The following is a 116,658-nucleotide window of genomic DNA, read 5'->3' as shown; positions in this document are numbered from 1 at the left end:
CCATGATTTCTGACAGTAGATTCAAAGCAGGTTATAGTCTCTCTCTGTGAAGTTTTGCACTGCTGAATTAGATCAAATGCTGATGCCCTTGGGGGCAATAAAAATAATTCCAGCTTGTGACAGAAAATGAATTATAATTCAGAATAATTCTTAGTAGAAATCATATATTGTTTAATTACAGCCATAACGGCTATTTGATTTTGAGATAAGAAGTGGTTACCATAGTGACCCAATTCTTAAAGATGATTTTTGCCTAACGCTGTATAAAACGCTTTATGATACCTGCCTTCACAAGAAAGCAATTTACGAAAATGAGTTTTCCTGGTGTTAGGCCTGGGGTATGAACAAGCAACATAGGCTATATATGGAAAAACATTCCCCATTTCGTTACTGCCTGAAAAGCCCATTTCCCTGCAAGCACACTCATAGATGTTGTCTCAGATTCAGAGCAAGCTACAAATCTTGCTCAGCTTTCAAGACCATGTAGACTCTGTGGAAGAATTTCAAACCTTTGAGGAGTATTAGAAAAAAATGAGCAAAGGAAATCAGAGACAGAGACATATTTGTTCTGCAGAACAAGCCATCCCCTACTGCCTACCATCAGGGAGGGTAAAAAATGTTTTTACTTACTCTGAACAGTCTTAATATGTATTTCTCTAATAGACCATCCATCAGCACTTTGAGGAAACATACCCTGAAGTCACAACCATTGCTAGAGTCAAGCAAAGGCACATTTTGACATGTGAAGTAAAATGCAATCCTCAGTGAGACTAGTAAAAATTATCATTATTCAAGAATATAATCTTTTTGGGGCTTCTTTTGGTAATCCTTGCTATTTCCCTGCATCCCTATGGTGGATTTAGAGGGACTGGTCTGCAGGGTTGCTCTAGAGAGTGCAGACCTGCTCCTGTGCCAACCTGTGTGGGAAGCCAGGTGTCTGGCTGCCTCCCACTAATAACCCACCATATGTCCCTGGCAGCCTGGGAGGGTGATGCATCCCATTTTCACTTGGGTTGCCTGGTAGTGAAACCTGCTTGCCCATGGGCAGGACCCCTGTGGGCAACCACAACCATGGTCATGGGACTGAAGGACTGGGCTCGTCGCTGGACCTCTGCTGCCTTGTGGAATCCAGTTATTTGTCTACCTTCAGATCAAAATAATTTTGGTTAATAAAGAGAGTGAGTCAGAGAGAGAGGCAGCATTGATCCAGCTGGGGTGCAAAGTAGGTTTTCTCATGCCATTGTAGGTTTTCTTGTCATCAGTGATTGCCCTGCAGTGGACTACTTTGATATACAATATCCTATACTACATTCACCCTTCTTAAATTACTTCATGGCCCTTGCTCTGATCCTCAGGATAGCCCTGATTTGGGAGAGTACCGAGCTGACAACCCCTGTCCAGTGAACTCTGGGTTTCTCACTCCCTGAGGTGTCTTCTCCTGCCAAAAATTCCTGGCAAACTGTAGCTAATCATGTGCAAAACACTGATGCTGTACCTCCAGGTGATTAGTATACCAAGCCAGCTCAATTTGGGCTTAGTTTAGGCTGTTGGCTATAAATAATCTTTTATTTTTGGAAGGTAATAGATGAAAACTTCTTCCTTCCTGAAATGGAAAGGCAGTGGGTGTTTAAAGGTCTTACACCTTGCTTCAAAGCTGACCCACATGGGAGGAGATGAAACAGGAATGTGGCCTTTGCAGCTTCCCTGGGATGTGCAGTGAAGGGGCAGGAAATTTCTCTCCCTCTCACCATTGAGCGATAAGTATTTTCAATAGGATCTTTAATTAAAAAGTGTTGGGCTTGACAGTAAAGGTCTCCCAGCCCCTGCTGCCATTGTTCAGTGGGGATGAGGGAGATCAAGCCCTAGAGCCTTCAAATGTTTGACTTACTGAAAGCTGCCCCTCTTCCTCAGTGCTCCCCTGTCCCTTACCCATGATGACACATTTCTTCTAAAAGCCATCCAGTCCTGTCCCAAAATGCACATGGTACTGAGTCCACTCAGACAACCTCAGCTGTTTAAACACTTTTGCTTTCCAAAAATGTTGGGTCCAAAGGGCAGAGGATTAGATAAGAAAAATCCTAAAGGTGATTTAATACTTTGCATGAAAATGCTAATATGCTAAAGCAATTCCAAATATGAATTTAATACATAAATAATTAAGCAGCTCCTACTGGTCTCAAAGCACTGAGTATGAGAAATGAAGGATGCAAATATGATGACCGGAACAAGCCTGTGCTTCAGGTCCCAGACACTGGACTCAGAAAAGTGGGAAGTCATCCCCACCCATTCTTAAACACTCAATGTGTTGCCAATTACCTAAAACCAACAGTTATAATGGAAACATTTTTGTGAGAAATGATCTTCCTCATGTAAAGCATGAGCTTAAAATATCCTTATTCAGCACTGGATGCATTTCCACCCCTCTTCCCACACCAGAGAGGGCCCATGGGACCAATGGCTGAGGAGCAGCCCTGCCTCTGGCAGGCCTGAGATGGGTTCCCTGTTGCTCTCAGGAGCACCAGCCCATCCCTCTGAACACAGGTCCAGCAGCAGCATGGCAAGAAGAAAACTGAATATTAATTCTGTTTTTTTGCTGTTTTACCTTTCGTGACAGAGCAGGTCGGTCCCTGGGAGCAGAGCAAACCCCCTCAGCCCTATTACAAAATTCTGGCAGAGGAATAGTTGAACATTTGAAAATACCAAGACTTCAGAGACTTGAAATAACAATCTGAATGGCTACACTTCCAACAGTTTGGAAAAAACCCCACAAACTTTATTTTATTTTAATTGCTGTTTACCTGGGTTAAAGTTAAAACACTCTCATAAGGGTTAAAACAGCAACAGACTAATAAACCTGGAGGAGGAGGGTTAAGGCAGCGTTTAAATTTCTCTTTGTTTTGGGCAGGTGTGGTTTGGTGGGGTTTCTTTTGCCCTCCAAGGGCTCCAGTGATCGTCAGGTTCCTGAGGCTGAAGGCGGAGGGAGGTGCAGGTCTGCCCCACGAGGCCCCGTGAGGCCCCACGTGCAGAGCTGTGTCCAGCTCTGCCCAGCAGCAGCAGGATGTGCCTGTGGAGCAGGGCCGGAGGAGGCCGTGGGGATGTGTGGAGGCCTGGAGCACCTGTCCTCTGCAGGCAGGCTGGGAGAGCCGGGGCTGTCCAGCCTGGAGAGGAGCAGGGTCCGGGGAGGCCTCACTGCGGCCTCCCAGTGCCTAAAGCGGGCAGAGAGCGATGGGAGAAGGGCAAGGGTTTCAGACTAGAAGACTGGGGAGATTGGGATCAGATGTTTGGCAGAGCTGTGAGGGTGCTGAGACATTGGAACCGGCTGCCCAGAGAAGCTGTGGATGTCCTGTCCCTGGAATGTTCCAGGCCAGGCTGGACAGGGCCCTGAGCAGCCTGATCGGGGGGGTGGCAGCAGAACCAGGTGATCGTTGAGGTGCCTCCATGGCGTTCTGGAGCTCCATGGGTGTGCGAAACGGAGACCCGTTACTGGGGCATGGAATGTTGGCACCGGTTGCCAGGGGCACTCCTGCTCCCAAGCTTCTGTTGACACAGAGTCTGCTGAGCCAGTTGACGGATTCTCTGCTGCGCAGCAGACGTGGAGCATCCGTCTTCTCCATCCCAGGTGGGAATAAAGACGATTTGCTGACTTTTGAGAGCCAAAATCTGGACTGACTTTACAGGTGAGTGCAGACAATTCTTGAAAAGGCTTCTGATGCTGAGGGGCTGGTCTGGGCTGCAGGATGGGCTGCAGGTGGGCTCAAGTACTGGGGTCACGGACTTCCCCTCCAGTTATGGACAGAAACTGGAGACTCAAGAGTGGGAGTCTTGGGGCATGGGGGTATTCAAGAGAACAGGCATTCCAAATAGTTGATCTCTTCTTTTCTGATAGGTTTGGAAGAACAGTTTTCCGGAACTGTGAAAAATCTGCAGTGGGCTACCAGGAGGAACATAAGGGATCTCTTCCCTGACATTCCTTTTATGTTGTTTGTCCCACTTGCTTTGCTGGTGGTTTTAGATCACAAAACACCATGAGCTCAGTAAGTACTTTACTACTCAATGCAAATCTGATTCTTGAAACATTTTGCAAGGGACTTCTAGAAAAGAATTCAAGAGTTTGGAGCAAATGCACAGAAACAGAAATCTTTCCAAACTTCCTGTGAGTTCCCGCTTTTGGATACTGAAGGTTCTGAATCTCTGTGGGTGCTGGCAATAGTTCAGAAATGCTTACAGTGTGAGTAACAACATGATGGAATTGGGAACTGGTCTCCTCATTTTCAAGCCATTGGACAGGCTATTTGTTGGTGAGGCAACATGTAGGAGATGAGGGGCGATGTCTTTTCCCTGATGCGATGTGCTAAGGTGAAAATGGTCCATAGCACCATTTGATGCATATTCCAGCCTTTGCGGGAATGTTTTCGGTATCCTCGTGTGCTGTCATTGGTGCTGCAGAACCCGAGGGCCGTGCTAATATTGCTGCCACAGAAAATGCTAAGGCTGTGTTCTCTCTCAGCATCAGCGAAAGCGCCCTGGAGGACCGCTTGATTCCACTCAAGCTCGGAAACGGAGCAGGCTGCTGCCCTCCAGTGCAGGTGGAACGTCGCAGGCAGAGATAGTAGACCTTGAAGGAAGTGGTACACTTGCTTTTGAGCCTGGTAAGAACAGCAGTTGCTTCTGGAAAGTTTGGGTTCATTTGAATGTGTGCTTTTGCCAGTTTCTAGGCCCTTTACTGGGGAGGAAGGGAAACCTTGGGGTTTAGGAAGCACCTGATATGGCATCCCTAACAGCAAGCCTTCTGACAACTGTTTTGGTTTGTTCCTGAGCTCAATACACTGGCTGCTCGTGGGAGATGAGCTCTGCAGCAAAGGTCCTCAAGTGCTGCTCAAACACCTGAATGTGTGCTCTGATGAGCTGGTGGTCACCATAGATGCCACAGGGGAGGGTGGCAAGCTGAGTTTGGGATCTCCCAAAGTGGATGAAGATAAGGAAAAGTTTGTCTTTAGCTGTGCCCCATCCCTCAAGGGAACAATCTACAGTATGGTAAAACTGTAAAAAAAAAGGATCCCCTCTAGTGTTGGTTGGTTGCTTTTTTCCTTTTGTGTGCTAAACATTCCCCTGTGTGAGATGAATCATTTCTTGCTGTGAAGCTCCCATAGCTGTTGACATCCCACAGAACTTGGGAGGGGCTCAGCTGCTCTTCCTCTTGCACTGCCCCTTCAGAGGACAGGGCTGGTAGTGCTCCCCGTGGACTGCTGGGGCAAAGCTTGAGTGCAATGTTGGACGTGCTCCTGAAAAAAAGAAACCCAGGGCACAGTGAATCCAACCTCAGCCTGCTCCGCACTGGCAGCCCTTTTAATTCCTCTGCAATCTCTGATCTTGATTCTAACGTTCTGTTTTTCAGCTGATGAAGAAGTCGTCATAGATCTCACGGGCGAATCTTCTGAGCCTGAAGTCATCGTTATCAGTGACGATGAGTCTGATGTGGTAAGTAGTGAATGGCACACTCCCCTGCATCTTGCAGTCAAATTAGTTTTCTTGCCTGTCTTCTGGCATCTTACTAAGTACCCTGGCCTCAAAGGTTGGAACATGGCTCTGATTTACCACATTAGACACAGTTCCCAGTCGAGCCCAAACACACTCATGAACACATCAGCATCCCTGAGAATCGCTTGCAGAGAGGGGATGAACAACCTAAGAGAGGTTGTTGCTTCAGTGATTTAAAGGAGAGCACAGGAAGCCTTTGACTTCTCAAATGAGAAGTGTTTTAGCTGCAACATCAGTTTAAGGTACCCCTCCCACTGAGGTGTAAAACACAACTGCACCTTACTGGGGTGCAAACTAGTTCTGTTCCTTATTCCAAGAAGCCTTTAACAGAGTCACGTTTGTTTGCTTTTTTAAATTTTCCCCTTCTATTTGGAAGGAATTGATTTACCAAAATATGGGTATTGATCTAATATCGACACCCAACTAAGACGGACATATACTCTCTAACAGAGTAGAGTCAGAAAGTGTATGTTTATTCCAGTGCCAGGCAGCTGTGCAGGATAGCTCCCTGATGTGCACTGCAAAATTACTAGCCAAACACAGAGTCTGTTTAATTAAAGAGGTCTTGAATATTCAAAATACAAATGCATATTTATAACATTGACACCTTCCATTCTCCTCTTCGTATGGTATTTAGTTTGAAAGTCATGAAGCATGCGTAGTTTGTTCTTTGAATTGCGTTGGTTGTCTCTTTATTTGGGGAGTGGTCTTAAAAGATGAAGTAAAGCTACTCTCCCTCACTTTGACCTTTCTACCTTTCTGATTTTTGACAATACAAATCACTCTTAGGGGACTTCCAGTTCCTCCTTTTGTGACTTCTGAATAGGCTCTCAGAGGTGGAAATTAGAAATTGTCTCCATTTCTTTGAATCTATTTATCAGGGTTTCTGTTTCTCGTTAAAAGCACAGCTAAACAAATAGAAAAGTGACAGGCAACTAGCTACCTACATCTAAAAACTTCTTTCAGGTCTGGCTCTCTTTAACTACTTATTAACATTTTATCAATTCCAGCAGGGCCATCTACTTTAACTAATTTCAACAAAGCTATCCCTTAACTAAAATCTTAATGTTTCTTTTAAAATCCATGTTTCAGAATATTTTTGATCCAGCCCACAGGGCAGTGTGTCTGCTCAAATTTGGGGTGCCGCTGCTGCTGTGCAAAGCAGAAACATGCAGCAAACATAGCATGGGAGCTATCTCCTGAAGAGCAGCTTTGGGTATGGGGTTTTATGTCTTCAGCAGCTCTTCATGTACTAAGCAGTGTTCAGGTGAATTAGCCAGTTTAGGGGAGAACGAGGGAAAGAAACAGCTCCAGCCCCAATCCTAGTAGGGACTGAAACAGGGGAGCAGGGAGTACAGTGTTCAGGGTGGTTCCTAAGTGCCTCCATTTCTATCGCCCTGCAGGACAGGGAGCAGAGCCAGCAGCAGCCACATCCTTCCAGAGCATCAGAGAATTCAGCCGAGGCCCTGGCAAGGGATGATGAAGAGGAACCAAGAGAAAATGATGGGTATGTGAGAGAGAAAGTATCTACTATCTAAACTCCAACTTCAGATATGTGGTAGGAATAAGTTTTTACCAAGCTTTTGGCTTCTGTGCAAATACTTCAGACCCGGAATAGAGTGGCCTGCCTGGAAGAGAATTAAAATAAACCCAGCAAAATCCAGCAGAAGCGTTTCTTCTCTGTTTGTGAAGCCATAATTGTATAGAAGAGAAAGGCTTGACATGCTGAAATGCTGGCAGTACATAGAAATTGTTGCAGTGGTTGTGTTTCTGGGCTGGGATGTTGCTTAATCAGAATAGGGCAATAGGTTTTAAGTACCACCGTTTTCTTTGTTGGTAACCCTTGGTGCCCAGTGAAATAAATGGCTGCACATTCTTTCTGGTTCTGTTCCCTCTAGTGCATGGCCAGCAGGTCCTGCTATTCCGGTGACGAGGAAGGACAACAACTCAGAGGTGCAGGACAGGGAGCAGAGCCAGCAGTCTCCACTTGGTTCCAGGGAGGCAGAGAATTCAGCTGAGCTGTGGGCAGGTTACAATGAAGAGGAGCCAAGAGACAACGATGGGTATGTGACACATGAAGTGTCTCTCCAAAGTGTAATTTCTTACATACAGTTGACACAGGATTTTGCCAAACTGTTGGATTCTGCTTGATTCTGTGTGAAGGATTCTGATTTGGAACATAGTGGCCTGGAAGGGAACTAATGGAAAAGAAAGCCCTAAACCCAGCAAAATCCAGGAGAAACCTTCCTTCTCCATTCAGGAAGTCATTCTTGAATGTTTCTTACATTATGGATAGCGACAGACTGAAATGCTTGCAGTACATTAAAGCTCTTGCACGGGCTGTGTTTCTGGGCTGGGATGTTGCTAACTGAGACTAAGGGGATGTTCTGATTTCTGCAATTTTATGTCTTGGTAACCCTCTGTGCACTGTGAAATTGACGGCTGCATGTTCTTTCAGTTCTTTGAACTCCAGTGAATGGCCAGACCGTTTTGAGAGTCCTCCGAATTCACAGGATGACATCACGGATGTGAGGATCATGTTCTTATAAGATGTTCTTATCATTTCTGCTTCATGGGAGGGGAGGGGAGAGAAGGGGAGCTGCACAACTCAGTTGTCTTAGGTGGGATGCTGTGGGCAGCTGGCTGGAAGCTCAGCCCTTGCTCTGAAGCTCCAACTTGCACGTCCCTCCACGTCCCTTCTTGGTGGTATCCCTAGAGGGAGAAGCCCTTGTCAGGATGGCACCGGCAGATCTGTGTGTTCCTTGTAGTTCTAGCATTGACTGACAGACTGCACATATTCCAAGTTCTGTTTGCCTGGTGCCAATAGAGCAGCTATCTGCAATTCTTTGCCCCAAATTCCTGTAGTTGTGGTTTGCGTTCCTCAGGAACTGTTCATCCAACATGAAGTGTTTAGGGCTATGACTGCAGAAGTTGCCCTTTATGGGGCTAACGAGGGAAAGAAAAGGTTCTAGCCCAAATCCAGTCAGGGATCTGAAACAGGGAAGCAGGACGGAGTGGCTTCAAGCAGATCCTAATCTGTCTCCATTTTCACCCCACTGCAGGACTGGGAACAGAGCCAGCAGTACTCGCTCGGCTCCATCTCATCAGATACTTCGTCTGAACCTCTGCCAAGATTCCTTTTCCTGGAGCCAAGAGATATTGAATTGTAAGTGACAGATAAAGTGTCTCTGCAAAGGCTAATTTCTTGTCGCTGTTGTCCTCAGGGACGGCGGCAAGAATCACGACATAATTCCAGGGAAGAATAGCTTCCTTTATTTGTTTACAGACCAGCTCATATACTTTGGTCCAAAAGAGTGGCTGGAGGTCATTGGTCCTTTGACCATCCACCTCCTAGAATGATTGGCTGAATGCTACAACACCCATTGTCAAAATACTATTCTCAATGAGCCATAACAATATCCACAGTATTCCCCAACAACCTGCACCTGCAAAAATAATTTACAAAATAGCAAACGGTTTCTCAGCTAGTTTGCGTGAGAACAGAGACTTTCACAAGAGGGTGCAAAAAGCTCAAAAAATATCTCTGCTAGCCTTTCTCAGCATCCATAATTTCTGATATACAGTTGACACAGGATTTTGCCAATCTTTTGGGTTTTGCTTGATTCTGCTTGAAGAATTCTGACTTGAACATAGTGGTCTGTCTGGAAGAGAAGTAATGGAAAAGAAAGCCCTAAACCCAGCAAAATCCAGGAGAAACCTTCCTTCTCCATTCAGGAAGTCATTCTTGAATGTTTCTTACATTATGGATAGCGACAGACTGAAATGCTTGCAGTACATAAAAGCTCTTGCACGGGCTGTGTTTCTGGGCTGGGATGTTGCTAACTGAGACTAAGGGGATGTTCTGATTTCTGCAATTTTATGTCTTGGTAACCCTCTGTGCACTGTGAAATTGACGGCTGCATGTTCTTCTGGTTCTGCTCCCTCTAGTGAACCGCCAGGAGGTCTTGTTAGCACTCCAACTAGGGAGGATGACAACGCAGAGGTGAGGATCCACATGTTGTTGTCTTTTCAGATTTGTGGGAAGGGAGGGGAGAGAAGAGGAGCTGCACAACTCAGTTGTCATAGGTGGGATGCTGTGGGCAGCTGGCTGGAAGCACAGCCCTCGCTCTGAAGCTCCAACTTGCACGTCCCTCCACGTCCCTTCTTGGTGGTATCCCTAGAGGGAGAAGCCCTTGTCAGGATGGCACCGGCAGATCTGTGTGTTCCTTGTAGTTCTAGCATTGACTGACAGACTGCACATATTCCAAGTTCTGTTTGCCTGGTGCCAATAGAGCAGCTATCTGCAATTCTTTGCCCCAAATTCCTGTAGTTGTGGTTTGCGTTCCTCAGGAACTGTTCATCTAACATGAAGTGTTTAGGGCTATGACTGCAGAAGTTGCCTTTTTGGGGGCTAACGAGGGAAAGAAAAGGTTCTAGCCCAAATCCAGTCAGGGATCTGAAACAGGGAAGCAGGACGGAGTGGCTTCAAGCAGATCCTAATCTGTCTCCATTTTCACCCCACTACAGGACTGGGAACAGAGCCAGCAGTACTCGCTCGGCTCCATCTCATCAGATACTTCATCCGAACCTCTGCCAAGATTCCTTTTCCTGGAGCCAAGAAATACTGAATTGTAAGTGACAGATAAAGTGTCTCTCCAAAGGCTAATTTCTTGTCACTGTTGTCCTCAGGGACGGCGGCAAGAATCACGACATAATTCCAGGGAAGAGTAGCTTCCTTTATTTGTTTACAGACCAGCTCATATACTTTGGTCCAAAAGAGTGGCTGGAGGTCATTGGTCCTTTGACCATCCACCTCCTAGAATGATTGGCTGAATGCTACAACACCCATTCTCAAAATACTATTCTCAATGAGCCATAACAATATCCACAGTATTCCCCAACAACCTGCACCTGCAAAAATAATTTACAAAATAGCAAACGGTTTCTCAGCTAGTTTGCGTGAGAACAGAGACTTTCACAAGAGGGTGCAAAAAGCTCAAAAAATATCTCTGCCAGCCTTTCTCAGCATCCATAATTTCTGATATACAGTTGACACAGGATTTTGCCAATCTTTTGGGTTTTGCTTGATTCTGCCTGAAGAATTCTGACTTGAACATAGTGGTCTGTCTGGAAGAGAAGTAATGGAAAAGAAAGCCCTAAACCCAGCAAAATCCAGGAGAAACCTTCCTTCTCCATTCAGGAAGTCATTCTTGAATGTTTCTTACATTATGGATAGCGACAGACTGAAATGCTTGCAGTACATTAAAGCTCTTGCACGGGCTGTGTTTCTGGGCTGGGATGTTGCTAAATGAGACTAAGGGGATGTTCTGATTTCTGCAATTTTATGTCTTGGTAACCCTCTGTGCACTGTGAAATTGACGGCTGCATGTTCTTCTGGTTCTGCTCCCTCTAGTGAACCGCCAGGAGGTCTTGTTAGCACTCCAACTAGGGAGGATGACAACGCAGAGGTGAGGATCCACATTTTGTTGTCTTTTCAGATTTGTGGGAAGGGAGGGGAGAGAAGGGGAGCTGCACAACTCAGTTGTCATAGGTGGGATGCTGTGGGCAGCTGGCTGGAAGCACAGCCCTTGCTCTGAAGCTCCAACTTGCACGTCCCTCCACGTCCCTTCTTGGTGGTATCCCTAGAGGGAGAAGCCCTTGTCAGGATGGCACCGGCAGATCTGTGTGTTCCTTGTAGTTCTAGCATTGACTGACAGACTGCACATATTCCAAGTTCTGTTTGCCTGGTGCCAATAGAGCAGCTATCTGCAATTCTTTGCCCCAAATTCCTGTAGTTGTGGTTTGCGTTCCTCAGGAACTGTTCATCTAACATGAAGTGTTTAGGGCTATGACTGCAGAAGTTGCCTTTTTGGGGGCTAACGAGGGAAAGAAAAGGTTCTAGCCCAAATCCAGTCAGGGATCTGAAACAGGGAAGCAGGACGGAGTGGCTTCAAGCAGATCCTAATCTGTCTCCATTTTCACCCCACTACAGGACTGGGAACGGAGCCAGCAGTACTCGCTCGGCTCCATCTCATCAGATACTTCATCCGAACCTCTGCCAAGATTCCTTTTCCTGGAGCCAAGAAATACTGAATTGTAAGTGACAGATAAAGTGTCTCTCCAAAGGCTAATTTCTTGTCGCTGTTGTCCTCAGGGACGGCGGCAAGAATCACGACATAATTCCAGGGAAGAGTAGCTTCCTTTATTTGTTTACAGACCAGCTCATATACTTTGGTCCAAAAGAGTGGCTGGAGGTCATTGGTCCTTTGACCATCCACCTCCTAGAATGATTGGCTGAATGCTACAACACCCATTCTCAAAATACTATTCTCAATGAGCCATAACAATATCCACAGTATTCCCCAACAACCTGCACCTGCAAAAATAATTTACAAAATAGCAAACGGTTTCTCAGCTAGTTTGCGTGAGAACAGAGACTTTCACAAGAGGGTGCAAAAAGCTCAAAAAATATCTCTGCCAGCCTTTCTCAGCATCCATAATTTCTGATATACAGTTGACACAGGATTTTGCCAATCTTTTGGGTTTTGCTTGATTCTGCTTGAAGAATTCTGACTTGAACATAGTGGTCTGTCTGGAAGAGAAGTAATGGAAAAGAAAGCCCTAAACCCAGCAAAATCCAGGAGAAACCTTCCTTCTCCATTCAGGAAGTCATTCTTGAATGTTTCTTACATTATGGATAGCGACAGACTGAAATGCTTGCAGTACATTAAAGCTCTTGCACGGGCTGTGTTTCTGGGCTGGGATGTTGCGAGCTGAGACTAAGGGGATGTTCTGATTTCTGCAATTTTATGTCTTGGTAACCCTCTGTGCACTGTGAAATTGACGGCTGCATGTTCTTCTGGTTCTGCTCCCTCTAGTGAACCGCCAGGAGGTCTTGTTAGCACTCCAACTAGGGAGGATGACAACGCAGAGGTGAGGATCCACATGTTGTTGTCTTTTCAGATTTGTGGGAAGGGAGGGGAGAGAAGGGGAGCTGCACAACTCAGTTGTCATAGGTGGGATGCTGTGGGCAGCTGGCTGGAAGCACAGCCCTTGCTCTGAAGCTCCAACTTGCACGTCCCTCCACGTCCCTTCTTGGTGGTATCCCTAGATGGAGAAGCCCTTGTCAGGATGGCACCGGCAGATCTGTGTGTTCCTTGTAGTTCTAGCATTGACTGACAGACTGCACATATTCCAAGTTCTGTTTGCCTGGTGCCAATAGAGCAGCTATCTGCAATTCTTTGCCCCAAATTCCTGTAGTTGTGGTTTGCGTTCCTCAGGAACTGTTCATCTAACATGAAGTGTTTAGGGCTATGACTTCAGAAGTTGCCTTTTTGGGGGCTAACGAGGGAAAGAAAAGGTTCTAGCCCAAATCCAGTCAGGGATCTGAAACAGGGAAGCAGGACGGAGTGGCTTCAAGCAGATCCTAATCTGTCTCCATTTTCACCCCACTACAGGACTGGGAACGGAGCCAGCAGTACTCGCTCGGCTCCATCTCATCAGATACTTCATCCGAACCTCTGCCAAGATTCCTTTTCCTGGAGCCAAGAAATACTGAATTGTAAGTGACAGATAAAGTGTCTCTCCAAAGGCTAATTTCTTGTCGCTGTTGTCCTCAGGGACGGCGGCAAGAATCACGACATAATTCCAGGGAAGAGTAGCTTCCTTTATTTGTTTACAGACCAGCTCATATACTTTGGTCCAAAAGAGTGGCTGGAGGTCATTGGTCCTTTGACCATCCACCTCCTAGAATGATTGGCTGAATGCTACAACACCCATTCTCAAAATACTATTCTCAATGAGCCATAACAATATCCACAGTATTCCCCAACAACCTGCACCTGCAAAAATAATTTACAAAATAGCAAACGGTTTCTCAGCTAGTTTGCGTGAGAACAGAGACTTTCACAAGAGGGTGCAAAAAGCTCAAAAAATATCTCTGCCAGCCTTTCTCAGCATCCATAATTTCTGATATACAGTTGACACAGGATTTTGCCAATCTTTTGGGTTTTGCTTGATTCTGCTTGAAGAATTCTGACTTGAACATAGTGGTCTGTCTGGAAGAGAAGTAATGGAAAAGAAAGCCCTAAACCCAGCAAAATCCAGGAGAAACCTTCCTTCTCCATTCAGGAAGTCATTCTTGAATGTTTCTTACATTATGGATAGCGACAGACTGAAATGCTTGCAGTACATTAAAGCTCTTGCACGGGCTGTGTTTCTGGGCTGGGATGTTGCTGAGACTAAGGGGATGTTCTGATTTCTGCAATTTTATGTCTTGGTAACCCTCTGTGCACTGTGAAATTGACGGCTGCATGTTCTTCTGGTTCTGCTCCCTCTAGTGAACCGCCAGGAGGTCTTGTTAGCACTCCAACTAGGGAGGATGACAACGCAGAGGTGAGGATCCACATGTTGTTGTCTTTTCAGATTTGTGGGAAGGGAGGGGAGAGAAGGGGAGCTGCACAACTCAGTTGTCATAGGTGGGATGCTGTGGGCAGCTGGCTGGAAGCTCAGCCCTTGCTCTGAAGCTCCAACTTGCACGTCCCTCCACGTCCCTTCTTGGTGGTATCCCTAGAGGGAGAAGCCCTTGTCAGGATGGCACCGGCAGATCTGTGTGTTCCTTGTAGTTCTAGCATTGACTGATGGAATTCTTTAGTCCCAAATCCCTTCTGTGGTTTCCATTCTTCAGCTGCTGATATTCCAATATGAAGTGTTTAGGGTTATCATAGCAGAATTAGCCAGTTTGGGGAGAAAGAGGGAAGGGAACAGCTCCAGCCCCAATCCAAGTAGGGACTGATACAGGGGAGCAGGGAGTACTGTGTTCAGGTAGTTCCTAAGTGCCTCCATTTCTACCCCGTTGCAGCAGCGAGAGCAGAATCAGTGGCACCCACTTATTTGTTCTCAGGGCAGCAGCTCTTTGTGCTACTGCTTTGAATGTTCTTAACCAAAGTTAGAGGGCGATACGCCACCCTTCCTCACCTCCTGTGCTATAGCTGCTTGCTGAGCTGAGGTTTGCCTGCAGCACGGGGGTGCGCACCAAAGCCTAATTGTATCTTCTTTTCTCTCCCTTCCCTTATGCATCGATGGAAGCTTCTTCAAGGTGAGTTGAAGTTTTACAGTTGAAAATGGATTTTATCTAAAGTGTTATAGGTATTTTTGTTGTTCTTTTCCAAGCAACTCGAGCAGCAGGGATTGAAACTACTTTTAGCAAACGGCAACGGCCAGGGCTAAAGCCTCTGGCCAGTGTCTTAGAGAATGGATCCAATGTGTGTGTGATGGCCTCTATCAGTCATGGCAGAAAATCCCTGCAGTTAAAGTTGTAGCAGAAGACTTATGCAGAAGGAACTTTAATTTGCTGGCTCTTTCTGCAGTTTTAATTGATTAGTGATTGATGAGTGTTACACGGACACTGGAGTTGCAGAGGTCATTGCTGCCTGTGGTTTCTGAGGGGTAAAAGGCAAACAGCATTTTGTGACCCTTTGGGTGTATCTGACCAGGCCATTAAAAATTGATCTCCCTTTAACTTGGTCAGTACGTTGTCCACAAAAGTTGAATTTGTTACTGGGGTGCAACAGGTCAATAATTATACACTTGAGACAGACAGTGATTGTTTATTCCAGCCTTGCACAAGTCTGGGTGCTCAGTGGTATTTCACAAGTCAGGCACACCCACTATCAAAACTTTTCATTATTTATAAATTTTAGCAAACAAAGGAATGAGTATTATTGGTTACAAGTTACATGGTTATCTTATTAGTTAGTATTCTGTCTTCTCCTGGTTAATGATTGTCTCACTTCTCCTGGTAATTAGTCCGCATGCTCAGTCTCTCTCTTCTTTTGGGCTGGGGAGTTTCTTGAGTTGCTGCTCCGTGAGTCGGTGGTCGCAATCTCCCCCTGCCGGAATGAGTTTTCCCGGCCAGAGCTGATTGCAGGACAGCTGGGGTTTTTGCTTTCTTCAGTTTCTCCCTTGTCTCGGGAGCTGTGCCAGGTGTCCTTTTGGCGCAGCAATTCTGCATTCTTTGTGTCCACTCTCAGTGGGCATCCTTCTTGGCAAGCTTTGTTAACCTTCCCCTAGGTGTGAGCTCCTTGAAGCATGACAAGCCCTGAACCTTTACAAGGCACTTCTACCAACAAGGAATTTGTTTTTCCAACCCATGGAATCACTTAGAGCTTGCCTCTTAGTTGCTGTCTATTTCATGGATTAAATCTCCCTTCTAGTTGATTTGGCTTGAAAGTATACAAAGATCCAATATATCTATACAAACAGTATCCTTCCTTAAGAAATCTTTTACATATTCTACATTTTGCATGACATATAACTTCCGAAAATTAAATTACAGGGCATGAACAGCAAAGGGTAAATGTCGCACTGAACAGCCACGGGCAGGTGGATGGCTCTGCTGATAGAACAGGAGCTAATGATGCACCTGTGGCTGATGCAGCCCCTGCAGAAGAGGGAGCAGAGGAGGAGGCCACTGCAAGTTCAGAGTACGTATGGCTCATGCCCTACCAAACACGGAATTCTGTGCCTTTTTTCCTTTTCTGTACAGGACTGAGTTATACTGCTGTGCCTGGTTTATCTGGGAAGCCTTCCCTTACTCTACTTATTTCCCTCCTTCTCCCGTGTTGCATGAGGAGCAAATGAGACCTTTTGCATTTTGGGAGAAAAGGGCAGCCCAAGGCAGATGTACAACTTTGCACACAACCTTAGAGACGAGTGCGGGGGTATGGCAAGGAAGGGGGATTGGTCACAGCTCATAATGTATTGCATTTACTTTTTCTGACCAGCTCTAGTAGCGCTGTTAGATATGGAAATAATTCCATTGTTATCGATGAGGCTTGGCATCATGGGACCGGCAGGCAGCAGCTGGGCAAATTCCAGCAGAAATTCCCTGCTTTTTCACATGTGGCATCAGCTGGCTGCCTCTCTCCTGGAGCTGGAGCCCTTCTTCCCAGGGCAGGCTTGCACACAGGCGGTTGTGGAGGTCATGCTTTTATGGCCAGTCCTGGCTGTCACAAGGCCTGATTTGTTTGCATGTGTGATGGGGATCTTGCAGCCCAAGCTGGGTGCCTGCACAGTAAAAGCCCCATTCTGCAGGGAGAAACAGGAAAGTCCTGCTGTAGGAGAACTCCATTAGGATAAGAAAGGTGCAGTGCATTAGACTGGTGAAATTAAATCAGGTGTCCATGTCACTAGGGGAGACAAAGGAGATGAGAATGATGGTATAAGGTTTTCTGAAGTGTTTCTTTGGGGTGGGGGGGAAAGACACAGGTTTTAATGAAGCTGGTGTGCTTTGAGCCTTTTGGCAAGGCAACGTAGGAGAGCACTTGAGTATGGAACTTTTAGGTGTCAGGTCTTAAATATGCCACCTCAAGGGCTTCTTCTATTCTAAACCATAATGCATTTTGCTATTGAATTTGTAGATGTTTAAGTTTTGGTTGTTTAGTCTGTCGGTGAACAAATCCCACCACTTGATTAATATAAAAAAGGAATACTTTGTTCCTTCAGTCTCAAGCTTCTCTGTTACTGAATGAGCCTTCCTGCTCTGTTTAGGTAAGGCTGAAAGAGCTCAGTGCTGCAGCATTTAACATGGACCAAGGGCTCCTTCCTGGGGCTGGAGCTGGCCAGAGCCGTGTTACTCTGTAGCGTTAGACCTGGGTCCTGGAATGAATATTCTGGGGTGAATAGTTCCCAGCGGAAAGCTGGATGCTGTAGTTCCAAAGCTGTTATTGATGACCTGGTGGAAGTCAAAGCTGCCATACATAAACTGCTAGAGACTGCTGTTACTTCAAATCCCAGAGCAGAATGACTGGCTGCACCTTTCTCCTGGTGAAAGACCAGGACACTCTTTCTGTCGGGGCAGGGAGACCCTAATTGCTCATCATGTGCAGCAAAGAGAGTTAAAGGCAGCAGGGTTTTTCAAAGGAAATGTGTCATGGCTGGTCAGTGCAGTTGCAGGATTATGTGAGCTTTTATGTCTCAATAAGCACTGCAGTGTGGTGATATTAACAGCTGCATGTTCTTTCTCGTTCTGTTCCCTCTAGTGCCCAGCGAGGAGTTGTTATAAGGTGTCCAATTTGCATGGATACTTACTCAGAGGTGAGGATTCACACAGTGTCATCTTTTCTGCTTTGTGGGAGGGGGAAGGGGACAGAAGGGGAGCTGCTCAAGTCGGTGGGCTGATGTGGGATGCTGCGGGCAGCTGCTGGAAGCAGAGCCCTTGCTGTGAAGCTCCACAAGTCCCTTCTTGGTGGTGAACGTACAGGGAGAAGCCTTGGCCAAGATGGCACTGGCAGATCTGTGGGTCCCTGGTTATTCTGACTGCAGGTGCTCTAAAGTCTCATTTGCCTGGTGCCAACGGAGCAGCAAACTCAAATTCTTTCCTCCCAATACATGTTGTGGTTTTCTTTCTTCCAGATTGTGCAAAGTGAACGACAGCTTGTGTCAACTCTTTGTGGCCATGTTTTCTGTAGTCGGTGCCTCCCTATTGCCCTGGAGAATGCTGACATGTGCCCAACCTGCAGGGTGGACCTCAGTCCAGGACTGTATCATCCCATTTATCTATGAGTACTTCTGCTGCTCAGAACAGACTCAGATGGATCCTGGAGAAGAGGCGATGTCGAGACTTGTTTCTTCATGTATATAGTTATTCCTGTATATAGTTTCATTTAATTCAATGAGAAATGATTGATTTAAATATAGTCTGTCTCCTCCTCTATGCTGGACTCTGCTGACACAGAGATGTTGTTTAACAGGTGGAAATAAGGCTCTTGGTTTGAGCAGTCAGAAGCTCGTTCTTTTCATCCCACTGTAGTCATTGGTTTGGGGGAAATGTGCTAAAGACATAAGCTTTGTAGTCCTTGTGGCCAGTGTGTGTTGTATGGGGAGAAAGAAACAGGCCCTGCTGGGGTGTGAGGCCTTGTATTTCTAAGGACAGACTCTGGTGGATGTTTTGGTGAAAATGTCATGATTTCGGTGTTCTGAAGATTGAAAGAACAGCAGGTTGTGCACGCATGCAAAGAAAACAGTTTTCTTTGAGAATAGGTATCCAGACAGCTTTTCTATGGTCCAAGCTGCTCCATTATGTTGTGGTTAGCATCCCATTGATAACTGCCAGCTGATGACAGGAGCACTGCCAGCTTCTCTGAAGCTCTTTGCCCTTCTAAAAAGCCTGTAAGCTTCAGGGCAATCACAAGAACATGGATGTGTAGACTGCTGTGTTCCACACTTAGCCTGCAAAACAGAAGACAGAAGTAAGTAGTGAGGTAAAGAAATAAAGCAACCACCATCAGCGTCACCATCACTATCATCATCATCTTCATCATTACCATTTACCTTTCCCACTGCAAAAGCAAATTGTCTCCAGGGGGGACAAGGAGCCAGTAGCAGCTCCTAGACCCAGGGTGCTGATGTGGGCTGGCAGCAAGTGGCCCCATTCATCACAGGGAGTTACATGGGACATGGCCAGCAAGTGCCAATGGCATGTACCTGTCCATATATTTGGGAGAAAGCATCATGCTGAAGGCACAGCTCTTTAACTATCTGCAGGGCTAAGTGAGACCTACACTTCCCAAGCTCTGGTTTCAGGGCTGGTGAACATCTCCATCTGCCAGCTGGCCATGGTACTTCACAGCTCAGGGGCTGCTGCTGCTGCTGCAATATCCTTCCCTGCATGGCAGCCCTGCACAAGGGCTCCTCTTGCATTTCCCCTTGAAAAATTCTTCAGTTTATAAGCAGACTTTTCACTTCCAGGGGACGGAAACCCCAAGGAAAAATAAACCACCACAGGCTTTGCTACCTACCCACCACCACTGCAAGTGGGGCACCCAGGGTTCATCTAAGGGCATTTGCAATCAGAACACCAAATTTCTTGCTGCTTGAGGAGGAAGAAAAGAAAAAGATGGTTACTTTGTTACACTGACATTTCTAGTCTCTCTGGATTAAAAGAGAGACATGTGCTGCAAGTTGTCCAATACAAAAAGCTCTGCTTCCTTTTGTAAATGAACTTTTTAACAGGTATTTTTAGGATAGAATTCTTTAGTTCTCTATTGCAAGTTTATAGATTTCATAGGTTGTGTGCTGAGCATTTACTTCTTCCAACAGATCCAAACCACTGCTTTGATTTTGTTTGCTTGTTTTACACCTGCCCCAGAAGTTTTCAGTATTTCTCTAGCAATTTGCTATGGTGTGCTGGAGATTGCAAGTCAGCTTAGCTAAAACCAATTTTGATTAATGTGGGAGATGAAAGCAAATGGCATGGGAGTGGTGGTTGGGGCATTGATGCTCTGAGGTGGCAAGAGGCAGTTTGGGGGCTGATGTAACAAGTTTGATTGCCAAATATTTCTGGTAAGGCACCTGCTGTCATGTAGCTTCAGGTAAGCCACAAAAACATGGAGGGGTGAACAATTAAAAAGTTAAATTACATTTAAATTAAAAAAAAACAAAAATAAAACAGGGTGGGTTAACATTATCCCACTATTAGCCTGGATGACTGGCCCTTGCAGCTTCCCTTGGTTTCTATTTCACTTGCAGGACTTCAGGCTTGAAAGGTGTTTCCCTGGACATGAAACCTGCACAGCAAAACAGGAGTCACCTTTGGATGGCAGCTGTCCCTGTCCCCACCACAGGCACCTGTCATGCCTTGGCAACATGATGAACTTTCAGTCTTGTTTTTTCCCTTGGTAACGTGAGAATAAGGTCACTCATTTTCTCTTACAAAACACAGACTCTAAATACTCATGTGCTCTATTGGAAAGAGTTCTCTGAAAGCCATGAGATTATTTGATCCATAATAGGGTTTCTTCTTCCCTGAACACAACCATGAATACTTAAAATTCTTCAGTAGTTGTGGTCATTAACTTTTCCTTATTTCGCTCTACCAGGTATGTTGTTTAAACTCTACACTAATTCCTGCTGCTTCCAACACACAGGGGCAAAATAACTAATTTAATATGTCAGACACAGCTATGGAAAATAGAAACCATATGTGCCTAATGACTGAGGCTCAGCTGAAGTTAGTGCATTGTCTTTGTGCTGCAGCTGAATCCTAATGATTCTGTTCCTAAAACTGGTACAGTAAACCAGCACATTAGGTGTCCTCATTTAATGAGGAGGGAAATAAAAAAAGTCTGGAATATTTTAAACCAAGCATTTCTGGATCTAGAAGTCACCTCCACTCTGCAATCAATGGCAAGGCTCAGAAAGCTGCAGTTTTTTCAGACAAGTTTTTTCCAAGTGCAAGAAAGCAAGGCTCTTTATCTCCCCATCAGACCCACGCATCTGCCTTGCAGTCCCTCAGAGACAGCTACAATCTTATCAGATCACCTGGTGCACTCCAGGAAAATAGAGGGCGACACACTTTAATTTCATTCCCCAAGACGATGCACAGGTACATAAATTCACACCCGCTTGCCCCAGGGATTCAGGACCCCACTGACTTTTTCAGTGTCAGGATTCCTCCTCCTTATACTTTAATTTATGACCTGTGTGGAGGTAGAAAACTGTGTGTGTGCACAAAGCACCATCACAGCTGACCCAGCCCTGCTGTGTTGAAGAGGGCAGTATTTAACAAAGCCACGTGGAGGAAGGCTGGGATGTGTTTTCCAGACTACAGATGGCACAGGGATGACTTCTGTGGAAGTTCCTCCAAGGAGTATGTGGGGCACACCTCACCAAGGGGACAATCCCCAAACAGCTCATTCCATTATTGATCTGTAGGCACAGGAGAATTGGTTTTTTTTGGAGCTTTGAAAGCCCAGAAAGCAGAGATGCAGCATATTGGCATTCTTCATTTATCAAAAGCCACCCCTTACCTTTGCTCTCAAGACATTGCATGAAGCAGCAGGCTGGCCCCTCCCCACCTGCCCAACTCCTGTTTATGCTTCTCATTCCACATTCTTCCATCACCTTCACTGTGTTGCGGTCCTGTGCATGCTACTGCTTCAGGCCAGCAAAGTTTCAAAGAACCGCTAAAATGCTGTCTAAAAGAAGTCTAAAAATTATGAGCTGTGAGGAACTGTTTGAAGGGGCAAGCATCACTCTGGATTGCATCATGTACAGGTTTTGAAGCTGGGCACTGGGAACAGGGAGTTGGGTACCCACCTTGAACACCAATCTTAAAATGGAGTTTTGAACCGTATGTTTTTAGGTAAAGAGCTTGATGCTGGCCGTGTGGAGGGGGCTCTTCTCAGTGTGCAGACACCTTCATGGCTGTGTGAGGGCAGCAGGCACAGCCTGGAGAGGGGTGGATGTTTTGTCCTTTGTAACACTGTGGTTTTTTAGAAGAGGCCTGCCTGAGGGAGCAGATGAAAGCAGCACCTCTCCAAAGGGAAGGAACGCGGCAACAGGACAGTAACAATTTTCCCCCTCACTGAGACCCATCATCATCCCGTGCCAAGCACTAGGAACTGAAATGTACTGAACTACTGCACAGACCCCCAGCAAACCCCTCCTCCCACTGCTCAGCCTTCCTGCTCCTAAGCTGGCAGCCAAGCTTGGGCAACTGAAGGGGACCCAAATATGTCCAGGTTTTTGGAGGATGGAAGATGCCCCAAAGCCTCCATCCTCTGCCAAGAGAAGCATTTAGGAGGGTGCAAAGCAGACCCAACAATAAGAAACCTACCTGGGAGAGAGGGAGGGTGAGATGGGAGGCAAAATCTTCCCAGTTAATACACAGTAGTGGCACCTGAAAGAAATTATTGGGGTGATGGGGAACACAAGTGCCTCAGGGCCAGCTTCCCTGTGGAGTGGGCCCCTGGTGTCTCTCCCAGCCCCTTGGCCATGCACAGTCTGGCACAGGTGTGTGACAGCTTGCCATGGCTCCTAAAAGCACCTGGCTTAAGCAGCATGAAAGTGCAATCTGGTTCATATCCTGGCCCCTTTGATCTCCATCTTCCAGAGGTTTAGGCCAGGCCCTTCATGCCGAGCACTGAGCAGAACTAAAACTATAGTGCAGTAGGATTAAGTCTTTTCTATCCCTCTCTGCAACGAATGCCCACAGGTTTGGGGATGTGAGGAAGCGACCTAGGGAGAGTGTGGTAAGCAAGCCCAGCAAGCCTGGGGCTGATAAGGGGTTTGTACCCAGTAGGTGCTTTTCCTCCCATCCTGCCTCCTGCTCCCCATTCCATAAGCAGGGGCTCTGACTGAGGGGGGGGGGGGGGGGTGGCATTTAGACATTTCTGTAACTCACCTTCGGGATTTCACCTGCAACTCCAATCATCCCCGATCGTCAGCAGAGCAGCTGCTGCTCTCTGCTCTTTCCATCAGGTGCGTGCTCCACTGAGGTCAGCTGCTAAATCCCAAGGGAAAAGTCTCCCTCCGATTACTTTTTTTCTAGTAGCAGCTCTTTGTTGAGCTTCCTAGTACCGAGTCTTCTTTGGAAATGCGCACGTGGGATTTGTGAAAACAGGACTGAAAGATTCCGAGTTTGACCAGCTTGGCTGGCATGGGACAGCTGCAGCCTGACCTGCAGCACACAGCACTTACCATACTCTGAGGGCTGAAGGTCTGAGGTGGTTTTCTCTCTCACATGCAGCTTTTCTTTGGATGATGTGGCAGCAGAGTTCAGCTCTGGCTCTGAACTCCCCAAGCTATGTGGATTTAGTTTGGTATGCTCTTCCTCACCCTTCCTTCCTCACTTTGCCAGCTAAATTCAGACAAGGTGCTTGTATGCATAAGAGTTGTCAGAAGAACAACTTACAAGTACAGGAGCTAGAAAAGTCTTGAAGTATGAAGCTGGCATCCCCCGAAGACCTGCAGGGACAATCCAATCCATCTGGTACTCCAGGGTGCAGAGCAAACAGACTTTTGACTAGTTCATAACCGCAGCATATGCAAAAGGCTCAATTATTGCTTCTTAAAAAGCCCAAATTATCTCCTGGAGTTGGAGACTGACAGCCACACAGTCTCCACAGCGTTATGCACGACTGAATTTTTGCTGGCTTATTCTCTGCTGTTCTGTACTGCCTCTAATTGCATTGCATTTTAACTGTTTAGCATTGTCAGAACTTCAGCCCCGGGGGCAGCGGAGGTGGTGAGAGCTCAATACATCAAATTACTACCCAAAGAGCAAGCAGACAAAAAGCAGAGCGGGGAGGGAGGGAAACAGACAAATGAGCCACATTCATTAGAAAAACAGCAGTCCTGACCAGGGAAGTGTCCTACTGATGACATGAGAAAGGTGAAAGTTGTTAATAATAATAAAGAACACAGTAACACAGTTGCTTTTCTATCAGAAAGCACCAAATCTGGAGAAAATAAATGCTCTGTGGAAAGCAGAGATGGAAACCGATGAAATGCTCCTTGCCCACATAGCACTACCTTTCTTCCCAGTTTTATTTAGCGTGGTTTTTTGTGGTATTGAGTTCTGTAGCTGCACTGTTTAGTGCTGCTCCTTTGAGTGCCATGATGTGGCCCCAAAAGCTGACATTGCTGCTACAGAAGCCCCTCCATGCAAGGCAGTGAGGCAGTTTCCCACAGGCAGGTTTGTGTTTCACTCTTGACCAGCCAGAGGTCCTGATTGCTGCTCCTCTCTTTGGAATTTTGCCACCCACGCAGGTCCTGAAGTGCATCAGAACTCTTGATGAGGCTACCCTATTGAGGCACCTCAGTAGCTTTGACCTCAAATAACAGACTAAGCTCTATGCAGCTTAACACCTTTAAATTACAGGACATTGTTCCAGGGAACAGGCCCAGCACAGCGCAGCGGCCACAATGTGACAGCCGCGGAACGAAGGGGTTACCTGTGGATGCCTGAAGAACAGCCCCAGAGCTGCCCACCATGGCACAGGGTCCCCAGGACCCAGCAGGACCTGCTGGGTGTCCCTTGTAGGCCACCACCAGGCTACTTGTGGGTCTTTGTCTTGCCTACCTGCAAAGCCATGGGGGGAGAAGATCACAGAATGATTTGGGTTGGAAGGGACCTTTAAGGTCTTGTCCAGCCCTCAAGATGAAGCAAAGACAGAGGCACGTCCACAGGCACGGCCAGCACAGCCAGCAATAAACATGTTTGTGGTAGCAGAGAGGTTTCTGTCCTTGTTCCAGTGCAGCCTGATAGGGAAGTGCCTCTACTGTGGCTCTCCACCCAGGGAACATGCAGAGTGGATGTGAGGGAGCTGAGAAGATCCTTCAGCTGTCTATGCTGAAAATTTTGAGGGTCTTGACATTTCATGTCAGCTGCACTCACCAGGGTTAATTAAAGTCTGTGTTTTATAGATTGTCCTTGGCCATAAACGGAAAAGCTGCCTCAACTGGAAATCAATAGAGCAATCTTTAAGCTCTTTTATTTTATTACATATAGGGTTCTAATTGGAAAAAATTGAGGGCCGTAATTAATGGTGCCAGAGAGGTCCTGAGATGTATGTTCAAAGCGTCCTGAGGAGAGTGCTTTGCTGCAGGCAGCGTGCTGGAGATGCCCAGCATGCCGGGGCACAGCATTGAGGCCAGGCTCACTCAGCGCTGGTGAGTGAGCTCCCAGGAGCACTGCAGAAATCCAACAGCAAATCAATAGCCAGCACTCTGCCCAGAAATTGAGGGGACGGCTGTGAAGGCAGTGCTGTCACCACAGGGCACTGCAGAAAAGCCATATCTGCTGGCTGCTGACAACCAAGGAGTGTCACAGATGCTGCCAATGGCCTCCCTGTCCCGAGCCAGTGAGACTGATGTGCTTTATGCCTTTCTCTAAGTCTACTGTGCACTGGTATGCAGTGAAATGGTTCACCCCTCTTCAGTGGGGTGGAGTCATTCCAAAACCACAGGTGCCTTTGGGGCTTATGGAAGGTGAAGTATCCTGACAGGGCTACTGCTTTCCCTTGCAACAGCCTTGCTGGCAGGCCATACAACTTTCCCACAACGAACAGGCCAAGGAATATTTTTCATTTAAACAACTTTCTGAGCAGTGCCTGTGAAATAATTCTGTCCACAAACAATGGAGTGTCAAGGATCAGAATCATTCCTGTGATCCAATAAGCAGAATAAACCCCAGAAGACTGGCCCATTCACAAGCAGCCAACAGGAGGCCCTCGGCCAAACGTGTGAGAATAAAATGTAAGTACTTAGAAGGCTAATAAGCTGCTTGTGCTTGAAAAGCATTTCATGCCTACCTCTTCAGCATTTACCTTTTAGAAATAATTATTTTCAACTTTTCTATGTTGTTTTTCTCATTTCTAGACCTTTTCCCTGTAAATAATGACAAAAGCATTTTTCTGTCTGTGAGTCAGATAAGTTACTTGATACAGCATCTTAGGGTAGAAAGCCAATAGTCAATAGACTGTGCCACATGGGGTTTTTTGTTTGGTTGGTTCTTTTCCTTCAGTGCCCACTTGTCTTGTTTAGAGCTGGGTCCGAAATCCCAGCATGCTGCAACTGGTCACTCCCAAAATATTGCAAAGCTTTTTACTGAGCAGGGTTAGACTCTGGGAAGAGCCCAGGGAAACTTTTCTGTGCTTGAAAACAGTGACTTGCTTTCCCAAGTTGAGCCTGAGATAAGCAGTGCTGAAAACACTTTCTCCTGGCAAAACTGAGCCCTGCACACTTTGCTGGCAGTGATTAATGATACCCCAAAGTCTTTGCCACCCAAATATGTTCTTTAGTCTTGGATTGTAACATGTAGATCAGAATTATATACTCGACCTACAAACTTGTTCAACAAGTAACTCACGAGCTGAACTAATTTGTAAGCAGATCCAGTTCAATTACATTTCTGTGGGCATGTTCATTCCACAGTGAAGTGGATGTCATTTACTGCTTTAGCAAATTAGGACACAGAAGCTGAAGAACACAAAATTTAAATAGGACTGTCCACACAGGATTTAACCAAACTTTAGTGAAAAGACTTTACAAATATAGATCCATTTTCCTGGTATTCTCATACAGATGAAACTCACAGTGGAGGACCAACTTTAACTTTTGGGGGCTTTTTTTGCCATACTAGTGGCTAGAAAAACTGTAGTGGCTCTTTTAGACATGTATTACAGTGGAGCTGTTGAGCCAGACAACCTGAATTGATTTTTCATTTCTTTTTCATCTACCTGATCCATTGCATGTAACTTCTTTAAATACTGAGCTCTCTCTGCAGACAGTTCATCACTTCCCATTAAAGCCAATTCCAGCACCTCCAGCCCTGCAGAAGTGCCCCAAATATTCTTTCAAATCCTTTCTGTGCTTTACAGATATCCTTCAAGCAAATCTGTCTTCTCTCCTTCATACCAACATTAATTCCCTTGTGATTTTAACAAGCATGGAAGTTCATATGTCTCCCTTTACTACAAGTTTTGTAATTTCAGGGGTTAAGAGGATCTCAGGCTCTTATTTCCGCTCTCCACTAAACTCACCTCTTTTACTTGATACACACTCAGCACAAGTCAGTCCCTTTGAGAGATGTTTCCCAGCTTTCTGATGAGTTGGTTGTCTGCCGTGCCCCTTATCATGAAGAGCCCAAACACCTTCCCTGTTTTGGTGTTTTTCACTTTTCCAGCATCAGGATTTGCAGAGGCCTGCTCTCTCCCCATCACTGATTGTAATGAGGAGGAGTTTCCACTTGCCACCTCCAGCATGCCTTCTGCAAGGTTTCATGGTGCTCCTGCCACCACCATGCCCAGAATATCTAATGCCTGCTCTCCAGGCTTGTCAGAAAGAGTCCAGCTCATTCTGTGATACAGGAATGTGGAGTAATGGACAATAGTTGTGCTAGACACGGGTAACGGATTACATTTCTGCAAACAGAAAAGGATAGCTACTTAATAAAGATAATACATTTTAATAGGCAGTACATTTTTTTTTTTCTTGACACAACATGGTATTTTCTGAAAGTATTTTGCACAAAAACACAAACAGGTATTTCACAATCTTTCTCTGCTTTTTTCTACTGTCCTTTCACTGTACAACATACCACAAAATATCTTGGGTTTTTAATCAACATGAAAATCCACAGTGACTGCTTTTTTTTTGAAGGAAACTTCATCAATCAGGAACCAGAATAGTTGTAGATGCCAACTAGCATATTTCAGATGGCCTGACCTTTCCAAAGTAGGCATCCAAGACTCCTCTGCTCCTGAAGAACACAAGTGATCCAGGAATACCTGAATGAACCACGTAAGTTCAGCTGAAGCATGGACACTTGTTTGTTCCCCATCTTTTATCAAGCTTCATCAAAAGTCTTCCATGGTGCCACTAAGACAGAAGATTGTCAGATCCAACAAAGTGGAAGTAAGAGCAATGGCCAAGCACAGGGAAAAAAACACTTTTCAGATTTGTCTATAGACATGAACTAATAAATCTGCTCAGTCTCTTACCATAATGCTGGGCAAGTTTTAATATTTCAGAGAAGGAAATTGGAGAGAGAAGTTCCTCAAAAGTGTTGCATCAATAGGTAACAAAACTTAGATGATCATCCTGGATCGTGGTCCTACACTTAGACCAACAGTTGTCTTCTTTCAATTTTCAATTTAAAAAAAAGTAATTCTTGGAATGCTACCAGTCAGTGGATTGAGACTGAGCAGATGCTCACAGTAATACAACTTTCAAACATTTATAGTTCTAGAAAGGTAGGGTACATGCAGATAGAAGCACTACTTGATATTTTGGAACTGCCAGCTCTGTACAATTTAAGAGCTACTGTAATTAGCACTTGAAACACTCTCTAAACTTCCAGAGTTATTCAATAACCCACAGGAATCCAATGAATTACTCAGAACACAGGTATTACCGCAGGCCTGGTTCCTACGGTATAGCACCGTGTCCCGCAGCCATAGGGAGGAGGAGGAGGAGAAGATCCAGCAGGCAGGAGTTGTGCAGCAAGATTGATTTATTTAATTATTTTACAAACTCTTTTATAGACTTTTTTCTTCATAGCCTAATTGGACAAAGGGCCAGCCACCCCTTGGGGGTGATTGGCTAAAATCCTAAAACATCCATTGTCAAAATATTTTTCTACTATACCATAAACAAGACTTTTCAAGGTTGCAGGTGTCTGGGTTGTTTACATTCCCTGCTACCTCTTCTGTGAGAGAGAAAAGTCTCTCACGGACTTAGAAAATAACAAGAAAATCCTCGCTAGCAGCATTTTTGTAACTACAATTCCCTCTTTTTGTTCTATAAGATAACAACTCTACTATTAATGCCAAATAGAAATCTACATCAGTTATTAATTCTAAATATGTCCTTAAGGCTTTAACTATCTGACTCCATAACAAGAAATTTAAAGTTCAGTCTCTGCTTGTAGAAGGACCATCTGCCTGATGGTTGACATCCTGGTCATCATCAGAAGAGTCATTAGGCTGATGCTCTACATTCTGGTCGCCATTTGGATGATTGGCGTTCTGGCCATCATTCAGAGGTTGCCTGTTCTGCCTATCATTCAGAGGTTGCCTGTTCTGCCTCTGGTGCCGTAGGTCAGGGCGAACGCATTTTGCAGGTAGCCACCGTATCCCAGTATCTGTGGAAACGCAAGCATACCCACGACCCCAGACGATAAGCTCATGTGGGCCTTCCCACTGGTTAGTGAGTAAATTCCGCACCCAGACTCTTGCCCGGGGCAGTTGTCTGTCGCCTGCAGACTGCAATGAGAAAAAATGATTCAGAATAACAGGATTATTTGAATTTTGTGGTACTGTAAGGTGATTAATTGTATACAAAGCTTTTGCTAGTCGGCTCTGTGGGGTTTCTCCATGCATTCCCCTTTTCTGTTTGTCCAAAACACGCTTCAAGGTACCATGAGTGCGTTCAACAATGGCTTGGCCAGTAGGAGAATGTGGGATACCAAAGGTATGGTCTACACCCCACAGGTGTAAAAACTGCCGTGTCTTCTCCGAGGCGTAGGCAGGACCATTATCGGTTTTCACAGAAGCTGGCACGCCCAGGACTGAGAAAGCCAATTTCCAATGGGCAATGACATCACGGCCCTTCTCTCCAGTGTGAGCAGTAGCCCACATAGCCGAGGAGAAAGTGTCAATAGACACGTGCACATATTTCAGCCGACCAAATTCAGGGATGTGAGTTACATCCGTTTGCCAAATCTGCAAGGCTTTTAGCCCTCTGGGGTTTACCCCCGCTGGCAAAGGCGCAGCGAGTCCGTGACAGTCAGCACAAGCGCTGACAATGTCGCGCGCCTCGGTTGGTGTTAAATGAAACTGCTTCTGCAGGGTATGTGCACTTTGATGGAAGAAACCCTGCGATGCCTTGGCTTGTGCAATTTTGTCAGGCTGAGGCCCTACCCATGCAGGGTTTGCCAGCATGTCAGCCCTGGCATTGCCTTCTGTTAGAAAACCTGGTAAATTGGTGTGGCTTCGAATGTGCAGAATGTAATACGGATGCACTCGAGCCTGAATTGCAGACCACAAGGTTTGCAACAGCGAAAACAGAGCCGCATTATTCACCTCCTTCAGAAGGGAACAATCTAAGCGTTGGGTGATATCTGCTACATAAGCAGAGTCAGTAACCAAATTCAAAGGTTCCTGTGAGAATCGCTGAAAAGCCATGGTAACAGCCCTTAGTTCAACTAACTGAGCAGAGTCTGACTCGGATTGGTGTGTTAATGAACCACCTCAAAGGCAGTGTAGGATACTGTGCGCTCTTACACACAGTGACCCCTGCTAAAATTTGTCCCAATCCGTACGCCCCAAGCTGCCAACACATCCCGTCCCCAAAGGTTACAGGAAGTGGTAGCAACATAAGGCCTAATTGTAGCTGTGTGTCCCTCTGAATCCTTCACCACCACAGGCCGTTCACTTAAATAGCTCTGTGTGGTTCCTCCTAATCCTGCGATGGCCGATCCCACTGGGGCTAAAGGCCATGAGGGAGGCCATGCAGAGAAGGAGATGATAGTTACATCAGCACCCATATCAATCAAACCTCGAAGCTGAATCCGGGGTGGTTGGGCGCTTGGCAGGACCAGGGTACATGTCATCTGTGGCCTTTGGTCAGAGATGTCTGCAGTCCAGAAGGCCTGTGGAAGTCCCGTAGATCCACTGCCGTTATCTTCCTGAATTTGTTCTACCCTGGGGACACAAGACTTAAAAGGCACTAATTTAGCAAGGCAGGTCTTCTCAGGAATAGTTACAGGGGGTTTTTGCGTGGAGACCATAGCGCAAATCTGGCCTTTAAAGTCAGCATCAATAACTCCTGAGTGCACTAAGATTCCTTGATGGGCAACATCAGGTTTTCCCACCAGCATCGCACTGGATCCCTGGGCTAAGGGTCCATATGCATCCAAGGGAACCTTATAAATACCGCTAGAGTCTAAGACGACTGTGGCTGCGGTGTGGACGTCAAACCCGTCTGATCTGTGGGGACCGTCTGATCCCTGGGTGCTGTCTCTAGGGTGGCTGGGTAGGCCTGTGCCTGTACCTGTGCCACTCTCTGGGGGAGCGACTGCATCGGAGAGCAATTCCCCCTCCTTGCACCCCGGCGGAAGTTTCCCGACAAAGGCCGACCATCGGCATGAGTCCGGGATCTACAGTAGCCCGTACAATGGCCTGGCCTGCCACACCTCCTGCACTGGGGGATCGGTGTGTTCTCTTTTTGGCTCGGCTTAGGCCGCTTCCGTTTCTTCACCTGTTTTGGTGGCTTTGGTTCACGACCAGAAGATGCGTGAACAGGCTGCAGGAACGCAGTCAAGGCAGACCTTTTCTGGTTCCCAGATCCCACCTTAGCACAGGCTTCGACCATGTCTGTTACCTCAGGGTCCCCTGGTAAGGCATCTATGATTTTTCTGCACTCCTCGTTTGCGTTATCCCTCACTAACTGCCTTAACAACATCTGTCTTAACCCGTCATCCTCAACCTGCTTCTCAAGAGAAGCAGCGACTTTCTCTACAAAAGAGAGGAATGACTCTGATTTGCCTTGAACTATTTCAGTATATCGCTTTCTGGGCGCAGACAACTCTATGGTTTTCAACAGGGCAGCCATGCCGACCTGTTGGGCTTGCTGCAGGATGCTAGAGGGCAAGTTACCCTGTAGACTGGGATCAGAGAAGGGACCAGTCCCCATCAAAGCATCCACTCCTGCTGTCTGTCTAGGATCAGCAGCAGGGAGCTGCATATTTGCTAATGCAGTCTTGCCGGCCAGCTTTCTCCAGGTTTTCTCAAAAACTGTAAATTGTACAGGTTGAAATAGAATTTGACCTAAGTGTCTGATATCAAATGGAGAAAGCAAATCCGTATTTATCACCCTTATTATCTGCATAACCTCAGCAGAACCTAGCCCATATTGTGCCACCTTGGACTGGAGGTCCTGGGCAACTTTCCAGGCAATTACCTCATGCTTGTCATGCTCTCCTGAATCTGGGAGAGCCTTATACACTGGGAAAGCTTGGATCTCCCCTTTTGGGAAAGCACTACCATCCTGAACTTCTGGCACCGCCTGTGGATGGAGTGTAACAGCTCCCCCATTACCCCCAGAATCCTCAGATCTATATGGCATTCCAAGGATTTCTAATGACCTCCAGTCACCCTCCTCCAATGCTCGCATCTTAAGGGACTCTAAGAAGCGATTATAATGCGTCGGACGCACTGTTACTGTGCAGTCCTGAAAGGTCCAGGGGCGAGACCGGCTCAGCCTTTTTCTTCGCCGCGCGGCTACAGCCGCCTGACGACCTGGGGCCAGCACCTCATCTGCCTCACTGCCTGACGAGGAATCATCAGGCAAAGGCAACTTTGGGGTGCTGGGAGTGAACAGAAATTTACGTGGAGGGGCACTTTGGCTAAGTTCGCTAGAGGCAGAACAGACAGGACAGACTGCAGCTGGCTGCGCGGCAGTTTTTGCACCAGTTTCTATACGGGAGGCCGTCTCGGCCAGCCCCGACCGAACTGGTACTGGAACTGCTGTCGCCGTCTCTGAGGCTACAGCCGCTCTCGGCGCCGCCGCCTCTGGCACAGCAGCTGCGTTCGGCGCTGCTGCCGCCGGCCCGTTCTCGGGGGTCGCTCTGGGTGCCGCTGCCCCTGCCCGCTGTCGAAATTGAAGGCGATGATGGTGATGAGGGTGTGGGTTCGGTCGGGCCCGGCTGGAGATGGACGGATGGAGACGAGAGATCTCTATAAGCAGGTCTTTGGAGCATGCAGTTTATTGCAAAGGGCGTGGGTACAGGGGCACTGCTTAGAGCTGCCAGCTGCAGCTCCAAGCAGGCCCAAGGTGTAGGAGAGAGAGAGATGAATCAAGAGCAAGAGGCTAAGAGCTAAGAGAGTAAAAGAGCATTACTAAGAGAGCTACTAAGAGAGTTACTAAGAGCGTTACTAAGAGGAGAAGAGCATTACTAAGAGAGCTACTAAGAGAGTTACTAAGAGCGTTACTAAGAGGAGAAGAGCATTACTAAGAGAGCTACTAAGAGAGTTACTAAGAGAGCGAGGTCCTTGTTACAATACAATAAATCATCTTCTGTAGTGAATATTCTAATTCTCACTAGCCAATCTAATACAAGGTACAAATCCTATAGCATTTACATACAGCCTATAAGAGTTATTACATTACCATAGAGTGTTACATTTTAACTTCTAAAAACTACTCCTTGGACCCCTTCTGCTGAGCTAGTAGGGTCTGCTCTGACCCTTGGACCTGTCTGCAAGCAGAGGGTATTGTTCAATCAAGAGGGGATTACCTTCAGCCGGCTATACCATTGTTTTCCAGTTGTTCAGTAACTAAGACTCTATATCTCAAAGATGGCCTTCATTTCGATGTCGCTTATAGTTTTCATATTCCCAAAATCTTTTGTTAGGCAATCATATTTATAAGGCTTTCCTGTTTCATCTTCCCCAACAGCCCGCTGCTCCGCAGCCGCCGTCTCTGGCCGCGTCTCCGCAGCCGCTGCCGCTGCCGGGTTTTGCCGCGGCTGCGCCGCTGCCGGGTTCGCCGCCGGCCGCGCCGTTTCTCGGCTCGGAGCCGCGTCTCCCGCGGATGGCGGGGGGGGCGCGGGCGGCGCTGGTTCGGGCATTCGCCGCTCTAACAGGGTGAGGAGTTCCTCCATCCTTCGGGATAAATTTGGCAGCTCCATCAGCAAAGGCAAATGCTGCACTAAAAGGTCGATGGCTCGGTTCTGCGACTGCGCAGAACAGTCCAGCGCCAGGGAGGGCAGCGGACCACACCCAGGGAGTCCCGGGGCAGGCACGCCCGGCGCTACGCCGGCTAAGAAGTTAGATCCAGGTCCATACGGAACCGAGCTAGGAGCCTCTCTGGGCATCCGAGTGGCTAAGCCGCTGATCTGAGGCACTGGATAAGCCGTGGCCGCTGCCCAGCCGACCGGAAAGGCAGGCTGTGCGCCCTCCCGCTGCTCTGACCCCCCCGCCTCTGGCGGCGCGGGGTTCCTGGGGGCTGCGGAGTCCTGCGATTGTGCAGGGTGAGCCGGCGCAGGCTCTGCCTGTGGAGCCGGGGGGGTTTTCCTGAATCCATTATCATTTTCCCCGGAAACCGAGTCAACGGGGCCCCCCTCGGACATTCCTCCGTCACTCATCACCGAGATAGGCGAGCCAGCCCTGCTATCACAGTCAAGGTCTGTCAGCAGGAAAAATAATGAACGCCAGGTTTTGTATAATTCTAACGCTGCTGAGTCCCCAGTCGGGAGCTCCTGTCGGACAGCGCATCCGAGTTCCTGCCATAAGGCAAAGTCCAGGGCAGTATCTCTGTCCATGGAAATCCCTTTTAAAGTAGCCCAGTCTAATAATTCCCGAACTGAGTTTTCAGGAATGGAGGTGCGCAATATGCTAACCACACCTTTCCAGACCAGCATCGCAGCTTCGGTTTGTGAGCCGCTGTTTGCCATTTCTCAGTTCTGTCGGACCTCCCGGTCCCGGGGGCAAAGGGGAGCAGCGTACCTCTAGAGGAATTCGGCTTAGCTCGCAGCAGCAGGACACGTCAGAGAGTGCAGATCACGTCGGGCAGCACCAAATATTACCGCAGGCCTGGTTCCTACGGTATAGCACCGTGTCCCGCAGCCATAGGGAGGAGGAGGAGGAGAAGATCCAGCAGGCAGGAGTTGTGCAGCAAGATTGATTTATTTAATTATTTTACAAACTCTTTTATAGACTTTTTTCTTCATAGCCTAATTGGACAAAGGGCCAGCCACCCCTTGGGGGTGATTGGCTAAAATCCTAAAACATCCATTGTCAAAATATTTTTTCTACTATACCGTAAACAAGACTTTTCAAGGTTGCAGGTGTCTGGGTTGTTTACATTCCCTGCTACCTCTTCTGTGAGAGAGAAAAGTCTCTCACGGACTTAGAAAATAACAAGAAAATCCTCGCTAGCAGCATTTTTGTAACTACACACAGGGACGAAGGTTCATCTGTGAAATTGCTTCCCTTGCTGATTCCCACTGTGTGCCCCAGGCTATATGGGAGTCATATTTGTAGCACACATAATGCAATTAGCCAAGGAACAGGTGAAAACCAACTATTGCCTGCTACATTACAAGGATTATATTCAGTAATTTACAGAATTTAAAAGAGCCTCAGTGCAAGGTATATTCCTCCCTTCACAGAAAACAAGCACACACTTCAGCATCTCAGCTGGGCATCCCACCCTGTAAACATTTGTGACAAGCAAAGCATGTGCTAAAGTGAGGAGTCTCATGGAAAACACTGAATTAATTTTCATAGTGGCTGTTTGCCCAGTCCTGTTTCAAGGGTCAGGCCCTGTTTGTATTCTGCTACATACAATTAAAAGATCCCTAGCTACCATAAGTTCAACAAAGTATACTGACATATTCCTTCCTCTGTGTGCAGAAAACATTTTTAGTAGCTACTATGCAAACATCACCTAATTTTTACATTATCTTCACCCTTCTTCTTTTTACATTCTCTTCAACCTGTTTCCCTGCTTTTACTATATGTGAAAATAATAAATATATATGATATACCAGTAATTAAGCCATCAAAAAATTACATGTCTTTCCAGAAGGGAAAGGAGATGCTTGAGATTTAGAAGTCAAAACCTGGTCATTAACACAAGTGCCCTGATGGTAAAAAGCTTCAGCTGCTCCACATTTCCCATTGAAATGCAACTTTGGTGGGATGTTCCTGGATATCGTGATAAAACAGGCTGCTTCACATCTGAAATGACAAGAGTATCTCAGGATTATTATTCCAGGTAAGGTTGTTCAGGAACATAAGAGCAAGCTAAAATGGAAGACACAGAATAAATCCAATATGGGTTAGACAATAAGGATTAAATTCATTGTCCAGGCCATTGTCTTGCATCCACACATACTGAACCACCTCTGGGTTTTCAATAATGTAGGCAAAACTGCGTTCTGCTGCTCTAATTCAAGGAACAAAGGAGGTGATTTTGTCCTTTTTATTGGCATCAGGAAAGCTCGGTCTCTGCATGCTAGAGGAAATGAGAATAGGTCAAAACCATCAAAGATGTTCCTCACATCTCTGGTCAGCCAGGTATTTCTCAGTGGAGGGTGATGGGACCCATTCTAGAGGGGCTTCATCCTACAGTGCTGGTGGGAGGCTGGGCTTTGCCAGAGCCTCTGTTGGGTCCATCCCACACATGCTGGGACACCCAGCTCCTCAGAGCATCCTTCTCCCTTACCTCCTGCTCTACCCTGGTCACATAGGACCCTTCCCACAGCTGCTTCCTTCTCCCTCAGCAAAGGACCACAGCTCTCCACAAGCGACAGAAGCAGCTCCATGGGAAGTGGATATTGTGGTGCCTGAGAAAGCTTCATACATGAAGGACAATGCAGTGCCCACATCAAAACCTGGGTTTCAGAGGTGCTCTGATGGTCTCTGCCCTCTCACACATAAAAATAGCATCCAGCACTTGCTGTGTATGTTAACCACCAAGGATTTCAAGAGGTAATAAACTACCTCAATCAAAGTGCTGGCTTTTTTCATGAAGTGAAAAAGATTCAGATTTTTCATGGAAAAAAAAAGGAGCAAAAAATTTCTGGGTACCAAATATTTTTTTTTTAATAGGTATCTGCCTTTAAAAATCTATTCTTTCTCACACAAACAGAAAGAAAAGTCACTCAGGGATTTCCATCCAGGAAATGCTGAACAGTTAAAGTCACATGCTCTTGCCTATATAGGTCTGTCTCTGGAGCTGGCAGCTTCTTCAGTTTGCCTGTGAATCTGGTCACGATGGTGTGCTCAAGCTGAGCTTTCTTTAAGACATTTTTCCTTGAGGCTGCTGCCAACTTAAGTCATTGCTCTTTTTGGTTTGCATTTTTAACCCTTTTTTTTAGTTATGTGGCACAATACTGAGACTAAAAAGTATTAAAGGGACTGACAAACACTAATGTTATGGGATGGAAAACAAAGGCTATGAACTTACATATTTATTGCTGAGATGTGAAGAGTTGCCGAGTTTTATTCTTCCCATGAGATGAGTGCTCTCCTAAGAAACAGAAAATATATTTGCATCAGATAAACATGGAAAGACAAAAGGACCAATGAGTCTAGCAGGAACACATCACTGACCACTGTACAAACCAGCCAGTCTCCTTGTCAGATTTACTTAATGCCAAAAATTGTTCACACGATAGATTTTTAGTACTCTTCCTAGTTTATCGATTATCTCCCCTGTGATTTGCTCAAAAATGGTGGGTTACTACCACAATGTATTTTCCAAGGTTGAAGAGGAATAAGACTTTAATTAATTTATAGCTATGATTAGAACACTGAACTATAAAAATAAGAAGATAGAACTATAAAATTAATTTTTGCCAGTAACACTGACATCAGCTCAGTTCCTCCAAAGCAGAAGGATGAATATTTAAGAACTTCACACAGTTCTCAATCCTCCTTCCCTGGAGAAGCAGAGGCACTACCAGCAGTTACAGGCAGGCAAATAAGAATCCAGATGAGGACGTGTTTACAGATGTCCCGTTTCCAAGGGCATGACTCAGGAATGGCAGTGGAATTACTTTGTGTCAGAGATTTGTACATGGAGATGAACAGGGAGTGGCATTCACAGACTGTCCAGAGCCACATGGAGATAGGCATGAGGGTGGGAAAACCCAAATGCCTCCAGGAAACTGCCTTCTGCCTCCCTGCTCACCTGCAGGAGACAATTTAATTCCTCGTGCACACATGAGAGGCAAGGAAGTGATGTATTACATTCCAGGAGAAGTGAATATGTGTTAAAAAGCTACAAATGATCAAGGGCCTGGGGTTGCAAATTGTAATACAAGTTAGGATTATAGAAAAATTCACTGATTAGGCATTTAAATGATTAGCAGCCAAATTAAATAGTTGCACTCCTGAAGAGAATGGAAAAGACTTATCAATAGTTTTCCAACAGCTTTTCTTCACAGCAAAAAAGGCTCTTTAATTTAGTCCAGCTTTTTGGAGATGAGTACAAGACTTGGTATCTGCTAAAAACTGTTCAACAATAATGTGCTGGAATTGTGTTCACTTCCCAAGGGCTCAATTTTGGAAAAAAATATTTTAAAGTAATTTTGAAGTGTTGCTAAGATAGAGCTTCAGAAGTTCTGATCATGTCACATTTCAGGTAGAGAAAAGGGAATCACAGGTTTCTTCTAGGAAAAAAACTGAAACATCTTAACAAGGCATATTTTTTGTTAGATAAAAATCTTGTTTTGAAAAGCTAAAATAAAGTGAACCAGTTCAAATATTGCACAGTTTTATACTAACAAAGGAATGATATTTTCAAGAACGCTCATTTCTTTTTTAGTTCTTTTCCCCTTCTGCATGTCTCTACTTTCCTTGCTTAATATGTAGAAATAGAAGATTAAATAGAGAATGAAAGAGAGAAGTTGGCAAAACTATTTAAAAAAGAAGGCGATGGAGAAATTAATTGTGAAATATATTACCATGCAGAAGATACTCAATAGTGGTAATAAATATCAGTACTTTTCTATCAGTTCCACTCTCAGCTGTTTTTTCTGCAGACAGATTCACACGGAAGCACCCCAGGAGAATAACATGTCTAAGGGCAGGCTCCAGAGTCAACGTAGCTCCCTGATTACATCCCATTTATGCCACTAGACCTTGGATCAGAGTATGAAATGGGCAAGCAGCGTTGGCTGCAGAAGGCAGAGTGTTTGAGTGGTACCTGCCCACAGCGGTAGCCAGGCCAGGGAGGGTGACTCTGCCTTTCTGCACACCCTGAGACTGCAGCACACAGACACTCACGCCCTATCCAGATTTCCTGGTGCTACACACTTTATCTCTGGAACAGTGAACAGTGTCCCCTATAATATCAATGTCTGGTGAGGAATGGATGCAGGCAGGGATGCTCTATGTTGCTTTGCACTTCCAAGAGGGCAGGAGCCTGCAAGACTTGTGAAACGAAACCAAGTTATGGCTGCTCCATGGTTGCAAATATGCCTGAAGATATTTTTGTCCTAAGGTCTGTGATCATTAGTGCCAGCCAACAATTCAGTGACGATGAGACAATGATTATACACTGGAGAAGAAGTGGTCACAGATGCTCTCTGTTCAAGAGATAAAAGGGTAATGGATGGGTTTAGATACAGGGCTGCAGTATGCCCGGAGACTGCACAGAGACGTGTCCAGATCAGTTTGGGAGTTCAATGGTTCAGCAGTTTGATGTTCTGCTAAATATCCAGATGCAACTCAAAGAGCAAACCAAGAAGAACATTCAGACTAGGTGCAAGTAAGAAGACATTTATATTGATCTCAAAACAGCCTTAACTGACACAAACAGGTTCCAAGACTGAAAAAAACCCAAACTTGCCCCCAAACCATCACCCACCAAAACAAATGGGTTAAACCTTGCTTCCCATAAAGGAAATGAAAACTAAATACTTGTGTTCAGTAGCTTGTTAGAACAGACGGCATTTTAATAGATTGAAGAAATTATTTCATACTGAAGTTTTTGGTGACTGAGAAAATAGAGGGTGCACTGGAGGTGCTCAACCAGTCCAGATAGATTACCTGGATCCTTTGAAGGCTGTCACAGAATCATAGAATTGTTAAGTTTGGAAAAGACCTTTAAGATCAAGTCCAACCATCAACCCAGCAACATCACCATGTTCACCACTAAACCATGTCCTCAAGTGCCACATCTACACATTTTTGAACACTTCCAGGAATGATGACTCTGTCACTGCCCTAGACAGCCTGTTTCAACAACATCCCTTTTTGTGAAGAATTTTTCCCTAATATCTAATCTAAACTACCTTGGTGCAACTTGAGGCCATCATTGAAAGAGAAAGGGTGCAGTTCCACAAAATATACCAACAAGAGCAAAATTGCTGCACAACATCGTCAGTGAAAAACTGGGATTTTATTTATTCTGAATTATGCATTTAGAGAAAGATGATACACAAACTCTAGTTTTGTGCAGCAGGAGATGGAAGGTATCAGGAGAAACCTGAACTGTCAGCTGCTCACTATATAGGTATTCAGCATCTTGAATAAAGGTATTGGTTGGTGTTCTGATATTCTGATCCAATTTGATGGATAGTATGGCAATAACTTTCTGATAATGGGTTGAAAATTCACTGTACATTTGTCCACCTTGAAAAGTAAGTGTGCAGCCTCAGAAAAATGGGAGATGAAGGGAACTGGAAGAAAGTATTTGGTGCATTTAAAGTGCTACCAACTGCACAGCTGCAAGTGCTACGTGACCCCCTTTACCTGTGGTCCTGCCTTGTGACACCTCTCCTGATGGAGGAGGAGTTGTGGGCTCAGATAGGTTGGCAGAGGGCAGTGAGAAGCCAACCTCACATATATCACGCACTTCTACAAAAACTGAAAGAAATGATGCACAGTTTGAGAAAGAGGCCTTAGGCAGAATATTTGGAAAATGAAGTCAGATACTGATGTGGAAGTTTTAGCTGACATGCAAAGCCTCACATTACACCTTTTATTCTCCCTCTCATACTCCAGTGTTGCATCTGTTTGTTGATTTTTGTCTGAAATTGGATTGCAAAAACAAAGACATAGGCATCATGAGGTCTCTAACTATTACTGTCATATAACAGACAGATCTCTAGTCAAACTATCACGTTCATTGCTGCAGGAGCCTGCAGATATCACAGCAAACCAGACAAATTTGTGGAATTAATAGCCACTGAAATCTGTGAAACACCAAGGATACAAAGTCTGATTCAGGATGTCTCCAAGCCACGGACTGCTGAAAGACTATGGTGGAGGACAGGCTATTGGAGTCCTTTCCTGTTTGTCACGCTTCCTTTCACACCTCATGTGATCCACCCTCAGTGACAGGATTTGAGGCTACATAGATCCAAGGTCCGAGCAGGTACAGCTGGCTCAGATGATGGTTTCTTAGCCTCAGTACTAAAGGAGTCAGTGCTGCAGCAACCACTACAATACAGCACAGGTCTTTCATACACACAGCCTCCATGTGGCTACCCTTTGAACACTTCTGCTAGAGCCTTGGTCACTGATCCACCCAAAGAAATTGGCAGCGTAAGCACTGGGCCTGATCCGATACACCCTGCACACATTCTCCTCTAAAACAAGGCCGTGGTTCAAAAGGATAAAGATAAGGAAGACATAAAAGAAAAAAAAAACAACTTTTGTACTCATAAATCCTCATCCTTCAACATACTTGTTTTGAGTTCATGGAAGGTAGACTGAGTACATGGATACTGAGGGCTGTTCCAAGCTGAAAGATAGCCAGGAAAGAAATAGTGCTGCAGTGAAAATGCAGGGTTTTATTCCTAATTAAAATTTCACTTGTGCAGTATTTGTTTTGATTTTTCCCTCACAAATATATCCATTTCTAACTATTAATGTTGCATCCTGATGCCCATGTACCTGAATAAGTAATGGGTACAATCAACTGAAATTACAGATTACAATAAGGTCAGTTTTGAAGCTCTGAAACAAACATTTCTTTGTCTCACCATTGTGGAAGGATATTGGATTAATCTCACTACAACTGGCCCTCTTCCCCTGCCCCTCCACATTTGATTCAGAATCTGAATATAGTATTCAGAATACACACGCACTGCAGAACATCATGACATAAAAGAGAGTACAGACTGAGTACTATGAGTACAGAAAGCCTTTGACCTGGGTAAAGCCCTCTGACATTACTGGGAAAGCTGGAAGAAAAAGGATGTAAAAACAGTCTTTCACATAAAAAATAGGTTGTACCGCATCTCAAATTACATTGTCTGTAAGAAAGAAATTAATTGTGCTGTTATTTCACTGTAATATCTGCTGCTGAGAAATTGCTGGTAAGTGGCACTCAGGTTTGGAGCAAAGAATTAAAGCAAGCTTTCCATAAAATCTGATTGCAGAAGCCTATCTTTTATAAAAGTATAAAACTACCTCTGCAGACACAGGGAAAAAAATGTCTGTTTTTACCATGCTGAAATAAAAGAAAGAGGGGTGTATTACAGATGCTGGAGAACAGCATTAACTGGGAACCAGTAGCTAGGTTTGATGTGGGCCAGTGGGTCCAGCACCTGCAATGTACTGCAGCTCCCCTGCCACACACTTCACCATTTCCCTGCAAACTGCTCCTCGCTATGGCTAGCACGACAGAAGGATCTGAAAAATTCCCCATGGCAGAGAGAGGGTGTGTGGAAAAGTTCAGGTGAAGGACAGGAAGGCAATTGCTGCCGAATGGGCAGCAAAGAGTGGGAGGTGGCTCCCTCATGAGGAGCATCTCAGAAAACTGCAGGCTGTAAAGTCAGCAAATGCTTCACAGGGGAAAACATCACCTGACCCTCAGCAGTCTGAATCTAAGACTGCTTTAAAAACCCTTGAAAATATGCACAGCTCACAAGTCAAATTAGAAATACAGCAGGAAGCATATGCTGTTTTGACTACAGTTTGACTATGTTTTTGACTATGGTTTTGTCCAAAAGTTTCAGCTGGAAGTGTGTGCAGTCAGAACTTGGTGGTGAGAGTAAACACAAACAGAGTCCAACCACAAGCTGTAAGGAGCTAAGAAAGTTTATTCCACAGTTTCTGTGAAGAAAGAAACACAACTTCAGGCTATTATACAATACAAGGTTAAAAAAATAGAGTATCAGAAAGTGAGAAAGAAAAGGAAAGGGAGGGAGGTACTTGACATCTTTCTCTGTTGCAAGGCGAACCTTTCCTACAAAGCGGCATCTAGGTGTTCTACCTGCAGGGGGAAAAACATAAGACCCTGAAACTACATCTCAGAATAGGAAACAGAAAAAATCAGTATCATATCCTACATTAGCAGGAACACCCACTCTTACTGTTCCTAAGCATGCAGCATGCCAGCAGACTGCTCTTCACTGACCTACACTGCTTATCTTGCAAGTAATTGGAAGAGGGAAGGGAATTTCCATTGACAGAGTGTCTCATCTAGGGGGTCAGATTCTTCTGCTCCTAAAGACATCTGGATCCTAGATATAAAGAAAAAGAGGTCAAAGTCCCAATGCATGTTGAGAAACCTCATGGCCCACTATGGAACTATACCCCCTCACAGGGGTAAATTTCCCTTGGTTGGGTCCATAATGAGGTAAGCCCCAAAGATTTCTTACCTTCTTAAATGTCACGGTCTGTGCTTAGATGTACTCAACATAACAGGAAACAAGGTCTGCACCAGCTCCTGATTTGTCCCATTGTTCCAAAACCACATCTGTGGTTTGATGAGTGAGGCAGAACAATTAGTCTCAGCATTTGGAGGGTTGTGGAAAGCAGTGACAAAGACAATGTCATCCCACCACATTGTTTCAGAACATCACAGGATTTTCCATGTCCAAGCCCTAGCACCACAGTGGGTTGTCTTGAGGTACATTCAGTTGAAGCAGCAGATAACAGCTCTAAGGCCATCATTCCTGTTGAACAGCAGCAGCTTTTGGAAGAGATGTGGAGCGTATGGAGAATGCAAGTTTTTCTGCTTCCTCGGTTCATGCTATCGTGCACTGCACTGCCATCTCAGAGCACCTCTAGGTATTAAACGGTCTCTTTCCCCAGCACGATTGCAATAGGTTAAAGGGGTTTCAAATGGACCAGGTTAAGTGTCTCCCAAATATCCATCTTTGCCTGGTACATTTTCTCATCTCTGTTTAGTAGCAACACTTGAATTTTCATTTTTGTCCACAATGGGTATCCTTGGAAGCCCTAATGCAGACAAGTACCACAGACCCTTCTCCAGCCTCAGGTGCCTTTCAGCAAACTCAGTGCAGAACAGGCAATACCCCTACAAGCCAAGTAAGTCATATCCTACCCTTTCACCTCAAAACAGCTCAGTCTGGTCATAAATCACGCTTTATTGGATCAGCTTATGCTTAGGTGCCAAGATTATACCCATGCCGGAAATATTATGTCACCTGCACATCCCTACAAGACTTTACATTGAATATTGAACTGGTGTGCTTCCATTAAAAGGCCTTTCATACATTTCACCTGCTCTAGAATAGTTATTCCAGGCAAGGGCCATAAAACAAAATTGTCAAGTCATTACTCAGGTATCAATACTTCTATCACGCATCATACACCTGTATGGAGTAGCCTTACCCAATTTTCTATTTACTATCCTTTCTGTAACTGAACAATTTTCATTCCTTGATGTTTTTCATCAGTCCTAAAAAGGTGATCAATACCCTTGCTGTTTCTCAGTGTAATACACAAGAACCCTTACAGAAAAGGTTAGGTCTGTTTTCAAGACAGGCAATACTTTAACCTCATGCCTGATGGTATTGATCTCTTAGTCATCAATTAAAACCCTTCATCTTATATTCTCAGGAAATATAACTGTCACTGACAAGCAAAATGTGCAGTTCTGTGGGCTATATTGAATCTCAAATAAATATTTTTGCAGGTAGATTTTCTAGAATGCTGTATTGTAGAAGACCATTTATTCTCCCTAGGGAGAGTCACCCTAAATTTGCCTGTACAGCCAACATGAAATGGCTGCCATAAGTCCTGCATTTGTACATTAGTGTAAAACTTCTGAGACGATTCAGCATCCTGAGCATTTTTATCCAAGACGAGTTTTCAAGTTAGATGCAAGAAGAGGCACTTATCTTGCATCAGGTGTTGCAGTTCACTGACAAACATGCATGAAAAATTTACTGAGTCTAGTTTAGTTTTCAGGTTTTTTTTACTTTACATCAATTCTACACCAGTTGTGCCTTAGAGCTCAAAGCCATTAGCAATTCCATCTTTCTAAGAAGATTTATAAAAAATGAGAATATTAAAGCTCCATCTTACCTAGTGTAATACCATTAAAAACATTACATAAGTCCAGGCTTAATTGAAAACCATTCTTTTCCTGTACTCTTTTCACATTAATTGTAGGTATTTGAAATAATACTCTTGAATTCAGCTGTGTCTCTGAAAATGGAGTCTTTCCTTTTCCTTTCATTTCATATTCAGAACCTAATTTTAGAAGTCCTGAAATAGGATCCTTCAGTAGTCCATGGACTGCCACAGGTCAGCCCGTTCCAGCTCAAGGCAGATGGGATAAACAGCCCTCTGGACACATACATCTCTTTCAACTATGTGCAGCTGGCATAGTTTTTAGACAGATAAAATAAGGCAAGATTAAACTCACCATAACCTTTGATCAAGATCTATGCACAACACTGACACAGGGTCTTTCTAAGTTGCTAGCTTGAACAGTTTGTAGGTCCGTATTTGTCCTGTATATATTTTACAAAATTATATAATCTCAAAGTCTTCTGTGTGAGGAATGAGACAACTCTTTGTAGAAATTAAAACAATTTATTAAAACAGAAAAATTGAAAAATTGCAAGAACTAACAAAATATAAAAATTTGGGATCCTAGTGGCTTAGGAAGTATGCCCCAGGAGCGCAGGGATTCAGGAACTTTAGGCTTAAGGCAGCTCTGAACCTCAGGTAGAGAAAAAAAACTTGCAGTCTAGGCTGGTCAAAAAGAAATCTATTTCTAAAAGCCCCTAGAAAGGGGTAGGTTTCTCCAGCACTGCCTTAGCAAGCTGGAGAGGAAGGGAGACTGAGAGAGGCGTGTCTGTTTTGCTCCCTTTTATAGCTTTTGCTCCGCCCACAGTCCGCCCACAGCCCACCCCCCTGGTTCAAGGCGATTGGTGTTTTCCCCTTGACAGACCATCTCTGTCCACCAATGGCTCTTCCTGGTCAGAGGGGTGATATTAGTTGAGATAAGGGTCATGGAGCTTACGGGGGTATGGTTATGGGGGCTGGGCTGTTTGTTGCAACTGGGGGTTTTTTTTAAATCTGCCTTGAAACCAAGATACAAGTAAAACATAAAAAAATACATCTAACACATCTTAAAACACTTGTAAAAGTATACAGTAAACACAGGAAGACCATAAAAACTTGATCTGTGTACCTGGGCTGATGGGTTAATTTTAACATTCAATTTAAAAATGTTAAGCTCAAAATTAATTAAGGCACTTAATATGCAAAGACCAAGCACAAATAGGGATTTCATGTATGACAAGTCCCCCCTTTTTCTCTTATGCTCGCATCTTTGGTCTTTGCATTTAAGTGGAGGTGGATAGCTCTTCAGGGATAGATTCAAGCTCTTTAAAAGTGTCCCACACTTGCTGGGCAATTTTTCTCTCCTTTCTGGTTTTCTTATTGTTACTATTATTGATATGCATAATCTTTTGAGCGAATGGTGGACGCTGCTGTTGTCCTTGAAGATCCTGGATCAGTGGCATGCTTTGGACGACAGTGGTGATTAGACGGATGAAACAAGGGATTAAACAAGGGAGAAAAATAAGTCCTGTAAGGGAAAGTCCAACAATAATTAAAGCTTTCTTCCACCATTGTCCTTGGAAAATATTTTCCCACCATTCAGAAGTGATCAAGGGCTGCCATTTCTGCACTGGAACGTGGGCTAGTTTCCTGATGTTTTGGGTAATCTTGGTGATGGCTTCGCCGTGATCATCAATATGGATGCAGCAGTCTGAGGTGTTAAACTTGCCGCATACTCCACCTTCTTCTGCTAGTAAATAGTCCAATGCCAGCCGATTTTGGTACACGGCTGCTCGAGTTTGCCCTTGCTGTGTGTTAAGCAGTTCAAGAGCAAGAGAGGTCTCATTAGTGATTACCTCAATTAGTGCTTGCAGTCTGATGATCCGGTTTAGCATGTAGATGGGAGTTCGGTACCCCCAGCTCCCATCCTGTGCCCATGTTGCAGGTCCATAAGTCTCTAGGATCCTCTCAGCTGGCCACTCTTCTTCTCCCCATCTCTGGGTCCCTCCTATTACATGTCTCTTAGTACGGAAAAGTTCATCATAAAGGGAGATTCCAAGGTGGGCTCCAGCGTTTTCAGCAAGTAGGAAGAAGTTTGGTTGAATGGCTCCAAGAGTGCAGCTCCCTTTCCAGCGAGGTGGTAAGTTGGAATAAGCTCGGTTACCACAGATCCAGTAGAGGTCTTGTAGTGCTTCCCAGAAGTGGGGTTGTATACTTGCTGCTGTAATCCAGTACTTGGAAATTTGTGGCAGGACAGAGTATGGATTTCCTTGATCCCAGCACTGCCAGAGTTTTTTAACAGGATTCAAAATGCAATTTTTGTTTTTAACCTTTTCTGCAGACCAGAATACATCTGGTTCTTGAGGTATCCACCAGTGTTTTTGCCCATCAGTTACCAGGTACCTTTTGCATATTGTCTCACCAACTTCTTCTAAAAATTTTCTTCCTTTCCTCCAGATGCATTCTTCTCCAATAACAGTATTGCTTAGCAGCCAGGTTTCACTGTCATGTCGGGTTGTGGGGGAGAGATTACTCAGTCGGAGTAAATCGGGGGGTCCAAGACTGACTCCCCGCCAAGGCCAACTCTCCGATTCTAAAGTTCCTCCGCACACCCAGCAATTTGTTAAATTTAGCTGTTGTCCAATCCTTTCTGCCAGGTCAATAAACAAGTTTTTCCTTGACATCAAAGGATTGTTTTCTTTTTGTTTTTCCTTTTCTTCTATGACCACCTCTTGGATCAGGTCAGTGTCATAGGTCTTTCTTTTTAACAAATCTTCTGTCTTGGTTATGTATCTAAAATTGAAACAGAGCCAATCGTCTTGGGAGGGACACTCTCCCTTCTGCTTATGTATTTGGGTGCCAATGTTTTTGCCAATCCAGTACTTGTGACCTTTTTCTGAGCAGATACTCAACCTTGTTATGTTGTAACAAGATGGATTAACATAAGTATGTGCTCGGAAAAAGTGTCGAATTTGAAATGAGCCTCCTTCTGCCTGGTACACAGTCTTGTAACATCTGTTACAGCGGCTGTCGGCTGCTTGTGTAAAGGGAGGCCAGAGGACCCAGAGACAGATGACACTCAGTAGCAGGATGTTGCTCACTTTCCCCTTTAGGCATACCCGAGAGAAGCTGTCAGCATTTGGGTTGCCTCTGCTGGTGGGGCTTGTCATCTTTGCTTCTTTCGTCCTTTCTTTAGGCTTCTCACCTTCAGATGGTTCTTCAGTGATCTCAGGCTTCTGGAAACTCATGGTTATTTTAGGGTTGGCCTTGTCAAAGATTAGAGTTATTGTGCCCGTAATTTTGGAGTCTGATTGGACTGTTTTTGAAAGAGAATGCTGGCTTCAAATGGAGCCTTACTATACAGTTGATGTGACAATATGGTTGTGTGAAGGCAGAATCTGTAAAAGGAATAACAAAGAACAGAATTAACAGCGAAATATTTTTAACTTAATTAACAACTTGTAGCTAGCACTTATTACTGAGGTATAACTGGGAGTACAGGGTTTTATTAACTTGGACTGAGGGATGCTGAGTGGAGCTTTCAAACAGGGTGTTTAGTTTGATGGTTTGTCTGGAGGTTTCTTCTCTTCAGTTGGTGCTGTTACTGGACCCTTCACCCTCTTGACATGCGTCCAGCCCTTCTCAAATGTCCGGACAGCAGTTTCAGTGGTTAACTGGACCTGAAATGGACCTTCCCAGGATGGGGTTAATGACTTTTCTTTCCAGGATTTTATTAACACCCAGTCACCCGGATTGATGTGATGTATATTAAAATCAAGTGGGGGAGTTTGTGGTAGAAAACCTCTTTCCCTTAGCAACTCTAGATTTTTGGCAATTATCTGTACATATTGTTGTACATTGGTGTTTCCACACTCTTTCACATTCAACTCTTGTGGTGTAGCAAGGTAGGGTAATCCATACAACATCTCATATGGTGAACAACCCAAATCAGATCTTGGCTGTGTCCTAATTCTAAGAAGAGCAAGCGGAAGGCATTTTACCCAGGTCCATTTTGTTTCCAGCATTAATTTTGTGAGGGTGTTCTTGATTGTCTGGTTCATCCGTTTCACTCTCCCAGAGCTCTGTGGATGCCACGGGGTGTGTAATCTCCAATTTGTTCCTAATTGCTGAGCCAATTGTTGTACAATTTGGGAGGTAAAATGAGTACCTCGATCTGAATCTATGCGGTGGACTATCCCATAACGGGGGATAATTTGCTCGAGGATCACCTTACTCACTGTTTGGGCTGTTGCATTGACAGTTGGAATAGCTTCCACCCAGTGGGTAAGGTGATCAACGATTACCAATAGGTATTTCCACCTCTGGACAGGAGGCATTTCTGTAAAGTCAATTTGAATGTTTTGGAAAGGCCTGATTGCTAATTCGATTCCTCCGCCCGTGTTCTTTTTCATTACCTTTTTGTTAACTTTTTGACAGATTACACAGTCCCGGGTTATTTGGTTGGCTATTTCATAAACACCAGTGCATCCAAAGGTTCTGAGATAGTGATCCGCCAGAGCCTTTGAACCCCAATGATTGCTTTGGTGGATATTTTGTAGAATTTCTCGGGTTAAATTTTTGTTTAACATTTGGCGTTTATCTGGTAAATACCAGCGGCCTTGAGAATCCTCATTAGCACCAATTAAAACTAATTTCTGTTTTTCCTGGTCAGTAAAAATGGGCGTGGGTAAAATGTTAGTTTGTGGAATAGTGTCAGATATGGTGGTGTTAGTTGGAAGTTGGTTCACTTCCATCACTTTTACCTCTTCTTCCACTGCTGCTTCTTTTGCTGCCAAGTCTGCTAGGTTGTTCCCCCGAGCTTCTTTTGTGGTTCCCGATTGATGACCTGGAATATGCACCACTGAGATCACCTGAGGCAGTTGCAGTGCTTTTAGAATTTTTAGGATCAATTCCTTATGTAGGATATCTTTCCCTTTGGTGTTTAGGAACCCCCTTTCGGACCAGATTTTTCCAAAGGTGTGGACTACGCCATAAGCGTATCTGGAGTCAGTGTAAATGGTCCCGATGCTTCCTGCTAGTCGGTGGAGTGCTTTTTCTAGGGCATAGAGCTCACAGACCTGAGCTGACCAGGTCGGTGGCAATCTGCCCTTTTCTAGCACACACATTTGGTGTCCATCGACCACTGAATAGCCAGAGCATCGCTTTCCATCCACCACTCGAGATGACCCGTCAATGAAGAGGATTTCCCCTTCATTGAGGGGACAGTCCACCAGGTCCTCTCTGACTTTTGTTTGGATGTCAATTATCTCGATGCAATTGTGTTCAATTTCTTTTTCTGATGGGGTCCCATAAAGAAATTGAGCTGGATTTTGGTGTGTACACGCAACTAGCCGCAGGTGGTCTGAGTGCATGAGAATGGCTTCATATTTGACTATTCTTGGGTCAGTTAACCACTCTGCAGCCCTGTGAGCTAAAATGGTTTTGATTGAGTGTGGTGTATGCACTGTCAAGTCTCCACCAAAAATGAGTTTTTGACTCTCCGAGACCAGAACGGCTGCTGCGGCGATGGACTGGATGCAGACGGGCCATCCTCTGGACACTGGATCTAGTAATTTGGAAAGAAAAGCAACCGGCTTCCTGACTCCTCCCCACTCCTGGGTCAAGACGCCATAGGCAATTCCCTTCTCCACATTAAGAAATAGATCGAAGGGTTTTTCTAGTGAAGGAAGGCTTAAAACAGGTGCTTTTGTTAATTTCTCTTTCAGATTTTGTAATTTTTGTGTGTCTGAATTAGTCCAATTAAAAGGTTCTTCTTCCATTAGTTTTTCATATAAAAATTTGGCAGATTGTGAATACTGATCAATCCACAGTCTGCAGTATCCAAATAGGCCTAATAATTGCCGGATTTCTCGTTTTGAAGTTGGAGGTGGTAGATTTAGGATTCCTTCTACTCTTTCAGCACTGAGTTTTTTTGTGCCATGGCCAATTAGATGTCCCAAATACTTCACCTCCTGTAGCACAAATTGTAATTTAGGTTTTGACACCCTCAGCCCGTTCCTCCCTAGAAAATTCAGTAACTGAATTGTAGCAGTTCTTACCGTAGACTCCTGTTCCCCAGAGAGGAGCAGGTCATCTACGTACTGAGTTACCTGAATCCCTTCGGGTGGAGAAAAGGAACTTAGCAAATCTTCTAGCGCTTGGCCAAAGAGTGTGGGTGCCTCGGTGTAACCTTGAGGCAGGCGAGTCCAGCGCAGCTGCTGCTTCCGTCCAGTGTCTGGATCCTCCCAGGTAAATGCAAAGATGTCTCTGCAATGAGAATCTAGAGGACATGACCAGAAAGCATCTTTAAGGTCAATAACAGAGAACCAGGCATGTGCTGGGGGTACCCGACTCAGGAGTGTATAGGGGTCCTGCACCAGTGGGTACCTGGTTTGGACTCTCTTATTGACCTCACGCAGATCTTGTACAAGCCGGAATGACTTATCTGGTTTCTGGACAGCCAAAATTGGAGTGTTGTAACTGGATTTGCAGGTCTCAAGAATTCCATCTTGTAATAAGTCCATGATAACAGGCTTCAGGCCCTTTCTTTTGTCCTTGGAGAGGGGATATTGTGGTACACGTACTGGCTGGCTATTTGGGAGCAACTCAATTGTTAGAGGTGTGATGTCCATTTTTCCCCGGTTGCCAGGTTTGGCCCACACTACTGGGTCAATGTGTTGCTCATCTACTAAAGATAAAACAAACAATTTAGTGTTCATTTTTCCACCTTGCGGTACCACCCCAACCCTCAGAGGTATTTGGAAGTCACGTCCTAAAAGATTGATCCCAGCTTGAGGTAGGTATAGCACATCCCCTGTATGGGTACGTCCTTGTATGGAAAGGGTTACATTTTTAATTACAGGAACAGCAAAACTTTCACCATTAGCACCATATATATCTAATGTATCTTGAGAAATAAAACATCCTGGAGGTGTTTCAGTGACACAGGTTCTTTCAGCACCTGTGTCCACTAAAAACTCCACTTGTTGTCTCTGGGGTCCAGCTTCTAATTTTAGCAAGGGCTCTTTAAGATGTTTTTGCCCCAGAGAATAAAGCCCCTGACCCCTTCAGTTGTTCAAAATTTGTCCCTCCATTTGAAGGACTCCTTGATCTCTCTGCTTTTTAAAACAGTACCACTGCCCGTGGCCTGGTTTATTACAGTATGTGCAAATTAACCTCTCAGGTCTTTGAGCAGTTGTGGTAGATTTTATATTGCAAGCACAAACTTGTGGCTGTTGCTGAGAGCAGATTTGGGTTTGCTGTTGTGGGATGCCCCTTTGGGAAGTTCTTTGTGTAGGAGGGTTGTGGATTGGAGCACTAGTACTGTTATTCATTATTCGGCTTTTAGCCTTCATCCTCTCTTCATCCCTCCTAACAAAGACTTTTTGGGCTTCCTCCAGTAATTCATCTAGTTCCCTCTCTGGCCATTTTTCCAATTTTTCCAATTTTTTTCTGATGTCAGGCCAGGAGTGAAGCACAAAATGTACTTTTAGCATAGTTTTGCCTCCCTCACTGTCTAAGTCAATGACAGAATAAAGTTGAATGTTATTCCTTAACCGAGCCATCCAAGCTGTTGGGGACTCATCCTTTTCCTGTTCCCCACAAAATGCTTTTTTCATATTATTAACTCGAGGAACAGCTTCTCTAATCCCTTTTATAGTTAAATTTCTGTAGTCTTTCATGTTCCTCCTGCCCTCTTCTGAATTTGGGTTCCATTCAGGGTCTGTCAGTGGTAATTTTTGTTCTCCAATTGGGCCCTGATTAGAATTATTTTCTCTGTCCCAGACTGTCACTCCTGCAGCTCTAATCAATTTTCTTTCCTCAATGGTGAATAAGGAGTGAAGGATGGATTGTATCTCTCCCCAATTATAAATATTAGGGCCGAGGAATTGATCAAATTGGTCAGCTAGACCAATTGGGTCAGCCATCAGGCTTTTCATTTCTTTTTTAAATTCCCGTACCTCAGATGAAGCTAGAGGTACAACTACATAACCAATTCCTCCTTGAGCATTTCCCATGGGTACCTCCCTAAGAGGTAAAATTTTAGACTCATGGGGAGTGCTAAGGCAGGTAGGACAGTCAGGTGTTTTAAATGATTTCTTTCTAGTGCAAGATGCTGGGCCATCCTGGCTAGAAGAAATCCTTTGTCCGGTTGTCTTTTTGTGAGAGCAGGAAGGAACAGAATTTTCTTTTTCACTTTCATTCTCATTTTCTGAGTCCCTTTCGATTGGGTGGCTTGATGAAGGAAGGACCCTTTCTTGTTCAATTTGGACCCTCCTTTCTGGAGGAGTTACTGGAGGAAGGTAGTCTAGGGGGTCCCACTTTGGTTTATTTAATTTAGGTTTTTGTTTTTCTTTCTGTTTGTGTTCTTCTGCAATGGAAAAAATTTGGTTTGAATTTTTATTAAGTCCAATTGAATTAGATTTAGTTTCCTCTTCCAATTCTATTTTTTTGCTTTGGTCTTCATTTTGTTTTTGCCAATAATTTAACCAAATTTTAGCATAGTCTAATTCATCAGAATGTTTTGGAGCTTTGTAATGTACATAAGAATGCAAAGCCTCACAAAGCCATTTTTCAGAAGACCCATACTTGGGCCATCTGAGACCATCTTTGTTAATTCTATGTTTTGGCCACTTAAAAACACAGTACCTAATCATTTGGCACTGGTCTTTTTCTTTAGTTAAAAGATTTTCTTCCCACTTTAGGAGCATTTGTCCTAACGGACTCTCTGGGAAAATTTTGTATTTCTTCATTAGGTCTTTCTTTTTGCTATTCGCTTGTCCCATTTTGTTACTGGGAAGCAAACAAGTAGCTAGTGCAGAAGAAAAATTTTTTTTTTTTTTTCCTAATTAAATAAACCAAAGTATTGTATTATATAAAACAATTAAAATATTGCATAAGGAAATAATATTACAAAATAGCCTAAATTCAATACACTATCACAATAAAAAAATGATAATAAAGTTATAAGCATAAAATACAATACAACTAATGTAGAGAAAAGCAAGCAGGGTTAGTAGATATATAAGGGAATGAATGATGGCGAATCTGTGGAAAAAAAATTAAATATGGCAGGCTGGTGAGAAACAAATATGGTGCAAGAAATATTAATTTTAATTATAAAAAGAATAATTAGTGAATATTTAAATTGTTTAAAGTATAACTGAAATTTAGATAGCTTTATACATATGTACTTAAAATTTAAGAAACAAGAGTTGTCTTTATTAGCAAAGGAGAGATAAATTTAAAATATTTATAACCGAATTAAAGGAAAAAGATTATAATGAATAACACAAACAGTAATTCAAAATATCAAAGTAGTGTCTTATGATTAAAGCAGATAAAGCAAATTACAACTACAATCCAATAACCCAAACACTCCAAACTAACAGGAAGTATAAAGGTGCGAGATAGCACTGACCACAAGAGTGCGGCTAAAGCAAGTTCACACATGCACTTAGGACAGCAAAGGGGTGCAGTTCAAATTAAAAGGACACAAAATGGCGGCTGCCCCTGCCGAAACCCGAAATTTCAAAATGGCCGCCGACCACGCGGCGGCCCGAAATTTCAAAATGGCGGCCGACCACGTGGAAACCCGAAATTTCAAAATGGCGGCCGACCACGCGGCGAAAAGAAAAGGAGAGGGGTTTAAAATGAGGTTTCTCCTCAGTTCTAGACCCGAGGAGACTGAGACACTAATAAAAATGAATTTGGGGCTGCGCACACCCCTAAAACGTGGAAACCTCCCCCCAGAAAGGCTGATCACCACACTCGATCTTCCCCTCTGTGTCTCTAAAGGGGTGATCCCTCGTGGTGCCCTTAAAAATGAACCCTTTCAAGCACACTCACACACACACTGGGGGCGGCCAACCCCCCCACACACTCTCTCACAAAAGGAATTCCACTCGGAGGTTCCCCAAAAACTAATAGCCCTTAAAAAAGGGTAAGTCCCTAACTAAGTTCCCTTTAAGAAGGGTTCAAGCCTTACCACAAGTCTTTCTCCACCGGAGGTGTCCTTTCTCTGCTGCAGTAATCCTTGTGGGAGCCCAGAAAATCCAAGGAGAAAAACCAAAAAAATCGCAAAAATTCAAAAATAAAATTAACCAAAATACCTGGATTTTAGGGCAAAAATAGGATCCCAGCCGAGCCCCCAAAAGAGTTGTGAGGAATGAGACAACTCTTTGTAGAAATTAAAACAATTTATTAAAACAGAAAAATTGAAAAATTGCAAAAACTAACAAAATATAAAAATTTGGGATCCTAGTGGCTCAAGAGGTATGCCCCAGGAGCGCAGGGATTCAGGAACTTTAGGCTTAAGGCAGCTCTGAACCTCAGGTAGAGGAAAGAAAAAAACTTGCAGTCTAGGCTGGTCAAAAAGAAATCTATTTCTAAAAGCCCCTAGAAAGGGGTAGGTTTCTCCAGCACTGCCTTAGCAAGCTGGAGAGGAAGGGAGACTGAGAGAGGCGTGTCTGTTTTGCTCCCTTTTATAGCTTTTGCTCCGCCCACAGTCCGCCCACAGCCCACCCCCCTGGTTCAAGGTGATTGGTGCTCTCCCCTTGACAGACCATCTCTGTCCACCAATGGCTCCTCCTGGTCAGAGGGGTGATATTAGTTGAGATAAGGGTCAGGTGCTTACGGGGGCTGGGCTGTTTGTTGCAACTGGGGTTTTTAAAATCTGCCTTGAAACCAAGATACAAGTAAAACATAAAAAAAAATACATCCAACACATCTTAAAACACTTGTAAAAGTATACAGTAAACACAGGAAGACCATAAAAACTTGATTAGTGTACCTGGGCTTATGGGTTGATTTTAACATTCAATTTAAAAATATTAAGCTCAAATTAATTAAGGCACTTAATATGCAAAGACCAAGCACAAATAGGGATTTCATGTATGACAATCAGTGATGGGGAGAGAGCAGGCCTCTGCAAATCCTGATGCTGGAAAAGTGAAAAACACCAAAACAGGGAAGGTGTTTGGGCTCTTCATGATAAGGGGCACGGCAGACAACCAACTCATCAGAAAGCTGGGAAACATCTCTCAAAGGGACTGACTTGTGCTGAGTGTGTATCAAGTAAAAGAGGTGAGTTTAGTGGAGAGCGGAAATAAGAGCCTGAGATCCTCTTAACCCCTGAAATTACAAAACTTGTAGTAAAGGGAGACATATGAACTTCCATGCTTGTTAAAATCACAAGGGAATTAATGTTGGTATGAAGGAGAGAAGACAGATTTGCTTGAAGGATATCTGTAAAGCACAGAAAGGATTTGAAAGAATATTTGGGGCACTTCTGCAGGGCTGGAGGTGCTGGAATTGGCTTTAATGGGAAGTGATGAACTGTCTGCAGAGAGAGCTCAGTATTTAAAGAAGTTACATGCAATGGATCAGGTAGATGAAAAAGAAATGAAAAATCAATTCAGGTTGTCTGGCTCAACAGCTCCACTGTAATACATGTCTAAAAGAGCCACTACAGTTTTTCTAGCCACTAGTATGGCAAAAAAAGCCCCCAAAAGTTAAAGTTGGTCCTCCACTGTGAGTTTCGTCTGTATGAGAATACCAGGAAAATGGATCTATATTTGTAAAGTCTTTTCACTAAAGTTTGGTTAAATCCTGTGTGGACAGTCCTATTTAAATTTTGTGTTCTTCAGCTTCTGTGTCCTAATTTGCTAAAGCAGTAAATGACATCCACTTCACTGTGGAATGAACATGCCCACAGAAATGTAATTGAACTGGATCTGCTTACAAATTAGTTCAGCTCGTGAGTTACTTGTTGAACAAGTTTGTAGGTCGAGTATATAATTCTGATCTACATGTTACAATCCAAGACTAAAGAACATATTTGGGTGGCAAAGACTTTGGGGTATCATTAATCACTGCCAGCAAAGTGTGCAGGGCTCAGTTTTGCCAGGAGAAAGTGTTTTCAGCACTACTTATCTCAGGCTCAACTTGGGAAAGCAAGTCACTGTTTTCAAGCACAGAAAAGTTTCCCTGAGCTCTTCCCAGAGTCTAACCCTGCTCAGTAAAAAGCTTTGCAATATTTTGGGAGTGACCAGTTGCAGCATGCTGGGATTTCGGACCCAGCTCTAAACAAGACAAGTGGGCACTGAAGGAAAAGAACCAACCAAACAAAAAACCCCATGTGGCACAGTCTATTGACTATTGGCTTTCTACCCTAAGATGCTGTATCAAGTAACTTATCTGACTCACAGACAGAAAAATGCTTTTGTCATTATTTACAGGGAAAAGGTCTAGAAATGAGAAAAACAACATAGAAAAGTTGAAAATAATTATTTCTAAAAGGTAAATGCTGAAGAGGTAGGCATGAAATGCTTTTCAAGCACAAGCAGCTTATTAGCCTTCTAAGTACTTACATTTTATTCTCACACGTTTGGCCGAGGGCCTCCTGTTGGCTGCTTGTGAATGGGCCAGCCTTCTGGGGTTTATTCTGCTTATTGGATCACAGGAATGATTCTGATCCTTGACACTCCATTGTTTGTGGACAGAATTATTTCACAGGCACTGCTCAGAAAGTTGTTTAAATGAAAAATATTCCTTGGCCTGTTTGTTGTGGGAAAGTTGTATGGCCTGCCAGCAAGGCTGTTGCAAGGGAAAGCAGTAGCCCTGTCAGGATACTTCACCTTCCATAAGCCCCAAAGGCACCTGTGGTTTTGGAATGACTCCACCCCACTGAAGAGGGGTGAACCATTTCACTGCATACCAGTGCACAGTAGACTTAGAGAAAGGCATAAAGCACATCAGTCTCACTGGCTCGGGACAGGGAGGCCATTGGCAGCATCTGTGACACTCCTTGGTTGTCAGCAGCCAGCAGATATGGCTTTTCTGCAGTGCCCTGTGGTGACAGCACTGCCTTCACAGCCGTCCCCTCAATTTCTGGGCAGAGTGCTGGCTATTGATTTGCTGTTGGATTTCTGCAGTGCTCCTGGGAGCTCACTCACCAGTGCTGAGTGAGCCTGGCCTCAATGCTGTGCCCCGGCATGCTGGGCATCTCCAGCACGCTGCCTGCAGCAAAGCACTCTCCTCAGGACGCTTTGAACATACATCTCAGGACCTCTCTGGCATCATTAATTACGGCCCTCAATTTTTTCCAATTAGAACCCTATATGTAATAAAATAAAAGAGCTTAAAGATTGCTCTATTGATTTCCAGTTGAGGCAGCTTTTCCGTTTATGGCCAAGGACAATCTATAAAACACAGACTTTAATTAACCCTGGTGAGTGCAGCTGACATGAAATGTCAAGACCCTCAAAATTTTCAGCATAGACAGCTGAAGGATCTTCTCAGCTCCCTCACATCCACTCTGCATGTTCCCTGGGTGGAGAGCCACAGTAGAGGCACTTCCCTATCAGGCTGCACTGGAACAAGGACAGAAACCTCTCTGCTACCACAAACATGTTTATTGCTGGCTGTGCTGGCCGTGCCTGTGGATGTGCCTCTGTCTTTGCTTCATCTTGAGGGCTGGACAAGACCTTAAAGGTCCCTTCCAACCCAAATCATTCTGTGATCTTCTCCCCCCATGGCTTTACAGGTAGGCAAGACAAAGACCCACAAGTAGCCTGGTGGTGGCCTACAAGGGACACCCAGCAGGTCCTGCTGGGTCCTGGGGACCCTGTGCCATGGTGGGCAGCTCTGGGGCTGTTCTTCAGGCATCCACAGGTAACCCCTTCGTTCCGCGGCTGTCACATTGTGGCCGCTGCGCTGTGCTGGGCCTGTTCCCTGGAACAATGTCCTGTAATTTAAAGGTGTTAAGCTGCATAGAGCTTAGTCTGTTATTTGAGGTCAAAGCTACTGAGGTGCCTCAATAGGGTAGCCTCATCAAGAGTTCTGATGCACTTCAGGACCTGCGTGGGTGGCAAAATTCCAAAGAGAGGAGCAGCAATCAGGATCTCTGGCTGGTCAAGAGTGAAACACAAACCTGCCTGTGGGAAACTGCCTCACTGCCTTGCATGGAGGGGCTTCTGTAGCAGCAATGTCAGCTTTTGGGGCCACATCATGGCACTCAAAGGAGCAGCACTAAACAGTGCAGCTACAGAACTCAATACCACAAAAAACCACGCTAAATAAAACTGGGAAGAAAGGTAGTGCTATGTGGGCAAGGAGCATTTCATCGGTTTCCATCTCTGCTTTCCACAGAGCATTTATTTTCTCCAGATTTGGTGCTTTCTGATAGAAAAGCAACTGTGTTACTGTGTTCTTTATTATTATTAACAACTTTCACCTTTCTCATGTCATCAGTAGGACACTTCCCTGGTCAGGACTGCTGTTTTTCTAATGAATGTGGCTCATTTGTCTGTTTCCCTCCCTCCCCGCTCTGCTTTTTGTCTGCTTGCTCTTTGGGTAGTAATTTGATGTATTGAGCTCTCACCACCTCCGCTGCCCCCGGGGCTGAAGTTCTGACAATGCTAAACAGTTAAAATGCAATGCAATTAGAGGCAGTACAGAACAGCAGAGAATAAGCCAGCAAAAATTCAGTCGTGCATAACGCTGTGGAGACTGTGTGGCTGTCAGTCTCCAACTCCAGGAGATAATTTGGGCTTTTTAAGAAGCAATAATTGAGCCTTTTGCATATGCTGCGGTTATGAACTAGTCAAAAGTCTGTTTGCTCTGCACCCTGGAGTACCAGATGGATTGGATTGTCCCTGCAGGTCTTCGGGGGCTGCCAGCTTCATACTTCAAGACTTTTCTAGCTCCTGTACTTGTAAGTTGTTCTTCTGACAACTCTTATGCATACAAGCACCTTGTCTGAATTTAGCTGGCAAAGTGAGGAAGGAAGGGTGAGGAAGAGCATACCAAACTAAATCCACATAGCTTGGGGAGTTCAGAGCCAGAGCTGAACTCTGCTGCCACATCATCCAAAGAAAAGCTGCATGTGAGAGAGAAAACCACCTCAGACCTTCAGCCCTCAGAGTATGGTAAGTGCTGTGTGCTGCAGGTCAGGCTGCAGCTGTCCCATGCCAGCCAAGCTGGTCACACTCGGAATCTTTCAGTCCTGTTTTCACAAATCCCACGTGCGCATTTCCAAAGAAGACTCGGTACTAGGAAGCTCAACAAAGAGCTGCTACTAGAAAAAAAGTAATCGGAGGGAGACTTTTCCCTTGGGATTTAGCAGCTGACCTCAGTGGAGCACGCACCTGATGGAAAGAGCAGAGAGCAGCAGCTGCTCTGCTGACGATCGGGGATGATTGGAGTTGCAGGTGAAATCCCGAAGGTGAGTTACAGAAATGTCTAAATGCCCCCCCCCCCCCCCCCCCCCCTCAGTCAGAGCCCCTGCTTATGGAATGGGGAGCAGGAGGCAGGATGGGAGGAAAAGCACCTACTGGGTACAAACCCCTTATCAGCCCCAGGCTTGCTGGGCTTGCTTACCACACTCTCCCTAGGTCGCTTCCTCACATCCCCAAACCTGTGGGCATTTGTTGCAGAGAGGGATAGAAAAGACTTAATCCTACTGCACTATAGTTTTAGTTCTGCTCAGTGCTCGGCATGAAGGGCCTGGCCTAAACCTCTGGAAGATGGAGATCAAAGGGGCCAGGATATGAACCAGATTGCACTTTCATGCTGCTTTAAGCCAGGTGCTTTTAGGAGCCATGGCAAGCTGTCACACACCTGTGCCAGACTGTGCATGGCCAAGGGGCTGGGAGAGACACCAGGGGCCCACTCCACAGGGAAGCTGGCCCTGAGGCACTTGTGTTCCCCATCACCCCAATAATTTCTTTCAGGTGCCACTACTGTGTATTAACTGGGAAGATTTTGCCTCCCATCTCACCCTCCCTCTCTCCCAGGTAGGTTTCTTATTGTTGGGTCTGCTTTGCACCCTCCTAAATGCTTCTCTTGGCAGAGGATGGAGGCTTTGGGGCATCTCCCATCCTCCAAAAACCTGGACATATTTGGGTCCCCTTCAGTTGCCCAAGCTTGGCTGCCAGCTTAGGAGCAGGAAGGCTGAGCAGTGGGAGGAGGGGTTTGCTGGGGGTCTGTGCAGTAGTTCAGTACATTTCAGTTCCTAGTGCTTGGCACGGGATGATGATGGGTCTCAGTGAGGGGGAAAATTGTTACTGTCCTGTTGCCGCGTTCCTTCCCTTTGGAGAGGTGCTGCTTTCATCTGCTCCCTCAGGCAGGCCTCTTCTAAAAAACCACAGTGTTACAAAGGACAAAACATCCACCCCTCTCCAGGCTGTGCCTGCTGCCCTCACACAGCCATGAAGGTGTCTGCACACTGAGAAGAGCCCCCTCCACACGGCCAGCATCAAGCTCTTTACCTAAAAACATACGGTTCAAAACTCCATTTTAAGATTGGTGTTCAAGGTGGGTACCCAACTCCCTGTTCCCAGTGCCCAGCTTCAAAACCTGTACATGATGCAATCCAGAGTGATGCTTGCCCCTTCAAACAGTTCCTCACAGCTCATAATTTTTAGACTTCTTTTAGACAGCATTTTAGCGGTTCTTTGAAACTTTGCTGGCCTGAAGCAGTAGCATGCACAGGACCGCAACACAGTGAAGGTGATGGAAGAATGTGGAATGAGAAGCATAAACAGGAGTTGGGCAGGTGGGGAGGGGCCAGCCTGCTGCTTCATGCAATGTCTTGAGAGCAAAGGTAAGGGGTGGCTTTTGATAAATGAAGAATGCCAATATGCTGCATCTCTGCTTTCTGGGCTTTCAAAGCTCCAAAAAAAACCAATTCTCCTGTGCCTACAGATCAATAATGGAATGAGCTGTTTGGGGATTGTCCCCTTGGTGAGGTGTGCCCCACATACTCCTTGGAGGAACTTCCACAGAAGTCATCCCTGTGCCATCTGTAGTCTGGAAAACACATCCCAGCCTTCCTCCACGTGGCTTTGTTAAATACTGCCCTCTTCAACACAGCAGGGCTGGGTCAGCTGTGATGGTGCTTTGTGCACACACTCAGTTTTCTACCTCCACACAGGTCATAAATTAAAGTATAAGGAGGAGGAATCCTGACACTGAAAAAGTCAGTGGGGTCCTGAATCCCTGGGGCAAGCGGGTGTGAATTTATGTACCTGTGCATCGTCTTGGGGAATGAAATTAAAGTGTGTCGCCCTCTATTTTCCTGGAGTGCACCAGGTGATCTGATAAGATTGTAGCTGTCTCTGAGGGACTGCAAGGCAGATGCGTGGGTCTGATGGGGAGATAAAGAGCCTTGCTTTCTTGCACTTGGAAAAAACTTGTCTGAAAAAACTGCAGCTTTCTGAGCCTTGCCATTGATTGCAGAGTGGAGGTGACTTCTAGATCCAGAAATGCTTGGTTTAAAATATTCCAGACTTTTTTTATTTCCCTCCTCATTAAATGAGGACACCTAATGTGCTGGTTTACTGTACCAGTTTTAGGAACAGAATCATTAGGATTCAGCTGCAGCACAAAGACAATGCACTAACTTCAGCTGAGCCTCAGTCATTAGGCACATATGGTTTCTATTTTCCATAGCTGTGTCTGACATATTAAATTAGTTATTTTGCCCCTGTGTGTTGGAAGCAGCAGGAATTAGTGTAGAGTTTAAACAACATACCTGGTAGAGCGAAATAAGGAAAAGTTAATGACCACAACTACTGAAGAATTTTAAGTATTCAAGGTTGTGTTCAGGGAAGAGGAAACCCTATTATGGATCAAATAATCTCATGGCTTTCAGAGAACTCTTTCCAATAGAGCACATGAGTACTTAGAGTCTGTGTTTTGTAAGAGAAAATGAGTGACCTTATTCTCACGTTACCAAGGGAAAAAACAAGACTGAAAGTTCATCATGTTGCCAAGGCATGACAGGTGCCTGTGGTGGGGACAGGGACAGCTGCCATCCAAAGGTGACTCCTGTTTTGCTGTGCAGGTTTCATGTCCAGGGAAACACCTTTCAAGCCTGAAGTCCTGCAAGTGAAATAGAAACCAAGGGAAGCTGCAAGGGCCAGTCATCCAGGCTAATAGTGGGATAATGTTAACCCACCCTGTTTTATTTTTGTTTTTTTTTAATTTAAATGTAATTTAACTTTTTAATTGTTCACCCCTCCATGTTTTTGTGGCTTACCTGAAGCTACATGACAGCAGGTGCCTTACCAGAAATATTTGGCAATCAAACTTGTTACATCAGCCCCCAAACTGCCTCTTGCCACCTCAGAGCATCAATGCCCCAACCACCACTCCCATGCCATTTGCTTTCATCTCCCACATTAATCAAAATTGGTTTTAGCTAAGCTGACTTGCAATCTCTAGCACACCATAGCAAATTGCTAGAGAAATACTGAAAACTTCTGGGGCAGGTGTAAAACAAGCAAACAAAATCAAAGCAGTGGTTTGGATCTGTTGGAAGAAGTAAATGCTCAGCACACAACCTATGAAATCTATAAACTTGCAATAGAGAACTAAAGAATTCTATCCTAAAAATACCTGTTAAAAAGTTCATTTACAAAAGGAAGCAGAGCTTTTTGTATTGGACAACTTGCAGCACATGTCTCTCTTTTAATCCAGAGAGACTAGAAATGTCAGTGTAACAAAGTAACCATCTTTTTCTTTTCTTCCTCCTCAAGCAGCAAGAAATTTGGTGTTCTGATTGCAAATGCCCTTAGATGAACCCTGGGTGCCCCACTTGCAGTGGTGGTGGGTAGGTAGCAAAGCCTGTGGTGGTTTATTTTTCCTTGGGGTTTCCGTCCCCTGGAAGTGAAAAGTCTGCTTATAAACTGAAGAATTTTTCAAGGGGAAATGCAAGAGGAGCCCTTGTGCAGGGCTGCCATGCAGGGAAGGATATTGCAGCAGCAGCAGCAGCCCCTGAGCTGTGAAGTACCATGGCCAGCTGGCAGATGGAGATGTTCACCAGCCCTGAAACCAGAGCTTGGGAAGTGTAGGTCTCACTTAGCCCTGCAGATAGTTAAAGAGCTGTGCCTTCAGCATGATGCTTTCTCCCAAATATATGGACAGGTACATGCCATTGGCACTTGCTGGCCATGTCCCATGTAACTCCCTGTGATGAATGGGGCCACTTGCTGCCAGCCCACATCAGCACCCTGGGTCTAGGAGCTGCTACTGGCTCCTTGTCCCCCCTGGAGACAATTTGCTTTTGCAGTGGGAAAGGTAAATGGTAATGATGAAGATGATGATGATAGTGATGGTGACGCTGATGGTGGTTGCTTTATTTCTTTACCTCACTACTTACTTCTGTCTTCTGTTTTGCAGGCTAAGTGTGGAACACAGCAGTCTACACATCCATGTTCTTGTGATTGCCCTGAAGCTTACAGGCTTTTTAGAAGGGCAAAGAGCTTCAGAGAAGCTGGCAGTGCTCCTGTCATCAGCTGGCAGTTATCAATGGGATGCTAACCACAACATAATGGAGCAGCTTGGACCATAGAAAAGCTGTCTGGATACCTATTCTCAAAGAAAACTGTTTTCTTTGCATGCGTGCACAACCTGCTGTTCTTTCAATCTTCAGAACACCGAAATCATGACATTTTCACCAAAACATCCACCAGAGTCTGTCCTTAGAAATACAAGGCCTCACACCCCAGCAGGGCCTGTTTCTTTCTCCCCATACAACACACACTGGCCACAAGGACTACAAAGCTTATGTCTTTAGCACATTTCCCCCAAACCAATGACTACAGTGGGATGAAAAGAACGAGCTTCTGACTGCTCAAACCAAGAGCCTTATTTCCACCTGTTAAACAACATCTCTGTGTCAGCAGAGTCCAGCATAGAGGAGGAGACAGACTATATTTAAATCAATCATTTCTCATTGAATTAAATGAAACTATATACAGGAATAACTATATACATGAAGAAACAAGTCTCGACATCGCCTCTTCTCCAGGATCCATCTGAGTCTGTTCTGAGCAGCAGAAGTACTCATAGATAAATGGGATGATACAGTCCTGGACTGAGGTCCACCCTGCAGGTTGGGCACATGTCAGCATTCTCCAGGGCAATAGGGAGGCACCGACTACAGAAAACATGGCCACAAAGAGTTGACACAAGCTGTCGTTCACTTTGCACAATCTGGAAGAAAGAAAACCACAGCATGTATTGGGAGGAAAGAATTTGAGTTTGCTGCTCCGTTGGCACCAGGCAAATGAGACTTTAGAGCACCTGCAGTCAGAATAACCAGGGACCCACAGATCTGCCAGTGCCATCTTGGCCAAGGCTTCTCCCTGTACGTTCACCACCAAGAAGGGACTTGTGGAGCTTCACAGCAAGGGCTCTGCTTCCAGCAGCTGCCCGCAGCATCCCACATCAGCCCACCGACTTGAGCAGCTCCCCTTCTGTCCCCTTCCCCCTCCCACAAAGCAGAAAAGATGACACTGTGTGAATCCTCACCTCTGAGTAAGTATCCATGCAAATTGGACACCTTATAACAACTCCTCGCTGGGCACTAGAGGGAACAGAACGAGAAAGAACATGCAGCTGTTAATATCACCACACTGCAGTGCTTATTGAGACATAAAAGCTCACATAATCCTGCAACTGCACTGACCAGCCATGACACATTTCCTTTGAAAAACCCTGCTGCCTTTAACTCTCTTTGCTGCACATGATGAGCAGTTAGGGTCTCCCTGCCCCGACAGAAAGAGTGTCCTGGTCTTTCACCAGGAGAAAGGTGCAGCCAGTCATTCTGCTCTGGGATTTGAAGTAACAGCAGTCTCTAGCAGTTTATGTATGGCAGCTTTGACTTCCACCAGGTCATCAATAACAGCTTTGGAACTACAGCATCCAGCTTTCCGCTGGGAACTATTCACCCCAGAATATTCATTCCAGGACCCAGGTCTAACGCTACAGAGTAACACGGCTCTGGCCAGCTCCAGCCCCAGGAAGGAGCCCTTGGTCCATGTTAAATGCTGCAGCACTGAGCTCTTTCAGCCTTACCTAAACAGAGCAGGAAGGCTCATTCAGTAACAGAGAAGCTTGAGACTGAAGGAACAAAGTATTCCTTTTTTATATTAATCAAGTGGTGGGATTTGTTCACCGACAGACTAAACAACCAAAACTTAAACATCTACAAATTCAATAGCAAAATGCATTATGGTTTAGAATAGAAGAAGCCCTTTAGGTGGCATATTTAACACCTGACACCTAAAAGTTCCATACTCAAGTGCTCTCCTACGTTGCCTTGCCAAAAGGCTCAAAGCACACCAGCTTCATTAAAACCTGTGTCTTTCCCCCCCACCCCAAAGAAACACTTCAGAAAACCTTATACCATCATTCTCATCTCCTTTGTCTCCCCTAGTGACATGGACACCTGATTTAATTTCACCAGTCTAATGCACTGCACCTTTCTTATCCTAATGGAGTTCTCCTACAGCAGGACTTTCCTGTTTCTCCCTGCAGAATGGGGCTTTTACTGTGCAGGCACCCAGCTTGGGCTGCAAGATCCCCATCACACGTGCAAACAAATCAGGCCTTGTGACAGCCAGGACTGGCCATAAAAGCATGACCTCCACAACCGCCTGTGTGCAAGCCTGCCCTGGGAAGAAGGGCTCCAGCTCCAGGAGAGAGGCAGCCAGCTAATGCCACATGTGAAAAAGCAGGGAATTTCTGCTGGAATTTGCCCAGCTGCTGCCTGCCGGTCCCATGATGCCAAGCCTCATCGATAACAATGGAATTATTTCCATATCTAACAGCGCTACTAGAGCTGGTCAGAAAAAGTAAATGCAATACATTATGAGCTGTGACCAATCCCCCTTCCTTGCCATACCCCCGCACTCGTCTCTAAGGTTGTGTGCAAAGTTGTACATCTGCCTTGGGCTGCCCTTTTCTCCCAAAATGCAAAAGGTCTCATTTGCTCATCATGCAACACGGGAGAAGGAGGGAAATAACTAGAGTAAGGGAAGGCTTCCCAGATAAACCAGGCACAGCAGTATAACTCAGTCCTGTACAGAAAAGGAAAAAAGGCACAGAATTCTGTGTTTGGTAGGGCATGAGCCATACGTACTCTGAACTTGCAGTGGCCTCCTCCTCTGCTCCCTCTTCTGCAGGGGCTGCATCAGCCACAGGTGCATCATTAGCTCCTGTTCTATCAGCAGAGCCATCCACCTGCCCGTGGCTGTTCAGTGCGACATTTACCCTTTGCTGTTCATGCCCTGTAATTTAATTTTCGGAAGTTATATGTCATGCAAAATGTAGAATATGTAAAAGATTTCTTAAGGAAGGATACTGTTTGTATAGATATATTGGATCTTTGTATACTTTCAAGCCAAATCAACTAGAAGGGAGATTTAATCCATGAAATAGACAGCAACTAAGAGGCAAGCTCTAAGTGATTCCATGGGTTGGAAAAACAAATTCCTTGTTGGTAGAAGTGCCTTGTAAAGGTTCAGGGCTTGTCATGCTTCAAGGAGCTCACACCTAGGGGAAGGTTAACAAAGCTTGCCAAGAAGGATGCCCACTGAGAGTGGACACAAAGAATGCAGAATTGCTGCGCCAAAAGGACACCTGGCACAGCTCCCGAGACAAGGGAGAAACTGAAGAAAGCAAAAATCCCAGCTGTCCTGCAATCAGCTCTGGCCGGGAAAACTAATTCCGGCAGGGGGAGATTGCGACCACCGACTCACGGAGCAGCAACTCAAGAAACTCCCCAGCCCAAAAGAAGAGAGAGACTGAGCATGCGGACTAATTACCAGGAGAAGTGAGACAATCATTAACCAGGAGAAGACAGAATACTAACTAATAAGATAACCATGTAACTTGTAACCAATAATACTCATTCCTTTGTTTGCTAAAATTTATAAATAATGAAAAGTTTTGATAGTGGGTGTGCCTGATTTGTGAAATACCACTGAGCACCCAGACTTGTGCAAGGCTGGAATAAACAATCACTGTCTGTCTCAAGTGTATAATTATTGACCTGTTGCACCCCAGTAACAAATTCAACTTTTGTGGACAACGTACTGACCAAGTTAAAGGGAGATCAATTTTTAATGGCCTGGTCAGATACACCCAAAGGGTCACAAAATGCTGTTTGCCTTTTACCCCTCAGAAACCACAGGCAGCAATGACCTCTGCAACTCCAGTGTCCGTGTAACACTCATCAATCACTAATCAATTAAAACTGCAGAAAGAGCCAGCAAATTAAAGTTCCTTCTGCATAAGTCTTCTGCTACAACTTTAACTGCAGGGATTTTCTGCCATGACTGCTAGAGGCCATCACACACACATTGGATCCATTCTCTAAGACACTGGCCAGAGGCTTTAGCCCTGGCCGTTGCCGTTTGCTAAAAGTAGTTTCAATCCCTGCTGCTCGAGTTGCTTGGAAAAGAACAACAAAAATACCTATAACACTTTAGATAAAATCCATTTTCAACTGTAAAACTTCAACTCACCTTGAAGAAGCTTCCATCGATGCATAAGGGAAGGGAGAGAAAAGAAGATACAATTAGGCTTTGGTGCGCACCCCCGTGCTGCAGGCAAACCTCAGCTCAGCAAGCAGCTATAGCACAGGAGGTGAGGAAGGGTGGCGTATCGCCCTCTAACTTTGGTTAAGAACATTCAAAGCAGTAGCACAAAGAGCTGCTGCCCTGAGAACAAATAAGTGGGTGCCACTGATTCTGCTCTCGCTGCTGCAACGGGGTAGAAATGGAGGCACTTAGGAACTACCTGAACACAGTACTCCCTGCTCCCCTGTATCAGTCCCTACTTGGATTGGGGCTGGAGCTGTTCCCTTCCCTCTTTCTCCCCAAACTGGCTAATTCTGCTATGATAACCCTAAACACTTCATATTGGAATATCAGCAGCTGAAGAATGGAAACCACAGAAGGGATTTGGGACTAAAGAATTCCATCAGTCAATGCTAGAACTACAAGGAACACACAGATCTGCCGGTGCCATCCTGACAAGGGCTTCTCCCTCTAGGGATACCACCAAGAAGGGACGTGGAGGGACGTGCAAGTTGGAGCTTCAGAGCAAGGGCTGAGCTTCCAGCCAGCTGCCCACAGCATCCCACCTATGACAACTGAGTTGTGCAGCTCCCCTTCTCTCCCCTCCCTTCCCACAAATCTGAAAAGACAACAACATGTGGATCCTCACCTCTGCGTTGTCATCCTCCCTAGTTGGAGTGCTAACAAGACCTCCTGGCGGTTCACTAGAGGGAGCAGAACCAGAAGAACATGCAGCCGTCAATTTCACAGTGCACAGAGGGTTACCAAGACATAAAATTGCAGAAATCAGAACATCCCCTTAGTCTCAGCAACATCCCAGCCCAGAAACACAGCCCGTGCAAGAGCTTTAATGTACTGCAAGCATTTCAGTCTGTCGCTATCCATAATGTAAGAAACATTCAAGAATGACTTCCTGAATGGAGAAGGAAGGTTTCTCCTGGATTTTGCTGGGTTTAGGGCTTTCTTTTCCATTACTTCTCTTCCAGACAGACCACTATGTTCAAGTCAGAATTCTTCAAGCAGAATCAAGCAAAACCCAAAAGATTGGCAAAATCCTGTGTCAACTGTATATCAGAAATTATGGATGCTGAGAAAGGCTGGCAGAGATATTTTTTGAGCTTTTTGCACCCTCTTGTGAAAGTCTCTGTTCTCACGCAAACTAGCTGAGAAACCGTTTGCTATTTTGTAAATTATTTTTGCAGGTGCAGGTTGTTGGGGAATACTGTGGATATTGTTATGGCTCATTGAGAATAGTATTTTGAGAATGGGTGTTGTAGCATTCAGCCAATCATTCTAGGAGGTGGATGGTCAAAGGACCAATGACCTCCAGCCACTCTTTTGGACCAAAGTATATGAGCTGGTCTGTAAACAAATAAAGGAAGCTACTCTTCCCTGGAATTATGTCGTGATTCTTGCCGCCGTCCCTGAGGACAACAGCGACAAGAAATTAGCCTTTGGAGAGACACTTTATCTGTCACTTACAATTCAGTATTTCTTGGCTCCAGGAAAAGGAATCTTGGCAGAGGTTCGGATGAAGTATCTGATGAGATGGAGCCGAGCGAGTACTGCTGGCTCCGTTCCCAGTCCTGTAGTGGGGTGAAAATGGAGACAGATTAGGATCTGCTTGAAGCCACTCCGTCCTGCTTCCCTGTTTCAGATCCCTGACTGGATTTGGGCTAGAACCTTTTCTTTCCCTCGTTAGCCCCCAAAAAGGCAACTTCTGAAGTCATAGCCCTAAACACTTCATGTTAGATGAACAGTTCCTGAGGAACGCAAACCACAACTACAGGAATTTGGGGCAAAGAATTGCAGATAGCTGCTCTATTGGCACCAGGCAAACAGAACTTGGAATATGTGCAGTCTGTCAGTCAATGCTAGAACTACAAGGAACACACAGATCTGCCGGTGCCATCCTGACAAGGGCTTCTCCCTCTAGGGATACCACCAAGAAGGGACGTGGAGGGACGTGCAAGTTGGAGCTTCAGAGCGAGGGCTGTGCTTCCAGCCAGCTGCCCACAGCATCCCACCTATGACAACTGAGTTGTGCAGCTCCCCTTCTCTCCCCTCCCTTCCCACAAATCTGAAAAGACAACAACATGTGGATCCTCACCTCTGCGTTGTCATCCTCCCTAGTTGGAGTGCTAACAAGACCTCCTGGCGGTTCACTAGAGGGAGCAGAACCAGAAGAACATGCAGCCGTCAATTTCACAGTGCACAGAGGGTTACCAAGACATAAAATTGCAGAAATCAGAACATCCCCTTAGTCTCAGTTAGCAACATCCCAGCCCAGAAACACAGCCCGTGCAAGAGCTTTAATGTACTGCAAGCATTTCAGTCTGTCGCTATCCATAATGTAAGAAACATTCAAGAATGACTTCCTGAATGGAGAAGGAAGGTTTCTCCTGGATTTTGCTGGGTTTAGGGCTTTCTTTTCCATTACTTCTCTTCCAGACAGACCACTATGTTCAAGTCAGAATTCTTCAAGCAGAATCAAGCAAAACCCAAAAGATTGGCAAAATCCTGTGTCAACTGTATATCAGAAATTATGGATGCTGAGAAAGGCTGGCAGAGATATTTTTTGAGCTTTTTGCACCCTCTTGTGAAAGTCTCTGTTCTCACGCAAACTAGCTGAGAAACCGTTTGCTATTTTGTAAATTATTTTTGCAGGTGCAGGTTGTTGGGGAATACTGTGGATATTGTTATGGCTCATTGAGAATAGTATTTTGAGAATGGGTGTTGTAGCATTCAGCCAATCATTCTAGGAGGTGGATGGTCAAAGGACCAATGACCTCCAGCCACTCTTTTGGACCAAAGTATATGAGCTGGTCTGTAAACAAATAAAGGAAGCTACTCTTCCCTGGAATTATGTCGTGATTCTTGCCACCGTCCCTGAGGACAACAGCGACAAGAAATTAGCCTTTGGAGAGACACTTTATCTGTCACTTACAATTCAGTATTTCTTGGCTCCAGGAAAAGGAATCTTGGCAGAGGTTCGGATGAAGTATCTGATGAGATGGAGCCGAGCGAGTACTGCTGGCTCCGTTCCCAGTCCTGTAGTGGGGTGAAAATGGAGACAGATTAGGATCTGCTTGAAGCCACTCCGTCCTGCTTCCCTGTTTCAGATCCCTGACTGGATTTGGGCTAGAACCTTTTCTTTCCCTCGTTAGCCCCCAAAAAGGCAACTTCTGCAGTCATAGCCCTAAACACTTCATGTTAGATGAACAGTTCCTGAGGAACGCAAACCACAACTACAGGAATTTGGGGCAAAGAATTGCAGATAGCTGCTCTATTGGCACCAGGCAAACAGAACTTGGAATATGTGCAGTCTGTCAGTCAATGCTAGAACTACAAGGAACACACAGATCTGCCGGTGCCATCCTGACAAGGGCTTCTCCCTCTAGGGATACCACCAAGAAGGGACGTGGAGGGACGTGCAAGTTGGAGCTTCAGAGCGAGGGCTGTGCTTCCAGCCAGCTGCCCACAGCATCCCACCTATGACAACTGAGTTGTGCAGCTCCTCTTCTCTCCCCTCCCTTCCCACAAATCTGAAAAGACAACAACATGTGGATCCTCACCTCTGCGTTGTCATCCTCCCTAGTTGGAGTGCTAACAAGACCTCCTGGCGGTTCACTAGAGGGAGCAGAACCAGAAGAACATGCAGCCGTCAATTTCACAGTGCACAGAGGGTTACCAAGACATAAAATTGCAGAAATCAGAACATCCCCTTAGTCTCAGTTAGCAACATCCCAGCCCAGAAACACAGCCCGTGCAAGAGCTTTAATGTACTGCAAGCATTTCAGTCTGTCGCTATCCATAATGTAAGAAACATTCAAGAATGACTTCCTGAATGGAGAAGGAAGGTTTCTCCTGGATTTTGCTGGGTTTAGGGCTTTCTTTTCCATTACTTCTCTTCCAGACAGACCACTATGTTCAAGTCAGAATTCTTCAAGCAGAATCAAGCAAAACCCAAAAGATTGGCAAAATCCTGTGTCAACTGTATATCAGAAATTATGGATGCTGAGAAAGGCTAGCAGAGATATTTTTTGAGCTTTTTGCACCCTCTTGTGAAAGTCTCTGTTCTCACGCAAACTAGCTGAGAAACCGTTTGCTATTTTGTAAATTATTTTTGCAGGTGCAGGTTGTTGGGGAATACTGTGGATATTGTTATGGCTCATTGAGAATAGTATTTTGAGAATGGGTGTTGTAGCATTCAGCCAATCATTCTAGGAGGTGGATGGTCAAAGGACCAATGACCTCCAGCCACTCTTTTGGACCAAAGTATATGAGCTGGTCTGTAAACAAATAAAGGAAGCTACTCTTCCCTGGAATTATGTCGTGATTCTTGCCACCGTCCCTGAGGACAACAGCGACAAGAAATTAGCCTTTGGAGAGACACTTTATCTGTCACTTACAATTCAGTATTTCTTGGCTCCAGGAAAAGGAATCTTGGCAGAGGTTCGGATGAAGTATCTGATGAGATGGAGCCGAGCGAGTACTGCTGGCTCCGTTCCCAGTCCTGTAGTGGGGTGAAAATGGAGACAGATTAGGATCTGCTTGAAGCCACTCCGTCCTGCTTCCCTGTTTCAGATCCCTGACTGGATTTGGGCTAGAACCTTTTCTTTCCCTCGTTAGCCCCCAAAAAGGCAACTTCTGCAGTCATAGCCCTAAACACTTCATGTTAGATGAACAGTTCCTGAGGAACGCAAACCACAACTACAGGAATTTGGGGCAAAGAATTGCAGATAGCTGCTCTATTGGCACCAGGCAAACAGAACTTGGAATATGTGCAGTCTGTCAGTCAATGCTAGAACTACAAGGAACACACAGATCTGCCGGTGCCATCCTGACAAGGGCTTCTCCCTCTAGGGATACCACCAAGAAGGGACGTGGAGGGACGTGCAAGTTGGAGCTTCAGAGCGAGGGCTGTGCTTCCAGCCAGCTGCCCACAGCATCCCACCTATGACAACTGAGTTGTGCAGCTCCTCTTCTCTCCCCTCCCTTCCCACAAATCTGAAAAGACAACAACATGTGGATCCTCACCTCTGCGTTGTCATCCTCCCTAGTTGGAGTGCTAACAAGACCTCCTGGCGGTTCACTAGAGGGAGCAGAACCAGAAGAACATGCAGCCGTCAATTTCACAGTGCACAGAGGGTTACCAAGACATAAAATTGCAGAAATCAGAACATCCCCTTAGTCTCAGTTAGCAACATCCCAGCCCAGAAACACAGCCCGTGCAAGAGCTTTTATGTACTGCAAGCATTTCAGTCTGTCGCTATCCATAATGTAAGAAACATTCAAGAATGACTTCCTGAATGGAGAAGGAAGGTTTCTCCTGGATTTTGCTGGGTTTAGGGCTTTCTTTTCCATTACTTCTCTTCCAGACAGACCACTATGTTCAAGTCAGAATTCTTCAAGCAGAATCAAGCAAAACCCAAAAGATTGGCAAAATCCTGTGTCAACTGTATATCAGAAATTATGGATGCTGAGAAAGGCTAGCAGAGATATTTTTTGAGCTTTTTGCACCCTCTTGTGAAAGTCTCTGTTCTCACGCAAACTAGCTGAGAAACCGTTTGCTATTTTGTAAATTATTTTTGCAGGTGCAGGTTGTTGGGGAATACTGTGGATATTGTTATGGCTCATTGAGAATAGTATTTTGACAATGGGTGTTGTAGCATTCAGCCAATCATTCTAGGAGGTGGATGGTCAAAGGACCAATGACCTCCAGCCACTCTTTTGGACCAAAGTATATGAGCTGGTCTGTAAACAAATAAAGGAAGCTATTCTTCCCTGGAATTATGTCGTGATTCTTGCCGCCGTCCCTGAGGACAACAGCGACAAGAAATTAGCCTTTGCAGAGACACTTTATCTGTCACTTACAATTCAATATCTCTTGGCTCCAGGAAAAGGAATCTTGGCAGAGGTTCAGACGAAGTATCTGATGAGATGGAGCCGAGCGAGTACTGCTGGCTCTGTTCCCAGTCCTGCAGTGGGGTGAAAATGGAGACAGATTAGGATCTGCTTGAAGCCACTCCGTCCTGCTTCCCTGTTTCAGATCCCTGACTGGATTTGGGCTAGAACCTTTTCTTTCCCTCGTTAGCCCCAAAAAGGGCAACTTCTGCAGTCATAGCCCTAAACACTTCATGTTGGATGAACAGTTCCTGAGGAACGCAAACCACAACTACAGGAATTTGGGGCAAAGAATTGCAGATAGCTGCTCTATTGGCACCAGGCAAACAGAACTTGGAATATGTGCAGTCTGTCAGTCAATGCTAGAACTACAAGGAACACACAGATCTGCCGGTGCCATCCTGACAAGGGCTTCTCCCTCTAGGGATACCACCAAGAAGGGACGTGGAGGGACGTGCAAGTTGGAGCTTCAGAGCAAGGGCTGAGCTTCCAGCCAGCTGCCCACAGCATCCCACCTAAGACAACTGAGTTGTGCAGCTCCCCTTCTCTCCCCTCCCCTCCCATGAAGCAGAAATGATAAGAACATCTTATAAGAACATGATCCTCACATCCGTGATGTCATCCTGTGAATTCGGAGGACTCTCAAAACGGTCTGGCCATTCACTGGAGTTCAAAGAACTGAAAGAACATGCAGCCGTCAATTTCACAGTGCACAGAGGGTTACCAAGACATAAAATTGCAGAAATCAGAACATCCCCTTAGTCTCAGTTAGCAACATCCCAGCCCAGAAACACAGCCCGTGCAAGAGCTTTAATGTACTGCAAGCATTTCAGTCTGTCGCTATCCATAATGTAAGAAACATTCAAGAATGACTTCCTGAATGGAGAAGGAAGGTTTCTCCTGGATTTTGCTGGGTTTAGGGCTTTCTTTTCCATTAGTTCCCTTCCAGGCCACTATGTTCCAAATCAGAATCCTTCACACAGAATCAAGCAGAATCCAACAGTTTGGCAAAATCCTGTGTCAACTGTATGTAAGAAATTACACTTTGGAGAGACACTTCATGTGTCACATACCCATCGTTGTCTCTTGGCTCCTCTTCATTGTAACCTGCCCACAGCTCAGCTGAATTCTCTGCCTCCCTGGAACCAAGTGGAGACTGCTGGCTCTGCTCCCTGTCCTGCACCTCTGAGTTGTTGTCCTTCCTCGTCACCGGAATAGCAGGACCTGCTGGCCATGCACTAGAGGGAACAGAACCAGAAAGAATGTGCAGCCATTTATTTCACTGGGCACCAAGGGTTACCAACAAAGAAAACGGTGGTACTTAAAACCTATTGCCCTATTCTGATTAAGCAACATCCCAGCCCAGAAACACAACCACTGCAACAATTTCTATGTACTGCCAGCATTTCAGCATGTCAAGCCTTTCTCTTCTATACAATTATGGCTTCACAAACAGAGAGAAACGCTTCTGCTGGATTTTGCTGGGTTTATTTTAATTCTCTTCCAGGCAGGCCACTCTATTCCGGGTCTGAAGTATTTGCACAGAAGCCAAAAGCTTGGTAAAAACTTATTCCTACCACATATCTGAAGTTGGAGTTTAGATAGTAGATACTTTCTCTCTCACATACCCATCATTTTCTCTTGGTTCCTCTTCATCATCCCTTGCCAGGGCCTCGGCTGAATTCTCTGATGCTCTGGAAGGATGTGGCTGCTGCTGGCTCTGCTCCCTGTCCTGCAGGGCGATAGAAATGGAGGCACTTAGGAACCACCCTGAACACTGTACTCCCTGCTCCCCTGTTTCAGTCCCTACTAGGATTGGGGCTGGAGCTGTTTCTTTCCCTCGTTCTCCCCTAAACTGGCTAATTCACCTGAACACTGCTTAGTACATGAAGAGCTGCTGAAGACATAAAACCCCATACCCAAAGCTGCTCTTCAGGAGATAGCTCCCATGCTATGTTTGCTGCATGTTTCTGCTTTGCACAGCAGCAGCGGCACCCCAAATTTGAGCAGACACACTGCCCTGTGGGCTGGATCAAAAATATTCTGAAACATGGATTTTAAAAGAAACATTAAGATTTTAGTTAAGGGATAGCTTTGTTGAAATTAGTTAAAGTAGATGGCCCTGCTGGAATTGATAAAATGTTAATAAGTAGTTAAAGAGAGCCAGACCTGAAAGAAGTTTTTAGATGTAGGTAGCTAGTTGCCTGTCACTTTTCTATTTGTTTAGCTGTGCTTTTAACGAGAAACAGAAACCCTGATAAATAGATTCAAAGAAATGGAGAAAATTTCTAATTTCCACCTCTGAGAGCCTATTCAGAAGTCACAAAAGGAGGAACTGGAAGTCCCCTAAGAGTGATTTGTATTGTCAAAAATCAGAAAGGTAGAAAGGTCAAAGTGAGGGAGAGTAGCTTTACTTCATCTTTTAAGACCACTCCCCAAATAAAGAGACAACCAACGCAATTCAAAGAACAAACTACGCATGCTTCATGACTTTCAAACTAAATACCATACGAAGAGGAGAATGGAAGGTGTCAATGTTATAAATATGCATTTGTATTTTGAATATTCAAGACCTCTTTAATTAAACAGACTCTGTGTTTGGCTAGTAATTTTGCAGTGCACATCAGGGAGCTATCCTGCACAGCTGCCTGGCACTGGAATAAACATACACTTTCTGACTCTACTCTGTTAGAGAGTATATGTCCGTCTTAGTTGGGTGTCGATATTAGATCAATACCCATATTTTGGTAAATCAATTCCTTCCAAATAGAAGGGGAAAATTTAAAAAAGCAAACAAACGTGACTCTGTTAAAGGCTTCTTGGAATAAGGAACAGAACTAGTTTGCACCCCAGTAAGGTGCAGTTGTGTTTTACACCTCAGTGGGAGGGGTACCTTAAACTGATGTTGCAGCTAAAACACTTCTCATTTGAGAAGTCAAAGGCTTCCTGTGCTCTCCTTTAAATCACTGAAGCAACAACCTCTCTTAGGTTGTTCATCCCCTCTCTGCAAGCGATTCTCAGGGATGCTGATGTGTTCATGAGTGTGTTTGGGCTCGACTGGGAACTGTGTCTAATGTGGTAAATCAGAGCCATGTTCCAACCTTTGAGGCCAGGGTACTTAGTAAGATGCCAGAAGACAGGCAAGAAAACTAATTTGACTGCAAGATGCAGGGGAGTGTGCCATTCACTACTTACCACATCAGACTCATCGTCACTGATAACGATGACTTCAGGCTCAGAAGATTCGCCCGTGAGATCTATGACGACTTCTTCATCAGCTGAAAAACAGAACGTTAGAATCAAGATCAGAGATTGCAGAGGAATTAAAAGGGCTGCCAGTGCGGAGCAGGCTGAGGTTGGATTCACTGTGCCCTGGGTTTCTTTTTTTCAGGAGCACGTCCAACATTGCACTCAAGCTTTGCCCCAGCAGTCCACGGGGAGCACTACCAGCCCTGTCCTCTGAAGGGGCAGTGCAAGAGGAAGAGCAGCTGAGCCCCTCCCAAGTTCTGTGGGATGTCAACAGCTATGGGAGCTTCACAGCAAGAAATGATTCATCTCACACAGGGGAATGTTTAGCACACAAAAGGAAAAAAGCAACCAACCAACACTAGAGGGGATCCTTTTTTTTTACAGTTTTACCATACTGTAGATTGTTCCCTTGAGGGATGGGGCACAGCTAAAGACAAACTTTTCCTTATCTTCATCCACTTTGGGAGATCCCAAACTCAGCTTGCCACCCTCCCCTGTGGCATCTATGGTGACCACCAGCTCATCAGAGCACACATTCAGGTGTTTGAGCAGCACTTGAGGACCTTTGCTGCAGAGCTCATCTCCCACGAGCAGCCAGTGTATTGAGCTCAGGAACAAACCAAAACAGTTGTCAGAAGGCTTGCTGTTAGGGATGCCATATCAGGTGCTTCCTAAACCCCAAGGTTTCCCTTCCTCCCCAGTAAAGGGCCTAGAAACTGGCAAAAGCACACATTCAAATGAACCCAAACTTTCCAGAAGCAACTGCTGTTCTTACCAGGCTCAAAAGCAAGTGTACCACTTCCTTCAAGGTCTACTATCTCTGCCTGCGACGTTCCACCTGCACTGGAGGGCAGCAGCCTGCTCCGTTTCCGAGCTTGAGTGGAATCAAGCGGTCCTCCAGGGCGCTTTCGCTGATGCTGAGAGAGAACACAGCCTTAGCATTTTCTGTGGCAGCAATATTAGCACGGCCCTCGGGTTCTGCAGCACCAATGACAGCACACGAGGATACCGAAAACATTCCCGCAAAGGCTGGAATATGCATCAAATGGTGCTATGGACCATTTTCACCTTAGCACATCGCATCAGGGAAAAGACATCGCCCCTCATCTCCTACATGTTGCCTCACCAACAAATAGCCTGTCCAATGGCTTGAAAATGAGGAGACCAGTTCCCAATTCCATCATGTTGTTACTCACACTGTAAGCATTTCTGAACTATTGCCAGCACCCACAGAGATTCAGAACCTTCAGTATCCAAAAGCGGGAACTCACAGGAAGTTTGGAAAGATTTCTGTTTCTGTGCATTTGCTCCAAACTCTTGAATTCTTTTCTAGAAGTCCCTTGCAAAATGTTTCAAGAATCAGATTTGCATTGAGTAGTAAAGTACTTACTGAGCTCATGGTGTTTTGTGATCTAAAAGCACCGGCAAAGCAAGTGGGACAAACACCAAAAAAGGAATGTCAGGGAAGAGATCCCTTATGTTCCTCCTGGTAGCCCACTGCAGATTTTTCACAGTTCCGGAAAACTGTTCTTCCAAACCTATCAGAAAAGAAGAGATCAACTATTTGGAATGCCTGTTCTCTTGAATACCCCCATGCCCCAAGACTCCCACTCTTGAGTCTCCAGTTTCTGTCCATAACTGGAGGGGAAGTCCGTGACCCCAGTACTTGAGCCCACCTGCAGCCCATCCTGCAGCCCAGACCAGCCCCTCAGCATCAGAAGCCTTTTCAAGAATTGTCTGCACTCACCTGTAAAGTCAGTCCAGATTTTGGCTCTCAAAAGTCAGCAAATCGTCTTTATTCCCACCTGGGATGGAGAAGACGGATGCTCCACGTCTGCTGCACAGCAGAGAATCCGTCAACTGGCTCAGCAGACTCTGTGTCAACAGAAGCTTGGGAGCAGGAGTGCCCCTGGCAACCGGTGCCAACATTCCATGCCCCAGTAACGGGTCTCCGTTTCGCACACCCATGGAGCTCCAGAACGCCATGGAGGCACCTCAACGATCACCTGGTTCTGCTGCCACCCCCCCGATCAGGCTGCTCAGGGCCCTGTCCAGCCTGGCCTGGAACATTCCAGGGACAGGACATCCACAGCTTCTCTGGGCAGCCGGTTCCAATGTCTCAGCACCCTCACAGCTCTGCCAAACATCTGATCCCAATCTCCCCAGTCTTCTAGTCTGAAACCCTTGCCCTTCTCCCATCGCTCTCTGCCCGCTTTAGGCACTGGGAGGCCGCAGTGAGGCCTCCCCGGACCCTGCTCCTCTCCAGGCTGGACAGCCCCGGCTCTCCCAGCCTGCCTGCAGAGGACAGGTGCTCCAGGCCTCCACACATCCCCACGGCCTCCTCCGGCCCTGCTCCACAGGCACATCCTGCTGCTGCTGGGCAGAGCTGGACACAGCTCTGCACGTGGGGCCTCACGGGGCCTCGTGGGGCAGACCTGCACCTCCCTCCGCCTTCAGCCTCAGGAACCTGACGATCACTGGAGCCCTTGGAGGGCAAAAGAAACCCCACCAAACCACACCTGCCCAAAACAAAGAGAAATTTAAACGCTGCCTTAACCCTCCTCCTCCAGGTTTATTAGTCTGTTGCTGTTTTAACCCTTATGAGAGTGTTTTAACTTTAACCCAGGTAAACAGCAATTAAAATAAAATAAAGTTTGTGGGGTTTTTTCCAAACTGTTGGAAGTGTAACCATTCAGATTGTTATTTCAAGTCTCTGAAGTCTTGGTATTTTCAAATGTTCAACTATTCCTCTGCCAGAATTTTGTAATAGGGCTGAGGGGGTTTGCTCTGCTCCCAGGGACCGACCTGCTCTGTCACGAAAGGTAAAACAGCAAAAAAACAGAATTAATATTCAGTTTTCTTCTTGCCATGCTGCTGCTGGACCTGTGTTCAGAGGGATGGGCTGGTGCTCCTGAGAGCAACAGGGAACCCATCTCAGGCCTGCCAGAGGCAGGGCTGCTCCTCAGCCATTGGTCCCATGGGCCCTCTCTGGTGTGGGAAGAGGGGTGGAAATGCATCCAGTGCTGAATAAGGATATTTTAAGCTCATGCTTTACATGAGGAAGATCATTTCTCACAAAAATGTTTCCATTATAACTGTTGGTTTTAGGTAATTGGCAACACATTGAGTGTTTAAGAATGGGTGGGGATGACTTCCCACTTTTCTGAGTCCAGTGTCTGGGACCTGAAGCACAGGCTTGTTCCGGTCATCATATTTGCATCCTTCATTTCTCATACTCAGTGCTTTGAGACCAGTAGGAGCTGCTTAATTATTTATGTATTAAATTCATATTTGGAATTGCTTTAGCATATTAGCATTTTCATGCAAAGTATTAAATCACCTTTAGGATTTTTCTTATCTAATCCTCTGCCCTTTGGACCCAACATTTTTGGAAAGCAAAAGTGTTTAAACAGCTGAGGTTGTCTGAGTGGACTCAGTACCATGTGCATTTTGGGACAGGACTGGATGGCTTTTAGAAGAAATGTGTCATCATGGGTAAGGGACAGGGGAGCACTGAGGAAGAGGGGCAGCTTTCAGTAAGTCAAACATTTGAAGGCTCTAGGGCTTGATCTCCCTCATCCCCACTGAACAATGGCAGCAGGGGCTGGGAGACCTTTACTGTCAAGCCCAACACTTTTTAATTAAAGATCCTATTGAAAATACTTATCGCTCAATGGTGAGAGGGAGAGAAATTTCCTGCCCCTTCACTGCACATCCCAGGGAAGCTGCAAAGGCCACATTCCTGTTTCATCTCCTCCCATGTGGGTCAGCTTTGAAGCAAGGTGTAAGACCTTTAAACACCCACTGCCTTTCCATTTCAGGAAGGAAGAAGTTTTCATCTATTACCTTCCAAAAATAAAAGATTATTTATAGCCAACAGCCTAAACTAAGCCCAAATTGAGCTGGCTTGGTATACTAATCACCTGGAGGTACAGCATCAGTGTTTTGCACATGATTAGCTACAGTTTGCCAGGAATTTTTGGCAGGAGAAGACACCTCAGGGAGTGAGAAACCCAGAGTTCACTGGACAGGGGTTGTCAGCTCGGTACTCTCCCAAATCAGGGCTATCCTGAGGATCAGAGCAAGGGCCATGAAGTAATTTAAGAAGGGTGAATGTAGTATAGGATATTGTATATCAAAGTAGTCCACTGCAGGGCAATCACTGATGACAAGAAAACCTACAATGGCATGAGAAAACCTACTTTGCACCCCAGCTGGATCAATGCTGCCTCTCTCTCTGACTCACTCTCTTTATTAACCAAAATTATTTTGATCTGAAGGTAGACAAATAACTGGATTCCACAAGGCAGCAGAGGTCCAGCGACGAGCCCAGTCCTTCAGTCCCATGACCATGGTTGTGGTTGCCCACAGGGGTCCTGCCCATGGGCAAGCAGGTTTCACTACCAGGCAACCCAAGTGAAAATGGGATGCATCACCCTCCCAGGCTGCCAGGGACATATGGTGGGTTATTAGTGGGAGGCAGCCAGACACCTGGCTTCCCACACAGGTTGGCACAGGAGCAGGTCTGCACTCTCTAGAGCAACCCTGCAGACCAGTCCCTCTAAATCCACCATAGGGATGCAGGGAAATAGCAAGGATTACCAAAAGAAGCCCCAAAAAGATTATATTCTTGAATAATGATAATTTTTACTAGTCTCACTGAGGATTGCATTTTACTTCACATGTCAAAATGTGCCTTTGCTTGACTCTAGCAATGGTTGTGACTTCAGGGTATGTTTCCTCAAAGTGCTGATGGATGGTCTATTAGAGAAATACATATTAAGACTGTTCAGAGTAAGTAAAAACATTTTTTACCCTCCCTGATGGTAGGCAGTAGGGGATGGCTTGTTCTGCAGAACAAATATGTCTCTGTCTCTGATTTCCTTTGCTCATTTTTTTCTAATACTCCTCAAAGGTTTGAAATTCTTCCACAGAGTCTACATGGTCTTGAAAGCTGAGCAAGATTTGTAGCTTGCTCTGAATCTGAGACAACATCTATGAGTGTGCTTGCAGGGAAATGGGCTTTTCAGGCAGTAACGAAATGGGGAATGTTTTTCCATATATAGCCTATGTTGCTTGTTCATACCCCAGGCCTAACACCAGGAAAACTCATTTTCGTAAATTGCTTTCTTGTGAAGGCAGGTATCATAAAGCGTTTTATACAGCGTTAGGCAAAAATCATCTTTAAGAATTGGGTCACTATGGTAACCACTTCTTATCTCAAAATCAAATAGCCGTTATGGCTGTAATTAAACAATATATGATTTCTACTAAGAATTATTCTGAATTATAATTCATTTTCTGTCACAAGCTGGAATTATTTTTATTGCCCCCAAGGGCATCAGCATTTGATCTAATTCAGCAGTGCAAAACTTCACAGAGAGAGACTATAACCTGCTTTGAATCTACTGTCAGAAATCATGGTCAATGCCTTCAATCTCTTAAATACTTCAACCAACTCCACAAAATATCAGTAATAATTTTTGAGGAAGGCAGAAAGTAAACAAGGTCTCCTGAATCTTGTGTTTCATTGCAGCTAGCCACATGTCCTGAGCCCAGTGGTGCACAAAGGGGCCAGGGCTGCTGCCGTACACAGGTGAGCGGACAGGCCACAAATTCAGATTTTCCCTTGGCTTAAGCAGAAACTTTATTTAAAAACAATAAAAAAATATTTTGAAAATAAGAAAACCTCTCCGTTTTTCTTCCTTGGGCATTTTTACCTGTCACTTCTGTTCTTGGGACCAAGGTCATGCACAGAAACCTTGGCAGACTACTGGGACACAGTAAACATCATTCACAGGTGAATCACTGTGACTGCCTTTAAAACCATAACATAAGTAACAGGAGCACGATGCTCCACGTGGAGCCCAATCAAGCTGTTTTTCAAATAAAGGGGAAAAACCCAGCCTTGTGATTAGGTGAGCTGCACCAGCTGGCTCTGATGGGAGTTGTCCACAGGTGGCTTCAGGGAGGAGCAAAGCCCCCACTGCTAATATGAACCATTTCCAAGGGAGTAGTGGTAGGGTGGTTCTGTTCTTTCCTTCTTGGTCTGGAGCTGTACCAGGTCAGGAGGCTTTTAGCAGGACTTTTTGGTACTCGCACCTGGGAGTCCTTTTTTTTTTTTTTTGGGTGGAGGGCTGCAGATGGTTTGTTCTCTAGCTAACACATTATGGAGCAAATATATGCCTATGTTCTATGTAAATATTAATAGACTTGTTTGCCTGAATGTTTGGGTTTTTTTTTTTTTATCTCTCTCTCTCTCTCTCTCTTCAAGAGAGAGGCAAAACAAACATTTATTTTCCTAAAAACCTGTAAATTTTTGAGGCACTTGTTTCCCTATAATGCAGTTGTGAATCCCTGTGGGCTCCTGAGTGTTTTCTCCTGGAAGTGAATTTACTCCTTAGTGGCTGCAGTTATTCCAGAAAAAAAACATGGAAAGCCTTTTGGTGCTTAAAATGAAGATTTTTCTCTTCCTGGTCTGGAGGAGCAGTTTCCTGTGCTCCAGATGAGCAGCAATGTTAGTTTAATGAGCCATGGACTAGTATTTTTTATTCTTTTGGAGCTATTCTGGCCACCCATCTACCCCAATGGCTCTCAGTGGAAAAATATTTACAAATCATCAGGCTGCCTAAAGACTTTCAGGAAAGAACCCTGTAGAAAACCCCAGTCAACCAGAAGAACCCAAATATGTCTATGGGGCCTGAGCATTGCACCCAGGACAGTGGCAACCCTGCCTGCAGTGGCACAGCCACTGCTTGTGTTTTGGGTCTTGCACAGGGATGCTCTCAGCACTGACTACAGCCTCCCCACCACAAGGGTAACGCTGTGGGCTTTCCAGGTGAACCTTTTGAGTGGTGAATGGCTTCATTAAGCCTGGACTAATAAATAGTTTAATTTGCTGAAGCACAGCTCAACAAAGTGCAGTTCAAAGGCGAGTTAGCTCCAGCATGCTGTGCGGAGGGCAGTGGAGGACGCAGGCAGTGGGAGGGCTCTGCAGACTCCTGCTGTGGTGCTTCCGTAGGCATGGAGTGACACTGAATGGAGGGGCAGCATCAGAGGAATGCCCTTCGCGAGAGGGGCATTCCTGACCCTGCAGTTTTCCCTGTCACTGCTCAGGGACAGGACTAAGTGTAAGGCGGCTCCTGTGGCAGAGGGATTAAGCCTTCTGGCCTTGAGGCATGTCTGTGGCTTTGCCCTGGGCATCCATCCCTTAGCTCCACTGCAGAGCATCAGTATTTTGACCTTTCCTCTGTTGGCTTTTCCCAGAGCCTCCCTGTTGGTTTCTCTGTTCTTCTTTGACAGCTCAAGCTAATGGTTTTGTCCCCAAACCAGTGTCTGATTTTTTTTTGTCTTCTCTCTTCAATTTTTTTGAAATATCCAGCAATTCTCCTTTTTCTCCTGAGCTGCTGCAAAAGAGTCATAGCTGAGCTGTGGTTCAAGCTATGGGAAAATATCCTGTGCCCACTCCCCACCCCAGCCCCCAGTGCAAGTAGGTTTTAGTGTCAAGCAGTGTCTTCAAGTGGGATATCATTGGCAGGGGCTGGATCTTTGCACTGCCATGAATTGTTAGCCTCCTCTGCCACCCTCATTTCTATGCTTGCTGGCATAGCCCTACCCTTAGATTCAAGAAATGAACTTGTCTGTGTTGACACTCAAGACTACACTTTTAGTTTTCAACAGAGGGTGTCTGCAGTGTGAAATCCTGCTCACTACCAAGGACGTGCTTCATAGTCCCAGCCAGTGGGGACAACAACTCCTCCCTTGTCAAGCTGCTTCATGAACAGTGGAGTTGAGATGTGCTGCAAGCAACACGAAAAAATGGTGTGTTAGTGCTGCACCCTTGAAACTGAAGAAAGGCCTTCTTTCTTTATCCAGCCTTCTTATTTTGAGCTGATCTTCCCTTCCCAACTCTCCCAGCAGCACTTGGGGTCAGAAAGAGTTTTGAGGGAGGGGACTCCTCTGCAGCACTGCAATTTTGGCAGTCCTCGTGCTGAACTCTGAGGAGCCCTTGGCAATGATAATTACTCAAGATTGCAGAGGCTATGTAATCAGAGCCATGCGAAGCTTGGAGGAGCCTACTTCAGTTTGAAGTACATTAGCCTGCTCAGAACTGGAGAGCAGAAACCAGCATGAGGCACCCTCATGCCATGAAGTGAGAAACAAATCCTGTTGTTTGAGCTGGCTACCAGGATGAGGTGGCCCTTCAGCTACCTTCTCACACTGAATTCATTTCCTCATCCTCTGGAGAGGGCAGGACACGATGGCCCTTGCCCATCAGAAAGAAGGAAAGAAGAGAGATTTGCTCACAAGACAGAAACAATACATTGCCAAGGTAGGAACCACCCATCACCTCTCTTTTGGCAAACAGAACATCAAGCAGAGAAAAACTCTCCTGAAATTCCAACATTCACTGCACTCATCCCCTACTCATTGTCCTAAAGATGAGGTAATGTTCTTAAAGGGCTTCCCTGTGCAGGAGCATCTACCCTGCAACCTGCTGGTAGAGCAGTTCAAGAAACTGGGCCTTCACGCTGCTTTTTCTTCTCAAAATGACATCCTGCCATGCTATGGCTTTCGAGACTTCTCTTAGGTATGGCAGTGGGCTGGTTAATGGGATTGGAGGAGGAAAACCAGGCTGAAAGAGGTGACCAGGAGATCCAAGTAATGAAATGTGACATCAGCAGGGTCCCTGCCTCTCAGCAGAGGTCCTTCAGCCAGGTGTACCTGTGAGGGAGAAAGGACCTATGGATGTATCTGTTCCTGGTGCCTCTGATAGCTGTTGTGTGTGAACAGATTACTTGCACTGAAAGATGAGTACCTGAATGGTCAGAACAGCCTTTACAGTTCCCTGAGTTTCAGACTTCAGAGGGGACTTGTTGGGGTACCCTCTCCTGTGTCTCCTTTGTGCCCAAAGTCTGTTTGCAGTTTCAGCCACTGCTGTATCAGTTTTACAGACACATCCCAGATTTCTGGTACCAGAATGCCTGGGCCACAGGCAACCAGGTGCTCTCTCTATAGCTGTGGGCATTAAAGCACCTGTAACTTCCTTATCCATTTACAAAAGAAGAGTTTGCTCCAGGCATCCTGGGTGGATTACTGTTGGTCTCATGGCATTTCTTTAGTTAATAAAATGCCCTCATCTGGGAAAAGCCCATGCTCTGTGACCCTGCAATGTAAACTATACATTCAGGCTGGTTTATTTAGAGAGCAGACACAAGCACAGGCCTCCTCTTGCAGCACCTTTATTCAAAGGTAGATAGTCAAAAGACATTTGCCACTTGCCTTTACTGAGGGAAGAGTCATTGTAACCACATGATGCTTCTGCTGAGGCTTAGAAAATTTGTAGTCTCTTGCTGTCTTCCCCTCTGCCCAAATCTGGTTTTCCCTGCTCTCACCAACATAAGTACCCTGTGCCTCTATGCTGAACAAATGCAAGAGGAAAGGGAACTCTAAAGGGTTTCCTCAGGCCAGTGTTTTCCTGCATCAAGCAAAAAAAAACCCCAACCTGTTGTCTTTTGCCACAGGGATGCAAACGGTGGTCAGAGCAAACCGGAAAATTGGGTGTGTTACTTTTGCAAGGCCTGAGGCAGCCGTGGCTGGTGTCCACGGCTTCTGGAGCAGAGGAGTGTACGCAGCTGGGAATTAGGAAGTACAATAATAGTTCCTGCACTATGATGTAGGGTGTGTATCTCATTCACAGGTGCTGCTGCCCCCCCCGCCCCCGATTCATGCTGTGCATCTGCTACACTGAAAACTGCCCTTGCTGTTATGTAAGAGGTAACAGGATGCCAGTAGATGTATCAGTGAACTCTGAGGTTTATGTGACTGCTGGTTTTAAGATGCTTAAAGCCTATCAGGGCTGTGTTATTTTGTCTGGTTGAATCAGGGCAGTGCCTGAAGTCCCCAGGTTACTGCTCAGACCTGCTACCTGCCAGGACTGGCTCAGTTTAGTGTTGATGTTATGGAGATGGGAGTTGCCTTGGTTGTTTTGTCTCAGCAAGTTAGATCAAGAAAGCTTTAAGAGGAGTTTCCAGCAAGCTTTAGGACAAATGGACGATAGATTTAGCTCTGCTCATCTGCTGCAGTGTGGTCTTGCTATTTGGCCAAGACACCTGGGTGCTACAGCAGTGGTGGTGAGGCAGAGAGAGACATACACAAAATTCCCATCCTCAGGAGCCAAGGTGAATACAGAAGAAATACCTGAAAAGAAATTTTGCACTATCTGAGCTGCCCATTTATAAGGTAGTGATCAGCTGGGATTGCTGGGTAAATGAGTGCTTGCCAACTTCCAGGCAGGTAATTTCTATACGTGAATGAGGATGGCAAAGGCAGGTGCCATCGTTGTATACAGGCAAGAAACCAAGGGATCTTCAGGGTCTTTGAGTGGCAACTTGTCACCGCTCCAGCAAAGTTTGCATGGAAACACATCACAGTGGCTTCGTATTTACTTATCCAACAGGATTCTGGTTTTTGGTTTGAATTTTATTAGCTATTAAATGGGACTTATGGAGCACCAGACTGCATCCTTGACAGGTTGTGAACATGCGTTTTATTCACAAAACTCATTCCCCTCGTACAGCCAGGTATAAAAGTGGTCAGGAAAGGACCAGCTGGGCTGGCAATGCTGTGCCAGTCCTCAGTGGCACTGGAACCTTTCTTCCATCTCTCTGCTGAGCACTCATCCTTTGGATGATGAGAATTCATTTTAGCCAGCTTTTTCTAAACGTTGGAGCATCTACAAAAGGCTTTTCATGCTACAGTTTTTCATCCATTATATACATAGGGGAAAAATTATCCCAAATCTTATCTTTCAATGGGTACAGGAAACTACTTACTGGTCTGGTTCCCACCTCATATAAGAAGGAGGATGTGTGCAACTGGGTTTTCTCCTCATCACTGAAAAGGTGAGTTCTGTTACAGTTGTTACTGCTGTTTTGTCAGTAAGCTTTGGGCAAACAGCCTGGGAACTGCTGAACATGCCAGAGACTCAAGGCCCTGACTCATTTGTTCATCCCACTTTGCAAAATAATTTAATAGAAAATAATTTAAGTGTGGACTTAGCTGTGTTGCTGAATTGAGACTTTGGGGTAAAGTCCCTGCTGGATTCAGTTCATCTTAAGCAGATATTTATCAGAGCTTGGGCAAAGCCACTGACATTTTGCTAAAAGTGCTTCATAAAAATGCTGCTGCTGCTAACTTGGACACAATCACATAGGCATTTTGGGAAACAAATGAGTACCAATCAGTGTTGTGCTGGATGAGTCATATGGGAAAGGGGGAAAATTGGCTGATTTTGCTATTTTTAAGGCAGTCAGCCATACTGATGTGAGTGGCAAATAGGAGAGCCAGGCAAAAGTCATCTATGATGGAGTCTATGATAGCCTGCTATTCATTTTGGAGGAAAACTGGCAGTAAAAAGGATCTGGTCATCAATGAGCTCCAGCAGAGTTTATTCTAATTTTGTCAAGCTGACTCCTTAATTAAATGGCTGTTTTATGGGGAACTGGAGAAGTATTGGATGTGTGGTAGCAACAGGTAGAGGCTGTCATCGCAATTCATCTATTTTTTCTGAACTCTGAGAAAACACTTTCCACCTCTGAGAGGCTCTTCTCCCAAAATCTACCAATCCTTCCCTGAGCAGACAAGATTAAAAGTGTGCATCTGGGGGTCCCCTTGTTTCTATCATAGCCACCTGCTGCTGTACCCCAGCTACAGAGGATAATTTTGCTTTTAGTTTCCAAACAGTGCCCAGACATTTTTCTTTTCCTAAGGGATAATTCAATCCCTTTTGTGAACTCATTTTGGGTCATACTGCGACTATACTTCAATCCTCTTATTAACCCCATATTGAAGGCAAGCATAGTACGATTGGAGAAAAAGAAGTACAGTTTGTTTATCTTTACTGAAGGTCTTGTTTCCTTCTCCCCATGCCCAGGGCTTTCTCTGGGTTTCAACTCAGCAGCCCCTCCATCTTAATGCTCTTCTAGAAGAGCCACAGGACATGCACCAGGGCACTTGGTGGAGCAGAGAAGAATGAACTGGGGGGTCCACAACTGCAGAGGTGCCACCTTCACAGTCGCAGCCAATTAGTATTAGTAACCTGTCACAGGTAGGTGTTTTCCAGACTCCTTGTGTGGCATGCAGTGGGTTTTTATCTGATCCCCCTGCCTAATCATGAGCAAACTGGAAAGCAGATGGCAATTATCCACAACACTAAGGGAGGCTTGGGGGGAAGGTGTTGTGCCTTTCCTTCCCGGTGCCTCAAGTGTGAAAGAAAGGTAGTGAGTCCTTGTTTACTGGGGTGAGGCAAAGCTCACAGCTAGCAGGGGTGCCCTGATCTCCAACTTGTGACTGAGAGAAAACAGCTGCTTGGAAATGGGTTTGAAAACATGGTGGTGCCTGGTTCAAAATGTCTAGCTTGATGACGTTGTGTTTTCAGGAAGTCCCAGTTAAGATGTATAACACTGGAAGATGCTTATTCTGCCTGCACTTAAGTCTTTCCCCAAACAGGTCTTGTTGATTGCTGAAGAGTATGTGTTGACATACCTGGTAGTGATAAATTTCACAGAGCTGGAGAATCACAGATGCTTTACTGCCTTTGGGAATACCCTAAGGATAATTGCATTTAGAGTTGGTATTCTTTATATATTTTACTGTCCAGTGAAAAACTCTGCTCCCTGAGGTGTGGATCCACACCTTTCTTCTGGTGAGGCAGAACTACAGTCTAACTCATTATAAAGATAATTTGGCAGCAGGAAACTCAGAGGCCCCTTGATAATATCAGGGAAACTGACACAACCTTAAAATATTTAGATTTTATTTTGTGATGGAGGTTTCCATGCAGCCTGGATTTTTACATTGCACTGCTCTTCTCCCCTGTACATCCAGGGCAGGGGATGAGGCCAGACACACCTTGGTGTTTGCTTGTAAGGCTGGGCTTGTGCTGTGGACTTGTGATGCAGAGCTGCACTGGGGCTGACAGTGCACTGCCAGCTCTTGAGAGCTGCAGCATCCCCTGAACCACTCAGCCTCGTGCCAAGATGTGTTCCCAGGGAGGCCTGAGGGCTCACACCCACCTTTAATTAACACTGCCCCATCCAGGCTTTGGATAACCTTGAGTAGTTTCAGGCCTTTGCAACTTTTACCATAAAAAAGAAAAAAAAAGGAATTTGCCAATGGAGAGGGGATGTTGCCAGGTGCTGTCCCAGCAGTACCCACTATGTGGCAGAGATGGTTTTACAAAAGGTCCTAAATCCTTCTGGGACCAGTTGCCAGGGAGCATCCCATGCAGAACACGAACCAAGTAAAAATGCAAAGCTCATCTTGCATCTGTCTTACCTTAAGAAATTCTTAGGGCACTAAGGACATAGTATTACAGTACTTGTACCTTTTTAATCCATAAGTGAAAGCGATGTGGGTTATCATATGTGGTAATGTTTGAGAGCTGAATGACAGAGCTGTCAGCTGTGGGACACTGAAATGACAGCCCTTTAAAGTGCTGTCAGGTCTTGTCAGACACTTTTACCATAACACTTATTTTAGCCTCTGGAAGACAAATCTATTGTGTCTTCCATTTCTGGGGGTCTCCTTAAAGCACTGCTATTCAGCAGTGGGATGTTTAACAAAATGGCTTTCTTGAAGCTGTCTGCACTGTAGGTAAGATCTCCTCCCTTACCAGATACAGGAACCCCACCAATGCCATAGTCAGGGGCTTTGAGCAGGGTTCCCAAGACACAGAGACATTTTCCAGGCCTTGTGGCTTCCACAAAATGCAGAGATCTGTGTGCGATGCTCTGTGATTGCCTGGTGTTTGCATGTGACCTGCTTGGGCCTGCATGGGATCCCCCTGTCTGGCAAAGCCCACCACTTCCTAGGCCCTGCCCTCTCTGGTGCAGAACAGCTTCATACAGCAGTGAAATCTGCTGGGGCTTGGCAGTGTGTTGGCCTGTGCACTCATTGGAGTGATAAGGAAAGAGGGGACACTCTCCATAATACCACCAGTGCTAAGGTGGGCTGGGCAGAACCTCGCTGCTCCCATCCAAACACGAGTGCCAGTGTTTGGCCTCGCCTTCTGCCCTCCTGTGAAAAACGAGGTTCACTCTCCTGTGAGAATTTAAAGGGTTTAATATAAAGGCAATAAGAGACACATAAAGTAAAGCAAAGGGGTAATGGCTGGGTGCCTTGGCGCTCTGCCAAGAGCACACCTGATGCTAGAGGTGAGTCCTTTTTATACCATTTTTACTGTCTGTTCTTCATCCATATTAAAACTTTTCCCGGAGTATTACCGCAGGCCTGGTTCCTACGGTATAGCACCGTGTCCCGCAGCCATAGGGAGGAGGAGGAGGAGAAGATCCAGCAGGCAGGAGTTGTGCAGCAAGATTGATTTATTTAATTATTTTACAAACTCTTTTATAGACTTTTTTCTTCATAGCCTAATTGGACAAAGGGCCAGCCACCCCTTGGGGGTGATTGGCTAAAATCCTAAAACATCCATTGTCAAAATATTTTTCTACTATACCATAAACAAGACTTTTCAAGGTTGCAGGTGTCTGGGTTGTTTACATTCCCTGCTACCTCTTCTGTGAGAGAGAAAAGTCTCTCACGGACTTAGAAAATAACAAGAAAATCCTCGCTAGCAGCATTTTTGTAACTACAATTCCCCCTTTTTGTTTTATAAGAGAACAACTCTACTATTAATGCCAAATAGAAATCTACATCAGTTATTAATTCTAAATATGTCCTTAAGGCTTTAACTATCTGACTCCATAACAAGAAATTTAAAGTTCAGTCTCTGCTTGTAGAAGGACCATCCCAGTCTCTGCTTGTAGAAGGACCATCTGCCTGATGGTTGACATCCTGGTCATCATCAGAAGAGTCATTAGGCTGATGCTCTACATTCTGGTCGCCATTTGGATGATTGGCGTTCTGGCCATCATTTGGAGGTTGCCTGTTCTGCCTCTGGTGCCGTAGGTCAGGGCGAATGCATTTTGAAGGTAGCCACCATATCCCAGTATCTGTGGAAACGCAAGCATACCCACGACCCCAAACGATAAGCTCATGTGGGCCTTCCCACTGGTTAGTGAGTAAATTCCGCACCCAGACTCTTGCCCGGGGCAGTTGTCTGTCGCCTGCAGACTGCAATGAGAAAAAATGATTCAGAATAACAGGATTATTTGAATTTTGTGGTACTGTAAGGTGATTAATTGTATACAAAGCTTTTGCTAGTCGGCTCTGTGGGGTTTCTCCATGCATTCCCCTTTTCTGTTTGTCCAAAACACGCTTCAAGGTACCATGAGCGCATTCAACAATGGCTTGGCCAGTAGGAGAATGTGGGATACCAAAGGTATGGTCTACACCCCACAGGTGTAAAAACTGCCGTGTCTTCTCCGAGGCGTAGGCAGGACCATTATCGGTTTTCACAGAAGCTGGCACGCCCAGGACTGAGAAAGCCAATTTCCAATGGGCAATGACATCACGGCTCTTCTCTCCAGTGTGAGCAGTAGCCCACATAGCCGAGGAGAAAGTGTCAATAGACACGTGCACATATTTCAGCCGACCAAATTCAGGGATGTGAGTTACATCCGTTTGCCAAATCTGCAAGGCTTTTAGCCCTCTGGGGTTTACCCCCGCTGGCAAAGGCGCAGCGAGTCCGTGACAGTCAGCACAAGCGCTGACAATGTCGTGCGCCTCGGTTGGCGTTAAATGAAACTGCTTCTGCAGGGTATGTGCACTTTGATGGAAGAAACCCTGCGATGCCTTGGCTTGTGCAATTTTGTCAGGCTGAGGCCCTACCCATGCAGGGTTTGCCAGCATGTCAGCCCTGGCATTGCCTTCCGTTAGAAAACCTGGTAAATTGGTGTGGCTTCGAATGTGCAGAATGTAATACGGATGCACTCGAGCCTGAATTGCAGACGACAAGGTTTGCAACAGCGAAAACAGAGCCGCATTGTTCACCTCCTTCAGAAGGGAACAATCTAAGTGTTGGGTGATATCTGCTACATAAGCAGAGTCAGTAACCAAATTCAAAGGTTCCTGTGAGAATCGCTGAAAAGCCATGGTAACAGCCCTTAGTTCAACTAACTGAGCAGAGTCTGACTCGGATTGGTGTGTTAATGAACCACCTCAAAGGCAGTGTAGGATACTGTGCGCTCTTACACACAGTGACCCCTGCTAAAATTTGTCCCAATCCGTACGCCCCAAGCTGCCAACACATCCCGTCCCCAAAGGTTACAGGAAGTGGTAGCAACATAAGGCCTAATTGTAGCTGTGTGTCCCTCTGAATCCTTCACCACCACAGGCCGTTCACTTAAATAGCTCTGTGTGGTTCCTCCTAATCCTGCGATGGCCGATCCCACCGGGGCTAAAGGCCATGAGGGAGGCCACGCAGAGAAGGAGATGATAGTTACATCAGCACCCGTATCAATCAAACCTCGAAGCTGAATCCGGGGTGGTTGGGCGCTTGGCAGGACCAGGGTACGTGTCATCTGTGGCCTTTGGTCAGAGATGTCTGCGGTCCAGAAGGCCTGTGGAAGTCCCGTAGATCCACTGCCGTTATCTTCCTGAATTTGTTCTACCCTGGGGACACAAGACTTAAAAGGCACTAATTTAGCAAGGCAGGTCTTTTCAGGAATAGTTACAGGGGGGTTTTGCATGGAGACCATAGCGCAAATCTGACCTTTAAAGTCAGAATCAATAACTCCTGAGTGCACTAAGATTCCTTGATGGGCAACATCAGGTTTTCCCACCAGCATCGCACTGAATCCCTGGGCTAAGGGTCCATATGCATCCAAGGGAACCTTATAAATACCGCTAGAGTCTAAGACGACTGTGGCTGCGGTGTGGACGTCAAACCCGTCTGATCTGTGGGGACCGTCTGATCCCTGGGTGCTGTCTCTAGGGTGGCTGGGTAGGCCTGTGCCTGTACCTGTGCCACTCTCTGGGGGAGCGACTGCATCGGAGAGCAATTCCCCCTCCTTGCACCCCGGTGGAAGTTTCCCGACAAAGGCCGACCATCGGCATGAGTCCGGGATCTACAGTAGCCCGTACAATGGCCTGGCCTGCCACACCTCCTGCACTGGGGGATCGGTGTGTTCTCTTTTTGGCTCGGCTTAGGCCGCTTCCGTCTTTTCACCTGTTTTGGTGGCTTTGGTTCACGACCAGAAGATGTGTGAACAGGCTGCAGGAACGCAGCCAAGGCAGACCTTTTCTGGTTCCCAGATCCCACCTTAGCACAGGCCTCGACCATGTCTGTTACCTCAGGGTCCCCTGGTAAGGCATCTATGATTTTTCTGCACTCCTCGTTTGCGTTATCCCTCACTAACTGCCTTAACAACATCTGTCTTAACCCGTCATCCTCAACCTGCTTCTCAAGAGAAGCAGCGACTTTCTCTACAAAAGAGAGGAATGACTCTGATTTGCCTTGAACTATTTCAGTATATCGCTTTCTGGGCACAGACAACTCTATGGTTTTCAACAGGGCAGCCATGCCGACCTGTTGGACTTGCTGCAGGATGCTAGAGGGCAAGTTACCCTGTAGACTGGGATCAGAGAAGGGACCAGTCCCCATCAAAGCATCCACTCCTGCTGTCTGTCTAGGATCAGCAGCAGGGAGCTGCATATTTGCTAATGCAGTCTTGCCGGCCAGCTTTCTCCAGGTTTTCTCAAAAACTGTAAATTGTACAGGTTGAAATAGAATTTGACCTAAGTGTCTGATATCAAATGGAGAAAGCAAATCCGTATTTATCACCCTTATTATCTGCATAACCTCAGCAGAACCTAGCCCATATTGTGCCACCTTGGACTGGAGGTCCTGGGCAACTTTCCAGGCAATTACCTCATGCTTGTCATGCTCTCCTGAATCTGGGAGAGCCTTATACACTGGGAAAGCTTGGATCTCCCCTTTTGGGAAAGCACTACCATCCTGAACTTCTGGCACCGCCTGTGGATGGAGTGTAACAGCTCCCCCGTTACCCCCAGAATCCTCAGATCTATATGGCATTCCAAGGATTTCTAATGACCTCCAGTCACCCTCCTCCAATGCTCGCATCTTAAGGGACTCTAAGAAGCGATTATAATGCGTCGGACGCACTGTTACTGTGCAGTCCTGAAAGGTCCAGGGGCGAGACCGGCGCAGCCTTTTTCTTCGCCGCGCGGCTACAGCCGCCTGACGACCTGGGGCCAGCACCTCATCTGCCTCACTGCCTGACGAGGAATCATCAGGCAAAGGCAACTTTGGGGTGCTGGGAGTGAACAGAAATTTACGTGGAGGGGCACTTTGGCTAAGTTCGCTAGAGGCAGAACAGACAGGACAGACTGCAGCTGGCTGCGCGGCAGTTTTTGCACCAGTTTCTATACGGGAGGCCGTCTCGGCCAGCCCCGACCGAACTGGTACTGGAACCGCTGTCGCCGTCTCTGAGGCTACAGCCGCTCTCGGCGCCGCCGCCTCTGGCACAGCAGCTGCGTTCGGCGCGGTCGCCGCTGCCGCTGCCGTTTCGCGCTCCCCAGCCGCGCCCGGCGCTGCTGCCGCTGGCCCGCTCTCGGGGGTCGCTCTGGGTGCTTCCCCCCCTGCCCGCTGCTCCGCAGCCGCCGTCTCTGGCCGCGTCTCCGCAGCCGCTGCCGCTGCCGGGTTTTCCCGCGGCTGCGCCGCTGCCGGGTTCGCCGCCGGCCGCGCCGTTTCTCGGCTCGGAGCCGCGTCTCCCGCAGATGGCGGGGGGGGCGCGGGCGGCGCTGGTTCGGGCATTCGCCGCTCTAACAGGGTGAGGAGTTCCTCCATCCTTCGGGATAAATCTGGCAGCTCCATCAGCAAAGGCAAATGCTGCACTAAGAGGTCGATGGCTCGGTTCTGCGACTGCGCAGAACAGTCCAGCGCCAGGGAGGGCAGCGGACCACACCCAGGGAGTCCCGGGGCAGGCACGCCCGGCGCTACGCCGGCTAAGAAGTTAGATCCAGGTCCATACGGAACCGAGCTAGGAGCCTCTCTGGGCATCCAAGTGGCTAAGCCGCTGATCTGAGGCACTGGATAAGCCGTGGCCGCTGCCCAGCCGACCGGAAAGGCAGGCTGTGCGCCCTCCCGCTGCTCTGACCCCCCCGCCTCTGGCGGCGCGGGGTTCCTGGGGGCTGCGGAGTCCTGCGATTGTGCAGGGTGAGCCGTCGCAGGCTCTGCCTGTGGAGCCGGGGGGGGGGGTTTCTGAATCCATTATCATTTTCCCCGGAAACCCAGTCAACGGGGCCCCCCTCGGACATTCCTCCGTCACTCATCACCGAGATAGGCGAGCCAGCCCTGCTATCACAGTCAAGGTCTGTCAGCAGGAAAAATAATGAACGCCAGGTTTTGTATAATTCTAACGCTGCTGAGTCCCCAGTCGGGAGCTCCTGTCGGACAGCGCATCCGAGTTCCTGCCATAAGGCAAAGTCCAGGGCAGTATCTCTGTCCATGGAAATCCCTTTTAAAGTAGCCCAGTCTAATAATTCCCGAACTGAGTTTTCAGGAATGGAGGTGCGCAATATGCTAACCACACCTTTCCAGACCAGCATCGCAGCTTCGGTTTGTGAGCCGCTGTTTGCCATTTCTCAGTTCTGTCGGACCTCCCGGTCCCGGGGGCAAAGGGGAGCAGCGTACCTCTAGAGGAATTCGGCTTAGCTCGCAGCAGCAGGACACGTCAGAGAGTGCAGATCACGTCGGGCAGCACCAAATATTACCGCAGGCCTGGTTCCTACGGTATAGCACCGTGTCCCGCAGCCATAGGGAGGAGGAGGAGGAGAAGATCCAGCAGGCAGGAGTTGTGCAGCAAGATTGATTTATTTAATTATTTTACAAACTCTTTTATAGACTTTTTTCTTCATAGCCTAATTGGACAAAGGGCCAGCCACCCCTTGGGGGTGATTGGCTAAAATCCTAAAACATCCATTGTCAAAATATTTTTCTACTATACCATAAACAAGACTTTTCAAGGTTGCAGGTGTCTGGGTTGTTTACATTCCCTGCTACCTCTTCTGTGAGAGAGAAAAGTCTCTCACGGACTTAGAAAATAACAAGAAAATCCTCGCTAGCAGCATTTTTGTAACTACAGTGGTGCCTGGTGAGAGAGAGCAGAGCAGCTTAAAACAAGGTGCTCGGACTTCCTGTGGAAGGGAGAGATGGGGGACACGAAGCCTGCAGTGCGGTGGCGACAGCAGGGAAGGGGCAGAGCTGATACCTGTGGGGCAAATCCTTCTCTGGGGGGTGGGAACCCCCACCCTCCGAGCTTGGCATGGAGCAGCTGGGAGGTAAGTGTGGGGATGGGCTCAGGGTGGGAGTGCTGGCAGTGGGTGTTATGTCACACCCTGCCTCTGAAAGCCACTGGTGCCAGAGTCAAAGCCACAGGAGCTGTTTGCGCACCACAGCCTCTCAAAATTGCAAGGCTGGTGATGCCTTTCTCAGTTTGAGGAGCAGAGGCTTTTGCTAGCACACAGTAATATGGCATCTTCAAGGGCAGTGATTATGGGTGGGATTTTTAGGCATTCCTCTTGGTCATAATTTTGATCCTGTTCACCTGGCTTTGGCACGTGGGTGATGGTACAGTCAAAGTGCTGGAGCTGCTGCATAGGAACCGGGTTGCATAAATACACATGCACGGCCTGATTTATCTCCCTCACTGCCTGATTCCCCAGCAGAGCCCCAACAATACCACTGGGCTTCCCTGTGCTTTAGAGCAGCCCTAAGGATGCAGGGTTCAAACATGCAAAGTAGTCTCTGATGAGTCACCACAGAAGAAAAGGGTTTGATGAGCAACTGAGAGTTGTCACCCAAGACTACAAAGGTTGTTTCAGGGCAGTGATCTGCTTCACATCTCTGCACTGGGCAATGCAACAGGTTGCCCATGTTCCTTCCTGCATTTGAGGTAGAGTAATACTTGTTGCCCAGCTGGGGTCCCTGAGGAACTCTTGGATCAGGGACTGTTGGTGCCTTTAGTCCCTGGTGCTGGCTGTGAGGGCAAAGTGCTGCAGACAATCAACCTGGAGGAAGCCCAGGGGACTTGCAGCTCCTTCTTACATCCCTTCTGCAGGGAGACCTTACTTCAAAGTGCCCCCTCCACCAGCAGCTGTGTTTCCTTCCTCTCTTGGTCTTGGAGACACTTAAAATAGCACAACGTTTACCTGAACTCAGATGTAACCACAGTGGAGGACAAAGGAGTATTTTTGCTAATGTCTCTGCTTGTGTGGGACTAGCTGTGTGCTTGCAGATGCCTTTTCAGATTTGGTGGGCAGCCAAGCAACAGCTGTTTGTGGTACCATCTTCCTGAGCTGGGATCAGTGCAGTCCAGTACTTTGTGCACCTGCCTTTTGTCATGCATAGGTCTCAGTTTTTCTTGCTGTTTAGGAAAAGAAAATAGAAAAAAAACCCCAAACACAAACAAACAAGCAAATCAGATTAGGGATGCTCAGTGGGGGATTTCTAAAGGAACTCCCTTGTAAAATGTGAACTTGCCCTACATGTCAGTGCCTACACAACTGCAAAAAGCTGAAAGCCTACCCTCTGCTCCATTTTGTTGGGACAAAAAGTGAACATCCAGAGGTTCCTGGGCCACCTGCCTCAGAGGAGCCAGACACAGCATCTCTGCAGCAGTGAGGGTAGAGGCTGCCATCAGGGCATGGCTGATCATGATGGACATCGTTGTGGAAAGGTGGTGTCCCACAGAGAGCATATATGTCAGGCTGTCCCCCCATGGCAGTGGAGCATGGTCACAGAGGTTTCCCCTGTGACCTGCAGCACCTGTCCCACCATATCCTTTCCCCTTTCACTGACTTGGTCATTTGTTCGCTGTTACATGTATTGGCTGTACCAGACTTGCAATAGAAACAGCTCCTCCAAAATGCCACATTTCCTACTCCTTTCCTGAGGCTTCAGACAACCTATCATGGAGCACAAGGGAGACACCTCAGCTGTGGGCATCTTGCAGGTCACAGATCTGCACCTATAAAAGCACGGCCACTGCCTCTTGCAATATGGTGCACCCTATTTCCTGCAGCTGCATGAAACATTCCCTGTCATGTTCCAGCCCCAGCCACTGCAACAGTGACAAAATATCACAGTAACAGCCCACGGCCACTGTGTGAAACCAGACCCTTACTCATCAGCTTTTGCGCTGCTTCAGAAACACTGTCCTACCCTTCACCACAGGTCTGTACTCAGCTTTGCCTGAGCTGGACCTTTAACATCAGCCATGTTTCCAGCAAGAAGCACTTCTTACCAGGAGTATAATTTCCTCCTTTTAAATATGATCAAAAGCATTCAGCAATAACCAGTTTGATCTAGGACTTGCATTTCCTCTTGGACTTGCTATTGGCTTACAGGGATTTACATTCCCATCAGCACTTTCAGAACAGCACCACACAGGCTGAATGGGGGTGTGTGTGTCCAAGTTTCCTACATCCCTAAGATTATCAGTCAGAAAATCAAATGTTGGAGCATTTGTATGTCATTATTGCTTACCTATTTTTTCTCCTTAGCCTAATTAGCTAACTAGGCTAATTTAATCCCCAGCATTCACTAATCCCAATTAAGGATGGGCCCAAACCAGGACCTGGGTCCCAATTAGGAGATAACAAGCTCTTGGCAATCTGCTGCCTCCAGAAATCCCTGTAGCTGATCGTGGTGTGTGGGAGTGCAGGAGCCCCCATGAAACAGCAAGGAATTGTAAACCCACATCACCTCTGTGCTCAAGCTATATAGACAACTGAGCAGCAGATCAGGATCTAAATGTGTCATTTACTTTGCAATGGTCTGTGTATATCTCGAGCACTATACCCTCTGCCCCTACCCCCAAAAAAGTGAGGGGGAGTTGGTTTTTGCACCTGTCTGTATCAGTTGCATCAAACCATCCATAGTGGCCAGAAGAGCCCCTGACTATTAAAGCTCTTATATCTCGTCATCCTTTGCAGCTGCTTCTTGTCCCCTTGGCTCATTCTGAACACGACATGGTGACAAACCCACACACATGCTGTAGCCACCATGCACAAGTAGCTGTAGCAAGAAATTATGCCCAGATGAAAAAGTGACCTTGTTCTGCAACAGCTGTGGTCAATTGGACAGGCCCTGGAGCTTACTTCTGACTTGGCTGTTGAAAAGGGCTACTTGTGTCTGCTCTCCTTCTGCATGCACAAGGGAGGGACTGTGGCATGCAGAGCACCTGCAGGCACTTCAGCATGTCCCCATAAACATCAGGTCCAAGAGTCCATCACTATTTCACCAAAGCTACAGATCTGAAGGATGAGGTATGAGTGGTCTCCTCCAGATCCCACACCACTGACATGGTTTCTTTCAGCACAGAGTCGCAGAGAGAGACTAATCAGCACTTGCCTCCTTGATGTTTTCAAAGAACCATGTCTTCCACTTGGGACTGTACCTGGTCTCCATTTTCCCCTGTACTAGGGAAGGGTTTTACCTTCTACAGGGCTGGCACCACTGGCAAGACACGCTGCATTCCCCTGCAGGGAGACAAAGGGCTTCTGGTAACCTCTGTGGGCAGGAGGCTCCACATGGGTCTCCTACAGCCTTTTCCTAAGTATGTTCTTCTTCCCCCAGCCAGGGATATCTGACTCTGCCAAGATGCGGATGCATAAGTTGCCAGCTCCTCTCACTGGAATCTAATAGCTAGCTCACTGACCAAAGAAAATCCAACTTGGCACCAAAAAAAAGCAAACAGTCTAATTCTGGTCTCTCATATTTTTTTCCCTGCTGGTGCAGTTCATCAGACTTTTCACTGATTTATACCTTGGATGCAAGAAGAGTTTCAGACTCAAGGTTATTCTCCTGTCAGGTATAGGCATGTCCTCACTTTAACACAGAATGAAAGGATTTAGGAGCTGCAGATGTTCACAAAGGGAGAGAGACATGGAGCTCCTGGAGCAGGTCTGGCGCAGGGCAATGAAGATGATTAAGGGATGAGGACAGGCTGAGGAAGCTGGGCCTGTTCAGCCTCAAGAAGAGACAACTGAGAGGGGAAGTCATCAACATTTATAAGTATCTGAAGGAAGGATGTCAAGAGGATGGAGCCAGGCTCTTCTCAGTGGTGCCAAGCAGTAGGACCAGGGGCAATGGGCAGAAACTGATGCACAGGAACTTCCACCTGAACATGAGGAAGAACTTGACTGTGCAGGTGACTGAGCACTGGAACAGGTTGCCCAGAGAGGCTGTGGAATCTCCCTCACTGGAGATATCCAAGAACTGTCTGAATGCAATCCTGTGCAATGTGCTCTAGGATGACCCTGCTTGACCAGGGAGGTTGGACCAGATGACACCCTGTTGTCCCTTCCAGCCTGACCCATTTTGTGATTCTGTGAATGTTCACATCTGAATGACAATTATGTGGGCAGTGATGGGCCACAAGTCCCCAGGTGCCTGGAGAATGAGGCTCCTTCTGGTATGTGTCTTTGATGAATTGTTTTTAAAAGCCTGGTGGCACCTTAGGGGTTTTTTCCCCATTTTCTTCAAGAGGACCACTAGAAAATTAAATGATTGTAGTTTCCTTTGCTGTAGCAGAGCTTAAAGGGGAAATTAACTCGGGAGTTCATACACTGCTCACTGAATTCAGCAGAGCCTTCTCTGCCAGCATCAGTGGAAGTTCTGGAACCGGCTCTTTATCAAAGGTGACTTTGATTTTCTGTGGTTGTGTGGGCCTTTCCTCCCATTTCTCTGTGGGGAATAGCTTTGGGAGGCTTCAGAACTCAGATAAAGTATTTGCTGTAGCTAGCCCTCAGCTTATTTTCTTCCTTGCATTGTGACTGTTCCTCTCTTTTACAGTTGGCAGCTGTAATCACTGCTGGCCTCCTCCTGCTCTACATCCCGTTGTGCTATGAGGATTTCCATTTCCATGTGGCTCATGTGTATGCTCGTCTGGGGTACCCCAATGCCCAGCACATCCTAGGACAGAGGTATTTGCAAGGTAATGTTTCTCCAACCCACGGCTAACTTGCTGCCAGAGTGTGAGTGCTTATAAGCCAGAACCACAAATGTGGCTTTGTGGTACCAACACACTGCTGGATTTGGACACTGTATGTTATAACCTGTCTGTGACTTTGTTGCCTTGTCTCACACCCAGGAGCTGGAGTGGAAAAAAATGAGGACATGGCCATGCACTGGTTCAGGTGAGGCACAAAAATCCCCCAAGAAATTCCTGCCATGGGAAATTGGCTTCTTCTGGGGAAAGGCTACTGTGGTATGGGAGGAGGAAAAAGCTGGCAGTGTTTTGGGGGGAAAGCTGCACTGAGCTGTCCTGTGCTGGTGGGAAGGAGGCTCACAGGTGGCAGCAGGGACAGTAGGAGCTCCTGACTTCTCACTGTGGGTTGTATTATACACTTTGCTCCACTTTCCCCACCTGCTAGTATTACTTTTTTTAATCAGTGGGAAAAAAGGAAGTGTCTTGGCTGTGAGAGTGCAGAGGGATCCTGGTGCTGCTGTGTGGCTTTATGGGAAGGTTTGCACTGCAGGTGGGCAGCAGGAAAAATGCACAGGTGCAGGATGGGAGTGAGCCAGGAGCTGCTGAGGCAACAGGAAATCAAGTTACAGCAGTGTATTATTTTCCTGCTCTCAGCACACCCTCCCAAGAGGCTTCTGCCACGTAAGTGATGCAGCCATGCCTGTGTGTGCATTTGCTGTGGTACCCATAGTAGTTACACTCGCGGTGGAAGCCTGGGCTGCATCTCCCAGAATACTCCCATTCTTGGTGAGAAATGGGAAGGATTAAGGAGAGGGAGATTTACTATGCTACCCAAAAAGCAAAGGGAGAGAAGTAGGCACATTGGATGTTATCTCTGCCTGCTCAAGGCATAGAACAGCATCAAGCTGCAGGACTTTTAGGGTGGAAATAACTATGCCTGTGGCAGCAGGAGGTGTAAATCAAGAAGGCATCATTAAAGACATCCATACCTAGAGAAATGCTGAAGCCTTCATGCGTTTCTGAATAAGGATGTTTCCCAAATCAGGGCCTGAAATTTCAAAGGAGTCATATTTCAAAAAGTGAATGATACATAACTTTTTCCTTATTTGCTCTGTCATGGTATAATTTCAACTAGCAACTAAGTACTATGCAGCTGCTCACTGGTTTCTCCCCTTCTCTCCCAGTCCTGTGGGATGGGGAGGAGAATTGGAATAAGGTAAAACCCATGGGTTGAAATAAGAGCAGTGTGATAATTGAAATAAAGTAAAATTTAACAATAACAATACTAATAAAAGAGAGGAATAAACTCCAAGAAACAGAGGTGATACCCAGTACAATTGCTCATCATGCTCTGACCAATGCCCAGCCCATCCCTGACAAGCAGTCAGCAGCTCCTGACCAACCTCCCCAGTGTATACACTGCCCATGATGCTCCATGGCATGGAATATCCCTTTGGCAAGTTCGGGTCTGCTGTCCTGGCTGTGCTCCCTCCCAGCTTCTTGTGCACCTGCTCACTGCCAGAGCGTGGGAAACTGAAAAATCCTGGATTTAGGGTAAGCACTGCTCAGCAGCAACCAAAGTATCAGTGTGTTACCAACATTATTCTCATACTGAATCCAAAGCACAGCACTGTACCAGCTGCTAGGAAGAAAAGTAACTCTCTCAGCCAAAAGCAATTCCTACCTTGCTTGAAAACATTCAAACTCAGGTTTTTTTCTTCTGTATTTCTCTTACCATTTTCTGCGCTTGTCTCTTCCTGGCTGTAGGCAAGCTGCGGGGCAGGGCCATCCCCACTCCTCCTTCAACCTGGCAGTGGGGACACTCAGAAACATGACCATGGCACTTGAAGAAGGGTAACCTGAGATAATCGTCTTCCTTCCTATTACATCTCAATTCCCAGCTCCTCTTGGGGAGGGAGGGAAACCTGGTGCTCTAGGTACTCCATGCATGAAGCTACTCCAGCATTTCTAATGCCCTCTTTTTGTATTGTCAGTAATGCAGCCCTACCTGCAGCAGGGAAATGGAAAACCACAGTTAGTCCAAAGACATTTTTAAAATTAGGTGTCACAGTCCCTAAAATGCCTGTGGTCTGATTGCACATGTTTTTCCATGATGATTTCCCAGTGAGGGCAAGGAACAAGATCTGTACTGGTGTAGAAAGAGCTGTTGAAGTGACATGTGAATTTTCTGCTATAAAGACCTGCCTTTCTCTTTTAAGGGAGTTCCCTTTTCACCCTCCTTCCATTCAGTGGGGTCAATGAGAGGTTTCCTGCTGACTGCCTGGGGGTGGGTTGAAACTGCCTGGGATGAGTTTCTCTCCATGATGTGCAAGTGCACACACCACACACCAGTGCTCCCAGCAAGGCCTGCAGACAAAGAAGACTTGCCTTGTGCTTTGTACAGTCACTGTGGAGGCTTGTTCTGGGGCTAAGTGAAGCTGGAACAACTGATCCCATCACAGTGAAACCCAGCCCTTTTGTGATTTTGTGTATTGTTTCATTTTGAGTCTTTTCATTTGCTCCAAGACTGAAAATTAAAAATGAGGTTGAAAAGAGCAGTTGTAAGCTAAACAAAGCTAAGAAAGCATTGTTTGGGTAAACCTTGTGATTTGAAGCCAGTGAATTCTGTTTCAGTCTCCACTGCATATTGCATGATCAGAGTCACATATTGGTGGTATTTCAAGAACTCCAAAGCTATTTGTCCTTCAACTAAGAAGAGAAAATCACCAAACCTAGAACATACGAGCTCAGACCACAGGAAAAAGCAGAAGGAAAATCAGATCATTTTCTGAATAGGGGAAAGTTAACTTTACAGATGTTTTCAGATTGAGTAGCTCTGTTCCTCTTAAAAAAGCCAGGGTAATTAAAATTTAGCTAGGACTGAATTTAGGACTTCCTCCTAGATTTTCTTGATGAAGGTTTCATGTCCTTCAGGAAAGTGGAGAAACTGCTCAGTGTGGCAGCAGCCCATGGGCTCCAAGAAGCTCAGCAACTTTTGGAAAACATCCTCAAGAGAAGAAACCTTCCCTGAATGACTGCTGCAACACCGATGCTCGTCCAACCTTGCCTTCTTCTGCACTCAGCAACCCCACTTTCTCCTTGCTGAGTGTCTAGTCTTTAGGTTGAATCATTCATTGGACATTACATTTGCTTTGTGCTGCCTCTCCATGGTCAGATCTATGGCAGTCATGTGCTGCTGCTCCTTCTCCGTTTGCTTCCTGCCTTTCCACTTCTGAAGACCGCTGGAAAGGGGAGATGGAGAAGATCAATAGCCTTCAAGGTTACACTGATGATGGGCATATGAACATTTTTGAAAAAATTCCCATCACTGTTGCACCAGCTCATCTGCTAATGCTAAGTTAGATCCAAATATTGGTCTGGGCCTGGTGCAGTGTAGTTGCATGTTTGTGCCACCTTTCATGCTCTGCTTAGGCACTACAATAACTGATCACGACTAAGGCTTTATCACTGTAAATCAGCATGACATGCATGCGTGATCCATTTGTGCTGGAAATGACAGTGATTTAATAGGAAATATAAATGATGCTCTCACTTAACAGCTATTGTTCCTTATCAACATTACCACTGTCATTCCAGTTCTGGGGAAAAGTGATTCAATTTAATGGAAGCTGCCTTCTTTTTCAGGGTGGTCTCAGTTTAAAACCACAGTGAGCAATTGCATTTCATGGGAAGTGCACTCACAAAACAAAGACCGGCAGAGTTTTGCTAGCAATAAAATAGTTTCCCAGGGCTTTTGTTGGTGTTCAATGTTTCCCTTCTTCCTACCATGATTATTCAGCTCACTTGTTGCATGATACAAGGTCCTGCACTCCCCCTGGATGCCTGAGGCCACACTGGTGAGCCCAAAAGCAAGGGGCTGCCACTGAGCAAGCCCAGGGTGGGGTCCAGACTTCAGTTTCTGAGAATTGCTACTGTGCCATGACTTGTAGGCAAAGGGATGAAGGATTTTATCCATGCTCCCATTTTCCTGTCCCCTCTTGGGTGCCAGGCCCAGTATCTTTCTAGGGTGATCCTGGCAACAACTGAGGGGCATCCCACAGGCACAGCATGCCAGCACCCTGCACAGTGGAGCCCGGTGGAGGCTGTGTGGTGGCCACACATTAAGGGATGGCCGGGCTTTGCCTCTTCTCTGCCTGGCTGTCCCCAGGCTGGGCTCCTCAGGGCCAGCTCCGCATCTTGCTCCCAACAGTAGAAGCCAAAGAGGAGACCTGTGGCCTGGCTGTCCTGCCTCTCTCACTTGTCCCTGGCAGCATGCTGCAGACCAATGCTCTCTGGTGCAGTGCAGCTGCCTGCTCCCCCCACTCATCTCCTTTCTCTTTCCCTTCTGCACTCCTTCCCACACAGCCCTTTATTAAATCTGGTACCACAAATTGCACAGCAGAGCAGAGCTCTAGGTGAGTTTCTGTTTTCTACTCCTCAAGTAGAAAAACAAGACAACATTTGCCAGCTCAAAAAGGAGCTTATTTCCATGGCCTCTGCAGTGGCTGTGGACTGGTGCCCTGAGCCAGGACCCTTTGAAGACAGGGGAATATTTCCCTTGATGTGAGGCTCGTGCTGCATCACGCCTCATACCCTGCTCTTTTGTTTCTCATATAGTAAACATGCATGAGCTGTAGCTCCTGATTTGGAAACTAGACCTATGCTTTATGTCTCATATGCAGAGAGATGCACCAATTAAGTGCATCAAGCATCCTTTTCCATGCCTGGGAGCAGGAAAACCTTGTCTTTGTCTCCACAAAACAGCACCCACCCGGCGAGTAACATGAGGAGCTGTCTCAAAAACCCCACTGAAACCCAGAGTCAGTGTGTGCTGCCACTCCTCTACCCCCAAAATAATCCTCCTTGTTTTCTCCATCCTCCCTAACCACAGCAGCCAATGTCAGGGGGACATCCAAGCGTGGTTGCAGAGAGTCATATCCTGTTGCACACTTTGTCAACCAGCAATGGCCAAATCCACACACCTTTCCTGTTGCCACCGGCTCCAGGATGATGCTGTTAGTGGCCCAGATGTGACATAAGGCACTACCTCAGTGAGCTAAGGTGTACTAACCTAAGTATGTGAGGAGCAAATATGCTGAGAGCCTGGTGAGCAGGGTCATTGCATTTCACAGTGTGCTGGATTGCCCCTGGCTGGATGCTAGACACCATCAGAGCCACTCTGTCACTCTCCTCTGCAACTGGACTGGGGAGAGAAAATATAACAAAAGGGTCATGAGTTGAGATAAGGACTGGGAGCCATCACTCACCAAAACAGACTGAACTTGGGGATATTAATTAAATTTATTACTAAAAAAATCAGAGCAGAATAATGAAAAGTAAAATTTAAAACCAGCTTCCTCCTCATCCCTCCCTCCTTCCGTGGCTCTACTTCCTCTTCTCCCAGTGGTGCAGAGCGATGGGGAATGGGGGTTATGGTCAGTTCAGCCCAACTGTTTCTGTCACTGCTTCCACCTCAGGGAGGGGAGTCCTTCTGGTCCAGTGTGGGATCCCTCTCAGAGGAGACAGTTCTCCATGAACTGCTCCAGTGTGGTCCCTTTTCATGGGGTGCATGAAAAGTTCCCTTCTCTGGCTACAATTACATCTGTCCAATAACTTTTTTTTCCCTTCTTAAATATGTTATCACAAAGGCATTACTATCATTCCTGAGTGGGCCAGCCTTAGGCAGTGGCACATTTGTCTTGGAACCAGATGGCATTGGCTCTGTCAGACACGGGGGAAGCTTCTGGAAGCTTCTCACAGAAGCCATCCCATAGCCCCCTCACTATCAAAATATGGCCACACAAACCCAGTACACACAGGACTTAAGAAATCATCTTTTTCTGTCCCCCAGCCGAAATGAGACAGCAGGCTTTTGTATGCTCATCAGTTTTTCCACCTGAACAATGTCATTGCCCAGCACCAAAATGGCCATTAGCACCAACCATAAGATTCTGCAGCTAGCAGGCAACAATCCAGCCTCAAGGTGCCTTCGCTTCAGTGACAAGGTATAATTCTTTTGTTTGCTTTCTCAAAAAAAAAAAAAGCTGTTTTGGAATATAAAGTATCAGCTGTAATTTCCTTATTGGTGTACATGGTCTTGTACAATGGGAGAGTGACCAGTGCTCTCCAGGTGGCCTCTTTTGTAATAAAGATCAGTAAGAGCTGGACAATAAATCACAAGCAACCTTGCATATGATTCAACATAAAGAAAACAACTTTTACTTTAATAAAGTCAGTTATAAAACAGCAGCAGGAAGAAGCCATTGCAACTCAATGTGGAGATAAGATTTTACCAGAAAAAGATGTTCACTGTTTTCCTGCAATTTGCAGGATCAGGGCTTGCATTTTTACCCTTGCACCACCTGCCCTTGAGACACAGGTGCCTCCCACCCTAATTGCTGTCCATACAATTTCACCCTGGATTTTCTTTCAGTTCATGGTTTTGCAGTTGATGACTGAGAGTGCACACATACACATTCCTCCTGCATTTTCCCTTTTTCTCCCCAGACCTGCTTTGCCATGGCTGTGCTGGCTCCTGGTAGGTGTGGGCACCCTGTCCCCTCTTCAGGGAATGGCCCCCAGTTGTGGGGCACTTGTCCCAGACAGCACTGGCTGAACCTCCCTGGCAGCTGCCAGCCCTCCCCTCCTTGGCACTGCCTGTACTCAGGCAATTAGAAGGATTTTCTTTCCCAAAACACAGCTCTAATTACAATCTAATTCATCTTATTTGAAGTACAGTTTGGTAGTATTTCCATTATGCAAATATCAATTTATTATCCTCACATTATGTTTTGACTACAGTTGTGTTGCTAATTAGAGGTAATTTAAGTGCTTTTAAAAACCCCATCCTTTCCTCTCCATGCACCCTTACTTCCTTGCAAACCCCACAGTGCAGATATTTAGCACGGAGTCAGTGATGAAAACCTGCAGTTATCAGCTCCTTTTGCATCACTCTAATTGACTTTCATTATGTTGGAAACCACTTAGAAGGTGTCATACATGAAATCCCTATTTGTGCTTGGTCTTTGCATATTAAGTGCTTTAATTAATTTGAGCTTAATATTTTTAAATTGAATGTTAAAATTAACCCATCAGCCCAGGTACACAGATCAAGTTTTTATGGTCTTCCTGTGTTTACTGTATACTTTTACAAGTGTTTTAAGATGTGTTGGATGTATTTTTTTATGTTTTACTTGTACCTTGGTTTCAAGGCAGATTTTAAAAACCCCAGTTGCAACAAACAGCCCAGCCCCCATAGCCATACCCCCGTAAGCTCCATGACTCTTATCTCAGCTAATACCACCCCTCTGACAAGGAGGAGCCATTGGTGGTCAGAGATAATCTGTCAAAGGGAAAACATCAATCACCTTAAACCAAAGGGGCGGACTGTGGGCGGACTGTGGGCGGAGCAAAAGCTATAAAAGGGAGCAAAAGAAAGACACGCCCTCTCACTTTCCCTTCCCCTCCAGCTTGCTAAGTTCAGTGCTGGAGAAACCTACTCCTTTTCAGGGGCCTTTAGAAATATATATATTTCTTTTTGACCAGCCTAGCACTGCAAGTTTTTTTTCTCTACCTGAGGTTCAGAGCTGCCTTAAGCCTAAAGTTCCTGAATCCCTGCGCTCCTGGGGCATACCTCTTGAGCCACTAGGATCCCAAATTTTTATATTTTGTTAGTTTTTGCAATTTTTCAATTTTTCTGTTTTAATAAATTGTTTTAATTTCTACAAAGAGTTGTCTCATTCCTCACAGAAGGCACGATTTTTTCTGATTTACTTGGAATCAGGGATGGAGACATGAAAGAGAGGAAGGTAACTTACTCCAGCTGCATTTCTAACACTTTTCTGCCCAGACTTCCAAGTGCATTTGGTGTGACTCTCCCAGTAAATGACCATGCTGTTGCCTTTGGCTGAGAGGCAAAATTAGAATTACATTAATGCTGGTCTAGGAAAGACAACACATTCCTGTCATAAGAGAGACAAAAGCTGACTCCAGGAATCTGGCAGAAAAAATTCTAAACCAGGCTGTTGTGGAGGTATCCGTGTGTCCTATTTAGTCCCACCAGCGGAGGCACTAGGAAACCAAGAAAAACCCCTGTGGTAACAGCAATTCCCGTCTGCCCTGGCTGAAGGCAATGGGAGGACTGTAGGTTTTGGTCATGGTGATGCCTTAAGAGGCCTCCCAGAAACAGAGACTAGACAGGAGTAAGGGAATAAAAGTAGGTATTTATTTGAAAGGCCTTCGAAGGTACCCCCTGGGGAGCCTGAAGCTATTCTCAAGATGGACAACAGGTCACAAGTTCTTCACTCTTTTATAGGTTTGGTTCATTTGCATATCAGGGTTAATTCTCCAATTAAAGCTTCAGTTTTCCCCTCAGCTTGCCCCCCCCTTAGCGGCTCTTTGGTTTATACTTTTGGGCCTAGGACAGGCTTGGTGTCCTTGGAAAGAAGGGCCGGAGAGGCTTTGTTATGTCTACCTAGCACGAGAGAGCAGAAATTAACAGGCTACAAGAAACTTCAGAGTCACACACCAAGCAGCACAGAACTTGAAAAATATAAAAGTTAAAACTAAAGGCATCAGTGGAGGCTGCCTAACTCATTACGGGCATTAGAAAGTGGTCAGTGGAGATTTTTTTGGGGGGCAAAGGAGGCAGCCATGGGGAGATGTGTGGGAATAGGGACTAGGCAATGGGAGTTTATGGAGGGCTAACACAGTCTGTCACTGACATCCTTAAAAATCTCCACAGGGTTACTCCTCCCAACCCCTTTTACAATAACCATTTCTTCAATCCACTTTTCTTCTGTGGACTTTTCTGTTGGGCATGTAAGGTGTGTCTGCTGCCACAGCTCAGGGCAGGGAGGGATCCTGCCTGCTATGCAGGTGGCTAAGAGGTTTCTGCCTCCCAAAGCATCTCCAGGGCTGTCCTGGCTTGATTTGGCTGGCATGTTTGCTGACCATAGAAATACTGTTTTACCAAACATTTTGAGGAGCTCTCAGAGCTTCCCAGAAAAATGACTTTTAGCAGAGGGAAGGGAGTGTTATTGCCTCTAATAAAAGCCCACTAGAATGATCAAACCCATACATGGCTAAAAAAGCTGTGCAGCTCTGGCTTTGAAGCGCTTGCTTCAGCAGTAGCTGAACATTAGGGGTCCCCAGTGGACTTTCAAAAGCTTTCTTAGGAAAAAAAAAAAAAAAAAGGAAAAAAAAGAAAAAAAGGGCTGAAGCTTTCCTGAATTTGTCTACAATATAAATCCCAATACCCCACCCACCTACCAGGCAAGCTCTGTTGATACCAGGGGCAAAACAACAGCATTAACGCTCTGACGTAAAATGAAGACAGCAGCCGCTGTGCTGTGCCTACAGAAACCCAGGGCTCTCGGAGAGGGCCTTTTCTTTCTGCCCAAAGTCAAGCTTCAAAGCCTCCTGCTCCGTTTTGTTCTTAATTGCAAGTGCTACTGCAGTAGGAAGGGTTGTTTTTGTTTTGTCAATCCCCTTCCCTGCTTTTAGTTTATTTTCCTCAGGAGACATTATCTTTCATTTGCAGAGTGAATTCAGGGTCCTGTAATGGAGACTTAATGGGCGTGGGCAGCTTTAGGGGAAGCTCTGCTGTGGCACTGCCACACTGCACCAAACCTCCTCCAGCTGGCAAGGAGCCGGGCTCTTCCCGTGGGAGAGGAGCCAGCAGTGGGATTAGGCAGATCATTTGCACTTTTTGCATCCATCAGATGTTGAAAGGGCATGGGACACCCCAGCTGCCCCCCCATACAAAACACAGCAGGCCCTTCACTGGCACTGAGATGAAGACCACGGCTCAACTTCCACATGGAGGAAGGGAGTGTTCTAAACATATATTATATTGGCTTCTCGCAAAGTATAAAGGTCGATATTATATAATGTTAGAAATGCTTTTTGCTGTGTGGATGTAGTTTTCTCTCTTTTTAGCAAGAATGTTAGCAAGTGTGAACAAGTAAGATAACCTCCAAGCGAACAGAGGATGAGGCCCAAGGAGCTGCTAATCAACACTTTGTCCAGGGAGCAAAAGGGCCCAAAGGCTGCTCTGCCCGGAGAACGGGCGGCCAGGTGAGTCCGAGAGCCGCTATCCCCGCTCTGCCCGGAGAGACGAAGAGGCCCAAAGCTGCAATCAGCCCTGACTGTCTGGAGAATTAAGAGATCCACCCTACCATCGACTCTTGCCTAGCGGGCCCAACCCCAAGAATCACGAGAAATAAAACCACAAGGCAGAAGACTACGCATGCTCTAAAAAGGCGGAACCAAGGAGTGGCCATGCAGAACAGCTCCGGTGTAGATACAAAAATGCTGCTAGCGAGGATTTTCTTGTTATTTTCTAAGTCCGTGAGAGACTTTTCTCTCTCACAGAAGAGGTAGCAGGGAATGTAAACAACCCAGACACCTGCAACCTTGAAAAGTCTTGTTTATGGTATAGTAGAAAAATATTTTGACAATGGATGTTTTAGGATTTTAGCCAATCACCCCCAAGGGGTGGCTGGCCCTTTGTCCAATTAGGCTATGAAGAAAAAAGTCTATAAAAGAGTTTGTAAAATAATTAAATAAATCAATCTTGCTGCACAACTCCTGCCTGCTGGATCTTCTCCTCCTCCTCCTCCCTATGGCTGCGGGACACGGTGCTATACCGTAGGAACCAGGCCTGCGGTAATATTTGGTGCTGCCCGACGTGATCTGCACTCTCTGACGTGTCCTGCTGCTGCGAGCCAAGCCGAATTCCTCTAGAGGTACGCTGCTCCCCTTTGCCCCCCAGGACCGGGAGGTCCGACAGAACTGAGAAATGGCAAACAGCGGCTCACAAACCGAAGCTGCGATGCTGGTCTGGAAAGGTGTGTTTAGCATATTGCGCACCTCCATTCCTGAAAACTCAGTTCGGGAATTATTAGACTGGGCTACTTTAAAAGGGATTTCCATGGACAGAGATACTGCCCTGGACTTTGCCTTATGGCAGGAACTCGGATGCGCTGTCCGACAGGAGCTCCCGACTGGGGACTCAGCAGCGTTAGAATTATACAAAACCTGGCGTTCATTATTTATCCTGCTGATAGACCTTGACTGTGATAGCAGGGCTGGCTCGTGTATCTCGGTGATGAGTGACGGAGGAACGTCCGAAGGGGGCCCCGTTGACTGGGTTTCCAGGGAAAATGATAATGGATTCAGGAAAACCCCCCCGGCTCCACAGGCAGAGCCTGCGACGGCTCACCCTGCACAATCGCAGGACTCCGCAGCCCCCAGGAACCCCGCGCCGCCAGAGGCGGGGGGGTCAGAGCAGCGGGAGGGCGCACAGCCTGCCTTTCCGGTCGGCTGGGCAGCGGCCACGGCTTATCCAGTGCCTCAGATCAGCGGCTTAGCCACTTGGATGCCCAGAGAGGCTCCTAGCTCGGTTCCGTATGGACCTGGATCTAACTTCTTAGCCGGCGTAGCGCCGGGCGTGCCTGCCCCGGGACTCCCTGGGTGTGGTCCGCTGCCCTCCCTGGCGCTGGACTGTTCTGCGCAGTCGCAGAACCGAGCCATCGACCTCTTAGTGCAGCATTTGCCTTTGCTGATGGAGCTGCCAAATTTATCCCGAAGGATGGAGGAACTCCTCACCCTGTTAGAGCGGCGAATGCCCGAACCAGCGCCGCCCGCGCCCCCCCCGCCATCTGCGGGAGACGCGGCTCCGAGCCGAGAAACGGCGCGGCCGGCGGCGAACCCGGCAGCGGCGCAGCCGCGGCAAAACCCGGCAGCGGCAGCGGCTGCGGAGACGCGGCCAGAGACGGCGGCTGCGGAGCAGCGGGCAGGGGCAGCGGCACCCAGAGCGACCCCCGAGAGCGGGCCAGCGGCAGCAGCGCCGGGCGCGGCTGGGGAGCGCGAAACAGCAGCGGCAGCGGCGACCGCGCCGAACGCAGCTGCTGTGCCAGAGGCGGCGGCGCCGAGAGCGGCTGTAGCCTCAGAGACGGCGGCAGCAGTTCCAGTACCAGTTCGGTCGGGGCTGGCCGAGACGGCCTCCCGTATAGAAACTGGTGCAAAAACTGCCGCGCAGCCAGCTGCAGTCTGTCCTGTCTGTTCTGCCTCTAGCGAACTTAGCCAAAGTGCCCCTCCACGTAAATTTCTGTTCACTCCCAGCACCCCAAAGTTGCCTTTGCCTGATGATTCCTCGTCAGGCAGTGAGGCAGATGAGGTGCTGGCCCCAGGTCGTCAGGCGGCTGTAGCCGCGCGGCGAAGAAAAAGGCTGCGCCGGTCTCGCCCCTGGACCTTTCAGGACTGCACAGTAACAGTGCGTCCGACGCATTACAATCGCTTCTTAGAGTCCCTTAAGATGCGAGCATTGGAGGAGGGTGACTGGAGGTCATTAAAAATCCTTGGAATGCCATATAGATCTGCGGATTCTGGGGGTAACCGGGGAGCTGTTACACTCCATCCACAGGCGGTGCCAGAAGTTCAGGATGGTAGTGCTTCCCCTAAAGGGGAGATCCAAGCTTTCCCAGTGTATAAGGCTCTCCCAGATTCAGGGGAGCATGACAAGCATGAGGTAATTGCCTGGAAAGTTGCCCAGGACCTCCAATCCAAGGTGGCACAATATGGACTAGGTTCTGCTGAGGTTATGCAGATAATAAGGGTGATAAATACGGATTTGCTTTCTCCATTTGATATCAGACACTTAGGTCAAATTCTATTTCAACCTGTACAATTTACAGTTTTTGAGAAAACCTGGAGAAAGCTGGCCGGCAAGACTGCATTAGCAAATATGCAGCTCCCTGCTGCTGATCCTAGACAGACAGCAGGAGTGGATGCTTTGATGGGGACTGGTCCCTTCTCTGATCCCAGTCTACAGGGTAATTTGCCCTCTAGCATCCTGCAGCAAGCTCAACAGGTCGGCATGGCTGCCCTGTTGAAAACCATAGAGTTGTCTGCGCCCAGAAAGCGATATACTGAAATAGTTCAAGGCAAATCAGAGTCATTCCTCTCTTTTGTAGAGAAAGTTTCTGCTTCTCTTGAGAAGCAGGTTGAGGATGACGGGTTAAGACAGATGTTGTTAAGGCAGTTAGTGAGGGATAACGCAAACGAGGAGTGCAGAAAAATCATAGATGCCTTACCAGGGGACCCTGAGGTAACAGACATGGTCGAAGCCTGTGCTAAGGTGGGATCTGGGAACCAGAAAAGGTCTGCTTTGGCTGCTTTCCTGCAGCCTGTTCACGCATCTTCTGGTCGTGAACCAAAGCCACCAAAACAGGTGAAGAGACGGAAGTGGCCTAAGCCGAGCCAAAAAGAGAACACACCGATCCCCCAGTGCAAGAGGTGTGGCAGGCCAGGCCATTGTACGGGCTACTGTAGATCCCGGACTCATGCCGATGGTCGGCCTTTGTCGGGAAACTTCCACCGGGGTGCAAGGAGGGGGAATTGCTCTCCGATGCAGTCGCTCCCCCAGAGAGTGGCACAGGTACAGGCACAGGCCTACCCAGCCACCCTAGAGACAGCACCCAGGGATCAGACGGCACCCACGGATCAGACGGGTTTGACGTCCACACCGCAGCCACAGTCGTCTTAGACTCTAGCGGTATTTATAAGGTTCCCTTGGATGCATATGGACCCTTAGCCCAGGGATCCAGTGCGATGCTGGTGGGAAAACCTGATGTTGCCCATCAAGGAATCTTAGTGCACTCAGGAGTTATTGATTCTGACTTTAAAGGTCAGATTTGCGCTATGGTCTCCATGCAAAACCCCCCTGTAACTATTCCTGAAAAGACCTGCCTTGCTAAATTAGTGCCTTTTAAGTCTTGTGTCCCCAGGGTAGAACAAATTCAGGAAGATAACGGCAGTGGATCTACGGGACTTCCACAGGCCCTCTGGACTGCAGACATCTCTGACCAAAGGCCACAGATGACACGTACCCTGGTCCTGCCAAGCGCCCAACCACCCCGGATTCAGCTTCGAGGTTTGATTGATATGGGTGCTGATGTAACTATCATCTCCTTCTCTGCGTGGCCTCCCTCATGGCCTTTAGCCCCGGTGGGATCGGCCATCGCAGGATTAGGAGGAACCACACAGAGCTATTTAAGTGAACGGCCTGTGGTGGTGAAGGATTCAGAGGGACACACAGCTACAATTAGGCCTTATGTTGCTACCACTTCCTGTAACCTTTGGGGACGGGATGTGTTGGCAGCTTGGGGCGTACGGATTGGGACAAATTTTAGCAGGGGTCACTGTGTGTAAGGGCGCACAGTATCCTACACTGCCTTTGTGGTGGTTCATTAACACACCAATCCGAGTCAGACTCTGCTCAGTTAGTTGAATTAAGGGCTGTTACCATGGCTTTTCAGCGATTCTCACAGGAACCTTTGAATTTGGTTACTGACTCTGCTTATGTAGCAGATATCACCCAACGCTTAGATTGTTCCCTTCTGAAGGAGGTGAATAATGCGGCTCTGTTTTCGCTGTTGCAAACCTTGTGGTCTGCAATTCAGGCTCGAGTGCATCCGTATTACATTCTGCACATTCGAAGCCACACCAATTTACCAGGTTTTCTAACGGAAGGCAATGCCAGGGCTGACATGCTGGCAAACCCTGCATGGGTAGGGCCTCAGCCTGACAAAATTGCAC

At 46.2% G+C, this 116,658-nt stretch overlaps 1 protein-coding gene and 2 long non-coding RNA genes across 8 annotated transcripts; 2 read left to right on the top strand and 1 right to left on the bottom strand.

The window, feature by feature from the left end:
* Nucleotides 1–42,370: 42,370 nt before the first annotated feature.
* LOC138108993 (uncharacterized) lies at nucleotides 42,371–43,449 on the bottom strand. The gene is made up of 3 exons (XR_011150188.1): nucleotides 42,950–43,449; nucleotides 42,706–42,811; nucleotides 42,371–42,561 (listed from the first exon to the last, which is right to left on the bottom strand). It is a non-coding gene; the product is annotated as an uncharacterized lncRNA (long non-coding RNA).
* A 17,187-nt stretch (nucleotides 43,450–60,636) lies between these two features.
* On the top strand, nucleotides 60,637–61,633 carry LOC138108992 (uncharacterized). Its single transcript, XR_011150187.1, has 2 exons — nucleotides 60,637–60,929; nucleotides 61,040–61,633. It is a non-coding gene; the product is annotated as an uncharacterized lncRNA (long non-coding RNA).
* Nucleotides 61,634–83,079: 21,446 nt separating this feature from the next.
* LOC138109572 (sel1-repeat-containing protein YbeT-like) lies at nucleotides 83,080–106,078 on the top strand. 6 transcript variants are annotated; one of them, XR_011150604.1, is made up of 6 exons: nucleotides 83,080–83,204; nucleotides 87,964–88,044; nucleotides 89,076–89,249; nucleotides 101,922–102,063; nucleotides 102,220–102,265; nucleotides 103,825–103,911. XR_011150604.1 is itself a non-coding variant. In XM_069013227.1 (6 exons), the coding sequence occupies exons 2-6, from the start codon at nucleotides 101,476–101,478 to the stop codon at nucleotides 105,086–105,088; spliced, it is 438 nt and encodes a 145-aa protein (XP_068869328.1). In that variant the 5' UTR covers nucleotides 100,202–100,393; nucleotides 100,866–101,475; the 3' UTR covers nucleotides 105,089–106,072. The 6 variants fall into 6 exon arrangements, 3 of the variants coding, with proteins under 3 accessions (XP_068869330.1, XP_068869327.1, XP_068869328.1); XM_069013227.1 differs by lacking the exons at nucleotides 83,080–83,204; nucleotides 87,964–88,044; nucleotides 89,076–89,249 and adding exons at nucleotides 100,202–100,393; nucleotides 100,866–101,541; nucleotides 104,992–106,072; XM_069013226.1 differs by lacking the exons at nucleotides 83,080–83,204; nucleotides 87,964–88,044; nucleotides 89,076–89,249 and adding exons at nucleotides 97,128–97,405; nucleotides 104,992–106,073.
* Nucleotides 106,079–116,658: the final 10,580 nt, after the last annotated feature.

This window comes from Aphelocoma coerulescens, chromosome 4 (assembly GCF_041296385.1).
Source record: "Aphelocoma coerulescens isolate FSJ_1873_10779 chromosome 4, UR_Acoe_1.0, whole genome shotgun sequence".
NCBI classification, from domain to species: domain Eukaryota; kingdom Metazoa; phylum Chordata; class Aves; order Passeriformes; family Corvidae; genus Aphelocoma; species Aphelocoma coerulescens.
This window is presented reverse-complemented; position numbering and strand designations above follow the sequence as displayed.

Bases quoted from the DNA above. Each gene is read 5' to 3' on its own strand.
- LOC138109572 (XM_069013226.1), top strand. From the start codon at position 97,277: ATGGGGGACACGAAGCCTGCAGTGCGGTGGCGACAGCAGGGAAGGGGC. The intron at 102,064-102,219 runs GTAATGTTTCTC...TCTCACACCCAG, and splicing joins AGGACAGAGGTATTTGCAAG to GAGCTGGAGTGGAAAAAAAT. The intron at 103,912-104,991 runs GTAACCTGAGAT...CATGTCCTTCAG, and splicing joins ACCATGGCACTTGAAGAAGG to GAAAGTGGAGAAACTGCTCA.